Source organism: Leopardus geoffroyi, chromosome D1 (assembly GCF_018350155.1).
Source record: "Leopardus geoffroyi isolate Oge1 chromosome D1, O.geoffroyi_Oge1_pat1.0, whole genome shotgun sequence".
NCBI classification, from domain to species: domain Eukaryota; kingdom Metazoa; phylum Chordata; class Mammalia; order Carnivora; family Felidae; genus Leopardus; species Leopardus geoffroyi.
The window spans coordinates 49,489,005-49,621,974 of NC_059329.1; the positions used below are offsets into that span (position 1 = coordinate 49,489,005).

The 132,970-nt window shown below is 39.8% G+C and overlaps 2 protein-coding genes and 1 non-coding gene across 7 annotated transcripts; 1 reads left to right on the forward strand and 2 right to left on the reverse strand.

Annotated features, from left to right (window-relative positions):
- Positions 1 to 565: 565 nt before the first annotated feature.
- Positions 566 to 23,571, reverse strand: DDIAS (DNA damage induced apoptosis suppressor). Of its 2 annotated transcripts, XM_045483828.1 has the most exons (6): positions 23,452 to 23,514; positions 12,380 to 12,423; positions 11,904 to 12,032; positions 6,012 to 6,173; positions 5,002 to 5,119; positions 566 to 3,673 (listed from the first exon to the last, which is right to left on the reverse strand). In XM_045483828.1, the coding sequence occupies exons 3-6, from the start codon at positions 12,014 to 12,016 to the stop codon at positions 1,097 to 1,099; spliced, it is 2,970 nt and encodes a 989-aa protein (XP_045339784.1). In that variant the 5' UTR covers positions 12,017 to 12,032; positions 12,380 to 12,423; positions 23,452 to 23,514; the 3' UTR covers positions 566 to 1,096. The 2 variants fall into 2 exon arrangements, with proteins under 2 accessions (XP_045339784.1, XP_045339783.1); XM_045483827.1 differs by lacking the exon at positions 12,380 to 12,423 and having other exon boundaries at positions 23,452 to 23,571.
- A 23-nt stretch (positions 23,572 to 23,594) lies between these two features.
- On the forward strand, positions 23,595 to 101,904 carry LOC123601089 (prolylcarboxypeptidase). 4 transcript variants are annotated; one of them, XM_045483830.1, is made up of 10 exons: positions 23,595 to 23,653; positions 24,702 to 24,883; positions 68,683 to 68,823; positions 72,059 to 72,160; positions 78,657 to 78,838; positions 79,895 to 80,052; positions 80,845 to 81,017; positions 91,592 to 91,756; positions 92,475 to 92,662; positions 101,159 to 101,904. In XM_045483830.1, exons 2-10 carry the CDS (start codon positions 24,716 to 24,718, stop codon positions 101,373 to 101,375), a joined length of 1,494 nt encoding a protein of 497 aa, XP_045339786.1. In that variant the 5' UTR covers positions 23,595 to 23,653; positions 24,702 to 24,715; the 3' UTR covers positions 101,376 to 101,904. The 4 variants fall into 4 exon arrangements, with proteins under 4 accessions (XP_045339786.1, XP_045339787.1, XP_045339785.1 ...); XM_045483831.1 differs by lacking the exon at positions 23,595 to 23,653 and adding an exon at positions 23,673 to 24,231; XM_045483829.1 differs by lacking the exon at positions 23,595 to 23,653 and adding an exon at positions 24,410 to 24,431.
- Positions 94,128 to 94,234, reverse strand: LOC123602872. Its single transcript, XR_006714626.1, has one exon. It is a non-coding gene; the product is annotated as a U6 spliceosomal RNA (small nuclear RNA).
- Positions 101,905 to 132,970: the final 31,066 nt, after the last annotated feature.

The window sequence follows — 132,970 nt, forward strand, 5'->3', positions numbered from 1 at the left end:
ATGTAAAAGATTTCACAGGGTGCAGCTCAGGTGCTGCTAAGGATAGTCTAGAAACTACTCATTTTTGCTCCTCTAAGCTTTTCAAGCTTATCTCCTATCATAGGACTTACCAGATGCTTACTAATTGTTTATTTTACTAGACCTTGAGTTTCTTGAGGGAACAGGCTTGACTTTCATTTTTGAGTTCCTAGCACCTAGCCCAGTGCCTGATATGTAGTGACCATTCAATAAATAGTTACTAAATAAAATAATGAGTTTCACATTTAACTGTAAATAGTAGGTTTTTATTGACCTTTCTTATCCCCAGCCCATAAATGTTGCTGGGTTAAATTAATTCTGTACCACACTCCCATAGCAACATAAATGTTTTAGTACCCATTAAAAACCTCTATCACTGCATTTACTGCATTGCCCTGAAATTGTGTCATATGTCTGTCTTATCCAGCAGACTAAAATCTTTTGAGATTACTGATCTGGTAGCTTTGTATCACAAACTCAGCACAGTAGTTGGCCCTAACATATAGCAGGCATTTTCTGAGATGAACAGACCAATTAAGACTTTAAGTTTTGGTTTGCAAAAGCTTTATTTCTAAATATACATGTGATTTTAACAAATACTTTTAATAAGCAAAATTAACAGTGTTACTAAAGGACAATCAACAATGTAAGATAAAGTGCCAAAGTGTTTGAACAAATGTATGCTGGAAAAAACAATGGCTTTATTTTTTATTTTTATTTTTTTAAGTTTATTTATTTTTGACAAAGAGAGCACACGTGCACACAGGAGGGGCAGGGAGAGAGGGAGACAGAGAATCCCAAGCAGGCTCTGCACCCTCAGCAAAGAGCCCAGTGTGGGGCTGGAACTCACAGAACATGAGACAATGGCCCTGGTCGAAATCAAGAGACTCAGACATTTAACCGACTGCAACACCCACGTGCCCAAACAAAGGGTTTATGTTTTAAAAAGCACGACGATACCTATTTACTATTTGCCTCTGTTCACGTTCTCAAAATGGCAAGATTGCCTTCCATACCACGGGAGCCAAGTTTCCAAACATATTTACTTTTAAAAGTTTAGCAATTAGGTTCAGGTGACTTATGAAAATAATTCAGGAGACCAACTGCTTTTAGTCTCAGGCACAGAAGGTGGCCAATTTTTTGAAAACGGAAGGCAACATTTGACTTCTGAACAAGAATCAAGTCCCAAAACTGACTCTTTGCAAAACCAGTCTGAACTTGTGTTAAGAGTTTTCTGTTTTGTTACTCCTGCTGTAAACATGTTCTTTAACTCCTTTTTAATTAAACATTTTTCAATTCTTCGTTTGACACATTTCAGTTTCTTTCTCGGTGGTTCTTTTTGATCAGGAGAATCACAGGCAGCAGAGCATTTCCTTAGACTCAAGGCTTGGAATCCAAGCATTTCTGAAGGAAATACTTTTTTAGTGGTAGGAGGGACCCATTCATCTTCAGTTTCAAGACACTCAGCAAAAGGACTATTGTTGAAAACCTCTGGTTGTGGAATACCAGATATAACAGGGCTTCTGGATTTCTGGCTCGGCGTCCTTACATTGTTTGGACAGCTAGGGGTGGCTTGCTGTGCATCATTTTCAGAGGAAATCTTTCTTTTTTTATAGTTACCATCAAGATCCAAATAAAGGTCAGGTAAGTTTTTGAAAGCTCCTTTCATCCCATGAAGTCTTGTTTGGTGGAATCCTGCAACTGGAGTTGACTGTGAACATGGAACAAAGTCTTGGCTATCTACAAAATCATATTCTGAATCTGACTGACAATGAGGTGGAGAAGAGCATGTTCTTGGACATAGAGTGGCAGACATACTTTGCAAAGACAATTTTTGTGAAAACTGGCTGGAATTCTCAGGGAGTGATCTCATTAGAAAATCAGATTCTATATGATGACTTTCTGCCAAAGATTTTCCCCACTGTAACAAAATATGCTGTGACTTTTTCGTAATTTCTGTTGTGATGTCCATTTCTTTAGCACTATCATCAAAGAGATCAGCAGAAGCATCGTAGCTACCTTCGTGACCAGTAGAATAGTTCTGTGTTAAGTTATTATTGATATGTCTACCAGGCATTTCTTTCAGTGTAATTGTAGTTGTATCTGGACTACAGCCAAGAGCTTCTGAAGGATACGTAAGTTTCCTGCAAATTGTAAAACTGTCATCTTGGTTCTTTGGCCATCTACAATGTTGTTTATTTTCTAAGTTACAAAGGTCAGAAACATCATTATATCTCCTAGAACCCAAAGCTACCAACTTTTCACTCATTTCTGAAAGTGATTTTTCTCTACACCTACTGAAGTATTTGCTACTGAGACAAGAATGGTCACTCTCTGAAGTAGTGAGCTTAAGTGAAATTTCAGCCCTATGTAGTGGAATTCTGGTAGACTTCAGAGTAACTGTTGTTCCTAAACTTTTTGAAGATGGAAACAGAGCTGAGAGATAAGCATTTGATGGAAAATATTCAGAAATATCACTTCCATTACTATTTATAGAGACAACCTCTGCTGTGTTATTTAACTGTGACTCCTTTTGAACACAAGGACTTGAATTTGCTTCACAGTTGGAAAAGAAGTTATCTTTGCTACAGCTTGCCTTGACTGTTGCTTGTGATGATCTTAAAGCTACAGGTGGTGTATGCAAGGCTCCAGTTCTCTGGGAAGCCACAGATAACCTGACGTGGTCTGCCTGTAATCTATCGATATTATCTAGTTGGCATTTCCTATTACTGGCATGTGTCTGAGTTGTAGCAATTTCACTTTCGATAACTGCCAGGAACTCGTTCAGGCTTTCAGAGAATGGCAGATCATCCCAAATCTCAGTGTCACAGTCCTGGGAACCACTAGCTATTTCTTCAAGTCTGAGTGATGAAGGTGTACAACATGTAGATCTCTTCTGAAGGCTAGGGGGGTTATCTAAATCAAGATACTGGTCACATGTTAGCTCATGCTGGGAATATTGATTTTTAATTTCCACTGCGCTGTGGAAGGATTTTTTATTATTTGACTCCAGGAGCTCTCGCATTTTCAAAGGGAAAAAATTAGAGTCAACAATTCCGATTTCGTGACTGCTATGGACTACACTGGGCTGATAAGCTTGCAAGACAAGTTCTTCATCCAACTTCTGGGCTGTACTCTTTTTATCCATGTATGAAACAAGGCTCCAAGAACCCTGAAAGGCATCATGGCAGCTATGGGAACCAGTGGCCTCGGAAAAAGAGATGCACTTTCTGTTCTGGTGAAGAGTACCAATGGCCTTGCTTTGTTCTGAAGCTGAAAAATCATCACCTGTTAGGTGTGAAAGTGTGTAAGTGAGTTCAAGTGATGCTTGCCAGAATCTTGAAAAACTATCTCTGCCATGGGACTTGAAGAAACCAGAACTGCTGTCAGGGCCACATGTGCTGCTGAGATCACTATTTGTGTGTTCTAAAGCAAGTAAGTGGCTATTTGGTGCCTGGGAGCCATCATGAAGTTTCCTGAAATGAGAAAGCTGCAAAAGCTGATGGAAGTAGTCAATGACAGTGAAGCCTGCAACACCTGGGTCTGGTAGAACAATCTGGCAAGCTATTAGTGCTCTTACTTCTCTCTTGTGGTCAGAACGTTGCTTTAAGAAGTTATTGGAATCTGAACCTCGTCCATGTTGGTTTCCAAAATTCTGTCAAAGTAAATGAAGTTAAATGAGAATACACATTTTTTCCTTTGACTTAAAGGTGAAACAGGGACTTAACAGATTAAAACAGACACAATTACATCTCCTACTCCTATAGTTTTAATTTCTGTAGTGTTATAGGTAGAGAAGCATAAGTAATAGAAATAAACCTTGGAGTAAAGAGACTGGTTCTAACATTTACTAGGGTTGGGGCTTAGGACAAATTATTTAACTTTTCTGAATCTTAGTTTTCTCATGTATAAATTAAGGATAAATATGCAGGACTACTGTATTATCAATAATACTTGGAAAACTATAGTGCTTAGCAAATAGTAGTTGCTCAATAAATAGTGCCTACTATTATATTTCTCATTAGTGTCCATAAACTTTGAATGTTTAAGGAAGTGTTCCCACTCATAAAGAAGAAAAAAAAAAAAAAAGGAAGAAGAAGAGAGGCGCTTGGTGGTGCAGTTGGTTTAGAGCCTGACTTTTGATTTTGGTTAACGATCTCACAGTTCGTGAATTTGAGCCCCACATCATCTCTGCACGGACAATGCAGAGCCTGCGTGGGATTCTCTCTCTCTGCCCCTCCCTCACTTATGTCCCTTCCTCCCTGCCCCCAACCCCGTCAAGATAAATAAACTTTAATAAAAAAAAATAAGAAAAAGGACAAGAACCATCTAAGACTTTAACAGAAAAAAAAAGCTCTGTAACTCCTAATTTACTGCTTTGAGTTTTTCTCACTGTTCAGCTATGGAATGCTCTATTCCCACTTGTGAAACCCTGAATCCAGTGTGGGCAAAATTTCCATTTGTTTCCTTTAGCACAGAGGAGACAGAAAATGATTATTCCTTTAGAGTCAGTATATTCTTGTAACTTCTATATCACTTTTGTAATTCTTTAAGGCCATCCTTCCCACTTATCCTTAAAATAACCAATAGTCAGACACTTTGCTTTCCATGTTCGTTCCCTCCTTCTTTTACAGCTGATAGAATCAAAAAGCTAAGGAGTTGATACAAATTTTACTACAGAATTTAAACAAAATTTGGAGATGAAATAAACACTGAATATCAAAACAAAGTTATGTATTCTGAATTTAAAATAAATTTGGATTTTTAAGGCTCTGAAAACTTTGAACTGGGCTCTTCTGACTTTTGAAAGAGGGAGTTGTCACATTGGTGTTTTAACAGATCATGTATAACCTATTGTTTATACATTTAAAATGTTATAGACTCTCACATTTATGACTCCTAAAAACTACTCAGAAAAGTCAAATCATTTTATTACAATGGAAATGTTAAAGGAATACTAAAAAGAAAGCTAGTTTCAATTACCGTCACTCCAAAAATAAAGCTTTGTCCAATGAAGCAAATTTCAACTGCTTTAGTTAATAGGTTCTGAATTGCATCACTGTCCAGTGTTTCTGAAATTTCATTATGGTCCTGAATGTACCTTGATTGGAAAGAAAATTAAAAACGTGAAGAGAAAAAATTTGAAATTTTAACTTGCCATAAAGAAAATACAATTAGTTTGAAAATGCAGTATAACCTTCTCAGTTACATGTAGGAAAAAAGTGTCTTTAAAAATAAGGCATTTTGCTCCCTCTCTAGTGTCCCATAACCTAGAAAGCCAAAAACTATCAAGTGTATTATAAAGTAGATGCCTTCCTAGTAATCAGGTCCAGTATTTATTCCAAAAGTGGCTGTAGGAGTAGTAATGGAATCTCTAGCCCTTGTCCTCAAAGCAGAGGCAATTCTGTTCTCTTCCCTGGCAATGCAGTTTGCTCTCAACTATAAGGAAATAGAGATTTCTTCTGTCAGGGGATTGGGGGAGGAGGGTGGAAGACTGAAGGGAAGAAAAAGTTTTAATTGCTTATATATATCTTTCATACGTCTCAGGACATCTTATTAGGTCAAACTATGCAGATGAAGACACAAGGTAAGTGAGAGGAACGACAACATTTCTACCTCTGATATGCAAATATTCCCTCAATAGCTTCTTCAACCTCAAGGGACTTTAGCCACTTCAATAGTTTGAAATGGTTTGAAACAATTTTACTTTCTTATTCCGTATTTCTCCAATCTGGATTGGACTATTGTAAATTAATATTTTAACTACAGTTCAGTTGGTCTAACTAAAAGGAGCCTAGTTTAACATCACAATGTGTAATCAGAAAATAAATACCTTTCTATTTCTTTGATTATCTTTTAAAGGAACTGATGATCTGAGGTCAAGCTATCATATTTTAACTAAATGCATACTATCTTAAAAACATGTAGCTTCAAATTCTATTGGTATACTAAATGAGTAGCTAGGAAAAAAAAAATGCTTTAAATATTCTTACCTGTGCAAAGCAGTGGCTGTAAGACCAAAAAATGCATCTAAGCAGCTCCCAAATACAGTAATGCCAAACAATTTGCTTGATTCTGCAACTTTTAAGGAAAGTTTATATCTGTAACTGACATTTTCAGCTTTACCAGTGGAGCCACATTTTGGACAATTAGACCTGAAAGAGTGGAGGAAATAAAAAAGGATAGAGATGTTCATTAATTTTTTTTTATATTACAGGAAACAAATCTGGAAAAGATTAAAAATAATATTGTGTGTACAAATGTACTTATATAACTTATATCCTTCTTAAACAATTTCAACCAACATCTTTTGAATCTCTATTCATAACTACTTTTACGATTTAAGTAGCACCAAATTGATAGAAACCTGAAGAAAAACTGTGTGAGAGGAGAAAGTGGAAAAAGAGGGAGAGAAAGTGAGAGGGAAAGGAGGAAGGGAGGAACAGACAGATTTTCTTATTGGGTAAATTACCATTAACAAATCGAGGCATATAATAAACAGTCTAGAATTGGGAGGCAAAGTAAACATTAATGAAGTGAACACCACACCAACAGAATACCTGATGTTTAATGTCTATCTTTTATTGAGAAAACAGTATCTGTGAAGAGAATAATGAATAATCTTGAAATATTTAAAAAATCTTGATACACAAAGTACCTAGTTCCATGGTCAACTGTAACTCTACTATTATGTACTAGCAGTCAGGTCTTGGGATAGTTACTAAAACCCTTAAAACCTTGATTTTCTAATCTGTAAAAATGGGGTTGAAGAATAAAATGAGACAAAATCTAAGAAAAGAAAGTAAAGAAAGGATCTAGTGCAGATCTTGCCAAATTAATAACTATTGGTCTGCTTCTTCCTCATAGTTATATTCAATACTGTGATGATTACTGTCAAATCTACTTAGTGTTTCCCTCCTTTCTAGTTGTTTGCAAGGTCTTACAACTGTGACAGCCATCTTTCAGGTTCTTAAATTTAGCAAAATAACCCCTTAGTACATCTTATGGTAATTGTTAATCCTAGGACTTTATTTTTGTCTCATGTCCCTAATGATCTGGCTTCAAAATGAGTGGTAAAATGCAAATAGAAAATAATGTTAGAGATGGTTGTATAATTGATGGTTGCCAGATAGCCACTAGGGGGAGCTTAAAATCCATAGTTCACAAGGTGACTAGTTTGAACAGAGGTTAATCTTTTCTATAAGAAGTTACTGATTCATAATCACTAGATCTGTGCTAATTATTATCTTTTTTGCCACACTGAAAATGGCTCTGTGCCAATCCATTCATCTAACCTTAACCTTATGTATTAATAATGCATTTGGGTCTAATGTAAAACTATTAGCAAATCTTAGAAAAATATGCATCAGCATTTTGCAGTTTACAAACTAAAGTGGGGGCCCTAGAGCCTAACTGCTAGTCAACCCTGGCCACTACTGCTTCTCTAATTCCTACTTCCCTCTAGAAGCACCTCCTACATGGAGAATGCAATTTGAAAATAATCACTGCTCTAATTTTGAAGGTTAAAAAAAGAGAAAAGTTAACTCCATAGGACACAAACACCTATTTTGTTTGCTGTTGCTAAAGATTTGAGGTTCAATAAAATTCTTAGGGAGCAGACCTTTTGCTCTTCATTGTCTCTAAAATGTGTAAAGGCTAGAGTATAGAAGTCTTTTGTCATAAATTTGCTCTTCTGTAACCGTGGGGAAATGAGAGTGAGGGGAAATGAGAGAAATCTTCCTTCCTTCCTTCCTTCCTTCCTTCCTTCCTTCCTTCCTTCCTTCCTTCCTTCCTTTCTCCCTCCCTCCCTCCCTCCCTCCCTCCCTCCCTCCCTCCCTCCTTCCTTTCTTTCTGAATGTGGAAGCAGGGCAGAGGGAGAGAAAGAATCTTAAGCAGGCTCCATGTTCAGCATGGAGCCAATCACGGGGCGGGGTCCCATGACCCTGGGATCATGACCTGAGCCAAAATCAAGAGTTGGATGCTCAACCAACTCAGCCATCCAGGTGCCCCAAGAGAGTGAGGAATTTGTTTCCTGTGTTGGCTTACAAATGATTCCAAGTAAGAAAAAAGGGAAACAGAAGTAACAGTAGAAAAGATACACACTGGAAATCACAGGGATGTATTTTTTATATAATGTCAATATAATATATAGAGACAATAGGTTATATTTCTGTGGACTATAGTTTTACATGCAAGGACAATTGCTGTGGGTTTTATGTACCGAAACAGTTCAGTCAGAGCTCCCTTACCAGGGCATCTTAAGCTCTGGAAGGGGGTCAGTGATGTCATTCTGGATACATATTCCACTGCTAATTTGAAGGTAACTTGGTAATTAGGAATGTAGCCAGTAGTCACGTTGTTTAGGCTTGAATATGTTTCTGCCACTAACTAGATAGCTGTGTTATTTGGGGCAAGTTATTTAACTTTTCTAAGCTTTAATTTTTCTCCTCTGAAGGCTGGCATTAACAATAGCATCACCTCATAGGGCTGGTGTATTAAAATATATAATGCTTACAAAGCTCCTAGCAAAGTACTTACGTGTATGGTAAATGTTTGTTAATGTTATCTATTATTATTACCAGACTCAAGAGGGAACAATGGCACTACTGTTCAACCTAAATTTTTGAGGCAGATTACGTTTAAAAAAATTTTTTTTTACTGTTTATTTTTGAGAAAGAGTGCAAACAGGGGAGGGGCAGAGAGAGGGGGAGACAAAGAACCGAAAGCAGGCTCCAGGCCAAGCTGTTAGCACAGAGCCCACCATGGGGCTCAAACTTGTGAACCATGAGATCACGACCTGAGCTAAAGTTGACTGAACCACCCAGGTGCCCTGAGGCAGATTATCTTTAAAATAAATGACTTGGTAAAAAAACACACCCCAAAACCAGTTTTAAAAATATTTCACATGTATAGACTACTGATTATGTAGCACACAATGTCCTAATAAGCATTTCATGTATCTTAACTCATTATATCCTTTATAACAACCCAATGAGGCAGATATTACCTTCCCCATTTTGAGGCCCAGATAATTCAAGTGACTTGCCCAAGGCTACAGTTTCAAGTGGCAGGGTTGGGAGTTTGGCTCCTGAAAAGGCAGTTTGGCTCCAGAGAATTATGCTTTTTAATCACCATAACATACTGCAATACGTAAAGTGTACCTATAGAAACTATCATATTGTCATTCATTCATTCAACAAACGTTTTTGTGCTTTTGTTATAAACTAGACCTTGGCCTGGATGCTGAGGATTTAATGATGAATACCACAAGTGGGGTTGTTCTGAGTTTATAAATGCATACCTGAGAGAATGGCTCAATAAAAGAACAAGTGATAAGGGGATCTTCTGGAAAGATCCCTTAAAGTCTAGATGGGTGTTGGAACTGCTAATCCTTCCCCATTGAATGCTAACTAGACAGACTATTTAAGAATATTGCTGGGGGCGGAGGGGGGGTGGCGCTTGGGGGCTCAGTCGATTGAGCAGGAGCATCGGACTTCCGCTCAGGTCATGATCTTATGATTCAGGGCCCCGGTCCGGCTCTGTGCTGACTGCTGAGTCTGGAGCTTGCTTCAGATTCTATATCTCCCTCTCTCTCTGCCCCTCCCCTACTCACGCTCTCTCTCTCAAAAGTAAATAATCATTAAAAAAAAAGAAAAAAAAAGAATATTGCTGGCATACTATTCTTCCATACTACTAAGTACTTACTATATATCCTCTATGCAGAAAAGAAAGTGTTCTTAAAAAACTCCAACCCTAACCCTTACTTGTACTTTAAAAATCAAAGAATCTTAGACTCTCAGGTATAATTGGCCTGTATCTCAGGACCACAATAAAATATTATGTGTCAAGCACCATTCAAGCTGCTGAAAGGTAGAGATTTCTAACAGTCTCTGTTCTCAAGGAATTTATTTAAAAAAATAATCTAGGTATAATGCAAAAATAAACAAACAATAAGGAAACAAAGAAAAAAACCCTATTTCTAGGGATATCCCAGAAGTGGACTAAATTTTCATCAGGATTGAGATGTACTCTCAAGAAGTTATTTTTCTCCTCTAAAGTAGAACCAATCCAAGAAAATCTTATGTCCTGGTATGGTGAATTTTTTTAAAAGAACTTATTATAACTAACTTTTATGTAATCTAGTCCTATAACTTATTTTTTTTTTTAATGTTTATTTACTTATTTTGAGAGAGAGAGAGAATGAGAGCTAGTGAGCTGGGGAGGGGCAGCTGTCAGCTCAGAGCTTGATGCAGGGCTCGATCTCACAAACTGTGAGATCGTGACCTAAGCCGAGATCAAGAATCAGACACTCAACTCACTGAGCCACCCAGACGCCCCATAGTCCTACAATTTATTAAACAAAAGTACAATTCTGTCTGTAGGCACTTTCACCTTTAGTACATTGGGCAGGCTTTTCTCTGGAATGAATTCTCTGACGATTAAGGAGCTCTGAACTCCACCTATAAGCTTTCCCACATTTTTTACATAAAAAAGGTTTCTTTCCACTGTGAAGTCTCAGATACTGACTTAGATATGAATTCTGACTGAAGGTCTTCCTACACTCATTACACTCATAGGACATCTCCCCTGAATGAAACCTCCGATGCCAAAGAAGATGAGCACTCCACCGGAAGGACTTCCTACACTCATTACATTTGTAGGGTTTCCTCTTGTATGAATTCTCTGATGTTGGATGAGGTTTGACTTCTGGTTGAAGGTTTTCCCACAGTTGCTACACTTACAGCATTTTTCTCCAGAATGAATTGTCTCGTGGATATACGGTGTGAGTGATAAATGAAGACTTTACTACATTCACTACATTTACGGTCTTCCCTGTGGGAGTTTTCTTATGAGTGAAAATCATCTGCCTGAAGCATTTCTCCTGGACAGGGGACCGCCTCGTTCTCTCCACTTCAGGATTTCTCTGTTGCTGCTCTAAAGTGCTCTCAACTTCAGAGGTAGCTTCAAAAGTAGAGGTGCCAGTGGTGAGTTTTTCTGAGAACACCTGTGATTCTACTTTGTAATGAGTGGTTGTGGCAGTGATCCTTTGTCCCTGGACTGTGTGTCATCTTCACTCATTGGGAAAGGCCAAGCCTCCTGAGATTCACACCGGAACTGGGTCTCCTTAGACTGGAGTTGGATGCTTGGTGCCTTCTGGGCTGCTCCCAGGGGTGCCTTCTCCTCCCATGGCTCTTCTTGTACAGGTCCATGTGTAGGGCCTAGGATCTGGAGGTGATCAGGCACCACCTGGTTTGCGTGGAACCAAAACTTCCAAGAGACCATCCTCAGAGTAAGCCCAAGGGGAAGGAAGAGTAGCTTGAATCTTGTTCAGGGGTTTGAAGGCAGAAAAGACACACAGAAACACACACTAACTGCTCCACCTGGCCTGAGAGAGATCTGAACTTGGCAACTCCCCCTCTACTGTTGCTTCTCTGTCCAGCCTAAAGACCAATGCTCTGGCTCCCCTAACGGATCACATGTCCCCTTCTCACCTATAGTCCTGGTTCACCAAGTCCTTTCTGTAAATGCTCTAGCACAGTTAGTTTCCTTTCCACTTTTGGGATGGTTTCTGGTATGATGGATGTAAACCTTACGTGCCCTTGAGTCGTAGGAAATCTATAGTGTACACATGTATTTCCTCTCATGCTTACAGACTTTACTTTTTTTTTTTTTTTTTTAAGTTTATTTATTTATTTTGAGCCAGAGAGAGAGAGCAGAAGGGAAGGGACAGAGGTGGGGGCAAAAGAGAGGATCCTAAGCAAGCTCCGTGCTGTCAGTGCAGAGCCTGACACAGGGGTTGAAATCATGAACCGTGAGATCATTACCTGAGCCAAAGTCAAGAGTCGACGCTTAACAGACTGAACCACCCAGGGCTTTATTTTTACCTTTTGGAGACCAGGATTAGTCGAGAGAAGCACTTCTGACATGATGGATAGATAAAACTAGAATTCTGGAGAGCAAGAACTGAGGCAAGAAGAAATCTTCTCCCTCCATTCATGTGTTCTTACTGTGTCCTACAAAACAAAATAGCCATGGGATGATTGGCAAATCTTTAACTGTATGTACATAATTCATCTCTTAGGAAAACAACTTAGCCTCCACTGTAAAGCAAATAGATAGATGGCTTTTGTGGTTAAGTGCCAATGTATTGGAAAACTCATTTTATTTTTCTGCCTAATTAAAACTATTAATAGTAAGAAAACAAGATTTAAAACAAAGTAGCTCAAACAAATATTCTGTTTTTTAATAAATGCTGCATCCCAGTAACCAGGAAAGATATCATTTAGACCTTTTCACATATTTAAAAGAGCTATAAGAGCTTGTTTCTTCAATTAATAGGAAGGAACTTAAAGAAACCTACATGATTCTTTTAAAGAATCTAAATTGGTAAATGCTTCTTTTTGGCTGAAAAAAAAATCGCCTTATTAGATTTCGGTGTATATATTTTACACAGCCTAATGAAAAAAAAAAGATAATTCTGATTCTGCAAACAGAAAAATAAAAATGTTACATGGTCAAGAGAGTACAAAGTACTTTAAGATCCTTGTATAAAACACTCAGAGAAGCAGAACAGTAAAATAGCAATGGTCTCCTCTTTTTAAAAATTCAAATGTTGGTTTATCAAAAATTTAAAAATTGATTAGCTTGGGGCCCCTGGGTGGCTCAGCTGGTTGAGCGACTGCCTCTTGATTTTGACTCAAGTCATGCTCTCATGGTTCGTGGGATCAAGCCCTGTGTCGGGCTCCACACTGACAGCACAGAGCCTGCTTGGGATTCTCTCTCTCTCTCAAAATAAATAAACTAAAAAAAAAAAAAATTTAAAACGGATTAGCTTATTCAAAGCATGTTTTTTTTTTTTTTCAACGTTTATTTTTGGGACTGAGAGAGACAGAGCATGAACGGGGGAGGGGCAGAGAGAGAGGGAGACACAGAATCGGAACCAGGCTCCAGGCTCTGAGCAATCAGCCCAGAGCCCGACGCGGGGCTCGAACTCACGGACCGCGAGATCGTGACCTGGCTGAAGTCGGACGCTTAACCGACTGCGCCACCCAGGCGCCCCTCAAAGCATGTTTAAGATAGAGTTGCATCAATAAATTTTCATTTGTAAACATATGGCAAAAGGTTTCAATTTCTGAAAATGGGTGGAACTGTTTCTGTGACTGGCATCAGCAAATTCAAACAAAGTGATACTGATTCTATCAATCAAATATTTCTGTGAAAATAAAATCTTGCCATCTAGGCAGTAAGATGAAAACCTGCAAAGATGAAACATAAAGGGGCGCCTGGCTGGCTCGGTCAGTAGAGCATGCAACTCTTGATCTCAGGGTCATGAGTTTGAGCCCCATATCGGGCACGGAGCCTACTTAAAAATAAAAAGATGAGGGGTGCCTGGGTGGCGCAGTCGGTTGGGCGTCCGACTTCGGCCAGGTCACGATCTCGCGGTCCCGGAGTTCGAGCCCCGCGTCAGGCTCTGGGCTGATGGCTCAGAGCCTGGAGCCTGTTTCCGATTCTGTGTCTCCCTCTCTCTCTGCCCCTCCCCCGTTCATGCTCTGTCTCTCTCTGTCCCAAAAATAAATGGACGTTGAAAAAAAAAAAAATTAAAAAAAATAATAAAAAAAAAATAAATAAATAAAAATAAATAAATAAAAAGATGAAACATAAAGGGATTTATAGAAATCACTGACCTATGTTATTAAAGGGAGCATAGAAAAAAGAAAAAATCTAATCCTAATTCTTTGTTGTTAATCCTTGTTTTGGGACTCTTAGGATAACGTGAGCAGTAAGGTTTTATCATAAGCAGATATGTAGTCCCAGATTTGGTTGTCCTCTTAGGTCACAAGGCAATCTCTAAGGGCAAAGTAGAGTAGGTGAATGGGCTACAAGGGGAAGGCAGAAAGGTAACAGAATACTGAATTAGTGCTCTTAACCTCAAGTTCCTTTCCAACACAACAAATGATAGAATGTAAGTCAGCAAAGGCATCTTCCCTCTAAATCTCCTCTAAAATCCAGTTTGGGGTAGAGTGTAACACGGTGGTACACCTATCTGTGAGCTATGGGAGATAAAGGCACAGCTCCCTCCTGAAAAATGTTGTCTCTTACCTGCTTAAAATGATGCTATTTAGATTGAAGCCACAGTTCCTTACAATGGTCTATGAGGCTCTTGGTCATTTAGCCTTACCTCCTTGACCTCACCCTGTACCACACTCCCTCTTAATCTCTGCACTTCAGTCCATGCTCGCCTTTTTTCTGCTCCTCAAACACACCAAACAATTTCTCTTCCCAGAAGCTTCTGAGAGGAGTAATCTGTAACTCTGTTACCCCTGAGAGAGCCCCACATTATTTCAAGTAGACTCACCAGCTTTCCTCTTAGCTTCTATGACATCACCCATTTTATTCCTTCATAGAACTAATGCTGCTTGTGATATATCCAACCATGAAAATGCATATATTATCTTACTTATTTTTGTTTGTTCTACCCCTACTAGTCTGAAAGTTCCTTGAAGAAAGGGATGTAGTCTAACTTGTGTTCTACTATATATCTCCAGTGCTCAGAATATATTATACTCTCAATATTCACTGAATAGAAAACTATAAGCAGAATTTTGCAATTTAAGAAAAAATTTCATGATAGTAGGTATATGCAATATAACAGAATTTCCTTTTTCATTTAAAGCTCCATTTAAAAAGCCTTCCTCTGGGGCACCTAGGTGTCTGAGCTGGTTAAGCTTCTGACTATCGATTTCAGCTCAGGTCATTATCTCTTGGTTGGTGGGATAAAGCCCCATGTCAGGCTCTGTGCTGACAGCATGAAGCCTGCTTGGGATTCTCTCTCTGCCCCACTACCCTCCAAATAAATAAACTTAAAAAATACAAAAGGCTTCCTCTTTTACCAAAAAGATGATGGCTTTTCTTTTTTTTCTGCATCTTATACTACTGTATTTCTATAGTCCTACCATCTGTTTTGTCTACTCTAATCATTTCCATTTGGTTTTATTCTCCCAAATACCTTTTCTCTTGATTCTCTCTCGTTATTTATGTGTCAGTAATCTATGCTAAAGAGAACACATCCCTTGTTCTCTTCTCAACCCTCCAACATTTCCCTATTACAATATGTTTTACATTTCTCTGCCTTTGCTTCTTTTCATTCTTCCCTCTAAAATGTTCTTTCATTTTCCTGGCTAATGCTTATTCTTCTTTAAGAGTCTTCTCAGGGGCTTTCATCTCCAGGAAGCTTCTCAGGTTAAAGACCCTACTTTTTTCCACATTATAGTAAACTTACCTGTTTAATGTTTTTTGCTGGAAACCAGTGTAAGATCTTAGAGGGACCATCTCATTATATCCCCAGGGCCAAGCTCAAAAACTGTCAATCTGAACTTCAGCTGTTAACTTTCTTCTTGATGTTTAGCTTTCCTTTACCTAAGCCAGTTTTGCCATATACCACTAAATACACAATTTTACCAAATCACAAAATAATCTTATATTTATATAGAGAGTGCACAGAATAGTTTCACATATAATACCTTATTTATTTAAAAAAAAAAAAAATTTTTTTTTTAACGTTTATTTATTTTTGAGACAGAGAGAGACAAAGCATGAACGGGGTAGGGTCAGAGAGAGGGAGACACAGAATCTGAAACAGGCTCCAGGCTCTGAGCTGTCAGCACAGAGGCTAATGCGGGGCTCGAACTCAGGGACCGTGAGATCATGACTTGAGCCGAAGTCAGCCGCTCAACCGACTGAGCCACCCAGGCGCCCCTATAATACCTTATTTAAAACTTATTTTAATCATCCACATTATATCTTCATTTCCATTGTTCCCCCTTAATTGTGGTCAAATTATGAGCAGAGACTATCTTCTTTAGGGCTCTAAAATAGAATTTTAGGGGCACTTAGGTGGCTCAGTCAATGAAGGGTCTGACTCGATTTTGGTTCAGGTCACTACCTCATGGTAAGATCGAGCTCTGCAACGGGTGTGGGGCTTGCTTAAGATTCTCTCCCTCTTCCTTTGCCCCTCCCTCGCTCACGCTCTCCCTCAAAAAAATTCTAGACATAAAAAAAGATTCTCTGGGTTCGCTGGGTGGCTCAGTTGGTGAAGTGTCCAACTTCAGCTCAGGTCATGACCTCATGATTCATGAGTTCAAGCCCCACATTGGACTCAGTGCTGATAGTGCAGGGCCTGCTTGGGATTTTGTCTACCTCTTTCTCTGCCCCTCCCCTGCTCATGCTTGCTCTTTCTCAAAATAAATAAACTTAAAAAAAAAAAAAAAAGAAAAAGATTCTTTCTCTCACAAAAAAATAAAACAAAATATTGTACCACAACTATATGAGCATTCATCAGATCGTATTCTTAGACAAACTGTTATCAAATTCAAACCTTAGGAAATAGAATAAACCTTAAAAGATAACTAACTAGGACACTGTGCTATTATAGGGAAAACAATGAAAAGATGTTTACTGTCTAATTGGGCAGACAGCTCACCAACAAATGAAAAACACAAGCAGAAATATTTGGGTTATTTCTAAATTCACTGTGCAAGCACTAATTGCTAGATTTTAAAAGTAAAATTGATTAAATTATATTTATGTAAGGGTTTATTGCCCTCTAGTGGATCAAATAAGTATGTCTAAAAAACTACAGTATTTACAAATTACTGGCAAAATGAAAAAGGTCATTAAACTATTTTTACTATTTATGTTTCACCTGGTAAACTTCAGAAATGGAAAGAAGCCTTCTCATTAATTGTCTGGTAGACAAAAATGCATTAAGATCCTTTCAGGCAGTCACTGTTAGTTATTCCTTTTGCTCTTTTTATAGTATTTCCTTCAGGACCCTTGTTATCTAGTTGGTTTTATCTCTCTACTGTTTGGCTTGTATTGTGGTAAATTCATGTTTGACGGAGAACTGAATGAAGCATCAGGAATAAATATATACTAAAGTTATGAAACCTTATGACAGACTTGGGAACAATTTCATATTTAGTACCTCTTGCTTTTGATAAGGATGGTGATATAGTGTTACAGTTCTTTCAGCTCCAGCACAGCCAGAAAACCATATTCCAATACAACTTGTCGATTTTTTATTGTGCAGCTGCTAAATACCAGGTACTGGGGATAATATAAGTGATGGGCAAAACAGACAATAATCACATAAAAAACTTAACTGATTTTTAACATAGTAAACTCTATAAAAAAAAAAACTAGGGGCTCCTGGGTCACTTCGTTAAGCATCTGACTCTTGATGTCGGCTCAAGTCATTATCCCAGGGTTGTAGGTTCAAGCCCTGCATTGTCCTCCTCACTGAACATGAAGCCTGCTTGGGATTTTCTCTCTCTCTCTCTCCCCTGCTCACATGCTCCCTCTCTTAAAAAAAAAAAAAGGACATAATGCTATGAGAAAATATAACAAGAAGACTTTTCTAGTCTTAGCTTGGAGGAGTGGGGAGAAAGGAAAATAAGCAAACACATAATCTTTGTTTGAAAAGTATTTTGGGGGCACCTGGGTGCATCAATCAGTAAAGTGGCCAACTCTTGATTTTGGCTCAGGTCATGACATCATGGTTAGTGGGATCAAGCCCCACACTGGGTCCACAGTAACAGTGTAGAACCTGCTTGGGATTCTCACTAGCCCCTCTGCCACTCATGTGCACTTGCATGCTCTCTCTCTGAAAATAAACTTAAAAAAAAAAAAGAAAAAAAAAGAAAAGGTATTTTGAAAATGCATTACATTTATATTTTTAAAAACCAATAAATATAAAACCCAATAAATATAAAAAGCACTAGGTAGGGAACTCAGCAATAACATATAAAGCAAATCTTGGGTCCTCTCAATCTCTCATACATAAAAGTAGAAACAAGGAGGGGTGCCTGGGTGGTTCATCTATTGAGAATCCAACTCCCGGTTTCAGCTCAGGTCATGATCTTGTGGTTCATTGCCTTGAGCCCTGAGTTGGGCTCCGTGCTGGCAATTCAGAGCCTGCTTGGATCCCCTCTCTCTCCCTCTCTCTGCCCCTCCCCCTTGCGTGTGCATGTGTGCCTACGCTCTCTCTCTCTCAAAATAAATAAAGAAGCTTTATAAAAATGCTCTGGAATACCTGCTTTCTTTCTTTCTAGTCAAGCTATATGAGAATATAAACCATATCCAAACGTGCTTTACTAATTTGCCATGAAAAATTATAATCACAGGGGACACATCTTAAGCCCATATTTTCTTTTGGGTATAACTGTATGTCAAGCCAAATTATAAAGAGAAAGTTGCATGAAGAGGGGGCATTACGTGAATCAAATATTTTAATGGAATCAGGCTAATACAGCTGATGAATCTTTTTCACACGAGAGATGGTTTTGACAATGGGCCCAGATACATAAATCATTGATTACCATCTATTTTCATACTAGCCAAGTGGTTCTCAAACTTTAGTGTGCCTCAAAATCACCTAGAAGGCTTAATAAAATGGACTTCTGGGACCCAATTTGAGCTTGACTCAGTAAATCTGGGAGGAGGACCAGAGAATTTGTATGTCTCACAAGTTCTCAGATAATGTTTATGCTGCCTAGGCTTGAAAATCACTGGCTAGCCACTGAGGCCATCGGATAGTGAACAACACTTGTGATTAACATGGTTATAGTTAAATCGTAAAGCCTGAGAGCATTACAGTATCTTTCATATTACTTTGTAAATCTTTTCTCTAATCTATTATCTGGGGACCCTTCAGCTTACCTCCCTCACTATCAATTTCCTAGAAAGCAGCTTAATATGAAAAACCATGCCCCTAGCCCCTACATACACATCCACACTAACATACTTTTTTTCTCCTCTGGGCTAACCTAGAAAATCAGAATAATTTTTTTTAACATGTTTATGTATTTTTGAGAGAGAAAGAGCACACAAGCAGGGTAGGGGCAGAGAGAGAGGGAGACAGAGGATCCGAAGTGGGCTCTGCACTGAGAGCAGAGCCCAAAGCAGGGCTCATGCTCACAAACCTCAAGATCATGACCTCAGCCGAAGTCAGATGCTTAACTGACTGAGTCACCCAGGTGCCCCTACAGTAATTCTTATTAAATGTTAGATCTTGGAGAAAAATTTAATTAAGTGTTTAATATTGCTGGGGACACAAATTCCTGTCTCATTCAAGGTCCTTTTACCTAGACTAAGAATCAAATTGACATGAGACTGGTTAACAAGAAATCAAATTTAATACATGCATACGTACAGGAATCCACACAGACATGGAAATGCCAAAGACAGTCAAGCAAAATGAGGTATACTGTTTATGTCATCCTGAACTAAGGAGAAGTGGGTAGAGGAAGTACAAAGCTTTTCCTGAATCTGCTGGATTTTGATTGTTTTTTAACTCAAAAGAATCTTCATGTCAAAGAGGTCCATCATGGGGCAGCTTCCATACTCCCCAAACTGTTCTTGCTTTGCAAGAAAACCTGTCACTTTGCTGCTCTCAGATTTCCTGTTTCATACTACATAGGCCAAGAGGCCTCACCTATGGGAAGTGTGGCTATTTTGAGCTGTTTACTTAAAACTATCTAAAGGTCACCCCCAAGGGTACATTGTCTAATTTTTCTAAAAGTAGTCATAACAAACCCTTGAGAAATGATTTACTGAGAGTAACATGAAAATTCTAGAAAGGGATAAGAGAAGGCAGGAGACAGAAAATTAAACAAAAAACAAAGAAAGAAAACCTCTTTTGTTTGGAGAAGTATTGGTGAAAAATACTTTTATAATTTTTTTAAGTTGATTTATTTATTTATTTTGAGAGAGAGAGAGAGAGACAGAGAGAGAGACAGAGAGAGAGAGAGAGAATGCCAAGCAGGTTCAGTGCTGTCAGTATAGAGCCTGATATGGGGCTCAAACTCTGGAACTGTGAGATCAGGACCTGAGTCAAAATCAAGAGCTGGCTGCTTACCTAACTGGGCCACTCAGGAGCCCCAGTGAAAAATACTTTTAATTTTTTTTTAACATTTATTTATTTTTGAGAGACAGAGAGGCAGAGCGTGAGCAGGGGAGGGGCAAAGAGAGAGGGAGACACAGAATCAGAAGCAGGCTCCAGGCTCCGAGGCTGTCAGCACAGAGCCTGACACAGGGCTCGAACCCACAAACCGTGAGATCATGACGTGAGCCGAAGTCAGACGCTCAACTGACTGAGCCACCCAGGAGCCCCCAAAATACTTTTAAAATACTACCCAAGAGGGGCAGCTGGCTGGCTCAGTCCATAGAGCATACAACTTTTTTTTTTTTAATGTTTATTTTTGATAGCACGCTTGAGTTGGGGAGGGACAGGAACAAGGGAGACAGGATCTGAAGCAGGCTCTGTGCTGACAGCAGCGAGCCCGATGCAGGTCTTGAATTCACAAACTGTGAGATTATGATCTGAGCCAATGCTCACCGACGAGCCACTCAGGCACCCCAAGCATGCAACTCTTAATCTCAAGACACCGAGTTCAAGTTCCACACTGGGTATGGGGCCTACTTAAAAGAAAAAACCCAAAACAACAACAAAAAACTCAAAACACTACCCAAGAATATCTTAGTACAACACAGTCTGTCTAATTAATTTATGATACATGCAGTACTATTCTAGGGATGCGAAAGGGGACAGTTACAGATAGAAAAGACAGGCTCTAGTGTTCAAGAAGTTTATAAGGTACATATAATATCTGCAAGATCCAGATTTCCACATCTCAACAGCTTACCAGAGAGCCAACTATTTTGATATTTCATAGACATCTCAAGTAAAAAAGGTAAAAAAGTTGAATTCTTAGTTTCCTCTCAAACTGCTTTGTAGAAGCTGCTTTTAGACAACAGTCTTGAGCAATGGAACGTAGAGCAAGGCAAAAAGGCGCACAGTGACCACCTGGCTGAATACAGACAGGCCAGTCAGGTGACCCACTTCAAAATATCCGTAGGCCCTAACAGACCAATGGACCAGTTACCAAAAAAGGGAAAATTCCATTCGAAGCCACACCTCCTCATCTTCTCCCTTTAAAAATGGCCCCCCAACCCCCACTGCCTTGAGGCAGATGGTCTCTCCTTTGCAGTCCTGCCCACTGCTCCCTTGTGGTGTATTCAATAAACTTCTATCTCCTTTGTTCTGCCTTGGATGAATCCTTTCACCACCTGCACTGCGCCACCGGCTTCTATGCGATTATCTCCCCACATTTGGGGGCCGCCATCCGATCTGACAGACATCACATTCTTTTCTTTTTTCTTTTTTTTTTTTCAACGTTTTATTTATTTTTGGGACAGAGAGAGACAGAGCATGAACGGGGGAGGGGCAGAGAGAGAGGGAGACACAGAATCGGAAACAGGCTCCAGGATCTGAGCCATCAGCCCAGCGCCTGACGCGGGGCTCGAACTCACGGACCGCGAGATCGTGACCTGGCTGAAGTCGGACGCTCAACCGACTGCGCCACCCAGGCGCCCCGATCACATTCTTTTCTTACAATTTTCTTCATCTCACCAAATGGTACTACTCTCCAACCAGTTAAGTCAGGTCAAATACCTAGGAGTCATCTTTCATTTATTTTTCCCTCAGATCCCACATTATACCCATCAGTGTGTCCTTGGATCTATTTCCATATCTAAAAACCATCTACTTTCCCTCCCTTATATTCTGCCACCAACTTAATCCAAACCACCATCACCTGCTTCTGCTGCTGCATTAACCTAACCACGTGATCTGGTCCCTGCCCTTCTCTCCAGACTCATCACCTGTTCTTTCTGAATATATTCCAGCAACACTGGTCTTTTCTTAGGTTCTTGAACACTCAAATGCCAAGCTCTTTCCTGCCTCTAGGCCTTTGCACAACCTATTCACTCTGGAATTTTCTTCCTTTTCTCTATTGCGTGGGTGGATCATTCTCACCTTTTAAGCCTTGTAAACTGTCCACTCCTCTGTTAAAAAGAAAATCACAGATCCCAAATGGAGTCACTTAGGCAGAGTCCCCAAACCAGGGCTTAATATCTAAATCTAATTGTAGTCTCAACCTTCCCCAGAAATGTAGTCTTAACTAGTAAGGAATTTTCCGATCTGTGCCGACGTTGGGCTCTCTCCCTCCTACAAAGGTAATCTGTATAAGATTCCTCGCTCTCCCCCCTGAGGGAAAGTGACCTTGCCTGGAACAATCCTTTTTTTTTTTTTTTTGTAATAATTTTCTTGCCTCACTCTCCTTCCTATAAAAACCTTCCATTTTGTACAACTCTTCAGAGCTCCCTTCTACTTGCTAGATAAGATGCTGCCTGAATCATTTAATAAAGCTAATGCATTTTCAAATTTACTTGGCTGAATTGTTTTTTAAGACCTCAGGGAGACCTTCCCAGACCAACCTAACACCATCAGATTTCCCTGTTATCCTTAACTCCCTGCATAAAAGGTTTAAGTTCCATTAGGTGAAGAATCTAACTTCTTTACCATTGTAATCTCAGGCCTACCAATTCTTGGCAGAGGGAGGCACTTACAACTATCTATGGAATAACTACTGGGTATTTTGTGACCCAATCTTGCAGGGCAGTAAAGCCTTCCTGACTGAAAAGGCTTAATAAACTGAGACTTAAAGAAGAGGTAAGAATTGGCTATGTTGGGGATGGGGTTAGAAGAGGTCTGCAGGTGAGATGGGAAGGTGCATTTGAGGAACTCAAAAAAGGCATTTCGTAGGACTGGAGCCTAGAGTGGTGAAAAACAAAGAGAGGTGGGCAAAGGCTAGGTGAGAAGGACCCTGTAAAACATGTGAAGGAGTTTAGACTTAAACCTGAGGGCAAATAGGAAGCAAGGAAAGGCTTTAAAGGGGGGGGGGGGGGGGGTGCCCTGATCAGATCTGATTTACATATAGCCTGGCAATATGGAGACTGGATTGGAAAGTAACATGATTGAAAGAAGACTCACTGGGAGGCTGATGACTTAAGTGTTGAGAACTTTAAGGATTTGAGATATTTAAGAGGCTGGTAATGAGTGGCTGGATAGGAGATAAGGAAGGAGTCTAGAAAATTGCCAGTTTCTGGTTTGAGCACACTGGTCACTTAAGCGAAGCACTTTTCCCTCCAGGCCGTCAAAAAGGTTTGGAAAAGACTCCCTTTCCGTACGTATTACTCGTCATAGCAGCCTGCTAAAACCATATCTCTGAGCACCTCAAAAGCTGGAGTAGTACTTTTCCTCTTCGTATTACCGGTTCCAGACACTCCCCCGTAACTAGCTCGATGGCACAGTAAATGTTGAGTAAACGTTCGCTGAGCGGTTATCAACAGCACTAAAACTTAAATGACCGACCTTTTTACTCTTTACCCTCCCGACCACTGTTTTACGGAAAAGACTAACTCCCGAAGAAACAAAATAGAATGCTGTTAAGTCTCATTTATAACGACAATGAAGGCTTCGTTAGGGGCCTCGTCCTTTGCGCGCCCCGTGACTCTCTCCCCACAGCTCCTCACCTGAGACACAGAACCGAGACCTGCCCGGGCGACGCTCGTTGGCGCAGGCCACCAGGACTCAGCGACCAGCCAAGCGCCTTGAATCGAATCTCCCGCGTCCTTTTCCGCAGGAAGTGACGCTTTGGCCTTGGTCCCTCAGAGCCAATCAGAAGAAGGCGCCGCAGAGGGTGGAGATTGAACACTGCGTTCTGTGAGCATTCGGGTACGACCATTTTCATCGAATTGGGGGTAGAGAGACAGGGTTTGGCGAATGTTCTTCCCTGACTGGTGGGGTAGTGGCACAGTCTATAAACCTGGTTTGGGGGGTAGCATAGGAATCTCAGGAAAGGGTGGTAGCGCCTCTCCAATCGGGGTTCAGCAGGGTGACTGGAAGGAGGAGTGGTAGCTGGGCGAAAGGGGTTGGCGGCGCGGTGAAGACGGAAGGGAGGCTACCCGGAGCCGGGAGAAGAAAGGGGGGCGTATCCTGGGAGAAGGGCCCAGGACCAAGCGGGATTCGGGGGCTACCTGGGCGACTCCCGTTATGGGATGAGTTATGTAGGCAACATAGAAGTTTGGGGTGATTCATGAACAGAGAGTACCACAGGAGGTGGTTGGCTAACATACTGGAAGTGGGTGCAAGGAGCCAGACCGAGTGGTCTGCGAAGCTGTGCTCCATTGCCTCCTGAGTCACCCAGTGCAAGTCCCCACACTTCTCGGAGTTTCAGTTTCTTCATCTGTAAATGGGAGTAGTAATCATACAGGACACACAAGATTGCTGCGCTGCTTGAGTTAAATGAGTTGGTATGTGTGCCATTATGCCTAGCGATAATAGTGACATGTAAAGAACGCTCAATAAATTGTCATGGTAGCTATTATTATTACCATTATATGGGGTTTGCTGAGGGCAAGGGGTGTGGCAGTGGAATTGAGGCAGACAGGGCATGGCAGGGAAAGGTGGGCTTGGGGAGCGCTCAAGGAAAGGATGGGATTCCGGCAGTCAGGTAGGAGGGGTCCTGAGATGGTAAGGGCAGACTTGGAGTGTGATCGCAATTAAGGTGGACTCTAAAGAGAGAGACTGCACGGGAGGAAAATAGAAAAGTTGCGGCGCCTTCTGGGACGCTGGCGGTGTGTTTTGGGTTACCAGGTTTGGGCGGTGTTGCTGTGGGGCAGAGTGGCTTTGGGTTTCACGGGGGAGGAGCCCATCTGCGGTGGGTGGAGCTTAGGACTCTAGCTCCCCGCATTTGCTGGTCTCGCTCCCACTCACTCTGCAGCTGCCACCCTGGCCATGGGGCGCCACACTGTCCTGCTCCTGCTCCTGGCTTTCCTGACGCTTCGGGAGGTCATCCCCGTACCGCTGGCCCTGCGGGCCCTCAACAATCTGCACAGGTCAACCAGCTTCACATCCCGCCCCGCTGTACCCACGAAGTACACGGTTCACTACCTCCAACAGAAGGTAAGGTGAGGCAGGGCGGGCGTGGTAGAAGACTGGGGCTTCCCAGTCCCCCTGGGGCTTCCCAGGTCACCGGGCCTAACCCACCCCAGCTGAGGCACCGGAGCCCACCCGGAGTTTCAGACCCCTGGTGCCTAGGACTTGTCTAATCTTGGGCTCACGGTTTCCAGAGGGTGGCACCAAGTCCCAGTTCTGTTTATCTCTTCTCCCATTACCAGTACTTTAATAATCAGCTCTGGCTCCACACTCTCTTCCATAATTTGACTTCCCATCAAATTAAAATTATTTAATGCCAACTCTGGCTCCTACTGGTAGTGACAACCATCCTTTGTCCCAAAGCCGCCGTTAAGTACACACTTCCAATATCTTATTAGATAATATTTAGTATTCAGCCTAAAACACCAGTCTGTCATCTCATGCTCAGCTCAAAGTTGATTTTGTAGCCCTTTTGTTGAGAGTTGTTAACCTTTCCTAGGTGGCACAGTCCTTTAAGTATCTGACTCTTGATTTCAGCTCAGGTCATGATCTGAGGTTTGAGATGGAGCCCCACATCGGGCACTGTGCTGACAGCGTGAGCCTGCTTGGGATTCTCTGTTTCATTCTTTCTCTTTCTGCTCCTCCCCCACTCTCAAAATAAATAAACTTTAAAAAAAAAAGGTTTTTAACTTTTCCTATTTTCCATAAGACTGAACATTTATGTAACCCATACTTGTAAAGGAAGTTGTAGAGGTATGTCAGGATTTGACGGTCAGCATGGGGCTGGGGGTTAGCATTTATATGGTTCTGAAGATTGAGTTTAAAGTAGGCTTGATGCCTTTGTGTTGGCTGAAGCATGAGGCACTCTACAAGTCTGGATGGAAAAGTACATCCTGTGTGAAATGACAGGATCCCTTACAATTCTGTATTTCTGGGGACCTGTGTAAAGGTAGGCAAAGATTTGGGAAAGTTTTAGATTAGAAAGAATGCAAGAGTCTGAGGTTTGGCTTTGAGTAGCATAGATCAGCATTCCACTCTGCTAGCTCCGTGACCTTGGGAAGGATACAGTACCTCTCTGAACCCAGTTTCTTGATCTGGGGCTTTGGTGATGGTTGAATGAAAACAGATAACATGTCCCTAGCAGAATATCTGACCATGAGTACACACTTTTTAAAGTTCGGCTTATTGACCTGTGTGAATTTTAATAGGAATTTGGGATAGAAGGGGTGCATGAATTTGTAACTGATAAGAAATGATTTTTAACCTGGAAATTTAAATTAGAGTTTCTGAGGAAGAGAAAGCATTTCAATTTCAGCAGCGACACCAGGAAACGGGGCTTTTTCTCAAGCAGCTCACTTAAATTCACTCTCTAGGCTATGACTTCCTCATTTACAAATTGAGCGGTTTGAACAAGGAATGACATGTTACACGCTGTACTGAGGAAAATTTAGGGCTCTTTGGGAAGCTATCTCAGAGAGGTGGTAGGTGAAGGCCCAAGTGAGAGTGCTCCAGTAACCTCTCTCTCCCCGAACTCTTTGAGCCTGAACTTTATGCTTTGGTGTGTTTTATATATTTGTATTTTGTATACGACTATTTGCAGAGTTTCATCGGTAAAGTAAAATTGAAGGGAAACTATTGGAATGAGGGTGTCTGAAATCTCTTTCAAAATGATGAAAAAGATGGGGCGCCTGGTTGGCGCAGTCGGTTAAGCGTCCGACTTCAGCCAGGTCACGATCTCGCGGTCCGTGAGTTCGAGCCCCGCGTTGGGCTCTGGGCTGATGGCTCAGAGCCTGGAGCCTGTTTCCGATTCTGTGTCTCCCTCTCTCTCTGCCCCTCCCCTGTTCATGCTCTGTCTCTCTCTGTCCCAAAAATAAATAAACGTTGGAAAAAAAAATAATTAAAAAAAAATGATGAAAAAGAGAACTAGCAGCTGAAAAGGAACAAAAGGTGGGAGAGACCAAATGATCTGTGAGCACTTAATTTATATTCCTTCATTATAGATTACTTTTTTGACCACTTTACTCTTTAGAAACATAATTTAAGATCAGTTCTTTTTCCATTCTTGGTGGCTTGCAAAATCTGTTTGGCTTTACTCAGCCACCTTTGCCCTCTGGCTTAGCTTATATTTTAGGACACAGATCCCACATATTTATTTATTACTATAATAATAATATCCATTACATCAGTTCCAATTGAATTTTATTTCATTTTTTGGAGAAAACTTCCACATATGTGTTTATTGCATAATAATAGTTATAGTAGTTACCAATTCTGGACTGTAGATTTTTAGTTGGGACTTACTATGTCTGTATAAACTCAACTTGATTTTTTTTTTTTTTTAGTTAGAGCACATGAAATATTTTTATGCCTTTTATTTTCTTCTTTTTTCAAGTTTTTATTTAAATTCCAGATGGTTAACATACAGAGTAATTTTAGTTTCAGTGTGCTTTTATGCCTTTTAAAAATAAATGTTATTATAACTGTAAAGCTCAGTTTTTATTCAAGGCTTAATTTTTATAAAACCTTGTAATGATTTTCTTTATCTGTAGTTATATCTGTCCAGTTGACAAAGCTATTCCCAGCTATCCTTATATGAACATAAGCTCCATTTATGGTCTGGGTAAAAACGCCTTAGGGGAGGCCTTTTCCTCTCCTTTGCCCCCCAACACACACATATACTTTTAGCAACATAGAATGTAGACTCAATTGAATTTTACAGTGGTTAAAAATTCTATCTGGCATACCATGTCTCTTCTCCTAAAGTTAAACTCATACCTGTATCCCAACTGAAATGTCCCCTCTTCTGTGAAGTGTTCTTGACTTTAGGGCAACTTAGTTGATCTTTTTTCGCTCTGCAGATTTATTATTTTGGTGTGTCCCCCATACCTAGATAGCACACTCTAGTACCCAGAGGAGCCCATAAAAATTATAAAGTACAAAATACATATTTGTGGAGGGAGTGAATGAATGACTATCCAAAAAAGCCTAAACAAGGCAAAGTCTGTCATCATTTAATTGACACAAATCACTTATTTTTATTTTCATCTTTTACTTCTATTCTTTAATTATTTTTTCTCTTCTTTCAGAGTCTTCAAATGTTGTTGATTTAGTAGGAATATTTGATTTCTTTTATCCGAAGTAACTGAATCGGGAGACCAGAGAAAGGATAGTACCTCACTTGGTCACATCCAGGCTTTGGGCACATGTGTGATGCCAGTGTTGTAAGGGACTCCTTGGAATCCATGGCTTGTGGTTACAATGTTTCCCTACTTCTCATTACTCTTCACCTCTCACCCAAGCCTGTCACAGTAGAATTTGAGTACTGAGAGCATTTTACTATGTGATGTACTGGGAAAAGGGAATGGGTCCTTTGAGGCTCTGATTTTCCTCAGTGGTGACTTAGGAAACAGTATTCATTGTATTAATCAGACTTCTCTACAGAAACAGAACCAATAGAATGTGTCTGTGTGTGTCTGTGTGTCTCTCTTTTCACAGAGATTGATTTATTTTAAGGAATTAGCTCATGTGATTATGGAGGCCTGGTAAGTTCAAAATCTACAGGGGAGGCTGGCAGGCTGGACACCCAGAGAAGAGTTGCAATTTGAGACCAAAGAGAGCCTACTTGTATAATTCCTTCTTGCTCAGGAGAGGTCAGTCTTTTTTTCTTTTTTTTTTTTTTTTTTTTTTTTTTTTTTAGCTATTCAGGCCCTCACCTGGTTGGATGAGGTCCACCGACATTATGGAGGGTAAATCTGCTTTATTCAAAGTCCAGTGATTTAAATGTTAATCCTGTCCAAAAATATACCATCATAGAAACATCCAGAATGTTTGACCAAATATCTGGACCCTATAGCCCAGCCAAGTTAACATGTAAAATTAACCATCACTTCTACCAAGGTTGTTTTGAGGGCCAGATATGGTAACCCATGAAAGCACATGCACAGTGCCTAGAACATGGTAGGAACTTAAGGAAAGTAATAGAGTAGTGCTGGTTTCTTTCCCGCTCTGTCCTAAAACCACACTCTCATAGTGTTATCATTTCAAATTGATCCAAATGCATGACCATTGTGGTAATGAAATTTAGTGGTCAGTCATCTATACTCAACTATTCCTATTTACTGACCAGTGTTTATGTTAGAATTCTGCATCTTCATGCAGCATTAAGCTCATGGCCACTGACTTCTGCAAGGCCTTCACACAGCTCCTTCCTTGCCTGCTGTGAGGTAATCCCATCAGTGGGCTGAGCTATTTTTATTTGTGTTACAGCTTTACTTTCAGTTCCTACTCCAGGTTCTCCTTTCCCACTCATGTCACGGTGGTCCTAATGTCTAGTAAAATATTGCTCTTTTCCTCCTCTTCTTTTTAGTTTTTGCCCTCTTCTCTTCTTCTTATTAATTGGTTCATCTGTTGATGGTTTTCCCCTTACGGCCTGGAGCACATGTCACAAATATTATATGAGCTGATTTCTGTTTTTAATCATGGAATCAATGCCAGAAGGGGTCTTAGAGATCATGTCGTCCATCCCTTAGATATGATGAAATTATGGAGAGTCAGGAACTTGATAGAGATCGAATACCATACAAGTTTGAGGACAAATTCTGTTTCTCTGAGCATCTATTTTTATAATCAGCAAGATGGGGATAATTATATTACTCATCTCACAGATTTGTTATGAAATGAGCTAGTATGTGTAAAGGGCTTAAATAGCACAGTTTATATCACTTCACTCAATAAATGGTAAATATTTTTATTTTATCTTGTGGTTTCTTAATGCATGTGGCTTTAATCTACCCCCTCTCCACACAGAATATTTAAATCATCACTTAGCATACCTAAAATAGTTATTTTGTAAAATATGAAAATCTGTATGAACTTTTCAGTTACACAATAGTAATATATGCCTTTTTATCTGTGGGATATAATTTAATACACTTAGAAATAAGGCAAAGAAATTAACTCTTTCCTTGTTTGAAACAATTTTCTTTTACATAAGACTGATACATAATGGAAAGCATATAAGCTATTTCTATTATTTTTTTCCTGTTCTATTTTGTGTTTTGGTAAATTGTGGAGGGGACAATATGACAGTGAATGCATTATTTTAGGTTTTTCAAGTATCTTCTCTTTTTGATACTAATACTAAATCTAACACTATCTTTCTAATAGCTCTCAATGTTTTACTAGTTAATGCTAGTATGTAATTTCAGTAAAAATTAATTTTAAGGTTTTGCTCTGTCATATTTATGTCCCTCTGCAGCATATTACAAGGACTTTAAGTACTTAAACATTTTCAAAGTTTGGGTTCTAGTATCAACCAGACTTGTTACTAACTCATATAATGACCTGGGACAAGTTGCTTACCTCTAGATCTCAGTGTAAGGTCTCTTATGTAAGATAAGAGGATTCCATATGCAATCTGTGATACATGTGTAATTCTGTTCACTGAATGCCTCCTGTCTGTATGGCCCTATATCAGGATCAGTGGGGATTTGAATACAAGTTGTGTTTTTTACCCTTGCCATTAATTGCATTTGGCACAGCAGACATAAACAATTTTTCCATCTGAACTTTGAATTAGACACAGACTCATATAAAGGGTTTTTTTTAATTAAAACTACTTAGCTCTATGGGGCACCTGGGTGGCTCAGTCGGTTGAGCGTCTGACTTCAGCTCAGGTCATGATCTCGCTGTCTGTGAATTTGGGCCCCACATCGGGCTCTGTGCCGACAGCTCAGAGCCTGGAGCCTGTTTTAGATTCTGTGTTTCCCTCTCTCTCTGCCCCTCCCCCACTCACGCTCTGTCTCTGAAAAATGAACAAACCTTAAAAAAATTTTTTTTTTAAATTACTTAGCTCTACAATTAACACAGTATTTATAACATAGAACACTATATTTATGATTTTGAAGTTTGCTTGGTTATGGGTGGATTGGAGAAGAAAGAAGGATCATAGGGAAGAAGAATACTTTGATAGTATGTCTTATTTGTCTTCATATTCCTAGTGCATGGCACAGTGCCATCTACATAATAGTTCTTTTTTTTTTTAATATTTATTTGTTTATTTGTTTTTGGGGGGAGGGCAACAGCAGGGGGAAGTAGAGAGAGAATCCCGAGCAGGCTCCATGCTATCACCATGGATCCCAATGTGGGGCTTGAACCCACAAGTCATGAGATCATGACCTGAGTTGGAATCAAGAGTTGGATGCTTAACTGATGAGCCACCCAGGTGTGCCTACATAATAGTTCTTAATAAAGATTTTCTTTGAATGGAAAAAATTGGCTAAAAATTAAAATGAATAAGGAGTAAGAGGAGGGAGAATAAAATGAAATGGGCAGTATATAAATGTCTAATGCACTGATAATACTAGTAATCTGCTACTGTTGATTGAAAACTTTATATGCCCTTGGTTTTTTGTTTTTGATTTTTTAAAGTTTATTTATTTATTTTGAGAGAGAAAGAGAGAGCATAAGCAGGGGAGGGGCAGAAAGAGAGGGAGAGAGAATCCCAAGCAGTGTCCACACTGTCAACACAGAACCCAATATGGGGCTCTAACTCATGAACTGTGAGATCATGACTTAACCGACTCACTCAACCGACTGAGCCACCCAGGTGCCCCTTATATGCCCTAGGTTTTGAGTACTTAATAGACATTCATTTATTTAATTTCTATAGCAGTCCTATGAGGTAGATGCTATTATTATTCCACTTTATAGGTGAGAGAATGATCATACAGAAATGTTGAGTTACATGTTCGAGATGCACTGTCCCATTTTGTTTTTCTGAAAATAAACTCTAACGAGTTTCTAGTTCTAAAATAAATGTTATAACCTTGCTTGTTATACTAGTTGGGATAGGATAGGTTATGCTGCTGTAGCAGAACTCCAAAAATTTAGTGACTTAACCCCCCGAAAATTTATTACTCAAAATGTATTTCCATTGGGGTGAGCAGAGGGTTCCCTTATTACATTCACTTCAAGACTAAAGGACTTATGGAAGCTTCCTTTCAACATATACTTTCATGATCACCATAGCAGTGGAAAAAGAACATGAAATGATAATAAATGTTCCAGTCTGGAAATGGCACATTCATTTCATAATTCATTGGCCCAAACAGACTACATTGCTGCATCTGAGGACAGGGTGGGGAGACAAAAAATACTGATTCTGGAGTGCCTAGAAGGAGAAACAGCACTAATGACTACCATACTCATTCAGTCTCTTACCCACCCACCCATCCACCTACTCACTGTTCATCTAATTCCTTTTATATGTCAGGCACTGGACTAGGTCCCAGGAAGGCAGAGATGATTATATCCTGGAAGACCTCACATACTTATTGGCCATTGCAGTCATACATACTTAAGCTTGTATCTGAAAAATATGGAAAAGGACTAATACATTTGTAATGTAGATTACTTCAAAAAGTCCCTGAAGTAAGGCTGGCCTACTTAATATTTTCTTGCTCAACTTACCCTGATCATGATAGTTCACTGACCTGATGTATATATACATTGGAGCATGTAGTAAATAAAGGAATTTATTTATGCATACTGTCATTCAGTAATTGAAAAAGATTGTTTTGCCTGTTTTTTTCATAATAAAGGAAACAAAATTGATATGGAGATTTATGTAAAAAATCTGATGTATGCTTTGTAAGTGTTCATCAAAGGGACAGTTTTGCATTGACAGTGTGTATGTGATTGGGGTGTTTATAAAATTTGTTTTTTTTTAAATATTTTTTATTATGATTCACAATTTAAGAAGAGTCATAGTTGTTTATGAGCGGTGAATGAATAAACATTTATTGATTGTCTTATCTGGGCCAGGTATTATTTTAAACTCTTTTATATCCTACTTTTGATTATTACAATCACTTTTAAAAATAAATACTTTTTTAAAGTTATTTATTTATTTTGAGAGAGAGAGAAAGAGAGAACATGCAGAGGAGGGGCAGAGAGACAGGGGGAGAGAATCCCAAGCTGGCTCTGCTAACAGCACAGTCGGACTCAGTCTCATGAACCATGAGATCATTCAATCTTTACAACAACCCTGTGAGGTAGATATCATGCTCAATTGTAGAGGTGAAACTATGAAGGTTCAGAAAAATCAAAAGAAGAAATATTCAAAATATCCCATTTGTCAATTTGCTGGTTTCTCAATCCCAAATTGTAAATGATTTATTATATATCCATAAAAGGGAATATTATTGTCTCTTGAAAATGGTGGCCTTGAAGTATATCTGGTAGTGTGGGGAGATGTTCATCAATTAATGATAAGTGAAAAAAGCAAAATAGAAAACTTGAATGTACAATGTGTTTCCAAATTCATTTACTCAATTTTTGTTAAGTTCCTACTTTTTGTAAGGCTCTTCTAGGCACTGGGGGAAGAGCATTCAAGGCATAGAAAAGAGTAAGTACAAAAACCCTAAGGTAGGTGTGTGCCTGGTGGGAACAACTACAAGGAGGCCAGTATGGCTGGAAAGATGTACCCAAGGAGAGAATAGTAGGGGATGAAGATAGTGAAGAGGAAAGAGAACATAAATACTTCACTAGCAGAGAAGGAAAGTAAATGGACTAGGAAAATGCAGTGTGGTGCAGGCAGCTTTGAAGCCTCATACATATTAGACCATTTGACAGGCTGTGTGTTTTCTCTAGCTACATTTACTTTCTTGGGTATGAGTGAGAAGTTGGTGGAAAGTTCTTTTTAGCCAGGATTATCCTTTTGCCAAACCAGTAAAAGAAAGAGAGAGACATGGGGACTGAGGGGCATATGCAAGGGAGTAATTTACTAATCGACCATGAAATTTAAGCCAAGTCAGAAAGGGAGTGAGGATGGGGTGAGGGACAGTAAAAGGTAGATTATATGAGGTTTAAGGTCCTCCTTGCTTCCTGCAGTGCTCCCTCTACTGTAGTCCCTATGGGTCACATTAATCACATCTCCTCCCATCAAGCCACTTTTCTGCTCAGAGCCTGCAATGATTCCTTATTGTTTGCTTTATTTAGAATAAAATCCTGTAGCATTCAAGGCCTTCCACCTTGTGACCCCAACCCACCTTTCCAGTGTGTTAATCTATTCTTCACACACGCTCATTCTTTTCCTGTTTCCTTGCTTTAGCCCATATTGTTCCTTTGGCCTGGAGTACCTTTCCCAATGCTGTCCCTGCTTTACCAATTCCATCCATTTTTTAAGCCCCATCTCAGATACTGTCTGCCTCCTCCATGAGACATTTCTTAATATCCTGGAAAGTGTGTGAAAGTCAAATCTTTGTTTGTACTTCTCTCATGGCATGTGTCTTATTCTAGCCTTGCTTTAAAATCTTTTGTATCCTTGTCTTACTCCGTTTTTAAAGCAGAAACTCTGTCTTGTATCCATAGTCCTCTATAGAATGCTGCCCATAGTTTTACATAGTTTTTATAGTTTTATAGAGTATCATTTTTACAAATGCTTGTTGAATCTGTATCTTTCTCCCTCTCCCTTTTCCTGCTTCTCTACCTATTGAGGTAAGGGAGGGGTGTGTGTGTGTGTGTGTGTGTGTGTGTGTGTGTGTGTGCGCGCGCGCGTGCAGGGAGGGAAACAGTATAGAAACTTGATTCTCAACTGTCTAAATCCTTTTGGGAAACATAGAATGCCAGGCAAATAAAAACAGGCCCACTTCTTCACATTCTCTTATTTTCACGATCTGGAAGCTGTAGCTAGTTATCTGTACTGACCCTTTTCATATATGTACAGAGAAAGAATAGTGAGAGGGAGTGCAGCAATTTCTGTTTGCTCTTTCCGTTGTGTATGGGTGAGGGCCAGGGAAAGGGTAAAGGATGAAGACATTGGGAAAAATGTCCCCCTAAAGCCTACTTCTGTGGCAATTCTATACTGCCCATATTTATTAGAGAGCTAAGGTAAAAGGCAGTACTTTTTATGATTTGGGTTTGCATTTGCAAAAAGAAGCCAATTAGCTATGTGTATTTGTAAATCCATACTTTCTATTACATATGTGTCAGTTCTAGGTTGCCACTCAGTGCTGTACCTGAAGAGGATCAGCTGTTGTGTCTCTGTCAAGCTCACAATGTTCTCTTTCCTGTTGCTCATGTTGTGGGGTCTGCCCACATGGGTTAGGAAAAGGCAGATTTATTAAAGTACAGTTTCCTTAGGAGCTTTCCCTGAGCAGCTCTTCAAGTTGGTTGTATGATACAGGGAAATATTATTCTGTTATAGCAGACAGGATATCTAACATTTATATAGTAAAACAGCACAGTTGTATGTTCATTCAGAAACATTTACTGGCTCTTCCTATGTGCCACATGTTGTGTTAATAAATAGGGATAAGTGGAAAGCAAAGACAGACCTCATGAAGTTTACAGTTTAGTGGGAAAAAACACAATAACAAGTAATTACAAGTGGGACAACACATGCTTTAAGGAAGTAATTTGCTGTGGGATCTACGATGGAGTCCTGAGTCCTGAGTCTTGGGTATTAGAGAAACCTATAGGCAGCTATAGTATCAAAGCAGAGACTGGGAAGCTGAGCAGGAGTTAGCCAGGAGAAGGGAGATGACTGAGATTTCTGTCCAGGTAGAGGGTGTATCACGTATAAGATCCTAAAATAGAAAAGAGCAGTCTATGTTGGAGGAACTGAAAGTTCAGTAAGACTGGGAGAGGCAAGAGGTTGGCCCTCAACAGTGTGAGGTCAGTATTGTCACTATTTCCATTTGCACACGCATGGTATGGGTATTCCTTCTCTGAATCTGTCATTGACTTTAAGAATATAACTTGGTGTTAAAGTGGTAAGGGGCAAAGCACTGCTCTGCTGACCAGAGTAAATGCATTCACCTTGTGACAGATACTGCATAAGTGTTCTTTTGTTGTTGTTGTTGTTGTTATTTCTTTATTTATTATATGAAATTTATTGTCAAATTAGTTTCCATACAACACCCAGTGCTCATCCCAAAAGAAACATAAGTGTTCTTAATATATTTATCTTCCACCTTGCAAGGAGGTACTACCTTTCTTTTTATAGAGAAATAAAGGGCTCAGAGGTAAAGTAATATGCCTGTGATCACATAGCTAATAAGTGGTAGTACCAGGGTTTAAACTGAGCTCTGTTGAAATCAGAGCTCTTGATCGATGTTGCTTCTGTACTAACTGTATTTCTGGAATAGACAGAAGTTTGTGTAACTCATGGCCTTAATTAGAGACAGTGTGGAAGTCACAGTAAAAAAATTTTTTTAATGTTTATTTATTTTTGAGAGAGACAGTGTGAGTGGGGGAGGGGCAGAGAGAGAGAGAGGGAGACAGAGGATCTGAAGCAGGCTCTGAGCTCTCAGCACAGAGATCATGACCTGAGCAGATATGATAACTAACTGAGCCACCCAGGTGCCCTGGCGGTCACATTTGTTAAGGAAATCTAGATTAAACAGTAATAAAGTAGAATAAAAGGAATCTTAATTCTCTAGCACTAGGTTGGTTAATTTTGGAGAGAAAAAAAATCATAATGGAGGTTTTAATAATACAGAACTTTCTTCTGACTTGGCTTTTGTGTTACAGAAAGAATACTTTTACATGAATGGACTTTAAATAAATGAACCATGTTAACAGGAGAAGGGAACTATGAAACCTTCTAAGATATAGACTGTGAGGTATTTGTGGGTGGCTCTATACATTCTAGACTAAAGGATGTTAAGAGACCTCCACTGATGATCCCAAAAAAGGTACTATCCAAGGAAATAAAGGAGGAGACTAAAGTGGTAGGTCAGGAGTGAGGTCACTGCTTTAGAAATTGTCCCTATAAATTTGGTGCTCAGTACAGTTTACCCTAATTCCATTAAGGAAGCCTCCTTTTTAAGCTTTCCCAACAGTCTGTGTACAAAATTGGCCTTGGAGTATGTTGAAGTTCACGTAAATGTTCCTCATCTATGCTGCATGGACTGGTCACTGCTATATATTCATCTTCTACTCCACTTGAGTGTTCCTCTCTTTTCCAGTAACTCAAAGGAACAGAGGTCACCCTTTGGCATTTGGCTTTTGAAAGTCTTCCTTGATTAGAAAGTCAAATTCAGGGGTGCCTGGGTTGATTGAGCATCTGACTCTTGATTTTGTCTGGGGTCATTTCGTCCCAGGGTTGTGGGATTGAATCCCGCTTTGGGCTCTATGCTGAGTTTAGAGCCTGCTTGGAGTTCTCTCTCTGTCTCTCTCTGTCTCCCTCTCACTTTGCCCCTCTCTTCTGCTGTGCTTTCTCTCTCTAAAATAAAATAAAAGAGGGCACCTGGGTAGCTCAGTTGTTTGAGTGTCCAACTCTGGCTTAGGTCATGATCTCATGGTTCGTGGGTTCAAGCCCTGCATCGGACTCTGTGCTGACAGTTCAGAGCCTAGAGCCTGCTTTGGATTCTGTGTCCCCCCTCTCTCTCTGCCCCTCCCCTGCTCATGCTTTGTCTCTTCCTGTCTCTCAAAAGTGAATAAAGATTAAAAAATTTTAAGGGGGAGGGGTAAAAAAAATAATAAAATAAAAGAAATTAAAAAAAAAAAAGTTCAGTTAACCAGACCTAGGTATTTTGTTTTCTATAAAAGCCTGGATGGTAGTCTCATCTTTATTTATTTATTTATTTATTTATTTTAATTTTTTTTTTTTTCAACGTTTATTTATTTTTGGGACAGAGAGAGACAGAACATGAACGGGGGAGGGGCAGAGAGAGAGGGAGACACAGAATCAGAAACAGGCTCCAGGCTCTGAGCCATCAGCCCAGAGCCCGACGCGGGGCTCGAACTCACGGACCGCGAGATCGTGACCTGGCTGAAGTCGGACGCTTAACCGACTGCGCCACCTAGGCGCCCCGGTAGTCTCATCTTTAAACATGGTGCTTAGAATAATACTGTTATTCTTCTGTTTAATAAAGTGTTATTATTTTAAAGAATATTAGACTGAAAGTTTAAGCTAATACCTTTAACTACTTTTATGAGAAACCTGGCTGTTTGAATCATGATTGTAATTCTATTATTCTGATACCTTAGAGGAAATAAGTAGTGCTTTGAGATGTGGATTTATAATCTTCAGCATATGAGGTGATGAAAGTGATGTCACAGATTATTTTAAAATTCTTTAGAAGTGGATATTCAGTCATGTTTTATTTCTGTGATATATACTTTTCCTCAGAGCTATACAATTCATACAGTGATGAATGTGTACTAAAGGTGTATTGTACTGTCACAGGACTGGATTGAAAGTCAAAAGCAGAAACATCACATATCAGGCCACATGATATTTGGTGTGTAAGGGGCTCTTACTGTCATCAAGTCATTGCTTTTTTGCTGTCTTCAGTTCCATGATAACTGCAAGTTTTTTTCTTAATTTCACTTTGCAAGGTCATATTGTTTTAAGTGGTGAAACCAATGTTGCACTCTGTATGTTAACTAACTAGGATTTAAATAAAAATTTGAAAATAAAAAAATAACTGTTTTAAGTGAATAGTCAGAACAAATTGCTAAAGTTTTAATGTCACAATTTCTTTCTCATATGTAGTACTATTAAACACATAACATACCATTGTAGATGTTTGTGTGTGTATTTGGCAGTGGTTTCAGACTGGGGAGGTGAATGCTAATAAAATATACTCTACAAAATGTCCTAGTAGTACATCAAGCTCTGACTTCATGCAGCTCCTTGCGAGGCACTCTCATGCATGCATTACCCAACTTAATCAACATAAGACCTCTCTAAGATAGGCAGTATTTTTTCATTTTACGTACAAGGAAACAAGCCCAAAGACATGAAGTAACTTGTTCAAATTCAAATAGCTCTGGTAGTTGGCAGAACCGGTACTCAAACCCAGATCTGTCTGCAAATTCCTTTCTCTTTCTGCAACGTCACAGGACATTCATTTATGGTTTTCTGGAGGTGCAGGGGGAAACAGTTTTTGAAAGATATGCTTGGTGCTGGTCAGATTTTATTAGTGCAAAAGCAAGTGTCTGCGTGTGTGTGTGCATTTAAACCTTGCCACACACTGGTATTTTTTATTAAGTTTTCCTGGTGGCGTATGACTGCAGGTTTGGCCAGCATCATTGTGATTTAATAACCTAATTTAAACAAGGAACTACAACCCAAACAATGGCTCTGATTCAGCTCAGAGGAAAGTGAGGAAGTACTTGTTATCATTTGTCAGTGAATTCTTATTTTTATGCAGTTTGAACCATGGGTCACACTGCAGACACTATCCTTTAAAACTGTCGGAAACCTTTGTCATTTCCTGAGCACTGATGGCCTCTTCCTTGGAGGGAGCTGCTCATGCAACAATTTCAGAAAGCAGTGATGATGACTCCCTTCTCCTCCGCCTACGATGCTTCCTTTCTCTTAAACAATTAGCTTTAAATGACAATGACTGGTGAGGGTAGTGCAGACCCAAACAGGCTTTTTGTTTGCCTTTTTATATAGTGTGATTTCTAGAAAATGACCACAGTTTAAAAGAGAAGAGAATTAATATTTGCTGACCACCTCTCCATGATCTCTTCAAGGGCAGCAACCTTGGGTCTCATTCATCTGTGGATCTGGGAGGGTGCAGTACCAAGCTCTATACATGTGGAGCTGAGCTGATAGAATGACACTGCATGTCATGTCCTCTGTTATTGACAACATTAATTGCAAATAAACATTAGGCAAGGTATAGAAGAGCCTATTGCTGTTACTTACATACACCCAGTGCTTTGGTTCATCTCTGAAGAATTTGAGTGTAACATGATGAAATGAATATTGGCTAAGATGCTTGGGGACTTACTCTCCAAAAAATATGGATCACGGTTTTTAAAGATTTCCAAAAGGGCTTTTTGCAGTTAAATTCTGTAACATTGCCAAACCCTTTTCTTGGTTTGAATTTATAGTCATTTATCTATAGTCTCTGTTCTCCAGATGATCTTTCTCCATTTCATACTCCAGCCAAGCATATACATACATTTACTCTTTCCTGTTGGTATTCCTCTGAAGATCTATTCTTTAAATACTTCTTTGATCTTCAAGACATCTGGCTTGTTTAGCACTTGCTTGTTCCCTTCTGTTATAAAATATTCCCCTCCAGGAAGCCCTTGTTAATTGGAAAAGGAGTGAAGTCTTCTGCTGTTTTTTTGCTTCTGTTTCACACTCCAATTCATTCACTGCCCTTTGCTCATCTTTGCTTACACACATCTAACAAGTGCAGGCAACTCTAGTTGATCTAGTGAATTCCATGTGCTTTGTTTTTATTTATTTATTTTTAATTTTTTTAATGTTTATTTTTGAGAGAGAGAGAGAGAGAGAGTGCATGAGGTAGGGGGAGGGGCATAGAGAGAGAGGGAGACACAGAATCTGAAGCAGGCCCCAGGCTCTGAGCTGTCAGCACAGAGCTCAATGCGGGGCGTGAACTCACAAACCACGAGATCATGACCTGAGCTGAAGTCGGATGCTCAACCCACTGAGTCACCCATGCGCCCCAATGTGCTTTATTTTTTTTCATTTATTTTATTCATTTTAATTTTTTTTAATGTTTATTCATTTTTGAGAGACATAGTGTGAGCAGGGGAGGGGCAGACAGAGAAGGGAGACACAGAATCCAAAGCACGCTCCAGGCTCTCAGCTATTATTAGCACAGAGCCTGACGCAGGGCTTGAACTCAGGAGCTGTAAGATCATGACCTGAGCCGAAATCGGACGCTTAACCGAGTGAGCCACATAGGACCCCATAATGTGCTTTATTTTTAAATTCCAAACTGACTGACCTCATGCCTCCCAGGATATGTTGATTTCCCCATTCCTTGCTCAGCTAGTGTAGGCTTAGACAAAACAAATGAGTTTTAGGATCAGCCTTTAAAAACATAATCAGAGAAGTAAATCTGCTAGAAAAGAATCTCTAATATTTATGCTATAGTTATTTATTATTGACACTGTGTGCCAAGTATTACACATCGGTCACTTCATTGTTTTGTACACACTATGCTGGGATGTGACTCACACAGTACTGGTATCTCTCTACTCAGAATGGTTTGTCTTCCTCCTTTCTCTGCCTGGCATTCTTGTACATCTTTCGTGGCTCAGGTCTTATTTATCACCTTATCTGTGAAACTTTATTTCTCTTTATTTCTCTTCTCAGGCTGGGTATTGACTACTGTTCCCTTTGTGCCTTCCATTGTACTTTATAAATGCTTCTTTTGTACTCAGTTACTCTGGATTGCAATGATTTGTTTATATGTTGGTCTCTGTATAATGATGTGAGTAGCCTGAGTGCTGGGACCACACCTATCAGTGTATCCACAGTGTATGCCCTCAACAATGGTTTAAATGAGTAACTGACCCAACCTGAGGTGATTTCTCCCTTTTCTGAATGCTGTTAACACTTGCTTTTATTTTATATTTTGTCTAGTACTACCAATATGGTATAGACACTGTCCAATCAGAACAGAAACTGATCATAGAACTGAGGGTTCTTGCAGTGCTGTGGGTTGGTTCTTTAGACCTGAGGTCTGGAGAAGGAACTGGGAGAGCAGGATTGGTGGGCATAGAATGGGGGCAGACATCACTCAAGTTACTAAGATAATTATTTGCCAACTGGTATAGAAGGATTTCAATATTATAATAACTGGCTGAGTATCAGCCTTGGTTCTTCCAAGTAGTAAGTGCCTTAAGAATAGCATGCTGCTTATACTGGATAGTATCCCTTATATGGATACCTAAGTGCAATTGAGATGTATGGGTGTTCAAAGCAAGTTAAACTTTAATAACAAGTATTAATGTCATTATATAACATTCCCTTCTAAAACTCCTTTGATTTTTTTCACATTACTATTAATGGCACTAATCTCCTGGTCATCCAGGATTAGAGTATTTTGGAATCATCTGATTCCTTCACTTTCACCTCTACACCAGACCAGAGTCCACTTAACCATCAAGACTCTTCCATGATTCCTTCTTAGTTCATGCCACTTACTTTGCATGTTCAGGGTTATTAGCTTTTTTCTACCCACACAACTCCAAGCTAAACTATTACAGTAGCCTCCTCAGTCCCTTTGTTCTATCAGCCTCAGTCCAGGCCAGCTGGCACTGTGTTTTTTTCTCCCCTCCTCTTTTCTAATCTAGGTCTTTACTGGGCCCTGCTTAAACCCCACCTCCTCAGGGAAACCTTCTTCAATTGACTCAGCTTAGTATCAGCTATCTTTCCCTGGGCTCCCAGAATACTTATAGTCTGTAGCATTCATTAACTATACATTAACTTTCTGAAATGGCTCTTGTTGCCTGAACTGTAATTATATCTTGGAATGTGATTTAACAGGTAGTTATCTCTCAGGTAGAAAGCATACTTGCCCTAGAATTAATATCCCACAGGGGCATAATGGTTCAGAACATTTAGAGTTTTAAAATTTCCTGATTGACATAATTTCAAATTCTGTAGACAGGCTGCTGAATAGCATGCAATTCTGTTTAAAAGAAATGCTGACTGTGACCTGCTAACTTCAGTTTATAACCCACGAATGGATCACAACCTCCTTTTTATGAAACACTAATGTAGACTATATGGGCTCTACAAAGATGGATGTTTCTCCTATAATGGAGAGGTAAGGCCTGGAAGCAAAAATCTTTACTAGGTTGTATGTAAATTATTGCAAGAGAGATATATAGCACAAGATTTCGGAGGAAGGAGAATTGCATGGTGATAACTACTTCCTATTGTAGGAAGATTCTGTTTGGGAGAAAAGGGACTTGGTACTTCTTAGAGATTTTCCCTTGATAGTTAAATCATTCTTTTCAGAGTTTTTTTTTTTTTTTCAAGGGCATGTAGGAATAATATACATCCATTTCTTCTTTCTTTAAAAATATTTTTAATGTTTATTTTTGAGAGAGAGACAGAGAGAGAGAGGGACAGAGAGACAGAGCTTGAGCAGTGGAGGGGCAGAGAGAGAGGGAGACAGAATCCAAAGCATGCTCCAGGCTCTGAGCTGTCCGCACAGAGCCCGACACAGGGCTCAAACTCACAAACCTTGAGATCATGACCTGAGCCAAAGTTGGATGCTTAACCAACTGAGCCCCCAGGTGCCCCTCCTTCCACTTTCTTTAAATTTTTATTTCATTTCCAGTATTATTAATGTACAGTGTTATATTAGTTTCAGGTGTACAATTTATTTTTTAGATGGTACCACAATTCTACACATTACTCAGCAGCCATTATGATAAGTTTACTCTTAATCCCCTTCGCCTATTCACCCGTTGCCCCACTTACCTCCCCTCTTGTTACCATCAGTTTGTTCTCTAAGAGTCTACTTTTTTTTTAAGTTTATTTATTTATTTTGAGAGTAAGGGAGAGAGTGAGAGAGAGAGAGAGAGAGCGAGTGAGCATAGGGAGAGAGACAAAGAGGGAGAGAGAGAAAATCCCAAGCAGGCTCTGCACTGTCAGCATGGAGACTGACATGGGGCTCGAGCCCACAAACCGTGAGATCATGATCTGAGCCGAAACCAAGAGGCAAAAGCTTAACTAACTGAGCCACCCAAGTGCCCCAAGAGTCTACTTTTTGATTGCTTCTTTTCTTCTTTGTTGTTTTGTTTCTTAAATTCTGCATATGAGTGAAATTTAATGGTATTTGTCTTTCTCTGACTGACTTATTTCTCTTAGCATTATATTTTCAAGATCTATCCGTTTTGTTACAAATGGCAAGATTTTTTTTTTATGGCTAAGACTATATGTGTGTGTATATATATATATACACACACACACACACATACATACACACACCACATCTTCTTTATCCATTCATCTATCCATGGACATTTGGGTTGCTTCCATAATTTGGCTATTATAAATAGTACTGCAGTAAATGTAGGTGCTCATACATCTTTTGAATTAGTGTTTTCTTATTCTTTGGGTAAATACTCAGGGAATTACTGGATTAGATGGTTATTCTATTGTTAATTTTTTAAGAAATCTCTACTGTTTTGTACAGTGGCTGCACCAGTTTGCATTCCTGCCAATAGTGCAAAAAGTTTCCCTTTTCTCCACATGCTCACTATCACTTGTTTCTTCCGTTTTTGATTGTAGTCATTCTGATAGGTATAAGGTGATATTGTGGTCTTGATTTGCATTTCCCTGGTGATGAGTGGTGTTGAGCATGTTTTCATGTGTCTTTTGGCCATTGGATGTCTTTTTTGGAGAAATGTCTGCTGCTCATGTCTTCTGCCCAGTTTTTATTTGAATTATTCATTTTTTGGGTGTTGAGTTGTATATGTTGGATACTAACCCTTTATCAGATGTATCATTTGCAAATATCTTCTCCCATTCAGTAGGTTGCCTTTTAGATTTGTTGATTATTTCCTTCACTGTGCAGAAGCTTTTTATTTTGATGTAGTCCCAATAGTTTATTTTTGCTTTTGTTTCCTTTACCATGGGAGACAAATCTAGAAGGATGTTCGTATGATTGATGTCAGAGAAATTACTGCCTGTGCTCTCATCTAGGATTTTTATGGTTTCAGGTATCACATTTAGGTTCTTAGTTCATTTTGAGTTTGTTTTTGTGTATGGTGTAAGAAAGTGGTCCAGTTTCATTATTTAGCATGTCTCTGTCCACTTTTCCCAATACCATTTGTTGAAGAGACTGTCTGTATCACAATGGGTATTCTTTCTGCCTTTGTTGAAGATTAATTGGCCATATAATCATGGGTTTACTTCTGGGCTCTCTGTTCTGTTTCATTGATATATGTGTCTGTTTTTTTGTGCCACTACCATACTGTTTTGATTATTACAGCTTTGTAGTATATCTTGAAATCTGGGATTGTGATACTTCCAGTTTTGTTACTCTTTTTCAAGATTGCTTTGGCTATTCAGAGTCTTTTTGTGGTTCCATATGAATTTTGAGATTATTCTAGTCTAGTTCTATGAAAAATGCTGTTGGTATTTTGATCGGGATTGCAGTAAATCTGTAGATTGGTTTAGGTACTGTGGACATTTTAACAATATTTGTTCTCCCAGTTCACGAGCATGGAATATATTTCCATTTGTGTCATCTTCAAATTTCTTTCATCAGTGTTTTATAGTTTTCAGAGTACAGGTCTTTCACCTCTTTGTTTAAGGTGTTTTGTTTTATTTTTGAGAGAGAGTGAGATCTCTCTCTCAGAAGTGATCTCAGAAGCATGAGATCATGACCTGAGCTGAAATCAAGAGTTGGACGTTTAACTGACTGAGCCACCCAGGCACCATGTCACCATCTTAAGTTTATTACTAGTTTTTTTAAAAATTATTTTTGATACAATTTTAATATATGTGCTGCCGAAGCGAGCACAATTTTTGATAGAATGTTAAATGAGACTGGTTTCTTAATTTCTCTTTCTGCGACTTCACTATTAGTATATTGAAATATGACAGATTTCTGTATATTGATTTTATCCTGTGACCTTACTGAATTCATTTATCAGTTTTTGTAGTTGTTTTGGTGGTCTTTAGGGTTTTCTGTATGTAGTATCATGTCATCTGCAAATAGTAAAAGTTTTACTTCTTACCAATTTGGATGCCTCTTATTTCTTTTTGTTGCCTGATTGCTGTGGCTAGGGCTTCTAGTACTATGTTGAATAAAAGTGGTGAGAGTCAACGTCCTTGTCTTGTTTCTTACCTTAGGGGAAAAGTTTTCAGTTTTTCTCCCTTAAGTATGATATTAAATGTGGGTTTTTCTTATATGGCTTTTATTTTGTTGAGGTATGTTCACTCTAAACCTACTTTGTTGAGGATATTTATCATGGATGGATGTTGTACTTTGTCAAACTTTTTCTGCATTTTCTGTATGATCTTTGAAATGACCATGTGGCTTTTATCCTTTTTCTTGTTTCACGCTGATTGATTTGTGAATATTGAATCATTGTTGCCTTCTGGGAATAAATCCCACTTGATTGTAGTGAATTATTTTTTAAGTGTGTTGTTGGATTTGGTTTGCTAATATTTTGTTGAGGATTTTTGTATCCAAGTTCAGCAAGAGCTTGGCCTATAGTTCTCTTTATTTGTAGTGTCTTTATCAGGTTTTGGTATCAGGGTAATGCTAGTTTTGTAGAAAGAATTTGGAAGCTTTCCTTCCTCCTCTATTTTTTGGAATATTTTGAGAAGACTAGGTATTTAACTCTAAATGTTTGATAGAATTCACCTTTGAAGCCATCTGGTCCTGGACTTAACATTCATTTCTTCTTTATTCACCATCTTGTTTTTCTTCTCAGTGTTGATGTGTTTGCAAAGTAGCAGAGCTTATAATTGAGGTTTCCTGACTTGGACTGTATTTCTAAACGTTAATGAGCAAAGCAGAATACTATAAGGGAGAAAATTTATTTCTTTTTTTATAGTCATGCATTTTGGGGTCAAACAAAAATGACTCTTTTAAAAACGGGGAGCTCTAAGAGGTACTAGGCTGTGGGATGAAAGTATTACTTGTGAATAGTTTACCTTCTCATTGTAGGCTGCTTAGATTATAGTTCTAAAGGGAGACAATGTCCTATTGTAAGTAGTTTTGGGAGATTATAATTATTACTGTTGAATAATTTCCTTCAGAGTGTGCTGTTTGTTTTCCACGAACTTTGCTTTTTAAATGAAATAAACTTTTGAGGTGAAGATTTCCTTGGTTTTACTCTTTATGGCAACTCTCTTCTCTTATAGAAGATCCTTTATGTAAATTCTATCTTTCATTATTTTTACTGCCTTAATGAGAACAGAATTGCTCCTGGGGAAAATGTATTATCAAACTGCTTTTTAAGGTTTCCCAGGGGTCACATGCCAACTGTTGTGAAAACATTGCTATGGTTGTAATGTACTTTTATGCGTGTGTGTGTGTGTGTGTGTGTGTGTGTGTGTGTTTAATACCACAAAGTGTGGGCCGCCTGGGTGGCTCAGTTGGTTAAGTGTCTGATGTTGGCTCAAGTCATGATCTCGTGGTTCATGGCTTTGAGCTCTACGTTGGGCTCTGTGCTGACAGCTTGAAGCCTGGAGCCTGCTCCGGATTCTGTCTCCCTCTCCCTCTGCCCCTCCCCTACTCACACTCTTTCTTTCTGTCTCAAAAACAAGTAAACATTAAAAATATATACCACAATGTGTAATTACTGATGGCTAACAATCATCAGGGAGTATTTGGTATAATTCAATAAATTTTGAGCCTCTACTGTGGTCAGGGATTTATACAAACACTACCTTCTAGGGAAGATATTAATACTCCTTTTAAAGATGAGGCAACTAAGGTTCAGAGATGTGAAAAAATGTACTGAAACTCACCTAGCTTGGAAAGTGGCACAATTGGGTTTTCAACTCAGGACGTGTCAGGCAGCAAAGCTGGGCTCTTTCCACTGGAGAAGCAGCCACTCTGTAGGCCTGGGATTGTCCTGGAAAACTTTATGGAGGGGACACTTCTTAAATCAATACTTGGATGGATGGAGGATGAAGTAGGGAGTTTTCTGTAATGACGTGGGTAGGAAAATATTCCAAGCAGGGGAAAATTCACGTGCAGTAGCCTGGAGACTTGAGAAAGCATATTATGTCCAGTGGGTTTCTGAATTATGAAATAGGAGAGGGATAAGCAATGGAAGATGAGGTTGGAAAAGAGGTGGGCAGGGTCCCAGTAGAGGCATTATCATGTCCTCTGTGTTTGCCTTCATTGCAGCCTCCTATACCAGCAGTTAGTTAGATTGTGTTTCCTTTTTGCTGCTATAACGAACATCTTGTGCTACCTGGATTCATGATAGCATCCATTGTGTAGAAATAGTTTCTTTACTTGCTTGTCTCAACTGGGCTATGACCTCTTTTAGAGCAAAGACTGTGTCTTTTATCCTTGTGTCTGGTGTAGCCAGGCACATGCAGTAGGCAGTCAGGAAGTAGTGGGAGGATGAAAGGGCCTTGTCCTTGATGAAGAGAGTCAGTATTGAGTTGGATTTTAACATAATTTTTGGATCTGTCCATATTTCCTGATGCTAACATACCTGATAGAAAGATAACATAGTGTCACTGGTAGACAAAAGGGGTGAGAGCAGAGTTAATTGGTTCAGGTAGGCTACTTGGTCCTCTGGTGTCACATTACACTTCTCACTTTTTCTTTCCAATTCAACTCAACAGTTATTGATGAAACAGTGCTGTACCCATTGTGCTTTGTGCTGTGGGGGTTCAGATGTGAATAAGAGAGAGGAGGCAGACTGTTATTGAACATAGTAGTGGAAGTCTTAGCCTCTTAAATCAGACAACACAAAGAAATAAAAGGCATCCAAATCGGCCAGGAGGAGGTCAAACTTTCACTCTTGGCAGATGACATGATATTATATATGGAATACCCAAAAGATTCCACAGAAAAACTGCTAGAATTGATTCATGAATTCAGCAAAGTTGCAGGATATAAAATCAATGCATAGAAATCAGTTGCATTCCTATACACCAACAATGAAGTGACAGAAAGAGAAATCAAGGAATTGATCCCATTTACAGTTGCACAAAAAAACATAAGATACGTAGGAATAATCTAACCAAAGAGGTGAAAAACCTATACACTGTAAACTATAGAAAGCTTTTGAAAGAAATTGAAGAAGACACAAAAAAAAATGGAAAAAGATTCCATGCTCCGGCATAGGAAGAACAAATATTGTTAAAATGTCAATACTCCCCAAAGCAATCTACATATTCAATGCAATCCCTATCAAAGTAACAGCAGCATTCTTCACAGAGCTAGAACAAATAATCTTAAAATTTGTATGGAACCAGAAAAGACCCCGAATAACCAAAGCAATCTTGAAAAAGAAAACCACAGCAGGAGGCATCACAGTCCCAGACTTCAAGCTATACTCCAAAGCTGTAATCATCAAGACAGTATGGTACTGGCACAAGAACAGACACTCAGGTCAATGGAACAAAATAGAGAACCCAGAAATGGACCCACAAACGTATGACTAACTAATCTTTGACAAAGCAGGAAAGAACATCCAATGGAATAAAGACAGTCTCTTCAGCAAATGGTGCTCGAAAACTGGACGGTGACATGCAGAAGAATGAACCTGGACCAGCTTCTTACACCATACACAAAAATAAACTCAAAATGGATGAAAGACCTCAATGTAAGACAGGAAGCCATCAAAATCCTCGAGGAGAAAGCAGGCAAAAACCTCTTTGATCTTGCCCGCAGCAACTTCTTACTCAACACGTCCCTGGAGGCAAGGGAAACAAAAGCAAAAGTGAACTACTGGGACCTCATCAAAATAAAAAGCTTCTGCACAGCGAAGGAAACAATCAGCAAAACTAAAAGGCAACCAACAGAATGGGAGAAGATATTTGCAAACGACATATCAGATAAAGGGTTAGTATCCAAAATCTATAAAGAACTTATCAAACTCAACACCCAAAAAACAAAGAATCCAGTGAAGAAATGGGCAAAAAACATGAATAGACACTTCTCTAAGGAAGACATCCAGATGGCCAACCAACACATGAAAACATGCTCCATATCACCCATCATCAGGGAAATACAAATGAAAACCACAATGAGATACCACCTCACACCTGTCAGAATGGCTAACATTAACAACTCAGGCAACAACAGATGTTGGCGAGGATGCGGAGAAAGAGGATCTCTTTTGCATTGTTGGTGGGAATGCAAGCTGGTGGAGCCACTCTGGAAAACAGTGTGGAGGTTCCTCAAAAAACTAAAAATAGAACTACCCTACGACCCAGCAATTGCACTTCTAGGCATTTATCCGTGGGATACAGGTGTTCTGTTTCGAAGGGACACATGCATCCCCATGTTTATAGCAGCACTATCAACAATAGCCAAAGTATGGAAAGAGCCCAAAGGTCCGTCCATGGATGAATGGCTAAAGAAGATGTGGTATGTATGTATATGTGTGTGTGTGTGTATATATATATATGTATATGTGTATATATATATATATGTATATGTGTGTATATATATATATATATATATATATATATAATGTTATATATTACTCAGCAATCAAAAAGAATGAAATCTTGCCATTTGCAACTATGTGGATGGAACTGGAGGGTATTATGCTAAGTGAAATGAGTCAGTCAGAGAAAGACAAAAATCATATGACTTCACTCCTATGAGGACTTTAAGAGACAAAACAGATGAACATAAGGGAAGGGAAACAAAAATAATATAGAAACGGAGGGGGACAAAACAGAAGAGACTCATAAATATGGAGAACAAACTGGAGGGGTTGTGGGAGGGGGGATGGGCTAAATGGGTAAGGGGCATTAAGGAATCTACTCCTGAAATCATTGTTTCACTATATGCTAACTAATTTGGATGTAAATTTAAAAAAAAAAAAAAAAAAGAACAACAAAAAAGAGAAGGCAGTATGATGTGGTGGGAAAAGTCCCCTTCATTAGAATTTCTGTGAAGAACAAATGAGAGAATGTACATTTAGGCCTTAGGTGCAGCCTTTGCACTATTCACAGGTACAAGTGGAATTAATACACAATCATTTGATCAACAGATTCTAACATCTTATTTAGGGTTACTTTAGGTTTGGGTTAATAATAGTATACAGCAGGGATAGGATATGTGTCTGTAAATAACTACCTTGAAAGAGAGTACATTTGAAAAATGTTATAAGAGAACTAAAATTACCAGAGAAGCACAAAGAAGGCAGGAAAGCCAAGGACTGCTTTACATAGAAAATGGCATTGAATAGAATCCCCTGGACCTCTTCACACAGTGACATAACTGATAGAAGGCTATGGAGATTAAAGGCTTAATTAACTGTTATCTGCTCTGAGACCCCTTCTCTGACCATTGTATTAAAATTAGGTGTATCTCTGTATTCTGTTATGGTTTCTGAGTGTTTGTGTCTTTGCTTATTTGTTGTCTGTTTCTATCATTAGACTATAAGCACTGTAAAGGCAGTGACCATATCTAGCTTGTCCACTGTTGTCTGTAGTACTTACCTATGGTAGGCACTCAAGAAATGCTTTTAAATGAATAAATGACTGTAACTACTCACTGTCACTTCTCTGTACATCCTATTAACTCTGGGAAGTTGTTATACAAGATGGTGACACAATGGCAAAAGCACCTGAAAGTAATCAAAGAAGCAACTTGGTCGTGTTTGAACTTGTCATTGTTCTGAGTTTTTTGGTTTCAGCTGAGGATATCCTTTTCCCTTTCCTTTATCTTTTTTACAGTGTCCTTATCACTCAGACCGGATGAATGCTGAAAACAATGAGTAGTCTATAGAGTGTATTTTTAAGTTGATGATTAAAGGTCTCTAGAGACCATTTTATAGTGAAATCGGGACTGAGAACTTTGACGCTGGAGTTCCCCAGGAAGAAGCTTAGGCAGCTACTTTTCTTCAGTTGCTTCCTTTTGTGGATGATTTTCATGTGAGGATTTCGTAAAGTTTAATATTTTGGAATGCTAAAAGCTTTTAAAATCTTGTATTATTCAATGTATTAAAAATAATTCATTTTAAAGCAATCTCTAAAAATGAATGCTATAGATTTTTGTTTCAATGGTTCTCACAGTGTGATTCACAGAAGATCCTCCATGGTGGAGGAGGAGATGCATTTTAGCATGTGGTAACATTTGACAGAGGTAACAAGGTAAAGATTGTGGTCCCTGATGGCTTTTGTCTCATCAGAGGGGAACAGAGGCCGTAAAGTTTGAGAACTTCGGGGTCTCACTTTGTACAATTTCTTTAATTAGATTTTGGAGGAAAAAGGTGGAAATAGAATCTACTTTATTAACTTCCACTATTTACTAGGAGGAGCCTGATGGCCTTGGAAGTCTTGTATTAGTTTAGTGGGGCTCTTACTATTTAGAATGCCCACAGTCAGGTTCAGTGCAGAATCAGTCATTAAAGAGCAGCAGTGGTGGTTACACTGGTTTGGAAGACTTCATTTTGTTGATGGCTGTTGTGCATATACTGCTGATATTATACACTGGGCCCTTTTTCATTGTGATCTTTCCTGGGTGTATTATGATTTTGGAAAATGAACATTGTTATATGTGATATATGTAACAATTTAAAAGAGATCTGGGCTTGGGCGGCTAGTGGCTCAGTCAGTTAGGCTCCTGACTCTTCATTTTGACTCAGGTCATTATCTCATGGTTCGCGAGTTCAAGCCCTGTGTTGGGCTCAGTGCTGGCAGTACAGAGCCTGCTTGGGATTCTCTCTCTCCCCTCTCTCCCTGCCCCTACCCTGCTTGTTTCTCTCTCTTGAAATAAATAAATAAACTTTAAAAAAAAAAAAGAGAGAGATCTGGGTTAAAACTTAGCTTATTTATCAGTCGTGCAGTGATCTCTCATCTGGCCCTTTCAGTAGTAACCTTCTGTTTATTCTTTCTCCCTTTTTAAAAATCGTCTTCTCTAGGCCTGCCTCAGCCGAATGGCTGGAGTGATCTCTTTAAGACATGGATCGGAACAAGTCTTAAAGCTCTTAGGGAAAGGGCAGGGGGCGGTGCCTGGATGGCTCAGTTGGTTAAGTGTCTGAGGTCAGATCAGATCATGATCTCATGGTTCATGGGTTTGAACCCTGCTTGGGGCTCTGTGCTGACAGCTCAGAGCCTGGAGCTGTTTCAGATTCTGTTGTCTCCCTCTCTGTCTCTCTCTCTGCCCCTTCTCTGTGCGCGCTCTCTCTCTCTCTCTCTCTCTCTCTCTCCCCCCCTCTCTCTGTCTCTCAAAAACAACAAACAAACAAACAAACAAAAAAGCTCTTAGGGCTTCCCATTGCCATTAATGTTAAATTTAAATTCCCTACCCTAAGCCTCATCCCATATTCTTCTCCCCCTTATTCACCATGCTCCAGACACTCTTGACGCCTTTCTGTTTCTATAACATGCTAAGTAAGCCCTTTCTGGCCTCTGAGCCTTTATATTGTCCATTCCTTCTTTCTGGAATTCTTCCCCTGGCTGGCTCCTTTAGGCTTTACCTTCAATGCCACTCTGTGGAGAATACTTCTGTGTTAGTTTCTTAGAGCTGTTGTAACAAACAGCTGTTTGTGTTAGTTTCTTAGAGCTGTTGTAACAATTCTGTTTTTGCCAGAATTGGTTTGTTTAGGGGGACCAAAGGGAGAATCTGTTTCATGCCTTTGCTAGAGGCAAATCTGTTTCTGCTGGTTGCTGGCAGTCCTTGGTGTTCCTTGGCTTGTAGCTGTGTAATTTCATTGTCTCCCTCTGTTGTCACATGGCTGTCTTTCTTTTATTCATCTGTACCTTTACATGGCATTCTCCTCTCTGTCTTTGTCTCTGTGTCTCTTCTCATTAGGACATTAGTATATTAGAATAAGGGTCATCTTGCTCCAGTATGACCTCATCTTAACTATTTACGTCTACAATGACTCTATTTCCATAAAAATTCATATTCTGAGGTTCCAGGAAGGATATGAATTTTGGGGGGTTGAGGGAAACCCTATTCAACCCAACACACCTTTCCTGAACTCTTAATTTAAAGTAGGCTGTAGCAGTGGAGCAATATCTATGAACATACTCACAAATTATTTATTTCTGGCCGGTGGTGAGGAAGGCACTTCATTAGACCGCATTTCATGCATTTTACTCAATTCTGGGCACGCCATGCATGAGAGGAACATAATTGAACTAGGATGTGAATGGGGTTATGAACATTTCAGAAAGTGTTATATGGGTAAGAAACAGGGTTGCTCTGTTGGAGAAGATCTGAGAAGTCATCACAGCCCTCTGCGGGAGGACCGTCCCTTCAGAGGAAGGGAAGTACAGAAGATTGAATGGTGTTACTTATACCGCAGGCCTGTGGTCCTGTATGTGGAAAGCATGGTTTTGCCTTTTTAGGGGTAGGGCTGGGATATTTATTTTTTTACACTATAGCAGATACAGCCTCCATCTCTCAGAAGTTCTGGCATGGTATACGATTATAACAGTGCTACCAGAAGAATATTTTGTGTGTACGGAAACATTTAGAACACTAGAGTATAGGGGCACCTGGGTGGCTCAATTAAGCGTCTAACTATGGCTCAGGTCATGATCTGGTGGTTTGTGGGTTCGAGCCCCACTTCAGGCTCTGTGCTGACAGCTCAGAGCCTGGAGCCTGCTTTGGATTCTGCGTCTCCCTCTCTCTCTGCCCCAACCCTGTTTGCTCTCTCTGTCTCTCAAAAATGAATAAACATTAGAAAAATTTTTTTTAAAGAACACTAGAGTATAAAGGAAGAAAAATGATGGTAATACATCATATTATATTTAACAAAGCAGGAGAATATTAACATGTAAAGCTTTGGTAATATACAGCATTATATAACTTTTATAAGATTATCATTGAAATACATATTGCATATATGAGTTCTGTCAAGATTTTTTACTCCATGAAATGGAATAAATATAACAGAGTTTAGATTCCCTTTCAAGTCAGCAAGTGGATTTCGATAGCATTTGTCTATGGTGTAGAGGACCTCGTGGTTCTAGGTATTCATGTTTGTGTAGAGATCAGGGATGATCTCCAGTCTTTTTACCCCTGTCCTTCTGTCAGCTTCTTTTTTTTTTTTTTTTTTAATTTTTTTTTTTTTTCAACATTTATTTATTTTTTTGGGACAGAGAGAGACAGAGCATGAACGGGGGAGGGGCAGAGAGAGAGGGAGACACAGAATCGGAAACAGGTTCCAGGCTCTGAGCCATCAGCCCAGAGCCTGACGCGGGGCTCGAACCCACGGACCGCGAGATCGTGACCTGGCTGAAGTCGGACGCTTAACCGACTGCGCCACCCAGGCGCCCCATCTTCTGTCAGCTTCTTTATGGAATTCCCATCCTAGTTTTATATAGCTGTTAAATGTCTCTACTCCTACTCCTGGGTTGTGGATCTCTGCTGAAGCAAACCTACAACTAGGCAGATTGCTATCTATGCCTGCAAATTCAGCCTCCACCTCAGGGACCCTTAGGAGGCCTAAGCATCAGTTCCTTCTTCCATGTCACACTTTTACCTCTATCTTCAAATCATTGAAACACTATGCCCTGTCCCCTCCTTCACTGATTAAGAAAATAAGTTGCTGTGTAACAGGCATTTTAGCTAGAACCCCTTCAGTTTCTTCCCTTTCCACCTAGAAATGTAACTCCTCCTGCAGCCATCTGTTTCTCAGTGAAGGAGAGGTTCTTCCTCCTGTCCAAGTCAAATCCCTCCATCTGTGCTGTTGACCGCATTCTGTCTTGCCTCCTCAGACTCCCCCTGCATTATGATATGCCTCCTTGTATATAGTTTCAACTGTTTTGTCTAATCACGTGCTCTTGGCCATGATACCTCTTATGTGTTTCTTCCTTCTTTATAAAACTCTGTTGTTCAATAAGTGTATCTTACACATTGATCAGATCAACATTTTGTAGCACATTTGGGTTTACCAAATACCAGTATGCTGCTGAATGAGCCGTTACGATATACATTTTACAGGAAACTGTCATTCAGGTTAGGTAACTGTGCACTGGCTGAGAACCACACCTTTAAATTCTTTCCAGTCCTGAAAATTGTGACTATAACCCTGTCACAATTCAGGTATATTTTAGGTTATATACTTCAGAAGAATGCTTATTAGTTTTCCCCCTGCCCCTACATCCAGATGCTGGTCTATTGTCTATATTAATTTCATACTTCTTTATCTTCCTGTTTGTACTCTCAGCAGAGGGCATGCAGTTCCTGTGTCCTCAGCATCCTGGATAAGGCTAAACTATTGTGAATTGGCTTTAGATTTTATGCTTGGGTCAAAAGGCACAGCCACTTACAGTGTTCTGCAACTCTTCCAAAGCCAATAGTAGACTCATGCAGTAAATGAGCCTGCACAAACTTCACTCTGGGGCACTTTGATCTCCATTCTCTTTGCTTTGAACCATGCTGTTCTCTGAAGCCCCGTTGGGTCTAATTTTACACCAATAGCAGAGCTAGGAAGTATGCATGCAATCATTCATTCTCTGTATATTCACTGATGTTCTTTTATGTGCTAGACATTATACAAGTCCCTGGACATTTAGTGGACAAACCAGACAAGTCTCTGCCTCATTAAGGCTGTTTCCAGTGAACCAGTTTCATTCAATGTTGGTTTAGAGATGCAAGCTCAGATTTCAGGTAAGTTTCTCTTTATAGGAAGATTTTTATTGCTTTATCTGGAGGCAGCCTGATGAATATAATCTGATCTCTCATTTCTTCCCCTCATAAACTGTATACCTCCTGCCATAAAACAACAACAGTTCTTGAATAGGCTTGTTCTACACAGCTTACCTTGTTCGCTTTACTTGAAATGCTCTTCTGTTTCTTCTGTACCTGAAAAAATCTTGTTACTCTTCAGAGTTAAGCTTGGATATTACCTCTTTGGTAAAGCCTTGCATGATTACCTCAGGCAGGATGGTAACTACCTCTTGTGAGCTCCCATAGCCCTTTGTAGAACTTAACTACACCATCCTGTGATTGTTTATTAGCATGTTCACCACTTTTGTTAAATTCAAAACTTGACAGATGGAATTGTATCTTAGTTCTCTTTCCTTAATGCCTATCATTTAATGAGTACTCAATACATATATTTATTTTTTATTTTATAGAGGGAGAGAAAGCACAAGTGGTGGAAAGGGGTAGAGAGAGAGAGAATCTAAGCAGGCTCCCTGCTCAGCATAGAGCCTGACACAGGACTTGATCTCATGATCTTGTGATCCTGACCTGAGCTGAAATCAAGAGTTGGGCGCTCAACCAACTGACCTACCCAGGTGCCCTTCAGTACATATTTTTGAATGAAAGAAAATCTAATACAGATGTGATTTAGTACAGTATAATTTCCATATGATTATAGTGAAATAGAAATATAAACATATATACATATACATGTATCTTGGAGGAAATCTTAAATGTTTACAAGTCTATTTTGTTGATTATCTTATACATATAGAAAAACGCACCATTCTAATTCTAGAATCCCCTTATTCTCTTTTAGAGTCACTTTCCCCCTACAAGAGTAACCACTATTCTGATTTTTAAAAGCACGAATTTTTGAACCTTTACTTTAAAAAGGATGATGAATGCCATATTTAAATTATGTGACTATATCTTTATTTTAAAAAGATAGATTTCGGGTGCCTCAGTGGCTCAGTCAGTTAAGCGTCTGACTTCGTCTCAGTTCATGATCTCACGGTTCGTGGGTTCGAGCCCCACGTTGGGCTCTGCACTGATAGCTCGGAGCCTGGAGCCTGCTTCAGATTCTCTGTCTGCCTGTCTCTCTGCCCCTCCCCCTCTTATGCTCTGTCTCTCTCAAAAATAAACATTAAAAAAAATAAAATAAAAAGAGAGTTTTAAAATAATTGTCATCACTATATCTCATTTAAGAGTTTGGACTTGAGATCTAATCTGAAATGTCATGAATCTAGTCTATAAAACTTAATAGGCTCTCCCACTACTTATACAACAGCGCCCTCTGACTGTATAATATTTCCTAAAATGTATGTATTTAGTAATCACAGTCATACTTTCTAATTTGAGAGCTTAAGCTGTGGCCAGGTAACTCTAGTGGTACAAAGCTTCCTAAAGCCATTGGGAGTTGATCATGTGATTACTGATCATCTGATGCTTGCACAAAGTTAGTCAACAGATGATGCCAGAATTGTTGTCTGATCCAACACTTAACTGTTTTTTGACAAAACATGTTTCTTTTTTTTTTTCCCCCCAAAGTCTTAGAGTTCTTTTTAGGTAAGTAGTATTTTTTTTTAATTATTTTTTAATAATAAAATTTAAATCCAAGTTAGTTAACATATAGTGTAATAATGATTTCAGGGATAGAATTTAGTGACTAAGCACTTCCATGTAACACCCAGGCTTGTGCTCTCCTTAAATGCCCATTGCCCATTTAGCCCATTCCTGCACCCAACACCCCACCAGCAACCCTCAGTTTGTTCTCTATATTTAAGAGTCTTTTATGGTTTGTCTCCCTCTCTGTTTTTATATTATTTTTGCTTCCCTTCCTTATGTTCATCTGTTTTGTTTCTTAAATTCCTATGAGTGATATCATATGATATTTGTCTTTCTCTCAGTGACTTATTTTGCTTAGTATAATACATTCTAGTTCCATCCATGTTGTTGTAAATGGCAGGATTTCATTCTTTTTGATCGCTGAGTAATATTCCAGTGTGTGTGTGTGTGTGTGTGTGTGTGTGTGTGTACACCACATCTTCTTTATTCATTTGTCAGCTGATGGACGTTGGAGCTCTTTCCATATTTTGGCTTTTGTCAATAGCGCTGCTATAAACATTGGGATACATGTGGCCCTTTGAAAAAAAAATTTTTTTTTTTTCAACGTTTATTTATTTTTGGGACAGAGAGAGACAGAGCATGAACGGGGGAGGGGCAGAGAGAGAGGGAGACACACAATCGGAAACAGGCTCCAGGCTCTGAGCCATCAGCCCAGAGCCCGACGCGGGGCTCGAACTCACGGACCGTGAGATCGTGACCTGGCTGAAGTCAGACGCTTAACCGACTGCACCACCCAGGCGCCCCTACATGTGGCCCTTTGAATCAGCACTCCTGTATCCTTTGGATAAACATCTAGTAGTACAGGGGTGCCTGGGTGGCTCAGTCGGTTAAGCATCCGACTTTGGCTCAGGTCATGATCTCGTGGTTCATGAGTTCAAGCCCCGTGTTGGGCTCTGTGCTGACAGCTTGGAGCCTAGAGCCTGCTGTGGATTCTGTGTCTCCCTCTCTCTCTGCCCCTCCTTTGCTCATGCTCATGCTCTCTCTCAAAAATAAATAAACATTAAAAAAATTTTAAAAAATACCTAGTAGTGCAATTGCTAGAATGTAGGGTAATTCTATTTTTAATTTTTTGAGGGACCTCCACACTGTTTTCCAGAGTGGCTGCACCAGCTTGCATTCCCACCAGCAGTGCAAAAGAGATCTCTTTCTCAGCATCCTCGCCAACATCTGTTGTTGACTGAGTTGTTAATTTTAGCCATCCTGACTGGTGTGAGGTGGTATCTCATTGCGGTTTTGATTTGTATTTCCCTGATGATGAGTGATGTAGAGCATATTTTCAAAAACATGTTATTCCTTGATTTACTGTAATGTTTTAGGTGTTTCAAGGGCAGGATATCTCCACCTCTGTTTTATTTTTTTATTTTTTTATTTTTTTCAACGTTTATTTATTTTTAGGACAGAGAGAGACAGACCATGAACGGGGGAGGGGCAGAGAGAGAGGGAGACCCAGAATCGGAAACAGGCTCCAGGCTCTGAGCCATCAGCCCAGAGCCTGACACGGGGCTGGAACTCACGGACCGCGAGATCGTGACCTGGCTGAAGTCAGATGCTTAACCGACTGCGCCACCCAGGCGCCCCACCACCTCTGTTTTAGTAGTAGAGCAGAGAGTATTTTGTTTTTGTAGAATTTTGGTAATTTAGAATGTGTTTCCCCCTTGAGGCATACAGTACTTGGTCAGAGGAAAAGGGAGTAACTGAGCACTGCGCAGTTATTGGAGAGGGTGCATGAATCCATTTTCTTGCCAAGCATATACTGTTTTTTTTCAAATATAATTAGATGCTGTTGTGTATTCATTTATACCAGTATTAAATTTATATTAGCTTCTCCTGTATATTTTCTCAAGCAGTGACTATTAAATAGAGCATGTATGAAAATTCTAACATTAACAAGGGGGCTTCATACATAAAAATGTGAGGAACCACTGATTAGAAGAATTGAACTATATTCATTTAATGATTATTTATTAAAAAAATATATTTTTTAAGTGGGGCCCCTGGGTGGCTCAGTCAGTTAAGTGTCCTAATTTGGCTCAGGTCATGATCTCACAGTTCATGAGTTTGAGCCCTGCGTCGGGCTCTGTGCTGACAGCTCAGAGCCTGGAACTTGCTTTGGATTCTGTGTCTCTCTCTTTCTATGCCCCTCCCCTGCTCACACTCTGTCTCTCTCTCTCTCTCTCTCAAAAACAAACATTAAAAAATTTATGAAATATCTTCTTTTAATGTTTATTTATTTATTTATTTATTTTTTAATTTTTTTTTTTTTTCAACGTTTATTTATTTTTGGGACAGAGAGAGACAGAGCATGAACGGGGGAGGGGCAGAGAGAGAGGGAGACACAGAATCGGAAACAGGCTCCAGGCTCTGAGCCATCAGCCCAGAGCCCGACGCAGGGCTCGAACTCACGGACCGCGAGATCGTGACCTGGCTGAAGTCGGACGCTTAACCGACTGCGCCACCCAGGCGCCCCGATAATGTTTATTTTTGAGAGAGAGAGAGAGAGAGAGAGAATGAGAGCACACATGCAGGGAGTGGCAGAGAGAAAGATAGACTAAGGATCCAAAGGGGGCTCTGCACTGACAGCACAGAGCCCAATCCAGGACTAAAACTCATGAACCATGAGTTTATGATCTGAACTGAAGTCAGACACTTAACCAATTGAGACACTCAGGTGCCCCTAAAGTATCGGTCTTTTAAAAAAATATTTATTTTGAGAGAGAGGAGGGGATGCATGAGCTGGGGAGGGACAGAGAGAGAGAGAGAGAGAGAGGAAGAGAGAGAATCCCAAGCAGACTCTGCACTCTCGGTAAAGAGCCTGATGTGGGGCTTGATCTCATGAACTGCAAGATCATTACCTCAGCCAAAATTGAGAGTCAGATGTTTAACCGACTGAGCCACCCAGGTGTCACTAAAGCATCTGTCTTATACAGGTACACTGTGGTAGCTATTGTGTTCTTGCCTTTCTAACTATGCATTTATGAATATAGGAGACTGGATGGTCTAACTTTTTTCTACAGTAGACTCTCCCATATCACCCCTGTTCTGTACTTCGCCCCATGTCATTTTCTCTTTAAATAATTTATTTCTAATTGTTTCCTTTTTAAGATTAGGAGTAGGTTACCAAAAAAGTATGGAAGGGGGGAGTACAATTCTCTCTCCTGGTTAATATGCACAGAAGGATGTGTGCAGAACAGTGTCTTATTATACAGAATGATGATTTCATTTGAAGGGTATGTCTGAGGAAACTTCCACTTTCCTTGTTAAAATGGAAACTAGACCTGCAAAGGATGGCAATGAAGAGAACATCCCTGTGGGAAGGGAAGGACAATCCTGTCTCTTAGACTCACCTTCCTCTTGGAGGGACTTGGACCATTTCCTTTGTCATCACCACAATATCCTCAAGGAATATTGATCTTGTTTTGGCTTGGGCTACCTCCTGTATGAGGGATAACTTAATTTAGTAGGATTCCGCTTGTAGATATCCAGCCTTCTTCGAGTACAGACCCATGGCCTGCCTAAGCCTTACCTTCCAGATTTTGGTTCCTTCTTTGAAAACCTGTGTCCTTCCAACATGAAGGTGTCTACCCTTTCAGGGGAGATCAACCTTGCCTAGAAACAATGTGTCTCTATTTAGGAACTCTAACAGAATATAATGCCACGGTTCCAAAATTAATACAGGACATACACATCAAGTGGAAGAAAGGGGGTCTTATTTCATTTTAGCATCTTTGGATTAGAATTGGAAACCAGAGAGCCTTCTTTTAAGATACTTTTGTTTATTGGAGGTATGAGTCCATTTTTTTTTTTTTGTCCTGTATATCTCTGAGTATACTTTTCATACCTTTAGTAAAATTTCAATTAGCTATGATCATATATCTGGGTGCATAAATAAAACTGTGTACTATGTTTTCTAAAATGAAAGGCTATTGTATAAGAGTTAGTGTAATTTAAAAAATTTTTTTATTTTATTTTTTTGAAAAAGAGAGAGGCAGAGGGAGAGGGAGAGAGAGAATCCCAAGCAGGCTTCACGCTCCACACGGAGCCTGACTCCAGGCTTGACCTCACAATCATGAGATCATGACCTGAGCTGAAATCAAGAGTCTGATGCTTAACTGACTGAGCCACCTAGGCATCTCTGTGATTTTGTTTTTTATTAGTGACTAATTAAATGGGTTAAAAACAGTAATAGTAACAATTTTTGAGTCAGGCTGGTGAAAAGACCAATATTCCACATATTCTTCACTTTAACCATTAGTAAATGGCTGGAGGATATGTCCTTCATTTTACAAATTTGGAGAAAGCTAGTATAGTGTCCCCTGCTTAAGGTTGACATTGGTAGTCAGCTCTCTCTGCAGTAGTATGTTACAGCGAAAAATCAGACTGGGTTTCTTTGGAGGTTGGATTGGGTAGGGGATAAAAACACATGAAAAAATTGTATTTGATTTTTATTTTTTAGTTATGTTATCGTGGGCGAGTATTCTGACCTCTCTGAGTGTCGGCAACCTTTTTGTAAGACTGGTGTAATGAAAGTGCCCCTAGAGCTCCACTGGGAAGATGGTGATATGATCTGTGTAAAGAAAGCCCCAGCATGGTGCCAGAGACGTAGTTGGTGCTCTGTGTGATTTACTTTCCTTTCTCCCCTGCATCCCCAAATTGCCACCCAAATTGTTGGTGACAGGTATAATGTTCTAATAGGCTTTTCTGGATGTGAACTTTATTCTTTGAACAGTTTTAAAGTCCAATAGTTATTTTTGCCACAATAAATTTTACTTAAAGGATATTCTCTTTGTTCCTTCTTGCCTACACATTCTTATGGATTTCTTTCTTATCTACAAGGTGGAGGGAAGTATCTCTTGAAAACTATTGGGACCACATTTTAGAAAGAACTGCTGTATGTGACTAGAGGTGTGTTTGCTTTTTGAGTTCATGCTTTGTTGCTTTTACAGCACTATTATCTATTTTAGTTATTTCAGTAAACCAGATTGCAAAAATAATTAAAACCTCTAGTTCTGCCTCCAACTTGTGACCTTGGTCAAGTCACTTGACCTCTTTGAGCCCAGTTTCTTCAATTGAACACAGATCAAATGATTTCTAAAGCCCTTGTTCCCTTTCATGCTGTGATTTATGAAATCTCTTTATTCAGGAGCAGAGCTGAAAGTGGCATGTGGATCCTAGTTCTCAACGGCAGAGGGCACACGGCCCCTAGTGTGCTGGGCCGTTAGGTATTGGAAACATTCTACAGTTTTGTAGCCTGAAGTTGATATTCTTGAAGCTAGGAAAGCCAAGAAAAGTGTAAACTAATATTTTGCAAACAGGATTTCATAGCCTGTTTCTAGCTATTTAATATTTAGGTGAAACACTAAAAAAATAGGAGATTTCAACATTCCAAGGGTACTTCCTATAATTAAGTGAAGAGCTTTAGAGTTTTGTTTTGTTTTGTTTCTGAAGAGCTTTATCCTTTCCCTCCCCCTTATTTACCCCATCTAAGTACCCCATGCTTAGGATTGGTTTCCAAATGGGATGGAGAGGAGAACTAACAATTATTAAGTACTTATTATACATTAGAAACTATACCTGGTACTTTAGGTACACTTTCTCTAATCATCACAGCAATCCTTTATTTTATTTATTTATTTTTAATTAAAATAACTGATTTTAGGGGCGCCTGGGTGGCGCAGTCGGTTAAGCGTCCGACTTCAGCCAGGTCACGATCTCGCGGTCCGGGAGTTCGAGCCCCGCGTCAGGCTCTGGGCTGATGGCTCAGAGCCTGGAGCCTGTTTCCGATTCTGTGTCTCCCTCTCTCTCTGCCCCTACCCCGTTCATGCTCTGTCTCTCTCTGTCCCCAAAATAAAAATAAACATTGAAAAAAAAAATTAAAAAAAAAAATAAATAAAATAACTGATTTTATTTTATTTTTATGTTTTTAAATTTTTTAATGTTTATTTATTTTTGAGAGAGAGAGAGACAGACAGAATGTGAGCCGGTGAGGGGTAGAGAGAGGGAGACACAGAATCCTAAGCAGGCTCCAGGCTCTGAGCTGTTAGCACAGAGCCTGATGTGGGGCTCGAACCCACGAACCATGAGATCATGACCCGAGTGAAGTTGGGCACTTAACCGACTGAGCCACCCAGGTGCCCCTAAAATAATTTTTTTTTAATCTTTATTTGAGAGGGAGACAGAGTGTGAACGGGGGGAGGAACAGTGAGAGAGGGAGACACAGAACTCGAAGCAGGCTCCAGGCTCTGAGCTGTCAGCACAGTGCCCAAAACAAAGGCTCGGATCCATGAACCGTGAGATTATGACATAAGCCAAAGTTGGACACTTAACTGACTGAGCTACCCAGGCACTCCAGCAATCCTTTAAATTGTGTTATCCTTATTTTATATAGGAAGATACTGGGCTCAGAAAGGTTAGGTGACTTGCCTGAGGCCTCACAGTAGAGATTCAAGTTTAGGTCTATTAATTTGCAAACCTGCTTTCTCTTCCTGAGTTCTTCCCTTTTCTTCCTAATCTAAATAGTTAGGGATGAATTGCTCACAGCAGTAGTGGCCAGACAGTGGTCACACATGGAAGTTGGCTTTCTCTGGTTCTAAAGTTTTTGTGGCCCTTGTAATTCTACATGGTTTCAAATTTGAAACCTTTAGACTGGATTATTGAAATACGGTTTTTTGTGGGCTACTTTTTAAGGGTACAACAATATCTCATTTTACAAGAAGCAGAATAATCTTTGAGAATCCCATGGTAAGGTGTCTTGTTAGAGAGACATGTACCTACTTTAAGTCCAGCACAGCCAGTCTTTTCTTTTTTGGTGAAACAGATGATGGTTTTTCCTTTTGAGCTTCAAATGATGAAGTTGGCTTGTATTTGGGGACCATGTTGGGTGGTAATGCACATCTTTAAACACCAGAATCTCATTCAGAATGGTGAGATATTTATAGTATTAGAGGTATTCTGAAACCTAGATCAAGAGAAGGAATAGCAGATTCATGTTCCATTTTGTGGCTTAGGCTAACTTAGTTCATTGTTAAAACTTCAGCTGTACACCTGAATCACTTGGAGGGCTTGTTAAAACACAGACTACTGGGTTCTACCATCCACAATTTCTGATTCAGTAGTTCTGGGATTTAGCCAGAGCATTTGCATTTTTAACAGATTCCCAGGTGATGCTGATGCTGACTTGTAGGGACCTCACCTGGAGGAGCGCTATACTTACTGAATGGAGGCAAGTGGAATCACTTGTCTATCTTCCCTCCATTGTCTGTTTCTCTTGCTCTCTTTTATTTTTAGGCTGAGTGGGTATAGTTGAATTAGTTTATTTGTCTTTAATTTTCTTAATGTTTATTTATTTTTGAGAGAAAGAGAGAGACAGAGGACAAGTGGAGGAGGGGGAGAGAGAGGGAGACACAGAATCTGAAGCAGGCTCCAGGCTGTGCTGTCAGCATAGAACCCGATGCAGGGCTTGAACCCACAGGCCGTGAGCTCATGACCTGAGCCGAAGTCGGACACTTAACCGACTGAGCCATCCAGGCGCCCCTAGTTTAAATTAAATGTAGGGGTTGTGGCTCAGCCAACACTTTATCCCATTGCTTAACTTACTTCTTGGTCCAGAACGAGAACTTGGCCATTCAATAGATGCTGGTTGAATGAGTGATTGATTATATATGTTGAATTAACATATATAATGCTACTGGTTTTTAGCACATGGACATCATTATTATAAACCTGTTCTATACAAACTGTTTATTTTCCTGAGGGAGGCCATCTTTAGGTTAGAATAGCTTATGTATTAGGACTATATATAGTAATGATCATGGACATCAGGAGGTATGCAATTTAGTGCAGTTTTGAGAAACTTGCCTTTTGGGACCTCTGGTATGAATGTGAAGTAGGTATGTGTGTGTAGATGGAGCTGGGTTATGGAGTCCCATCTGTTTTAGAATGGCCTACGGAAGTCTTGCAGAACCTGGTTTAGGCTGGACAGGCTGGAGCAGCTCTGGATCACTGGGTCTGCCTCAGACCAGATGCAGCATTTTCACTTCTGTGTCTCCCAAGTACTAGAGAAATTCATCTCCGTGATCCTTTTTTTTAAAGTTAATTAATTAATTAATTAACTTATTGAGAGAGAGAGAGAGTACATGTGCATGGAGGAGGGGCAGAGAGGGAGAGATTGAGAATCCTGAGCCAGCTCCACACTGTCAGCACAGAGCCCATAGGGCTCGAACTCATGAATCGTGAGATCATGACCTGAGCCCAAATCAAAAGTCGAATGCTTAACCCACTGAGCTACCCAGTTGCCTCTGGCCCTATGATCCTAGAGGCTCAGTGGGCCTCTGTACCGTGGGATAACACTGTAAATTCAGGTAGATTGCGCATGAATCTTGCCATGTTGTAGGATTTGATAATTACATTTTAAATGGTGAGTTTATTAAGTGAAAGGTTAAAAAAATCCCCAAAATTTAAAGTTCACTTAAAAACTTTTTTTAAAAAGTTTTATTTATTTTTGAGAGAGAGAGAGAGACAGAGTGCAAGCAGGGGAGGGGCAGAGAGAGAGGGAGACACAGAATCTGAAGCAGGCTCCAGGCTCTGAGCTGTCAGCACAGAGCCTGATGCGGGGCTCGAAGCCACAAATTGTGAGATCATGACCTGAGCCGAAGTCAGGAGCTCAACCGACTGAGCCACTCAGGCACCCACTAAAGTTCATTTTTTTAAATGTTTATTTATTTTTGAGAGAAAGAGAGAGTGCAAGTGGGGGAAGAATAGAGAGAGAGAGAGATACACAGAACCTGAAGCAGGCTCCAGGCTGTGCTGTCAGCACAGAGCCCAATGCAGGGCTTGAATTCATGAACCGTGAGATCATGACCTGAGCCGACTGAGCCACCCAGGCGCCCCTAAAGTTCATTTTAAGCTTGAAATTATTATGTCATTTTTATCATTTTTGACACGTTTTATACACGTTTTAAAGTCTCAGTGTGTATTTTGTCTCTTTCAGTATAGATTAAAATTTCTTCCTTTAAATTCATCTTACTTTTTTTGCGTTGAAATATTTTCAAGTAAATTGCAGACAGCATGACATTCTATCTCTAAATCCTTCAATATACAGGTGTAAAAAGTAAAAACATTTACTTATGCAGCCACAATATGATCACCCCTAACAAAATTAACAAGTTATTAGATTCTTCTAATACCTAGTCCATATTCACATTAACCTAATTGTCCTAATTGTCATTTGTATCGTTTGTTCAAACTAGGATACAATCTGGAATCATGCATTGCATCTGGTTATTTTGTTCCTTAAATTTTGTTTAATCTAATTTATTTATCATGACATTGCCTTACCATTGTCTTATCGCACATTTGGATTTGTCCAACTGCTTATTCAGAGTGCCTTTCGCTTGTTGTTCTACACTGTGTATTTCCTGGAAACAGGAAATTAGATCCATAAGAAATTAGATCTAAAGGGTGGAAAAAGATACAAGTTGAACATTTTGGGCACGATTTTATCATAGGTGAAGTTTGCTTTGTGTTGTACCACGTGAGGAGGTGCATAATCTATGCCTGCCCCACTGTTAGTGATGCTAATTTTCATCACTAGATTGAGGTGATGGCAGCCTGATTCTTCCATTGTAAAGTTCCATTTTGCCCTGGTGACAAGAGAGCACTCTCCATGATATTACTCTGGCACTAAGATGAATCTTCATTTCCCTGTCATTTATTCTCCGAATGTTTTAACACCATGTGGTAATTCTTGCCTGAATCAGTAACTTCATAAGGGTTTGCAAAACTGTCATTTTTCTAATTCTGTCATTCCTTCTGCATTAACTGACATTTAATTAAACAGAGGTCTTTTTCATTAACTGGGACTATTTGGTACCTTGAAACACAATTCTGTTGGAAACTCAGGTTAAATATTGAGTTCTTTTTTGTATTCCCAATTTCTAAATTAGAAATTGGTTTAATAAATACCTTAAATGGTGGCATATGACCATATATATTTGTTTCCTTTTTGATATCCATCTGAACTAGTAGATTTTTGTGAATTGAATGCTTCAATCAACTACAATCATTATTCTTTATATGTTCAACTTGTTTTATGTTCAGTTTGTTAAAACAAGCCAATAATATAGTCCCTTGTAGTTGGTACCTATATCTGTTAGACATCGCTGCATTAATTTTTGAGCACTTCCTTGCTTCCATGCACAGCAAGATGTATAGGCTTATCATTTAGCTTCCTTGTCCCAAAATGTTAGTCAGCCACTTCACTGACAAGCCCTAGTTCCTTTTAGTGTGGAATGGTATTAAACACCAAAATCCTAGTTCTTGGAATGTCAATTGTTACTGGGGTGACAGTGTTTATAGACCTTTTCAGTGGTCTGTTTAATCCTTGAATTTTGATATTGAAAGTTTGGATAATGAAAATTCAAAACATAAGGGATATCTGTATTTTAAAAATTTAATGAATTCATATCCTATTTCCACTTCAGTTTTACCATACTGTGTTTTTAAGTAACTCCTTGATTTTATAATTGTTATCTTTTATCTTTTCTGTTATCACTGAGAATCTTGAGTACCAATAACATTGTTTTATTGTTGTTGTTGTGTTTAGGTAGGCTCCACACCCAGCGTGGGTCTTGAACTCACAACCCTGGGATTAAGAGTCACATGCTGTCTACCAGCTGAGCCAGCCAGGCACCCCTAACATTGTTTTATTTTACAATATAAAGAAAGTAACTTCAAAATAACAGTGCCAATATTACTACTGCAATTAAAATCAATTAAAAAATTTTTTTAACATTTATTTATTTTTGAGAGAAACAATGCACGAACAGGGGAGGGGCAGAGAGAGAGGGAGACACAGAATCTGAAGCAGGCTGCAGGCTCCAGGCTCCGAGCTGTTTGCACAGAGCCTGACACAGGGCTTGAACTCATGTACTGCGAGATCATGACATGAGCCAAAGTCAGATGTTTAACCTACTAAGCTACCCAGGTGCCCTTGTAATTAAAATCAAATGAAGTTTAAAAAGTTTTGTGAATATTTTTGTAGCTTAGTTCGGTTTTAATGAAATAATAAGTTTAATTACTTTTTTGTTGATCTCATTTACTTTCCTCTGAAATTTGTCTGCTTTGTTTTTGTCATAGGTTGATCATTTTGGATTTACTACAGATAAAACTTTTAAACAGCGGTACTTACTAGCTGATGAACACTGGAAGAAAGATGATGGATCAATACTTTTCTACACTGGTAATGAAGGGGACATTGCCTGGTTTTGCAATAATACGGTATGTGCAAATTTGTGAAATTCCTATGCTCACTTTGCCTTTTATTATGACAAACTAGAAAAAAATGTTTTGCTGTATATATGACCAAATATTACTGTACTTAATCAAGAAGCTCTTTAGAGTTTAAAGAATTACTCATGAAAAGAGTGAAATACTATTTTTGGACAATTGAATCTTAGATTTTTTTTTTTAATCCCAATTTATTTCTAGAGTGAATAAGGATATGAGGGACATGGGAAGAGGAATATTATTGCATATAGATTTTTTTGGTTTTTGTTTGTTTTGATTATGGTCTCCAGGATATAAACATGAGGGCATGAATTTTTGTTTTTTTGTTTAGTATTGTATTTTCAGTCTAAGAACTGTGCTAGACATACAGTACGTGCTCAATAAATATTTGTTAAATGAATGAATAAAATCTAAACAATGCCAGTGCAAATAAGAAAAACAAAATGCAAGTTTGATTGTCAAATAGAAATGGACAGAGGTAAAGTTGTAGCTATATTTTAGTTTAGCTTTGCTGTTCTACTATTTTTCTTATATTTGTGAGTAAAAAAATAGTATAGATGTTAGCTTGCTTTCCTGACCTTACATTCTATTGTCTTTTATAATAACACTTAAATCCATTAACAAAATTTACTTTAGAAGGACACTTGAAAGGAAGATATTTTCCTTTTTTTATGTTCTACCGCTATGACTAGAAAATGTCAATTTTCTACCAAAAAGCTAGTCTGTGAATTACCTTAAACTGAAGACTGAGTCACATTTTCTCCATTGCCAATGTCCGCCACGGTGCCTGGTATTCAAGAGGTCTTAGTAAATGTTTGTTGAACTAAACTGAATTGAAAGCAAAGATATCGACCCAATTATAATGTTATTGCATTTCTCATTTTTCAATATTTCCTTAAGACTGTTGAGTCTAAATATGTTAGTTGAAATCAAATAATTCAGATCCTAGGATGTCTATTTCTCTTACATCAGTGACAAGTGAAATCAGGATTTAGTTTCCATCAGATTCCTGCTTAGTTATTCTGTGAAACAACTGAGGCTGCTTTGTCTTTTTCTCTTTCTCATGTGTGATTTCCCATTTATGCCACGGCCATGGGGCAGCTTCTCGTGTCCATTTATTTTTCCCAGCTCTTTTTCCTCTTTCTTATAGACAGGCAGATGTTCTTGCCTCCACTGCTCTGACAGGCAGCATAATTTAAGGCTTACCTTAGAAGTGACAGAAAGGAAGAGCTACACAGTGTAGGAACAGTTCCAGGGAAGTGACTAGATGTAGATCCTTAGAAGGGTCCTGGCCCTTTCCCAGCCCTAGACACCTCCCTTTATACTAAAATGTCCTGGTTGCACTATCACATAATCTGGATGTTCATTTATTAAGAGACTGTAGCAGAATGGTCAAGAGTGACAGACTGGTTAGGATTGAATTCTGGTTTTGCCATTATGCTGTGTGACTTTGGGCAGTCTCTTATTCTGTGCCTTGGTTTTTTTACCTGTTAAATGGGTGTAGTGATAATAATCTAGTTCATACAGTTGCTGTGAGGACTAAATAAGAGTTAGGAATTTAGGACAGTGCTGGCACAGAGTGTTATTAAATTGTTAATATATTACATGGACCTCTTCTGAAAAATAAAAACACCCTGAAATAGATGCAGGCAAAAATTATTGACTACAATCAATGTTCAATTAAATTGCTTCCTTTGAAAGCCTGAGTTCAGCTCCCCAGAGGCCTGGCTATTTTGATAGATGATCCTTACCCTTAAGAAGCTCACAGTCTGGGGGCACCTGGGTGACTCTGGGTTGAGCTCTTGGTTTCAGCTCAGGTCATGATATCATGGTTTGTGAGTTCAAGCCTTGTGTCAAGCCCCTAGTCGGGCTCCAGGCTGGTGTCTCAGAGCCTGCTTGGGATTCTCTCTCTCCCTCTCTCTTTACTCCTCCCCTGCTCATGCTTTCTCTCTCTCAAAATAAATAAATAAACTTAAAAAAAAAAGAAGTTCATAGTCTGGTAGGGTAAGACACATATAAACAAATATTTCAGCGTAGTAATAGAGATCTATACGTAGCACGGTGATGTTGAGAGGCAGGACTGATCAGCAGTGCCAAAATGGGGCAGGCAGAGGAGGGCATGCTTGAGCTGGTTGTTACAGGGTCTGCAGATAAATGGCAGGAAATGGGCAAGGAGTTAAGAGAGAAAGTGAAGGTTATTGAAACCATCACAGATAACAGGTTAAATTCTCCATCATCACGTGCATGTAGCTCTTTAAATTGTTCATTTATTGATCAAGATGAATAAAAACTTTTAGAGGTTCTTAGCCCTTGTTAGGAAGCAGCAGTTCATTAAAAAATACCAGTGTGCCCTAGGAATGACAAATAGTTTTTAATCTGTGCTAAATTTAAATCTAATCGATTGATGTTGGCTGTCTAGAGTGCTTTGTTGAGAAGGATTCTGAGGGCACCACTTGAGGTAAGTGAAAAAATTCAGTGATTGATTAATGACCAGCATTAAGTATGGAAATAAGATCTGAAAGCATTTGATGATTGTACTGTGAAGCTAGCCTGTGCTTGAATCTTGGCTCTGCCGCTTTCTAGCTGTGTGACTGTTACAGGATATTTAAACTATTGTGTCTCAGTGTCCTTGTCTGTAAAATGGGGTTACTAAAAGTACCTATCTCTTAGATTGTTGTGATAATCAAATGAAGTAATATATATGGAGTATTTAGAGCAGCCCGACACATTGTAAGTACTCAATTATTATTAGCTATTGTTAGCTACTACATATTTTTGAGAAAATAAGACTAATACAAAACCCAAGGGAGCCCAGTATGCTTATTTGTATTTCTTTTTTCTTTTATGTTGTAAATGTTTATGGGTAGGCAGCTAACTTAGATATCTACAGTTTTTCCTAGACTATTTCATACACAGTGCAATTTGAAGACTATTTTTGACAAAATATTGATTATGCAGCTCCAGTGTCAGAATAAGGAGAGTTGGAATGATTGGTGGTTGAGTGACTTGGGCTTATTTTTAATTATCTCACTGTACTATAGTATGAGATTAACGTGCAACAACGAAACAACAGTTATTTATCTGTAGAACAAATATAAATTGTGCAACTTCTCAGAGCTCTTTTTGGTCTGGTTTAACATTCATCTCATATAACTTGGCAAAAGGTTCAATGACTGTTTCACATAAAAAATGATTTTTATCCTGTGAATTTGTAAATTGTCCCTAGGGGTTCATGTGGGATGTGGCTGAGGAACTGAAAGCTATGTTGGTGTTTGCTGAACATCGATACTATGGAGAATCCCTACCTTTTGGTAACAATTCATTCAAGGTAAGTACAGGCATACCTTGTTTTATTGAACTTCACTTTACTGGACTTCACAGATCATGTGTTATTTGCAAATTGAAGGTTTGTAGCAACCCTGTGTCGAGCAAGTCTATCAGTGCCATTTTTCCAACAGCATTTGCTTACTTTGTTTCTCTGTGTTGCATTATGGTAATTATTGTAATATATCAAACTTTTTCATTATTATTACATTTATTATGATGATCTGCAATCAGTGATCTAGAAGATGCTCACATAAGATGGCAAACTTAATTGATAAATAATGTGTGTGTTGTGACTGTCCCACCAACTGGCCATTCCCCCATCTCTGTCTCTCTCCTCAGGCCTCCTTATTCCCTGAGACATAAAAATGTCGAAATGAGGCCAGCTGGCCTCTGAGTGTTCCAATGAAAAGAAGAGTTGCATGTCTCTCACTTTAAATAAAAAACTAGAAATGATTAAGTATAGTGAGCAAGGCATGTTGGAAGCTGAGAGAGGCTGGAAGCTAGGCCTCTTGTAACAAACATTTAACCAGGTTGTGAATGCAAAGGAAAAGTTCTTGAAGGAAATTAAAATGCTCTTCCAGTGAACATACAAATGACAAGAAAGTGAAACAGTCTTACTGCTGGTAAGAAGAAAGTTTGAGAGGTCTGGGTAGAAGATCAAACCAGCCACAACATTCCCTCAAGCCAAAGCCTAATCCAGAGCAAGGCCCTAATTCTCTTCAATGTGATGAAGGCTGAGAGAGGTGAGGAAGCTGTAGAAGAAAAATCTGAAGCTAGCAGAGTTCATGAGGTTTAAGGAAAGAAGCTGTCTCCATAACATAAAAGTACGAGGTGAAGCAGCAAGTGCTGATGTAGAAACTACAGTAAGTTATCCAGAAGATCTAGCTGAGATAAATCATGAAGGTGGCTACAGTAAACAACAGATTTTCAATATAGACAAAACAGCTTTTTATTGAAAGAAGATGCCATTGAGGACTTGCATAAAGAGAAGTCAATGCCTGGCTTGAAGTCTTCAGGACAGCCTGACTCTCTTGTTAGGAGCTAATGTAACTGGTAACTTTAAATTAAAGCCAATGCACATTTACCATCCTGAAAATCCTAGGGCCCTAAAAAATTATGCTAAATCTACTCTGTGTGTGCTCTATAAATGAAAGAACAGAGCCTGGATGACTATACATCTGTTCACAATATGGTTCACTGAATACTTTAAGACCACTGTTGAGACCTACTGCTCGGGAAGAAAAAAGTTCCTTTCAAAATATTATTGTTCATTGACGATGCATCTGGTCACCCAAGAGCTCTGATGGAGATGTACAACGTGATGAATATTATTTTCATTTCTGCTAACACAACATCCATTCTGCAACTCATGGATCAAGGAGTCACTTTGATTTTCAAATCTTATTTAAGAAATACATTTGTGGGGCACCTGGGTGGCTTAGCTGATTAGGCATCTGACTTTGCCTCAGGTCATGATCTCGCAGTTCTTGGGTTTGAGCCCCACATTGGGCTCTCTGCTGTCAGCACGGAGCCTGCTTTGGATCCTTTGGTGCCTCTCCTCTGCTCATTCTCTCTCTGAAAAAACAAACAAAAAAACAAACAAAAAACATTTTGTAAGGTATAGCTGCCACAGAGAGTGATTCCTTTCTGATGTATCTTGGCAAAGTCAATTGAAAACCTTCTAAAGGATTCACCATTCTATATGCTATGAAGAATATTCAGGATTCATGGGAAGAGGTCAAAATATCAACATGAACAGGAGTTTGGAAGAAGCTGATTTCAACCCTGTGGATGACTGTGAGGGTTTCAAGAAAGACTTCAGTGGAGGAGGTAACCGCAGATGTCGTGGAAATAAGAGAATCAGAATTAGAAGTGAACCTTGAAGATGTGCTAAATTGCTGAAATCTTGTGATAAAACTTGAATGGATGAAGAGTTGTTTCTCATGGATGAGGAGTTATTTCTTATGGATGAGCAAAGAGATTGGTTTCTTGAGATGGAAACTGCTGCTGGTGAAAATACTGTGAATATTATTGAAATGTCAACAATGAATGTAGAAAATTAAACAAACTTTAAAGCAGCTACAGGGTTTGAGAAGATTGACTCCAATTCTGAAAAAAATTCTGAGGGGAAAATTCTATTGAACAGCGTCACATGCTACAAAGAAATCATTCATGAAAGGAAGAGTCAATTGATATGGCAAATTTTATTGTTGTTTTGTTTTAAGACATTGCCAAAGCCAACCCATCCTTCAGCAATCACCACCCTGACTGGTCAACAGCCATCAACATTTAGGCAAGACCCTCCACTGGTAAAAAAGATGAAAGCTCAAAAAAACTCACTGAAAGCTCAGATGATGGTTAGCATTTTTTATCAATGAAGTATTTTTAAATTAAAGTGTATACATCTTTTGGGGCGCCTGGGTGGCTCAGTCGGTTGGGTGTCCGACTTTGGCTCAGGTCATGATCTTGTAGTCTGTGAGTTCGAGCCCTGCTTTGGGCTCTGGGCTGACAGCTCAGAGCCTGGAGCCTGCTTCTGATTCTGTGTCTCCTTCTCTTTCTGCCCTTCCCCTGCTCATGTTCTGTCTCTCTGTGTCTCAAAAATAAATAAAAACATTAAAAAAAAATTTTTTTTTAAATAAAAAAAGTGTATACATCTTTTTGGAAATAATACTAATTCACACTTAATAGACTACAGAATGGTGTAAACATAACTTTTATATGCACTAGGAAGCCAAAATAGTCATTGGACTTGCTTTATTAAGATATTAACTTTTTTGTAGTGGTCTGGAACCAGACCTGCAATATCTCTGAGGTATGCCTGTATAGTTTTTAATTTTAAGTTTAAAAGGTTTTTTTTGAAGTTTAGAATATTACATGTTCTAATTACATGTTCCACTTTAAGAAAGAAATGATAGCTTTAGCTTGAATAGCCTGAAATTTCAATAATTTGTATTTAATCTTTCCTTTTTTATATGCAGTTGAACAGATTGGGTGCTTTTTATTTATTTTTATTTTTATTTTTTTAACATTTTATTTATTTTTGAGAGACAGAGAGAGACAGAGCACGAGAGGGGGGGAAGCAGAGAAAGAGGGGAACACGGAATCTGAAGCAGGCTCCAGGCTCAGAGCAGTCCACACAGAGCCTGATGCAGGGCTCAAACTCATGAACCATGAGATCATGACCTGAGCTAAAGTCGGATGCTTAACCGACTGAGCCACCCAGGTGCCTCCAAGCCCTTTTTAAACTATAATATTATCATTTCTAATGTTGATCATTTTTTAACTCAGTGGGAAATCTTAAGATATGGCTGCAGACAATGTGAGGGGAACTTCTCATTGTTTCAGAAATATCAGTAAATTATTCTACTTTATAAATTATACACTTATAATATATATTACATTAATAATATATTATATACTGGGTCTACCACAGGAAAAAGTATAATGAGCACTCAAATGTTTAAAAAGGTATTTTTCAATAAAATAAGGACAAATTATCTCTGTCTCAGTGAGTCCAAATGGCCACTTGGATTCCCTTCTGACCTTTCCTAATCTCACAAGGAGTTTTGGCCTTGGCCACAGACTGTACACCCAATAAAAAGGATACTATTTCCTCAACTGAGTCACTCATGTACTTTGTGATTCTGGGTATATGAATTTGCTATCTGTGCTATTATTTACATAATACTTGTCTTTGAACAACTAACTTTTCAAATTTTGCATTATCTTAACAAGGGTTTTATGTACTAGTTTTTTTTTCTAAATTACATTAAAACAAGTATTAAAATAAAAAAGATTACCTAAGATCATTATGCATACTACCAGTATGCATATACCATCTTTTTAGAAGAACTTGGGGCCAGTAATTTTCTAGGCTGACTATTTTGAAAGGAGTTTATATATATATATTTGTGTTTGTTTATTTTTGAGAGAGAGAGAGAGAAGCAGAGAGAGGGAGACACAGAATCCAAAGCAGGCTCCAGGCTCTGAGCTGTCAGCACAGAGCCCAACGCGGGGCTCGAACCCACAAACCATGAGGTCATGACCTGAGCTGAAGTCAGATGCTTAACTAACTGAGCCACCCAAGCACGCCTGAAAAGAGTTTTAATTTTCATTCTCAGAGGTTTTATTAGCTCATATTATAAGTAAATAAAATAAATGAAAATTTCTCGTGTTGTGAATGAAGAACAGAACTATTTGCTGATATTTGTTGGGCTGTGGGGGGAAACTCTATTCTTTAGCTTATTATTCTGCATAATTATCTGATTAGGAGAGTTGATAGATCTTGAAACCATTGGAAGAAGTTAGCTTGTTGCAGATAGAAACATAATGTCACCTAGATCCCCATGGTTCATACTTTGTTAGCAAAATGGAACTAAGGGCTCTTTTTGATACGCTTCTTTCCCTTCATGTGCTCACAGAATTTGTCAGTAGCATGGGGGTTAATATTACAAATATTATGCAAGGATTAGAAAAAAAATGACACTCAACTATACATAGAAAATTGGAAGTAAAGACTAGTGATAGATAATGAAAGAGGAGGTAAGAGGTCAGAAAGTATGTATCTTGGGGTCCCTGGGTGGCTCAAGAGAGAGCAAGGTGGAAACTGCAGTGCTTATTGTGACTTAACATTGGAAGTTATATGTCACTTCTGACACATTAATTAGAACCAAGTCACTAAGCCCAGCCCAAGCTCAAAGAGAGCGGAATAAGACTTTTTCTTTTAAAGGAGAGATACTTTTTTTTTTTTTTTTTTTTTAATTTTCAAGTTAGTTAACACACAGTGTAGTCTTGGCTTCAGGAGTAGAATCCGGTGATTCATCTCTTACATATGACACCCAGTGGTCACCCTGAGAAGTGCCCTCCTTGATGCCCATCACCCATTTAACCCATCCTCCCTCACCCTCTCCAGCAACCCTCAGTTTGTTCTCTGTATTTAAGAGTTTATTATGGTTTGCCTCCCTCTCTGTTTTTATCTTGTTTTTCCTTCTTTTCCCCTATGTTCATTTGTTGAGTTTCTCAAATTCCACCTATGAGTCCAATCATATACTTTACTAGCTCCCTTAGTTTAGCAGGACTCTGAGCTTTACCCCCCTACGTTGCACTGAGGAAATTGTCTCTAGGCAGAGAGACAGTGATCATGGGGCTTACTTTATGAATATCCTTCTCTCAGGGATCAACATCTTGTGTTGCCTGTTTTCTAATGCCTGGATGTAGTTGCTGTATTGCATTTTGTAACTCCAATTTTATAGTTGTTTACAACAGGGTAATTTCCAATTGTTGGTATGCAGATATAATGATAATCTTTCTGATAAGGAAGGATGAGTTTGATTTTTATTGATGATTCTTCAGTTTTTCACAAGATTCAGTCTACCTTTGCCTGTATAGTAGCCATTGTATTTTTAAAATTTTTTTTAATGTTTATTTTTTTTTTAATTTTTTTTTAACGTTTTATTTATTTTTGAGACAGAGAGAGACAGAGCATGAACGGGGGAGGGGCAGAGAGAGAGGGAGACACAGAATCGGAAACAGACTCCAGGCTCTGAGCCACCAGCCCAGAGCCCGACGCGGGGCTCGAACTCACGGACCGCGAGATCGTGACCTGAGATGAAGTCGGACGCCCAACCGACTGCGCCACCCAGGTGCCCCTTTAATGTTTATTTTTGAGACTGAGAGAGAGAGAGAGAGAGAGAGAGAGAGAGAGTACAATCAGGGGAGGGGCAGAGAGAGAGAGGGAGACACAGAATCCAAAGCAGGCTCCAGGCTCTGAGCTGTCAGCCCAGAGCCTAAGGCTGGACTCGAACTCATGAACTACGAGATCATGACCTGAGCCAAAGTCGGATGCTTAACAGAGCCACCCAGGTGCCCCAGTAGCCATTTTAAATGTTTCAAAATTTAAAATAAAAATTGTAGGGGCACCTTGGGTGGCTCAATTGGCTAAGTATCCGACTTCAGCTCAGATCATGATCTCGCGGTTCATGAGTTCGAGCCTGGCCTCGGGCTCTGAGCTGACAGCTCAGAGCCCGGAGCCAGCTTGGGATTCTGTGTCTCCCTCTCTCTCTGTGCCTCCCCTGCTTGTGCTCTGTCTCTCTGTCTGTCTCTCTCAAAAACAAATAAACATTAAAAAAAAGTAATAAAAATTGTAATACAGCAGTTGTCTGTTAAGCTGAGAATTGTATTCCATCACATTTACTATTAAATATTACAGTTTGTTTCTATTGTTTCTACAACCTCAACAAGGTCTTTGGTAAATAGCATTTAATAGAAATTACATTTGAATGCAAAATACATTATGTTCTTCGCACAAACTTGAAATAATTTTTTAATGATTTATTTAAATCAGCATTGTTATTGCGTTGACTGGGCATTTTAACTCAATAGCCTAGAAATTCTATTTGGAGTAAAACTTATCTGACTGGCTTTTTCCCTGGATCTATGCTATGCCTAAGCTGCTATTATGTGCACATTTATACTTGTTCTTTGTTACTTTTCTTTAGGATTCCAGATACTTGAATTATCTGACATCAGAACAAGCTCTGGCAGATTTTGCAGTGTTAATCAAATACTTGAAAAGAACAATCCCAGGAGCTAAAAATCAACCTGTCGTTGCCGTAGGGGGCTCTTATGGTGGCATGCTTGCAGCCTGGTTCAGGATGAAATACCCTCATATGGTGGTTGGGTAAATGCATTTATGTTGGACATGAGCACTTCTTTTTTTATTTTTATTTTTTTAATTTTTAAATTTACATCCAACTTAGTTAGCATGTAGTACAACAATGATTTCAGGAGTAGATTCCTTAATGCCCCTTACCTATTTAGCCCATCCCTCCTCCCACAGCCCTCCAGTAACCCTCTGTTTGTTCTCCACAATTAAGAGTCTCTTATGTTTTGTCCCCTTCCATGTTTTTATATTATTTTTGCTTCCCTTCCCTTATGTTCACCTGTTTTGTATCTTAAAGTCCTCAAATGAGTGAAGTCATATGATATTTGTCTTTCTCTGACTAATTTCACTCTAGTTCCATCCACATAGTTAGAAATGGCAAGATTTCATTCCTTTTGATTGCTGAGTAATTCTCCATTATATGTATATATCACATCTTTATCCATTCATCCATTGATGGGACATTTGGGCTCTTTCCATACTTTGGCTATTGTCGATAGTGCTGCTATAAACATGGGGGTGCATGTGCTCCTTCGAAACAGCACACCTGTATCCCTTGGATAAATATCCAGTAGTACAATTGCTGTGTCGTCGTGTAGTCTTATTTTTAATTTTTTGAGGAACCTCCACACTGTTTTCCAGAGTGGCTGCACCAGTTTGCATTCCCACCAGCAGTGCAAAAGAGATCCTTTTTCTCCACATCCTCGCCAACATCTGTTGTTGCCTGAGTTGTTAGTGTTAGCCATTCTGAGAGGTGTGAGGTGGTATCTCATTGTGGTTTTGATTTGTATTTCCCTGATGATGAGTGATGTTGAGCATTTTTTCATGTGTTGGTTGGCCATCTGGATGTCTTCTTTGGAGAAGTGGCTATTCATTGGACATGAGCACTTCTTAATACTGTCACAGCATACTTAGATATTTGTTTCTGTTGTACTGAGATTTCTGGTTTTTATCTCATTAACAGCTGTTATTTTTCTCACCATTTTTGTTCAATGTCCGTTTCAATTTTAAAACTTGAATTTGATGAGTTACATTTTTTTTCTGTTTGCCTTTATTATTTTCCTTCCAATTTAGAGCTCTTGCAGCCTCTGCCCCCATCTGGCATTTTGGTAATCTGGTACCTTGTGGTGTATTTATGAAGATCGTAACTGAAGATTTTAGGAAAAGTGGCCCAAATTGTTCAGAGACCATCCACGATTCCTGGGGTGCTATTACTCGACTCGCAAGAACGGGTAAGCTTTAATTAATAGAATAAAATCATGGAGTGTTTTACCTTTCACTTGTTAAATTCAACACTTGCTTGTTTTTATTTTTAAGTATAACATACAGAAAAGTACACAAATCAAAATACATCACTTGATGAATTTTCATGGAGTGAAACATAACCAATATGGTATATTAGTATAATAATCATCTACTGTAATCAATAACATAGTACTATGTTTTGTATCTGCTGTCTTTTTAACGTTTATTTATTTTTGAGACAGAGAGAGACAGAGCATGAACAGGGGAGGGGCAGAGAGAGAGGGAGACACAGAATCTGAAACGGGCTCCAGGCTCTGAGCTGTCAGCACAGAGCCCGAAGCGGGGCTCGAACTCACGGATCGCGAGATCGTGACCTGAGCCGAAGTCGGCCTCTTAAACGACTGAGCCACCCAGGCGCCCCTGTATCTGCTGTCTTTTGATCAACACTATGTTTGTCAGATACTTCTGTTTGTTTTATTTCATTGTGGTTTATGCATTCTGATTGCTCTCTGATGTTCCATTTGTTTATTTATTTACTTATTTCAAAAGTATCTTTGAAACAGGAAATAATTCAAATAAATTCTGGCACACCCCATGAAGATAGACAACTTGTTTATCATGGGATTTTCCAGTTGCTTTAAAAATATTTTATTGAATGTTGAAAAAGCATACTTGGAGAAATGGTATAGAAGATTGAATTTTCTAAAATACCAAGTGATCAGTAAAGCCTTCTGTCAAGTAGTGCTTTTTATATTCCAACAATGTGATTCTGTTTTCAGGCAGTGGCTTGCATTGGCTTTCTGAAGCCCTTCACTTATGTACCCCATTAAGAAATTTGCAGGATGTTCAGCATTTGAAAGGCTGGATCTCTGAAACCTGGATAAATCTGGCAATGGTGGACTACCCTTATGAGTCTAACTTTTTACAGCCTTTGCCTGCTTGGCCTATCAAGGTAATAGGAAAATATCCTTTCGTTACTTTTTTTTACTTAAGTTTACTTATTTATTTTGAGAGGGGAGAGGGGCAGAGAGATAGGGTGAGAGAGAATCCCAAGCAGGCTCCATGCGGTCAGCATTGAGCCCAACATGGGGCTTGATCTCATGAACCGTGAGATCATGACCTGAGCCAAAATCAAAAGTCAGATGCTTAAGGGACTTGAGCCATCAGGCCCCTCTCCTTCATCACTTTTAATATGAACTTTTCTCTCTCTTTTTGTTTTGTTTTTTAAACTGGTGCTTTCTGTGACTTTTAGCATCAGAGGAATTTCCAATGACAAAGGGGCTGAGTATGACCAACCTGGGCAGAAATTCTGGCTTCTGTCACTTTCTGGTTACTCAACCTTGGACACCTTACCTAATGTTTGTAAACATCAGTTTCCTGTGATTTGAATAAAGGAGATAAATGTATAGATTATAGAGTTGTATGATTTAGAGCTAAGACCGGTAGTTGCTGCTAATGGAACAATTACTGTGTGCCAAGTCCTGTGCTGTACACTTTGCATGCACAATTTACTCCATCTTTGTCATACATCTGAGACACATAGACCTATGTCATATATGGTTAGTGCTTAATAAAAGGCAACTGCTATCATAGTGCTATGACTCAGTCAACTGCTAATGTGTTCTAAGTGCTCGACATATCATAAAGGAGTGATCCCCATGCAGCAGGGTGGAGTGGAAGGAGTACTGACTCTGGATCTTTGATCCAGAACCACCATATACCAGCTATGTGATCTTGGGCAAGGCTGTCTTCTTCCTGAGCCTCCCTGTCTTCCTCTGCAAAATGAGGTAATGATACTTACATTCTCCATAGGGTTGTGCTGAGGATCAAATAAAATATTAGACATGAAAGTACTGTGGAAACTGTAAAGATACATCGCACCATAAATTTTAAAGTTCTTTTCATGACAAAATTCTTTATTGTGTATTCATCCTCTTTTAAGCATTTCTTTGTAAAGAATATTCTTATTAGTTTTAAAATTAAAGTTTGGCTAACTTGATGGTTAAGTTTAGAGAATATAATTGATTCTACAGGTAGAATGAGTGCTGGAAATATAAATAGACTTGGTCAGATGAAAACCAGTTTTCAAAAGCACTTTGAACTTAACAGTCCCTTTGAACTATTTAAAAAAATTTTTTTTTCTTAATGTTTATATTTTAGAGAAAGAGAGAGAGACAGAGAGAGAGAGAGAGTGTGTGTGTGTGTGAGCAGGGGAGGGGCAGAGAGAGAGGGAGACAGAATCCATAGCAGGCTCCAGGCTCTGAGCTGTCAGCCCAGAGCCCGACGTGGGGCTCGAACTCATGAACCGTGAGCTGAAGTCAAGATGCTTAACTGACTGAGCCACCCAGGTGCCCCATAAGTCCCTTTGAACTATTAAATGAACATTTTGCTTAAAACTTTGTAACCCAAATAGAACAAGGTCATTTGCTATTAGAGATCCTATTCTTCATCTAAAAACTAGAATGAGAAGTGGATGCCTTGCACATAGCAGGCCAGAGGTAAATTTGTATTGAATTCAATTGAATTTAGACAATACAGAGTTATTTAAAAGATCAGATCTCTCTCATGGTAAGAAAACCTGGATCAAAATAATGAGAAAAAAACTAAATTTGAGCCAGTTAGCCTCCATACATGTCTTTGTGCTAATAATGCCTTATCTCTCTTATTTTACTATTTACAGAACACTTTCATATATGCTGTCCCATATAATCCCCACAAAAATACTCTGGGAAAAAGAGGTACAATGGAGTGGAAATTTAAGCTCAGTCAAGAAATGGGGAAAGCACAATTTGAACTTGGGTCTACCATTGTTCAGAGCCTCTGATCTTTTACCATATCGCACTGGATTAGGAGAGGATTTGGCTGGATTTTGGGGTGGATCTCTAGCCACATTGTGACAACTATCAAATTTAACTATAGTCTGTTTACAAAGTGAAAATTAAGTTTGCATTTTTATGCCCATTTGAAGAACAAATGAGTTGTCACATGATAAGCATATGGGAATGGGGCGCCTGGGTGGCTCAGTCAGTTGAGTGTCCAACTCTTGATTTCGGCTCAGGTCATGATCTCACAGTTTATGAGTTCAAGCCCCGTGCTGGGCTCTGTACTGTCAGTGCCCCTGTCCTGCTTGCACTCTGTCACTCTCTCAAAATAAATACATAAATCAAAAACATACAGGGAATTCCCTTGGTATTTGGAACAGAAGTTGGCAAACTTTATTTGTAAACAGCTAATAATAATAATTAAAAAATAAATAAAATAAATAAAAAATAATAAAAATTTTAGGTTTTGTGGGCCATTTGGTCTCTGTCACAGTTGCTCTGTTCTGCAGGTGTGGCAGGAAAGTAGCCATAGGCAAATACAAGTAAATGAGGAAGACTATGCAATAATACTTTCTTTATAAAATAAGCAGTAGCCCGGATTTGGCCTGGGGGTGTGCCAACCCCTGATTTAGAAAAAAGCCAGAGGAATACAGCTTTTTTTGTATTCGTTTGTACTTATGATTTGGAACAAGGAACACTAACTTTGCTTTTCTCCCCATTTCTTTAATGTTCTTTTTGAAAAATTTGCTGATGCATCTCACATGTAAATAAATATCCTATCCTTCCTCTCTCCTAAGTATTCATTAAAAATTCATTCATTCAAAATTAGTGGAGTATATCTCAAATATTCTGCCATTTATTTTTGATTTAGCACAATCCTTCTTTTATCTCCTGTATATATGCATTATAAAAGTTTATTTTTAAGGCAAGGTAATTTGTGTCTTTGCCCGACAATCAGGTTTTATTTCTTTTCTCCAGGACTACTTCTTGTGATTCTCTTCAGTCATTTCTTACTGGTTTTATCCTTTCTTTTGGCATATTAAGGAATTCTTGGTTGCTTATAATATATTTATGTTTCTGTTTCTTGCCTGCACCCAACCAAAAGAAATCTCTCATTGCCCCCTGCTTGAGAACTTTCCATTGCCTCTATTTCCAGTTTTATCCTATATGATTTCAAAGTTTTTCTACTACATGCCTCCCTCCCAAACTTTTAGCTTCAGATCACTTTCTTTCACTGTTCATTCTATTTCTCCTTTCTTGACCTCCTCTCTGTTCTCCCAACCCACTAATCCCAGGAACACTACCCAGTTGGGGACCGCTCTTTCACTTGGATAGTTCCATTTAACCATAACTCCTCCTCCCTCTGATACACTTCCTCCTTTTTAAAAGGCTGACAAACAGCCGTCCTTTTCTAAGTCTGTAACTTAGGCTTAGGATAGTGAGATAATGTGTAACAGTTGGGTTATGAAAAAAAGTAGGTGATTTCCAATTCTGCCTGGACCCTGTATGGTTCTGAAAGATCCAGAGGCAGTGATTGAATGCCTTTTTCGTGTCAACTCAAGTATCGTTCTTTTTAATTTGTTTGTGGGCTTTGCACACTCAGACTCCATTTGCTTTTGTTTACTGTTAACAGAAGCTGCAACATTCATGCAGAAATAATCATGGACTTGGCTGAGAGAGCACAAGGAAGAAGAGAAAAGGGAAATAGAAAACCTCTCTGTCATTTGACTGCTCTGTCAGCATAGAAACTACTAGGTCTCTTCTCAGCTTAAAGAACAGTTTTTAAGGATACTATAGCGGTTATTGATTTTGGAATAATTTTTTAGCTGATAACTCACCAAATCTTTTGGCTTGGCCTTCTGAGCATGCAGTTAGATGTAGTGAAATAATAAGACATAAAATGGAAAATCTCTTCCGTTTGTCTTGGTGTTTGATAATGTATGCGACCTCTCTGGGTGGTTTAAGCGGTTTAGGTGCATTCTATGAAAAGGGAGCTTTTAATGACAAAACTAATGTGATTATCTGTGAGTGTGAGAGGGGTATTGAAGCCGTAGAGAAAGAAAATCTGTTAGAAAAGCTGAATGTATCTGCTTAATCCTTTCTCTAATGTGGATGGGCCATACTTTCTGAGAGGAGGTTGGTCTTTTTTTTTTTTTAACCCATCTTCTTTCCTTCTTTTAAAAAATTTTCTTTGCCCCCTTTTTATTTCTCTTATTCAGACGTTTATCCTTATAGGTAAGGGGACACATAAAGCTTTTAAACAAATCATTATCTTTACACTGTCTAGTGTATGTGGGATCAAAGGGGAGATTCTAAATATCTGGGTATAGAGCTAATTAGTTTGGTACTAAGATTGAAATGTTCTTTCACCATGATTTCTACACTCTTTAAAACAAGAATTATTAAAATGGACTTCTAATGCTCTTTTTAAGTTTTTCCTGAATGTTCATCTTTGTTCTAGGAAATAGAAAGTGAATTAAGTCTATTTCATATGTTGATTTTTGAGCCTCATATGAATTACTCTACTGTTTTACAGTTTTCTTTTTTGTTGCATGATTAAAAAAAAAAGTTGTTTGGTTTTTACATTGCCACAGAATCCCTTTTATTTAAGTTTTTATGTAAAACAAACTTAGAAAAATATAAAGATAATCTAAGAATAAAAAAATTTGCGGGGCGTCTGGGTGGCTCAGTCGGTTGAGCATCCGACTTCGGCTCAGGTCATGATCTCGTAGTTTGTGAGTTCGAGCCCCGCATCAGGCTCTGTACTGACAGCTCAGAGCCTGGAGCCTGCTTCGGATTCTGTGTCTCCCTCTCTCTTCCCCTTCCCCACTCATGCTCTGTCTCTCTCTGTCTCTCAAAGATGAATAAACGTTAAAACAATGTTTTTGCTTAAAAAATTAAGCGTGAGACTACAGGTATATTTAGGCACTGTTTGTGTTGTTATTTTTCTCTTACACTACAGTTTCGAAGTTGAGTATGTGTAGTATTGGCAGTTACAAATGGAAGCTCCACAGCGAATCTTGCATTTGAATGCCAACTCTGCCACTTTCTGGCTGTGTGACTGGGACAGGTTTCTTAACCTCTCTGTTCTTTAGTTTCCTCATCTGCAAAGTGGGGATAATAGTAATTGTAATTACTAGTAATTATTAGGGTCATTATGAGAATTTAATAGGACCCAGTGCTTAGTAAGCACTAAATTGATACTAATTATATAATAATAACAAGAGCTATTATTGTTGTATATAGTAACAAAGAGGCAGTGTTGTACTAGGACTTTGTGGCCAAAGTGTGGGTTCAGAACTTATATTCATAGTTTTAAAATTGTATGTCTTTAGCCAGACCTCTCTGAGCTTGTTTTCTCCTCTGTGATATGGGGATGGTCGTTATATGTTTTCCCCTGGGTCATCATAGGGAAAGTACCTGACCACGAGGAACCACAAGTTGGACTAGCAGCCTCAGTCCCAGTTGCTCTCATATCACTGAATTTATGACCTAAATAGAAATGCTATACCTTATATAGAAAGTGTTTGGAAGAAGCTAATTTGATAGTGTCCACAAGATAAATAGGAAATATAGTACAGGGGCTACATGAGTGTTGAGTATTCTGAATGGAAGTGGTTGGCAGGGACTCTTTCCTTGTTATTACAGGCCCTCAATTAACAATCAACAGGCCAAGTACTTGTACTCCTCAATTGGCTAATAACTGCACATTATCAGGCTTAAGGTGAAGGGAGTATTAGATGAAGTTGAACCAAAGATGCTGATATCTGACTGTGTTTGACTTATAAACATGGCAACTTCATATGGTTCAACTTAACATTTAGAAAAGTTTTGTGCATCCTGTGGATCTTTTATAAAAGTACATGATTATCTTTTTTTGAATAAACATGGGAATAGTGCTGAGGTTTTGCTAGTATAACTCCAGTAATTTTTTGAAAACTTTATTCACTCTTTGCTACCATAATTGTTAAGGTAGTGTACAGAGATATGTAGAGATTGTGTTGTTTACACTAGAGAATGATGCTTGTACTCACAGAATTTATCACTTAGAAAGGAACTTTAGAAGCACCTAAAATAATAAAATTCCCTTAGTAAATTTGTAAATATTTTACTAAAAAAAATTTGTAAATATTTTACAAAAAGAAGTTTTTTTAGACCTTCTATCTAATGTGCCACTAGGATTATAAATTGGTACTTTCTGTCTATAAGGCAGCTTGATGTAGCAAAAGCCTTAAAAATGTTTATTTCCTTTGAACTAATAACTCCTCTAAGAATTTATCTCAAGAAAACAGTTCAGGGTGTAGGTAAAGATTTAGGCCCAAGGTTATTTATTGTAGCCTTATTTGTAGTACTGAAAGATTGGAAAAATGATACAAACAAACAATTGTAGGATTGCTTCAACTTTTCCTCAACTCCCCATCCTGATTGCTCCCCTCTACATTTTCTCATGTTGGTCAGTGTCCTTTTTAAAGTGTGGTGCTTGGAACTGGACCCAGTGCTCCAAGGGAGCCCTGACCTTACAGAGGACAGTGGGCCCAGGAGTACCCTTAATCTGGATATGGAATTTCTATTAGTAGATGCCAAGTTTCTGACCACGATGTTCCCTCTGAGTAACTGGCACTGCCGAAACCCAAGTATTGTCAGCCGGTGCCGGTCCCCAGCCATGCCTGTGTCTTTTAAGGAGTGACAGTAACTGCTGTTTGCAGAGATGGCTATTCATGGGGACTCCTTTTCTTTGCCTGACAGAGGCCCAGTGTTCTAGCTCTGAGAGGGGATCTGATGCCAGCATGTGAGTCACACTTACTTGCTACTGTTCTTTAACAGAGTTTTAGGCAACTTGTTTGTTGTTGCTCATCAGTGCTCCCTTTTCCTCCTGCCTGGCTTACATTGTCACCCTGGACATAATGCTCTCCTATGCATTCCGCGGGTCCATTCCATACCTTTATGCTGCATTTGGAAAGAGCTGAATCCACCGTTAGTGTCCACAGTCAGGAAGAAATGCTGACCAACTGTTGGCAATAAGTAGTTTAACAAATTCTGTGATTGGTTCTTGATTTCCATATTTTCTTGAGTGTTTCTGATTGGCATATTTCTTAGGGACATTTTCCAACAACTGTTAGGTATTTTTTGACTTACCATGAATAAATGAAAGTTGTAGAAAAGTAAAACACTGTTTTGCCTTTTTTCTTCAGCTTTCATTTTCTTATTGCTTTAGGCTTAACAGGTTTGCGAAGCTCTGAGGTTAGCTCAGTACTGTTTCTTCGTGTACACTTTTTCAGGTTTATCTTACTCTTATGACCTCGCTGTTACTTTTTAAAGGTATATCCGGGTTATTTGGACATCTTAATTTCTGACTTTTTTTTTTTTATTTTTTTTTTTTTAACGTTTATTTATTTTTGAGACAGAGAGAGACAGAGCATGAACAGGGAAGGAGCAGAGAGAGAGGGAGACACAGAATCGGAAACAGGCTCCAGGCTCTGAGCAGTCAGCCCAGAGCCCGACGCGGGGCTCTCCTGGAAGATTTCAAGTATTATTAATAGTAGTCACCAATATCTTCATTAGATCTCCAGAACTTATTCATCTTATAACTGAAAGTAGTTTATATCCTTTGACCAACATTTCTGCATTTACCCATCGCCCTTCCCCCAGCCCTTACCAACTGCCATTCTACCTTGGTTCTATGAGTTTGACTTTTTTAGATTCTAGACATAACTGAGATCATACAATGTTTGTCTTTCTGTATCTGGCTTGTGTAATGTCTTCCAGTTTCATCCATATTCTCACAAATGGCAAGGCTTCTTTTTAAAGAGTGATTAATATTCCATTTCATTTATATACATCTCACATTTTCCTTACTCATTCATCCATCAATGGACACTTAAGTTTCCTTATCTTGGCTATTGTGAATAATGGTGCAGTGAACATGGGGGTGTAGATATTTCTTTTAGATCCTAATTTCCTTTCAATTGAATATTTGCCTAGAAGTGGAATTGCTGGATTTTATGGTAGTTTTATTTTTAATTTTTTGAGGAACCTCCATACTGTTTTCCACAATGTACCAATTTATATTCTCACCCATAGTGCACAAGGGTTTTGAGGAATTCCGTGAAGATCCCTTATAGGCGCCTTATGAAGGCCGTGGTGGTGACCACCTGGTACACATTTACGTATCACCTTTTTTTCCTTACCTTTTTCTGTCCCTGTCGTTTATCTTCTTTGGGATCACATTCCCAAATAAACTATAAGCATGTATGTTTTGGTCCCAGGCTCTGTTTTGTTTTTTTTTTAATGTTTTAAAATGTTTGTTTTTGAGAGAATGAGAGAATGAGAGAAAGAGCACAAGCAGGGGAGGCTCAGAGAGAGAGAGGGAGATACAGAATCTAAAGCATGCTCCAGGCTCTGAGCTGTCAGCACAGAGCCCAATGCGGGCTCAGACTCACAAACCGTGAGATCATGACCTGAGCCGAAGTCAGACGCTTAACCGACCGAGCCACCCAGGCACCCCAATTTCTGACTTTTCTTACATTTGTTATTTCCAAAAACTTACTGGAAGTAGTGCACACTCTCTATCCCTTTTGGAAAGTCATGTTGTAGTTGAGCATGTTAAAGGCTCTGAGGATTCCTGCAGTCACTGTTTACTGCAGTAAACTGTTCACGTTTGCTGACACAATATTTCTTAAAATTATTTGTCTCTGAAACCTTTTTTTCGCAAAGTGCCATTCAACATTTCACAGAAATATTTTTGTGCTGAATGCATTTGGAGAGAGACTTTGAATTTTCCTTATGATTCATTTCTGCAGTCTTTTCACATTTCCTCTTTTTTCAGAAAGGTGTTGCTGGAAACTGGTTCTAAACAGAACTAGGAGGAGAGGCTGGGTTTGCTTTCTGCTGTTCACTTCCTTTCTCAGTGCCTCCTTTTTGGGCATGTCCCCAGCCTGGGCCTTGTTGCTCCTGTTGCGTGGAGTCTCTCCCTGAAGTAGGGTAACTAGGCTCTTTCTTTCCTGGCTCCTTTTTCTCTCAGCTTGTCCCTCTCTCTTCCTGTCTCTTTTTTTTAAAATCAGACTTGCCTGTTGTATACATCTTTTCCATATAAAATGAGAAAGGACCAAATCACTGACTTCATGATGCAAGCTGAGTGTGTTTCCCTTGCCATCGGGGCTATTTGCAGTTTTACAAAGGATGCTCCCTAAGCCGTGTAGCATAATGGATAAGATGCATATTTCATAGCTAGAGATCTGGGTTATATCTAGATCTTAACATTTACTAGGTGGATGACCTGGAGTAAAGTGATTTAACATAAGATTCAGTTTCTTTTTGTAAAATAATGGACAATAATATATCTGATAAGATTGCTTGAGGATTATATAATACAATGGTTGTAAACCCAGAGCTCAGTAATCAGTAAGTGGTGGTATTATGCAGCTGTGAAACCATTCCCTGTGATTTTTCCCCAGTATTTTATTGTGAAAGATTTCAAACACAGAAATACTGAAATAATTGGACAGTGAACACCCATTAAAAATACCACCTAAATTCTATAAAAGTATTTTGCTAGATTTGATTTAGCACAGATATTTTTAGCTAGCCATCCCTCTATCCTTCATTCCATCTTATTTTTAAAATGCATTTCAGAATAAGTTGCAGATATCAGTATACTTCTCAGGGATACTTCACCTTTATCATCATTAATTAAAGTTCAGTATTTCTTTTTTTTTTTTTTTTTGAGATAAAATTTATATACAGTGAATTGCACAAATCGCAAGTGAACTGTTTGTTGTGTAACCCAGACTTCCATGAAGATCAGGACTATTTCCCTACCCCTGAAAGTTCCCCATGCCTCTATCTAGTCATTCCTGCCCTCACTTCTGACCCCAAGTATTCTCTGTGATTTTTAGGTACTAGATTTCAGATGCTGATGATAGTCTAGTGACAGGAATATTTGGAAGCTGGGTTGCTGCCTGATATATTTCTTATCACACCACAGATACTGGAGCTTGGTATAGTTTTTCCATAAGAAATTTTATAAATTTTACATTTTCACAAAAATGTATTTATTCATTCAGCTAGCATTTAGTTGTCAGATACCTTGCTGAGTGCTGAGGGGGATGTTGTGGAATCAAATGAGTACAGTACAGTGTTACAGGGGTTTTGATAGAAGCAAGTACAGGGTATAAGTAGAAGCACAAAGGGAGTAGTGATTTAGTTCTTCCCAACTTGAGGGCATAGCTAATGATGGCCTCATAGAGGAAGTGATACTTGAGCTAAGTATTATAGAAGGTGTATTGGTGTTTGCCAGACATTACTGGAGTGCGAGAGTGAGAAAAGGGTATTTTAGGGTGAGCAAAGGCAAAGAGGAGAAAAAGACCCTGGTGTGTTGAGAATGGTTTTGCTAGGCTGGAACAAAGCGTGCAAAAAAAGATGAGGCTACAGTGGTAAGTGTGGAATACTTTGCATACCATACAAATGCCTTTGGTTTATTTCTATAGCTTGGAGAGTAATTTAAATTTTACACTTGGAGAGTAATGGTTTATTCATTTATGAACAGGATTATACTCAAGAGATAGAAATTGTCAAGCAATGCTGTTAGATGTTTAAGATTATTTTATAGGCAAATCACAGTCATATTTCTTCTTTATTTCGTTAAAATTATGATTTTATAAATATATTCTGACTCTTCTTCTTTTATGTCTCTTTAAAATGACAGGTAGTGTGCAAGTATTTGAACAATCCCAGTTTATCTGATGCACAGCTGCTGCAGAATATTTTCCAAGCTCTGAATATATATTACAATTACTCAGGCCAGGCGAGATGCCTGAATATATCAGAGACAACAACTAGCAATCTGGGAACCCAGGGTTGGAGCTATCAGGTAAGCTTGCATAATTTCCTCAAGTGGAATTTCCCACTGATATGGTTGTACTGTAAGATGGTTCACAAGATTTTGTCACTAACCTGGGTCCAAATCTGGGCTCCATTATCTTTTTTTCTTCCTTCCTTCCTTCCTTCCTTCCTTCCTTCCTTCCTTCCTTCCTTCATGTATTTAATCATCACCAAATATTTTCTGGCTACCCATGTGCCAGGCAACCTGCTAGACTCCAAAGATACAAAGATAAATACGACATGATCTCACCTTTAAATATAGTTCGTTGCAAAAGATACTAATATTACAATATCTCTTGGTAAGTCCTATCAAAAGCAATGCTTCCTATCAAAAGGAAGCATTTTATGGATGAAGAAAAGAAGGGGAGTCTGACTTGACTCTCTGAGCCTCCATCCCTTCACCTGCATGAGACTAATAATACTAATACTAATACTTTCCCTCCTGAGGGTTAAATATGATAATAGATGTGGAAGAAAGCAATTTACCGATGAAGAATATATAGCCCTAACTTTTGTTACTTCTCAGCTGAGCCTTTCCAGGAATAATGAGAGGTGGTATGACGTAGGTAAAGAGCAGGAGCTCTGAAGCCAGACCGCCTGAGGTCAAACCCTAGCTTTGCTGCTACCTGCAGAATAACTTTGGACAAGTTATTTAACTCTTTGTGCTTTATTTTGTCATTGGATTCTCTTTTGTTTTCCTTTTTTAGGCTTGCACAGAAATGGTCATGCCTTTTTGTACTAATGGTATCGATGACATGTTTGAGCCTCGCTCATGGAACTTTAGGGAATATTCTGATGACTGTTTTAAACAGTGGGGTGTGAGACCAAGGCCCGCCTGGATCACTACTGTGTATGGAGGCAGAAACATCAGTTCACACAGCAACATTGTTTTTAGGTGAGTTTTTACTGGTGCAGAGAAAAACTTTGGTTGATGAAGACATTTGTAGAATAGCTGAGAAGGTAGAACCAGAAAAATGCTGATAGTAAAACAATATAGAATACAGGAGTGGTATCCATCATGTCTTTCTTTGAAAGACAGAGGATGCTGAGCAAGAGATACACTTTTATACTCTATTACAAACATGCTTAAAGGCTTAAAAACAGTAACAGCAACAAAACTTAAATATTTTACTTAAAAAAACTAGCACAAAATGAAGTATCATTTGCTGTTCTCAATTTGTACTGCCCTTGTTACTGTTATTATTAATTGATAGTAAATATTTTTCACTATTTTTTCAGCAAACAGTTTTGAGGTGCCTACTCTGTTCTGTTTCAGGCACTATATGAGGCACTTTAAATAAATTGCCTAATTGAATCCTCCCAGCAGTCCTCTGAAGTAGTTGTTATAGTCTCTTTTTTACTTAGGAGGAAAGCAAAAGTCGCTGAGTTCAGTCTCTTGCCAAACCTCATCCAGCTTTGTAATGGTTACTAAGTGGTAAACCAGATCTCAACCTTGGCCTGCCTGACTACAAAACCTGTGTTTGCTCCTCTATGTTACATTGCTTCTTTAGAAGGGATGTATTTGGTATTGGCTCACATCAGGGTTAATTGAGTAGACTCTATGTGTATGTGATTGTGATTTTAAAATTTCCATATTTTGGTTTGAACCTTAGGCTATCAGCTATTAAGAGAAAAACAAGTTACTTTAAAAATTTCCCCAAATCTACATGGAAATAGTAGAGAGATAGCATAGAGGCCTCTTAACCTGGAGCCATTGTTTAAACTGTAAATGTCATTCTTTTACAATCTCTTTAAAATGAGAGTCAAATTTGACCTTCTGGACATGGCCAATAGTTTTTTTGTTTTTGTTTTTGTTTTTTTTAGTTTTTTATTTTAGTATGTATTTTTTCTTAATATGAAATTTATTGTCAAATTGGTTTCCATTCAACACCCAGTGCTCATCCCAACAGGTGCCCTCCTCAATGCCCATCACCCACCCTCCCCTCCCTCCCACTCCCCATCAACCCTCAGTTTGTTCTCAGTTTTTAAGAGTCTCTTATGGTTTGCCTCCCTCCCTCTCTAACTTTTTTTTTCCTTCCCCTCCCCCATGGTCTTCTGTTAAGTTTCTCAGGATCCACATAAGAGTGAAAATATGTGGTATCTGTCTTTCTCTTTATGACTTATTTCACTTAGCATAACACTGTCCAGTTCCATCCACGTTGCTACAAAAGGCCATATTTCATTCTTTCTCATTGCCAAGTAGTATTCCATTCTGTATATAAACCACAATTTCTTTATCCATTCATCAGTTGATGGACATTTAGGCTCTTTCCATAATCTGGCTATTGTTGAAAGTGCTGCTATAAACATTGGGGTACAAGTGGCCCTATGCATCAGCACTCCTGTATCCCTTGGGTAAAAAAAATATGGAACGCTTCACAAATTTGCATGTCATCCTTGTGCAGGGGCCATGCTAATCTTCTCTGTATCATTCCAATTTTAGTATATGTGCTGCCGAAGCGAGCACTGTATGAGTTTGTTTAATGTATGAGTTTAATGTATGAGTTATGGGATTCAACCATAGATGAGTATCTTAGTAATCTATTTGCCCTTTTACATTATTTTCCTTAGGCTATCAAACTCATCATCATCATCATCATTGGGGGAGGGGGCAGATTTGGTGAGAAAAGTTTTGGGAATAGAACTGAAGCAAGAAATGGAAATTCTAGCTCAGTGTTAGAAACTTTTAACTCAGTGTTGAGAGAGGACTTTCCAATAGAACTTTGCAAAGGTAAACTGAGCTATTTTAAGAAAAATTACTTAAGCTCTTAGATCCTCAGACTTCTTTTCTATAAAATGATAATAATAAGTCACCCTACAGAGTTGTGTAATGCTTAAGAGTTAACCCAAGAAAGTATTTGGCCCAGATTTGGCAAATATATGTGCCCAAAAAAGATTTGTTGAATGAATAAATGGAAGGACACTCTGCCTTGTACTCATGTCCTAGACATAGGGAGTTACTTGTCTTTGCATGTCCTTCCCCTTCATCTTTTTCTCCTTTTCCTAAAACTCAGGCACCTTCCCAGAAACCTTCCCTGACTCCTCCAGGGAAGTGAGATTTACCCCATCCCCTTAGCTCCCCTAGGCCTGTGAATATCACTTAGCACTCTGGACATGATCTATTTATGTTTCTGTCTGCCCCATGAGATTGAAAACTTCTTAATGGCAGAGACTTTGACTTAATTGTATCTGTGCTTTCAGCATTTGCATCCAGTACCTGGCACATACTAGATGCCCAAGAAATATGTGTGTTGATAAAAACAAGAAACAAAATACAAAGTTTAGAAAGTCTGTAGAGGCATATGAGAGTGTAAAGGCAGGACTATGTGAAGGTACTGGCTTATCTTTTTACAGTGGCAAGTACTTTTAAAAAGAAATCTTTATGCTGCTAGGTGTGAGGAAATCCAGTATAGAAGTTTTATTTTTTATTATTATTATTTTTTTTAATGTTTACTTATTTTGAGAGAGAGAGTGTGTGTGTACATGTGTGTGTGCATGTGTATGCACATGCACATGCACATGCACAAGTGGGGGAGGAGCCGAGAGAGTGAGAATCCCAAGCAGGCTCCTCTTTGTTAGCACAGAGCCCAATGTGGGGCTCGATGTCAGAACCGTGAATGAGATCATGACCTGAAACGATATCAAGAGTTAGAAGGTTAACCGACTGAGCCACCTAGACGTCCCCAGTATATTTAAAAATTCAAAATTGTCCTGCTTTTCTAAAGTAAACACATTCCCAAAGTAAAGAAACAGCCTTAGGTGTGCCTCTGTTGTCTCTACTTAGTGGCTACCAACTAGAAAATGGTTTTGGTTGATGAGTAAGAAAATGTCCAAGGAACCAGGTGGAAAGTATCTTTATGTCCATGATTCTCTCCTTAGGTCATCTCACACAAGTCCAACTATGACTGCTTTCCTGAATGGAAAGTTTAGTCCGTATCAGACAGGAAATTTGTCAGTGCAATTAAAACCTTGGGCTTTGAAGTGAGGGAGACCAAGTTAGCTGTATAGACTCAGGCAAATTGCCAATATATAAAAGTTAGAAATAATGACTACCAAACAAGGTTACTTTAATGAGTAAATAGATTATCATGGAAGTAAGCATCATGAGGACATTTTGTCTGTTCACTGTTGAACACATAGTAGGTACTCAGTAAACGTTTGTTGAATGAATGAGGAGTTAATAACTAGGAGCCATTAATCATTCCATTTCAACAATTTTTTTATTGTACGGTTGTTTTGTTAGAAGGATTTCTTTTTTTCCCCAACCCCAACTGGTAAGAAACTATTTTACCAATGGTCATGCTCAGTAATTTAAATATAAATCCAAAAGGGAGTCCCTGAGGAGCTGGTTAGTTTAATATCATTTCTCAGGCAAATTAATTGTTGCTAGTGATTAGAAGCTCACTGTTGGGAATTTTATCCAGGCATCTAGACTCTCTCATGAAAGCCAGTATTTTTTTGGTAAGTGTCCCAGTGGCTGGTTAAGCTTTCACGTGTCTAGGACCAAGAAATTCAAGTCCATGTGCATCTTGGGTCTCTCGGCAACTCCAAACACTGTTGCTAAGCCACTGGGCTGATTCAGATGACCTTTTAAATCAAATGCAGTTTGCTTATTATGTGGCTGTTGGGATGGCTTTTTTGTTTTGCAAATAATGGAGAGTTTCCTATCTGGGTTGGTCCTGTTAAATTGGAATAATGATAAAGGCGATTTGTTCACTTAAGAAAATCTAACCCCTTGTGTAGTTTACTTTAAGAATTTATCTGGTAGTTGAAAACTAAGACTGTTATTTTGCATGTGAGTTTTCCTTTTCATTTTTAACGAAACCAAAAATGTACATTTTTGAAGTGATTTCTTTCCAGGAATGATGTTATTAAGTTGAAGTTGAATTAATTTTTTTTAAAAGAGAAATGTGGTGGGAATTGTAAAAGGAATTTAAAATTGTATCTCAAACACATATTTATTTAATGTACCTAAATGCTTATTTTCTCATTTAGCTTGTACATTAACTGGAAAATGTTGACCACATTACTTTTCTGGCTAAATGTCTGTGAGACATGCTTTCACATCCCTTTTCATGATTCATTTACCTCTCAGAAGTATTAACACTTCTCATACTTACAGAATATGATAATTATTGTAATAATACTGCACATTTGTGTAGTATTTTATAGTTTATATCTTACTACCATATTACTACATATATATACTACATATATATATACTACATATATACTACATATTACTACATATATCTTACTACATATTACTACATATATTATTTAACTTGAGCCTCACAAGATCTCTGTGATGGAGGGGCATTATCTTTTAAAAAAATTTATTTTTTGTTATATATGTGGGAATTAAGGTTCACATATGTTAGGTGACTTACTTAAAGTCATGGGCTGGTAGGGCAATAAAACTTACATCTTCTTAGTTAGGGGTTCTTCTCACTACTACACACAGCTGAAGGTTAGTCTCTCTATATTTATATTCATCATTTATATTAACTTTGGTTTCCCACATAAAAAGTACTGAAGTGATTTCATATGCCTGAACTTGCCTACATATATTTATATATCTCTTTGTAGGGCATTTGGTACAAGGCCGCAGACATCTAAACACTTAAAAAATTTTTTTTCATTCACACAATAAACGCCTGGCTCCTACCATGTGCCAGGTCTGGTCTAGGCACTGTGGGCAGTAATAAACAAAAGAGACAAAAATCCCTGCCCTCATGGAATTGTAGTTGGAGAGCTGACAGTGCAGAGCCTGCTTGGGATTCTCTCTTCCTCTCTCTCTCTGCCTGGCCCCTGCTCATGCTCTCTCTCTCTCTCTCAAAATAAATAAGCATTTTAAAAAAAGATATTATTGGATAGGCACCTGTATAGATTGTACTTATAGATAAGAATTTTAAAAATGATTATGCAAATTATGGGAACAATTTCATATATCTGATAATGTGACCTTGAATATTTGTTATTTCAGGCTTTGTAACAATATCAGCAAAATGGAATGTACATGAAACAAATGTCAGAAAGCATATAGAAATGTTCCATAAGTGATATGTAGATAAAGATATACCAAAAAGTACAGTACCAGGGGAAAGTAATCTAATAGCTACCAGGTTCTTAATCCAGGTATTTCAGTCTTTATTTTACTTTGAGGAATCTAAACTTCCATAAGATTAGGAAGGTGAGGTGCAGACCTGGCACTGGAACCCAGGTGTGTCTGATCCCAAAGCTCATGTTCTTATTCTGCACCATACAAGTCAAGAGTGCTGTTGATTTACGATGTGTGCATGAAAGATTGAACATTAGACTGGGGCTACAAGGTCTGAATTTGTATCTCAGATTTGCCGCTGCTAGATGAATGATATGGGCAAATCTTTTAGTTTCTCTGGGTACTAGTTTTCTTGTCTATAAAGAGTTGTTATTAAACCTACTTCACAGAGTTGTTATAATAGTCAAGGCTTTGTAAATTCTAAACTACTCTATGCAGATATGGAGTTAATAAATGTTAGGAAGGAATTTGATTTCTAATAGCATCTAGAATAAAATAGTTAGGAATAAGTTTAACAAAAGAAGTGTAAGACTTATACAACTACAAAACATTGTTGGAAGAAATTAAAATCTAAATAAATGGAAAGACATCTCATGTTCTTGTCGAAGAGATAATATTGGTAAGGTGTTAATAGCCTGTAAATTGATCTACAAATTCAATGCAATCTCTATGAAAATCTCAGCTCGCTTTTTCACATAAATTGACAAGCTGATCTTAAAAGTGTAAGGGACCCAGAATAGCCAGAATAATCTTGAAAAGGGAGGACAGGGGCACCTGGGTGGTTCAGTTGGTTAAGTGTCCGACTTTGGCTCAAGTCATAATCTCGCACTTTGTGAGCTTGAGCCCTGCATGGGGCTGGGCTCTCTGCTGTCAGTGTAGAGCCTGCTTCAGATCCTCTGTCCCCTTAGCTCTCTGCCCCTCCCCCACTCCCCCCCTTCTGTCTCTGTCTCTCAATAAACATTATGAAAAAAAAAAGAACAAATTTAAAGAACTCATACCTCATACTTCCTGTTTTCAAATTTATTATTATAAAGCTACCATAACCAATATATTAGGATACTACCATAAGGACATACAGATCAGTCAAAGAGAATTGACCGTCTGGAAGTCAACCCTTGGTATATATATGGTCAATTGATTTTCGACAAGGGCCAAGACAAATTATTGGGGAAAGAGTATTTTTTTTCAAGAAATGATGCTGAGAAACCTGGATATTCACAAGCAAAAAATGAAGTTGGATCCCTATTTCATAACCATACAAAAAAGTAACTTAAAATGGATCAAATGGGGGCGCCTGGGTGGCGCAGTCGGTTAAGCGTCCGGCTTCAGCCAGGTCACGATCTCGCGGTCCGTGAGTTCGAGCCCCGCGTCAGGCTCTGGGCTGATGGCTCAGAGCCTGGAGCCTGTTTCCGATTCTGTGTCTCCCTCTCTCTCTGCCCCTCCCCCGTTCATGCTCTGTCTCTCTCTGTCCCAAAAATAAATAAACGTTGAAAAAAATTAAAAAAAAAAAAATGGATCAAATGATATTAGTTGATAAGTCAATTTAAAAACAGTCAAGGATCTGAAGAGACATTTTTTTGCAGAGAAGACATATGCATGGCCAGTCAGTACATGAAAAAACTCTCAATACCTTCAGTCATTTGGGAAATTAAAATCAAAACCACAATGAGATTCCATTTTATACCCACAGAGGATGGCTATAATCAAGAAGACAGATAATAAGTATTGGCAAGGATATAGAGAAATTGCAACCCTCATATATTGCTAGTGGGAATATAAAATAGTGTAGCCACTTTGGAAAAAGTTTGGCAGTGCATCAAAAGGTTAAGTCACCATACATCCCAGAAATTCCATTCTTAGGTATATACCCAAGAGAAATGAAAGCCTGCACCCAAGCAAAAACTTGTATATGAATGTTTATAGGAACAATGTTCATTATGGCCAAAAAGTGGAAACAACACAAATGTGCATCTAATGACTAGATAAATAAAATGTAATATACCCATACAATGGAATATTATTTGGCAATTAAAAGGAATAATGTACTGATACATGCTACAATATGGATGAAACTTGAAAACATTATGCCAAGTGAATTAAGCCAATCACAAAAGACCACGTATTGTATAATTCCATTTATGTGAAATGTAAAGATAAAGGCAAATTTATAGAGGCAGAAAATTGATTAGTGGTTGCTTGGGGCTGAGAGTGAGGAGGTATGGGGAAGGGAATAGGGGTTGACTGCCATGAGTATAGATTTCATTTTGAGGGTGATGAACTTTTCTAAAATTGAATGTGGTGATGATTGCAAACTCTGAATATACTAAAAGCCATTGAATTGTGCATTTTAAGTGGGTGACTTTTGTGATAGTTGAATTATGGCTCAGTAAGAGCTGTTGATAATATTCTTAGGAATACTGTCAGTGGTATATTGGTTTTTTACTCAGCTAAACTAAATAGCCTATTTTAATGACTGATCCTGTTTACATCATTCTGAAATGTGTTGTGTGAAACAGCCAAGACTAATAAAATACCATTTCTTTAAGTTTAAAGCTAATATAAAATGAAGATCTTTGAGTAATGCCCAAATTTTCTGAGTTGGGGTCCTAGGTAGTAAGGAAACCAGCATTAATTGAAGGAGTCCTCTGTGCCTGACACTGTGCTTATTCAGTACATCCACATGTGCCATCTGGTTTAGCCCTTATTAACAACCTTATGAGGTCAGCCTTGTTATCTCTATTTTACAGATGAAGAAACTGAGTCAGTAACTTGTGTGAGGTATCCAGCTTTTTTTTTTTTTTTTTTTTTTAGCATTTATTTTTATTTTTGAGACAGAGAGAGACAGAGCATGAATGGGGGAGGGTCAGAGAGAGGGAGACACAGAATCCGAAACAGGCTCCAGGCTCCGAGCTGTCAGCACAGAGCCCGACGCGGGGCTCAAACTCACGGACCGTGAGATCATGACCTGAGCCGAAGTCGGCCGCTTAACCGACTGAGCCACCCAGGCGCCCTGAGGTATCCAGCTTTTGAGTGATGAAGCTGGGATTAAAATTCAGGCTTCTATATTCCATGTCCTAGTAGAAGCTGGGTTGATTCATATAGTACCACCTTCAGTCTTCTCTGATTCTATTTCTTGCACCTAGTTACAGAAATTAAGTAAAATTCCAGCATGAAGCACCTTTTTATATGACAGATTAGATCTCAGATCAAATCCCCCAGGTTATAAATTTGTAATTTTTGATGTTATGCACATAATAGGTTTCTCCTATCTTATCTGGGTGTAGATATGAAAAACTAACAATCTTATTTTTTCTTTTTTCCCTCACTTAGCAATGGTGAACTAGACCCCTGGTCAGGAGGTGGAGTAACCAAGGATATCACAGACACCTTGGTTGCAATCACCATCCCAGAAGGGGCCCATCATCTAGATCTTCGAGCCAGAAATGCCTTTGACCCCACGACCGTGCTATTAGCCCGCTCCTTGGAAGTTAGACACATGAAGCAGTGGATCAGAGATTTCTATGCCAGTCAGAGAAAGAAGCACTGAGAAATTTTGATCACTTTCAGTTTCTTTTCTGTTCATTCTACCCACGTTCCCATTCACTTTGGTTTTCTACATGTAATTACTTTCCCTTGTTTGTCATTAGATTTGATGAGGCAAAGGTTGAGATGGAAGAGAGGGTGATGATGGTGACAGCAGCCATCCCACACCCTGAATCGTGGCCCTCTTCACACCACCCCTGGGGAGAATCTCTTTGTGACAGCTTTCCTACACCATCAGTGGCCCTCATAACCGGAGCAGAGTTCCTGACTGCCTTTCACAAGAGGGAAGGTCACTTCCTTTGTTTCTCTGCAAGCAGAGCTTCCTCTTGGGTTTGAGGGTAAAGTCTCTTTGGTCCGTTTGTCACTCCCTATCCCTTCCCTCAAAAAAGAACAGCAGAAGATAGACAAAAATGATGTAATTGCAGCTGGTAGGAAGGATGTCCGATGCCAATCCAGGAAATGGAAGCCATTTCTTTTGTACTTGATTTAATGATTTTGACTGTGCTGTAAATAAAGAATAAGGCTGGACCTTATACCTGTGTGTTGCTTCTGAAGCTCACTCCAGCTGTTGGGAATGCTGTGTGCATTGGGCTTGGCTGCTTTTGGAAAATCCTTTAATTTTCTCTCTTCTACTTGGCAGCTTTTCTCAGTTCTGGGATACTTGCCACTGTGGTACTGCCAGTAAGAAATCTGGCCTTTTTCTGCTCCATTTCTCTTTGTTTCTAAGGTCAGTTTTGTGGTAATTTGGTTACATTTTGCCAGTTTAGGAGAATGACTCTGTTTTGCTTTTGCTTTTACATCTGAGCAAGCTTTTATATGCTGTGGTTACTGATGATACTTCAGCAAGAAGCCTTTAAAAATTGATGAATCAACTACTTGGAAAGTAGAATATAGTCATGTTCAGCATTTTGTTTTTTAGATTTTATTTTCTTGTGGTTGTTACTGCTGTCATTAAAATCAGAAGCGTCCAGGCACCAAGAGGCAGGTGTGCGAGAACTTTTCTGTATGGCTTCCAAGGGACAAGCTGACTGATTCGTGCAGGCAGCATATTTGACATTAATAAATGGCTGAGCCGTTCCTATTTCCAAGGGGTTGGCTTCTTTCAAGCAGTTCTTACACTGAGACCTTTCTTCAGAGGAGCTTTTCTAGGATAACAAATAGGGTTGGATCAAAACCTTTCAGGGACACACAGAGAGACTAACAGTTTCTACTCTGTTGAAAGATTTCTTCCCCCTTCTTTTTATTTTCTCTCAATAATTTTTTTTTTCTTCACCCTGCCTTGGGAACATTTTCTGCTTTTCAAAAACTGTACCTTGAGTTCAGTCATTTCTAAAGCAGTTATTTTTGTTTTTTAAGTGTAGACATAGAGTTCATTCTTGGGTGGGAAACTGAAATATTTCCCTTACTTTCCCGGCATCTGGGAGATACAGAAAAAAAATCTTTGTCTGGTTTCGGAAGCCTTCAGTTCTCATTGTAATGAGTTGTCCATCAAAGCATTTGGTCACTATTTTTGTTTCAGCATCAGAGAAAAGTCTGCTGGAGTGAGAATTTAAGGGTCAAAACAATACTAGTTTTTATTCTTTATATAAGCAGGGTTTATGGGCTTAGTAGAGGATATTCGTACTATTTATTTTAGGTACTATTGATTTTATGGTATTTTCCTTGAAACCTTATACTTGTTTAAAGTCTTTAAAATATTTTGCCACTTAATTTAACATTGTTTGGATAAGTTACATTTTTGTGAAGAGAAAAACTGCCAAAATTACTATATTTGTATGCAATTATAATTTGGTATTACGTACACATTTTTCAATGTACATTTCATTACAGACAACAACCTTAGGTTAGCCTAATTACATGCTAGAATTTAATTTACATTGAAAAAGACTTAGAACATGAAATAAGTTATTATTTAAAGCATCTCTCTCATTAATAGATGATGCTTTTGAAAGACAAGGAAAGAGAGACGTAAAGAATTGTGGTATTTCTGGGGTGCCTGGATGACTCAGTTGGTTAAGCGTCCAACTTCAGGTCATGATCTCACGGTTCGTGGGTTTGAACCCTGCGTCGGGCTTTGTGCTGATGGCTCGGGGCCTGGATCCTGCTTTAGATTCTGTGCCTCCCTCTCTGCCCCTCCCCCGCTTGCACTCTGTCTCTCTCAAAAAAATAAACATTAAAAAAAAAAAAGAATAATTGGAGTATTTCTATTTTCTATTTTTGGTATTTTAACTACCTCAGTCAATGGATAGAACTAAAGAAACTTAGGAAACTTTCTTAAGGGATCTGGAGGATCAAGAGATTATCCAGAGGAATCAGTGTCTAGTGTATTAGAATGTGAGGGAAATTAGATATCATCCAGTCCAACCCCATCATTTGTAGGTGATGGCATTGTGGCTCAGAGAGACGGGACTTGTCATAGCTCATTTTTGGTAGAACCAGGCTTTAAATCCAGGTTTGTTTTGTTTTGTTCTGCTGTTGTTTTTTAAATTGATGTAGCTAAATCTCTATTTGGATAAGTAACAAAACCTCAACAAACTAGTTTAAGCAAAAGAGGAAATTTATTGAAACTATGCAGGCATAGCTCCAGGATTTGAATAAAACCAGGAATTGGAGGGGGGGGGGGGGGGGGGCGGGAGCCAGTGTCTAGAAAGTCATGAAAAAAAGACTGCTACTTTCTGTTTTGTCTTGCTTTCAACAGAGGTCACCAGCCTGTGGGCGAGATTTGTTCCTCAGATTTTTATAGTTTGGCCAGCAGTATAAAATGCAAATGAGCATCAGTAATTACTGATTAGAATTACTGAAAACACTGATTGCTGAGCTTCACCCCAGAGTTTGTAATATGTCTTGGCGGTCGACCCTGGGAAGTTACCTTTCTAACAAGTTTCTAGAGGATACTGGGGGATCATATTTTGAGAACCAGCAGTTGAAAGAATTCTGAGTTTGAATATCTTGAGACAGGACATGCCCTGTCAATTTGCCTCACTCCTGTTGTCCTGCCTAATTCCATCTGAGTGTGGTAGCCCTGCCTAAGGCTTCCCTTCCCATGGTTGCTTTGTTCTTTCTCTGCCAACCAGCTTCTTTTCTGCTGGCACAAGGACCATGATGACATCCCAGCATGGTGTCCTCAGGCACCTGTGGCTGCACCACCTAACAAGCCCATAGGTGTTTAGAAAGGGATGAGGTTATAAAACCATGGCTTCAGAGATACACTATTTAGGATGGAGAGAGAGCAGTTCAGACAACTCTATCTATCTATCATACAGTGTTTTTCAGAACATAAATGTCCAACAAAATGCCAATGCTTAGGTAGGAGAAAGATCCATAGTTACGCAAGTTTGGAAAATGATGGCTTAAGGCCATCTACAAGGCTTAAGGCATTCTGGGACCTGGAGAAAACGATGGTGAAAAGAAAATATAGTATCTGTTCTAATAAGGTTTATGGTCTAGTGGAAGAAAGACACAAAATGTCAAGTTCTATAATGAGTTGGTATAAGTGCCATGAAGAGTGGGGGCTATTTTGGCAGGGAATCTGAGCTAGTCTACAGGAATATGAGAATGCTTTTTTGAGATGTGATGTTTTAGCTGTGATCTAAATGATGAATGGGAGCTGTATAGGAAGCGGAGTGGAGAAAATGGCATGTGTGAAAGTCCTGAGTGTTGCATATTCCAGGAACTGAAAGAAGGCCACTGTAGTAGGATAGCAGACCATAGGGGAAGTGATATAAGAAAAATCTGCAGGCTTGGGTAGGGAGAAAGCTCATTCAAGTAGACCATGATAAGGAATCATTACAGGGAATGAGAAATCATTGACAGTCCTTAGTTGGGAATGACATGAACAGATTTTCATTTCAAAAGGTCATCCTGGGAGTGCCTGGATGGCTCAGTCAGCTAAGCGTCTGACTTTGGTCAAGTTATGATCTTGCAGTCCATGAGTTTGAGCACTGTGTCAGGCTCTTTGCTGACAGCTCGGAGCCTAGAGCCTGCTTCAGATTCTGTGTCTCCCTCTCTCTCTGCCCCTCCTTCACTTATGCTCTGTCTCTGTCTCTCAAATATAAATAAAATGTAAAAAAATAAATGAATTAAAAAATAGAAAGGTCATGCTGGCTAGGGGCGCCTGGGTGGCTCAGTTGGTTAAGCATCCAACTTTGCCTCGGGTTATGATCTCGTAGTCCGTGAGTCTGAGCACTGTGTCAGGCTCTGTGCTGACAGCTCAGAGCCTGGAGCCTGCTTTGGATTCTGTGTCTCCCTCTCTCTCTACCCCTCCCCCACTCACACTCTGCCTCTCTGTCTCTCTCTCAAAAATAAACAAACATTTAAAAAATAAATAAATAACCATATGTTTTCACTGTTATGTGGATCCTGAGAAACTTAACAGAAACCCATGGGGGAGGGGAAGGAAAAAAAAAAAAAAAGAGAGTTTAGAGTGGGAGAGAGCCAAAGCATAAGAGACTCTTAAAAACAGAACAAACTGAGGGTTGATGGGGGGTGGGAGGGAGGGGAGGGTGGGTGATGGGTATTGAAGAGGGCATCTTTTGGGATGAGCACTGGGTGTTGTATGGAAACCAATTTGACAATAAATTTCATATATTATAAATAATAAATAAATAAATAAATAAATAAATAAATAGGTCATGCTGGCTATAGAGTGGAATATGCATTGTAGGAGGCAAGCATGTGGTGTAGAGACCACTGTTGCATTTGTGCATGTTAGAGAAGAGGGTGGCACTGACTAGGGTGGTAGAGGTGACAGCGAGAAGTGGAGGAATTTGAGAGAGTTTTAGTAAGGAATGTCAATGGGATTTGGTGATGTGTTCTATGAGATATGAGTTGGGCAGGTGTCAAGGATGATGAATTCTGGCTTATGCACTTGGATAGATTGTGGTGCCATGCACTGGCAAGGAGCATCAGAGGACAGAGGGTGACCAGGTTTGGCAGGAAGATTATGGGTTCAGTTCAGTTTTGTCAGGCTGAGTTTTATGTACTTTTGAAATAACCAAGTAGAGCTAGCTGTCAAGTAGGGCTGTTGGATGTAAAGGTCTGGAATCCAGTCTGGGCTGGAAAGCCATGGTGAATGGATAGTAAAGCCTGGGATGTTAGTTCACGGAACTAGTGTTCAGGAAACTTCAGGAGCCACTAATGTATTGTATTTACCAGGATACATTCAGTAAGCCCCAAACATCTTGTACTACAACTGTAGGACACATGACCCCACTTAGCCAACCCACCACTTGTGCTGTGGTACAACCGTGGCTTAAATTGGGATCTACCTCTCTGCACTCATTTCCCATTCTTACTTGCCTCCTATTACTTTCCTTATGCCCTGCCATTCAGTCACACTAAAATTCCTCTGAAATTCCTTTCCTAGCATTACCCCCTAATATGTTTTTCCAATATGTGTTCACTGGCAAACTTGTGTGCATCTTTCAAAGCCCAGATCAACTTGATTACTTACACTGTGAAGTTCTTTCTCAGCTTTCCTAAAGGGAATGGTTTCCTTATTTACGCTCTCAAAGAACAAGGTTCACACCTAGTATGTCAGCTCTAATGTAGGCTCCACCAAGGTAAGGATTATCTGTTTTATTCATCTCTGCATCTCTAGTACCTTAAACAGTGCCCGACTTCCTCTAATTTAACACACATATCCCAAATTGTAATGTTTTGCTAAATGTTCTCACCCTCTTAGGAAGACCAAGCTCTCTGAGAACAGGAACTATGCCTCCTTCTTTCTCGTAACCAGCATCCTAGGATGGAGCCTGGCAGCCAGGTCTTGGTAGGCCCTCTGTAAATTTATATGAATAGATACATTGCGGGGTGGAAAGGCCAAACTTTCTATCCCTCTGTCTCTATAGCCAAGTACCTTTCACAGCTCTGATGTGATCATGTGACCTCCTACCCCAGGCTACCCTAGATTTTGGAAAGGGGATCTCCTAGTACTCAATACCTCTAGAACACAGACTTCCCAATTTACCCTCTCTTCAACTGAGTGTGTTCCTGGCTCCCTCTCCCACTCTATCAGCCTGGCAGTCTTTATCAAGGGGATGAACCTCTCTTGAGGTTAGGTGGGAACTAGAACACTAGAAACGGAGACATGCAAGTGGATGGATTTCTCTGAAGCCATTTTTCAATGCAAAGAGTGAAAGAAGGGGCTGGTTTCAATAGATTTTGTTACCTACTAATGAAGATCAGAGGATGGATGCTTACAGTAGCAAAGTGCAAATTCAGTCTTAGTTCTGCATGTGTGTTTAACATGGCTAACACCTTTAATAAGTTCAGGCCTGGAGTGTGAAAGTTATTTGCCCAAGGTCATATAGCTAACAGTTTATTTATTGTTTTTAAATTTTTGTCACACCTCATTCTGAAAGGATTTCAGATGTTCTAAAGATATACATTAAACACAGCATATGGGACAGAAGAGATTTAAAAGGGAAAGAGATGTAAAATGGATCTAAGTATGCAAACCATAAAGTGGCATTTATCAGCTAGGTTCCACAGAATGCTAATATGGCCAGATGTTAGTGGGTAGGTCATTAAAAAGGTATACGTGATGCAAATGCTTGAAATAAATGTAAACAGCTTATCTTTATTACAGAATCTCTCAAAACTTTGATATGCCATGTGCATTGTGAATCACCAAGAGTGCAACATTTTCCAAACTTGTTTGATCCAGGACCCCCTTTTCAACAGCATTTGAGGAAGCCATTGAGAAATACTGTTACAGAATTCTATATATTTTCAGAAGACAGGGGCCAAGAAAAGTTGGCTAACTTTTCTAGCAGCCATCTTCAAAGAAGACAACAAAGTCAGTTAAACAGTTCACACAGTGCGTAAGATAAACCAGACCAATCAACTTGGAGAAGCCAAGGCAGGAATGTTCTAAAGGAGCCTCAGAAAGGGGAAAAATGTAATGAGATCTTCAACTTCTTTACATATATGGCTAGGTTTCATTGTATTCATCCATATGTGATCCTTTAGTACAGAGGAAAGTCTTAACACCGAAGTACAGCAATTATTCTATAATGAGCTAATGAAATTTACTACTGGTGTGTATATATTTTGCTGATCTGGCTTCATCTGAAAATAGATTTTACAGTGTTTGGAGGAACACTCTCAGCCAAAATTTCACCAGATTGATGTGTCTTGGCCAGTTTGAATGCCTCAGTAGGTAGTTGAACAGGGAGAAGGAATGCTGTTTTATAACACAAATGAAGTAGTTTGAAAAAAAAAAAAAAACAAGCTCGGACACCTGAATATACTGTTAACTTACTATGGGACCAACGGTAGCTCAGCAGCCATGTGGATGCAGAGCGAGACAAGGAATCACGTGCTTCTTCCACTGCAGAGATGTTCGCATCTGTCATCAAACTTTCTCTATGGCTTTGGGGGATGATTTTAACTGTTCTCTCTATTTTGTAGCTCCTGAAGCCCAGAGGTAAATAGCCAAATAAAGATTTACAGAAAACCATCCAGTCAGTAACTCTAAGATATTAAACTCTAAATGAAAACTTTTTGCTCAGGTGATATGTAAAGAGCTATGACACTGAGGGTGTACAATCAGTGACCTTGAATAAGTGCAACACAGTGGAAATAACCAGATGATAAATGGCTTCCTTCTCTCATCAACAAAGGCTGTTGGATTATTCCTGTTTCAGAAATATCCCTTGCAGCTGACAGAAGACGTTTTATATGTTAGTTACCATGATATCAGTTCATTTGTTTAATACCTGCCTTCAGAATGGAAGGTACAATGTAAATCAGTAAAACAAACCATCTGCTATGTCTTAAAGAAACTCATGGTCAGAGTTCCACCATCTTCTTTGTCTCATATTAAATGCTTATTTATTTATTTTGAGAGAGAGCAGGGGAGGGGCAGAGAGATAGAGGGTGAAAGAGAATCTCAAGCAGGCTCCATGCTGTCAGTGCAGAGCCCCATGCTGGGCTCCATCTCATGTACTGCAAGACCATGACCTGAACCAACATCGAGAGTCAGATGCTTAACTGACTGAGCCACCCAAGCAACCCTTGTCTCTTTTTCTGATGCCACATAACCCTCACGGGCAGGAATTTAGTCTTTAGACCTAAGCAACTGGTTTTCAACTGGTGTCAGTTTTGCCCCCCAGGGGACATTTGGCAATGTCTGGGGTTATTATTGGTTGTCACAATTTGAGGTGGGCTGGTGTCTAGTGTGATTTGACATCCTACAATGCAGAGGACAGCCTGCCACAGCAGAGTCATCTGACTCAAAATGCCAATAATGCTGATGTTGAAAAACTCTAGTCCAACCTAAATCGCTATTGTAATCTAAGGCCCTTTCCTCAAGTTTTACCCTACAAAGAAGATGAAAAACTTATTGTTAATTCAATTCATCCAATAGCCTTATGCTGTAAACCATGCAATAGCACAATGTTTAATACAGACACACTCCTGTCTAAAATTTAATAACCTGTATGTATTTTGGAGACTGATTCTCAAGTTAGTCCTTGAATTTACTTTTCCTGGACCAAATAACTGTAATTCTTTGGATTGTCCCTTTGTTTATCATTTGTTCATTCAAACATTAATTGACTATGCAGTATAGTGTTAGGTAGTAAGAATTCAAAGGCAAAGCCCAGTTGTTTTCAAGAAGCTCAGTGTTAATTAAAGGGAGAGATGGTCACAATGTCGGATGATGGGGCTAAGAATTTGTGTTGCACTCAGGATGCTGTGGGAGCATGAAAACAGAAGTGATGGATTCGCCCTGAAGGTTTGAGGAAGGCTTTAAAGGAAAATTATTAAGTACACATTATGTACCAAGGGTTGGGCACCGATCATGTTACTGTGAAAAAAAGACAGAAGGACATAATTTCCATTTTACTAGGGTTCCTAAAAAGAAAGCCAATGGAAACCTCCCCTGTAATGCTGGTATCATACTTTATAGATCGCAGAACGCTGCCACCTGCCTTTGCTCATGTGAGCTCCTCAACATGCCTGGCAGATATTACCTCCATTTTATACAGGAAGATCATGAAGCCAAGAGAAATGAAGTGACTCCCTTCTATCCCCCCTCTGTTCTTAAATTCTCTGATCCCAGATCCTGTGCTTTTCTATCCTTCCTTGGTTCCAAATGCAATTTCCTGTGCAGAGAAGCAAGCACACTTCTTTCTACCCTCTCCTTGCCCTGCTGTCTCCATGTCTGTTTTAACTTTTGTTTTCTGCTGGCCTCAGTGCTGAAGGGGTTTTCCAGTCCTCCCAGTTGCAACTGCCAAGGGAAGAGGGGAATGAGAATTGCTGTCCAACCACTGCCTATTTGAAAAATCATCGCTACCTCTATTCCCCGCCCACCCGCCCTTTTTTTTTTTTTTTTTTTTTTTTGTGGAATAAGGAAAACTGAGATGTGGAACAGAAAATCCCTTTTGTTTGTCTTGGTGTTTGATAATGTATGCAACCTCTCTGGGTGGTTTAAGCGGTTTAGGTACTTTCTATAAAAGGGAGCTTTTAATGACAAAACTAATGTGATTATCTGAGTGAGTGTGAGAGGCGTATTCAAGGCTTAAAGAAAATCTGTTAGAATAGCTGAATGTATCTGCTTAATCCTTTCTCTAATGTGGCTGAACAATGCTCTGGGAAGCCATTGGTCCGTTCTTTCTTCTAGTAAATGCCTGTCTCCAGAGGTAGGGACTGTTTGCCACTTTTGATACCCGTACGCTTCACCTTCTCAGCTGCACAAAAAACACAGGAAAAGTCTGGAGGAACCCAAAGGACTGGCAGAAAGCAAGTGTTTCCTCTGAATGCTGAGGGCAAAATGTACAGCACATGCCTGCTTTCCCCACAGCGTGTGGAGACACCCGGGGCCATGGTCACCAGCGGGAACGGTTTCTCTGAGAAGGGCCCAGGTCTCATCAGTGCTCGCTTTCGTTGAGTGCTGGCTGAAGGATCACTTGTGGAAGCTTAACATCTTACACCTGAGTTAAAGTGTGGCTTCACTACTCCTTTTTGGGGCGGGGCAAGGGATGGGCAGGAAAGAGAAGCATAAGAGGAGAGAAAAGTGATACACGTTTGGATTCTGCAAATTGCTCTGTTGACTTTGGGCCAAAATTAGATCCCTCAGAGTCTGTTTCTCTAATTCGTGAGCTCAGGATAATAATGCCTGCCACTTAAAGCCACTGTAAGAACCATACTGAAAATGTGAACGTAAATATGAAAGTGTCACAGCCAATCTAGAACATTTTCAAATAACATGCTCACTTTTATTTTACCTTACTTTGTTGAAAGTATTTTTTTTAATTTTTAATGTTTTTTTTATTTTTGAAAGAGAGAGAGAAAGTGCAAGTAGGAGAGGGGCAGAGAGAGAGGGAGACACAGAGCACGAAGCAGGCTCTAGGCTCTGAGTTGTCAGCACAGAGCCTGATACGGGGCTTGAATTCACCAACAGTGAGATCATGACCTGAGCCAAAGTCAGACACTTAACCAACTAGCCACCCAAGCGCCCCTAAAGTATTATTTTTAATATTTGTTCTTTTAAGAATTCTCTTCTAAGTGTTTAATTCATTTTAACTCAGCAGAACATTTGTTGACTACTTACTATATGCTGGACATTATGCCTAGTTCTGAATAAGTCTAGCCTTTAAGGAGGTCGCAGTCTGGTAGGGGAGGCAGGCATGTAAATTCAGCTTGATAAATGTGCATCAGTATTGGTTAATTCTAACTTGAGGTCAATAATAATAGCTAACTCTTATACAGTGCTTATTATTTGCCAGGAGCTTAGCCAACTGCTTCACCTAAGTTACTTCATTCAATCCTTATAGCCCTGTGAGGTAGAAACTATCGTGAGGCTGAGGCTTGGTCAGATCAGCTAAGTCACTTTTCCACAGTGGTAAGTGGTGGGCCAAATTAAAGTCCCAGATCTGTCTGACTTTACAGTCTAAACTCTTACTCATTGTGCTGGGTGGGCTACACTTGAGATCAAGAAAGACTTCCCAGAGGAGTTAACCATAGCTTGGCTTCCAAACATATTTAGAAGTTTTCCAGGTGTACAGAGGAACAGGGCATTGTAAGCAGTTGGAATAGCATAGGTGTAAAGGTACATTGGCTAGAAAAGCATTTGTGCAGAGAGGAACTGTGATTAGCAGTGGAGTGTGACAAGTTGGAGGAGTACATAGGAGCCAGGTTATGATCTCTCACACTGCACCTTTGTGAAGAAAGTAGGTAAATTCTTTATTTTAATTAATTTCTTGATTTCTATTCTGTCTATCAGGGGTTTGCAGCAAAATGGGAACTGTTGCCCCCTTTATGCTGCAGAAGTACAAAGTACACTTCAAATTTTAGGATGAGAAAACTTTCAGAAAAGAGGGCACGAAGAGATCATGAACTCCTTCTGTGCAAGAAGAAATCAAGAGTGACTGCATACAAATGTCTTCATCGAGGCCATAAAGCAGTTTAATCAGCTGATCCAGGAATATCTGTATTTTTTAGATGGATTATGAGGTGAAAGTAAACATTTAATGAGAGTTACAGGAGTATCTTCAGGTGCATCTATAGAAATTGGTACATTGAAAAGAGGGAGAGATTAGTAGTAGATAATTCCAGGGAATGGGAATAAGGTCCTTAGCTGGAGCTATAGTTTCTCCACTGGGAAACAGCCATCTTTAGAGAATGGTGTTGCATAAATGAGTGTCTTGGCTGAACTGAAGCTGGGAATCAGGTTTGCCGGGAAGGTAGAGTTAGGGGGATATCTTCCTATGTCTATTTATGAATTTTCTTTGGCTACTTTAAATGGGGGCCTGGAAGCGATGTAGGACACTTCTTGTTCTTACCGAGCTCACAGTCTGAAAGACAGGCTAGGCAAGAAAACAGGTAATTGCAACCAGCTGGAGTTAGTCCTATAAGGCAGCTTAGGATGGCTATGCAGTCCCAAAGGGGTACGAGTAACCGGACAGTGTTACAGATGGGTGGGGAAAAGCTTTCTGGGTGGAGGAAGTGACATTTAAGAAAGACCTGGAAGGTGAGTAAGCATGTGGTGAAGGTGAGGGCAATGTGTGCTCTAGATAAAGGGAACAAATGCTCCAAGGAGAAACTCCTGCATTTGGGAACTGTAGCTCAAATGTGCTGTTCCCGTTTGGTATAGCTGAAGTGTAGTGTGTGAGGTGGGAGTGACACGAGATGTTTCTTCCCTGACTTTCCTTTACCCAATAAGCAAGATTACATAAACAGGTAATTTACCGGAATGTGTCATAGCTCTGACAAAAAAGATTGAAATACTTTTGGGGGTGCCACAGAGAGCAGGTGCTGGTGTGCTGGGAGCATACTAAGTGATTGCACAAAACAAAACCTCCAATATTCTCCCTCCCTGTGTCACTACACTGACCTGAGAACTAGTCTCTCCAAGGGGTCTACTTCTTACCTCTAAGATGGAAAACAAAAGGCATGAAATCGATGCTCAGAATGTAAACTAGACAAATAAATGCCAGGGCAGCAGGAGGGGAGAGCAATAAAGTGAGTAGGCCTGAGTGATGGTGGTAACCTGCTGAATTCCCAGGTCACAGAGTAATTTACTGACTGGTCCTAGGCCACTAGATAATTATCCAGACAGCCCCGATTCTGGTGCAAAGCCTCCTGCTGCTTAGGTTATTAATACCAGCAGCAGCCAGCGGGTGATGGTGGGAGCAGAGAGGAGCGAACCGAGCCCCCAGGCTGCTAAGTGAACACAGTCACCTGTCAGGACCCTCTGAGCTGGACCTCCCCAAGAATGCTGGCCAGCTCCAGCATTTAGCTCTTAGCTCAGCTGTTGCGTGGTCCCCAGGATCGGCTCCCCAAGTTTGGATGAGGGCTTGGGCAAAGGAAGAAGATAACCAAGTCCTGAAATTTGACCAACTTGTGCCAAAGAAATTCTGCTCTGTTTCCCCTTGGGGCTGGCTGAAAAGTGATCTTGAGTCCTCCCCAGAATAACAAATTAATACCCATGGAGCAATGTCAAATACTCCTCTTTGACATGGCGTGGGAATTAGTCTTCACTGTGCTCAAGTGGGGCTAGGGAAAGTGATGGCATCTGTCCTAGGACTTAATCATTTGGGAACTTGATGTCAGGTAATCCTGAAGGGATTTCAGGGAGCAGGTGGTGTGGGGTAGGGCTCTCATGTCCCATACCCTTCTTTAACATATGGTAACATGTAAAGCGCCCAGCACTTAGTAGACATTCTCAACCAACGTGACTGCACTTCCTTCTTCCTTCTATAACATTATTTGGTGAACGGTCACCTGAAGGATCGTTTATCTTTTCCCTTTAGGACAGTGGTTCTCATCAGGGGTCATTTTGCTTCCCAGAGAAATTGCCAATGTCTGGAGAGACATTTTTGGCTTTCATAATTGAATTGAATGCTACTTAGTGGCTAGAGGCTAGGGATGTTGTTAAATATCTGCAATGCCCTGGACAGCCTCCCACAGCAAAGAATTATCCAGTTCAAATACCAGCAGTGCCAAGGTTGAGAAAACCTGTTTTAGGAGATTCTGCACACTGTAGCCAGAGTAATCCTTTTAAACACAAATCTTAAGTCACTTTCTTGCTTAAGAAGTCCCAAACGGTTTAGTCATCATACACGCTTTCCTAATTATTCACTCAGTACGTGTGGAGTTCTGTTCTGTGTCAGGCACTGTGTGAGACAGCAAACACACATCTGCAGAGACCCTGCTCTTGAACTGATGATTCCAAAACACTGACTTTGTGTCATCTCCAGGATACAGTCCAATCAACTGAGGCTAGAGAGAGGATGTAGGCAAATAGAAAATGACAACTTGGTTTTGGGACATGAAGCTACTGCTTGTGAGACATCTAGGGAAATCAGGGAGAAAGGACAGGCACTATTACCGTAGATGGAGCAGAATGTTCTACAACCAGAGGGGTGGGTGTAGGGTATTTTTTCTTGTTTCAGTAAATAGAACTCCCACCTTCTCAAGTCCCAAGCCTGAAACCCAGGCTTCCTTCTTGCCCCTTCCCTCTTCCTCAGGCTATTAAAGTCTTTCTCATGTATTTCATGAACGAATTATGCCCCACTGTTTAAAGTATCCACGGTGGGTAATGAATTCACTTTTCTCCATTGCATCTGGAAATGACCCTAGCTATGCACCATCTTTAAGAGAATTTATTCAAAATATTTTCTGTAAGATTTAATTTTCTCAGGGGATTCTCACTGAGAAAGTTTGCCAAGCATCATGTCTCTCTGGCTGGTGTTTTATTTTTTTTAATTTTTTTTTTAATTTTTTTTCAACATTTTATTTATTTTTGGGACAGAGAGAGAGACAGACAGACAGAGCATGAACGGGGGAGGGGCAGAGAGAGAAGGAGACACAGAATCGGAAACAGGCTCCAGGCTCTGAGCCATCAGCCCAGAGCCTGACACGGGGCTCGAACTCACAGAGCGCGAGATCGTGACCTGGCTGAAGTCGGACGCTTAACCGACTGCGCCACCCAGGCGCCCCTGGCTGGTGTTTTAATTGAACTCTTAATCTCATGTTCTTTAAATAGTTTTTTCTTTGGAGAAATGTCTAGATTGAGTTTGTTTGTTGGTTTGTTTTTGTTTTTTGTCCATTGTTAATCAGGTTATTTGGTTTTTTCCTACTGATTTGTGAGAATTTCTTGTATATTTTGGATATTAACCCCTTATCAAATATATGGTTTGCAAATATCTTCTCCCATTCCATTGGTTACTTTTTCATTTGTTGATTGTTTCTATTGCTGTGCAGAAGCATTTTTTGTTTGATAGAGTTCCATCTATTGATTTTTGCTTTTATTGCTTATGCTGTTGGTGTCATATCCAAAAACTCATTGCCAAGGCCAGTCTCAAGGAATTTTTTCCCAGTATTTTCTTCTAGGAGTTTTACAGTTTCAGGTCTAGTGGTGATGAATTCCTTCGGCTTCTGCTTTTCTTGAAAAATCGATGCCTCCTTCAATTCTGAAGGACTACCTGGTTGTAGGTGTGCCAAGACCCAGCAGTGTCCCAAAGGGGAAGATCAAATTCAGCACTTAGATGAAGGCTGATTGGAAGCTGGACCCTCAGGCAGCTGTTAGAAAAGTATGTAAGTAACCCCTTTCATGTTTTTGCCTGTTTCCTCTGTGCTTGGCCCAAGTGTATAGCCACAGGGTGGGTGCACTTCTGCTCTCGTTAAGAACTGCGTCTTTATTTGCTACAGTCCCATGGGACTTGTGGACGCAAGCCCTGTTGGCTGTCAAAGCCAGATAATATGGGGACCCATCTCTTGGGTGATGGCTGCAAAAACTGGGTGCAGAAATGTGAACATCTCCTTCCAGGTTGATACTGGTGAATTGAAACAGACTAGAGGGAGAAAGTAGGGAAGGTATCCATTGTAGTAAATTAGAAACCTGACCCACAGACAGCAGCTTTCAAAAGTATACAGATGGAGAGTCCTTTCAGGGAAAGACTGGAAAATGGTCATTTTTGCCTGCTCCTTCTGCACTGAGCCCTGGGAGAGAGTGTTTGCGCACCCATTAAGAACTGCTTCTTTGTTTACTATACTTCTGTGGGACTCATGAATGCCATCCCTGTTGGCTTTCAGAGCTGGGTGCTTTGGGGGGTCCATCACTTAGGGGTATTAAAAATTAGAGCACTTGGGGCACGTGGGTGGCTCAGTTGGTTAAGCCTCTTGACTCTTGATATCGGCTCAGGTCATGATCTCATGGTTTCGTGAGTTTGAGCCCTATTCTGTCAGTGCAGAGCCTGTTTGGGATTGTCTCTTCCACTCTCTGCCCCTCCCCCATTCGCTCACTCTCTGTCTCTCTCTCTCTTAAAATATATTAATATACTTAAAAAAAAAAAAAAGGTAGAGCACTAAAAATGGGGTCCAAACTCTGTGCACTTCAGGACTTGAGTTCTTCCCAAATGCATGGCACTGCCCAGGAGGTAGACTCTCTAATAAGAGGGTGTCTCAGCCTTTCCTACCTGTTTCAATGTGGGCATTTTCTCATTTGCCTGATGTGTAAGAGTTGCTCAGCTAGTTTCTGGGTTTCTTTCAGAGGAAATTGCTCTGACTGTAGCTGTTTATTCAGTGTGTCCATGAAAGGAGGGGAGTTCAAAAGCCCCTGTGTTGCCATCTTGGTCAATCTCCTGCATGTCTTAACAGTTTAAAAAAATTGGATAGGATATGAGAGGAAAGATGTATGTATGTATGTATTTTGACTGGAAGGTGAAGTGGGGTGTGTGTGTGTGTGTGTGTGTGTGTGTGTGTGTGTGTGTGTATGTTAGCGGAAGGGGAAGAGGAAGGTGGTGTGTGTGTATAAAAGATTTCCTTTTTACTCAGAGTGTTGTTGTGATGATAATAATGGTTTTACCATACTTCGGAAACCATTAAGCGCTGTTGAAATGTGGTTGCTGTTATTGTTAGTGCTTGGAACATATAATCCAGGCTCTTGGTGATGGCACCACATTGGGCCAAGCACCAGGATTTTCTCCTCTTTGTTTCCTCTTTACTGCCTTCACAGGGCTTTTCGTGGTTTAGAAATACAGAAATTATACCACTTGTCCAAGTCAAGACAGATTAGAAAGGGAGGCAGAAGAACTTCCCTGAGCACTATGGCAGAGGTACTGTTTATGGTCTCATTCTCCTTCCCCTTGCAGCAGGGAGTGAGGACCCTAGGGAAGCTTCTTGGTAGTTTGTTTGGCCCAAGCTGAGAGGAGACATCATGTTGGCTGTAGCCACACAGATACTGCCAAAGGACATTGCCTGCTTAATATGCATGATAGCCCCACAGTGAGCTGCAAGATAAGATGTGGCTTCTCCACAAATAGGTAGAGTGACTTTATTGTCTCTGGGGGGATTTCAGGAGTGAGCACTAGCCTGGGTGTAAGGACACCTGAATTCAAGGCCAAGCTTTGACATTCACCAGCTATGTGACCTTGGGCAAGCTCTTTGATCGTTCTGGGCCATAGTTTCCTTAAGTGTGATTAGGGGGTAAGATTTAGAATATAAGGGTAAATACAAACTAAAAATAAAAGACTTAATTCTCCCTGTTGAGAGTAAGGAAAAGACTTCTCTTTTTTCTTGGAGTATTTTCTTTAGGTAACTTATAAATTCTTTCTCCGTCCCTTTGAGACGTATATAAATCCTTTTAAAAGCATCCCGCCAGTTTTACAACCCAGGAATGTCTTTCTCAAGGACTTGGGAACCATTTCTCCTTTTTGTATTGTGGTAAAATATATATAACATAAAACTTATCATGTTGGCCATTTTTTTTTATTTATTGATTTTTAAGAGACAGAGAGAGACAGAGCAAGAGCAGGGAGGGGCAGAGAGAGAGGGAGACACAGAATCTGAAGCAGGCTCCAGGCTCTGAGCTGTCAGCACAGAGCCCAGTGTAGGGCTTGAACTCACAAACCACGAGATCATGACCTGAGCCGAAGTCGGATGCTTAACAAACTGAGCCACCCAGGCGCCCCACGTGTTGGCCATTTTAAAGCAAATGGTTCAGTGGAGTTAAGTACGCTCACATTGTTGTGCAATGACACCACAATTGATCTTGCAACAGATGGTACCCCCATCTCCCAGTTCTGTGGAAAGGTAGGAGCCTAACTTCTGTGGGTGCCCAGCTTCAACTTGTGAAAATACTTCCTTTCATAAAGATACAGAAAATATATTTTAAATGTTCATTTATTTTTGAGAGAGAAGAGAGCAGGCAGGGGAGGAGCAGAGAGAGGCTGCTCCATGCTGACAGCACAGAGCCTGATGCGGGGCTCGAACTCACAAACTGTGAGATCATGACATGGGCCGAAATCAGATGCCTAACCAACTGAGCCACCCACGCGCCCCAATTTTAATATTTTTTTATAAAGCCAATTAGCCAACACAGTTGGCCACCTCAATTACCAGGTGAATCTAGGATACATTGAGTGTGACAAATGGTGCTGCCACGTCCTCTTAACTGAGGACTAGTTATTGTTTATCTTTTAAAAATTTTTTTTCAACATTTCTTATTTTTGAGAGACAGAGCATGAGTGGGGGAGGGGCAGAGAGGGAGACACAGAATCCAAAGCAGGCTCCAGACTCTGAGCTGTCACCGCAAAGCCCGACGCAGGGCTCAAACTCATGAACCATGAGATCATGACCTGAGCCAAAGTCGGACACTTAACTGATCCACCCAGGCACCCCATGTTATCATTTATCTTGAGAACATGAACAAAATGGGTTGCATCTGCTTGGCTCTTGATTTGCTAGGGCTGCCATAAGAAAGTACTACAGATGGGGTGGGGGAGTGGCTTCAACAACAGAAATTGATTTTCTCACACTTCTGGAGACTGGAGGTGTCAGCAGGTTTACTTTCTTCTGAGGCATCTCCTTGGCTTGCAGATGGCTGCCTTCTCACTGTGTCCTTACATGACTTTTCCACTGCGCGCACACCCCTGGTGGCTTTTTGTGTGTCCCAATTTAGTCTTCTTAGAAGGATACCAGTCAGATTGCATTAGGGCCTTCCCTTTAACTACCTCTTTAAAGGCCTTATCTCCAAATATAGTTATATTCTGAGGGACTGGGGGTTATGACTTCACTATATGAATTTTTTTTTTTAATTTTTTTAATGTCTATTTATTTTTAAGAGACAGAGACAGAGTGTGGGCTGGGGAGGGCAGAGAGAGAGGGAGACACAGAATCCGAAGCAGGCTCCAGGCTCTGAGCTGTCAGCACAGAGCCCGACGCGGGGCTCGAACTCACGGACCACTAGATAACGACCTGAGCCGAAGTCGGACACTTAACCGACTGAGCCACCCAGATGCTCCAACATATGAATTTTAAAAGGAAAAAAATTCAGCTCATGGAAACCATGAGAGATTACCTTTGTAATCTCTGTGGATTGATTGCCCATGATATGTATCATATTCTGGTTTAATGCTTATTTAATAATAAAATTATTTTCTTTCTCTGCAACCTTTGTGGAGAAGTTTTCTGGATCGGGAAGAGAGTTTATAATTGCATTTCCCCAACAGTATAAAAAGTACTGAGGTGGGAACCAGGGTCAGAAGTTTGAGATCTGGCCCCTATAGAAAGAGCTGCATGAATCACTTCCTGTTTGGGACCTCGGTTTCCCAATCTTGATGTGCAAGTGGAAGGCTGTTTTCAATTGGGATTCCAGTGATTTCTTCAAATTCTACATCCTCTGGAAATAAAATTTCTCAATTCTTTTTTTATGAAATGCATTGGCGACAGTGGTTTAGGGGGAGTGGGGGAGGGGAAGGACCAGAGCAAGAGCAGTCTACGGGAGCACATTCTCTGAAGGACAGCAGCTCAAGTTGCCTCCAGACCTCTATTGAAATATCTGGATAAATGAAGCACCTTGTATTAGCATTCTTCAAGGCGCCCTAAGACTCATGCAGATTACCCTGGTCCTAAGGGCTCACTGACCGTGAGGTGGCCACAAGTTGATCTCCTCAAAACCAGTTTCCCACTTTCTCTCCCTTTTTGACAGAGCACAGAGGGGAGGCCCTTTTTTGTTCTGAATAGCCTTATTCTTCCGCCTTTGGTGTTCCTACTGGGTCAAGTATTCATTTGTGCCCTGCTTCATCCAGTGCCATACAGTACATGGAGGATAGGAGATGGAGAAGAGGGTTACAATGCTAAGAAGCTGTCTTGTATAGCAGTTAGCTAACTCTTGGGTTCTGGAGCCAGAATGGCTCTGTTCAAATACAGACTCCGGCACTTTGTGGTTGTGTGACATTGGGCAAATTATGAAGTCTCTCTGAGCTTCCGTTTCCTCACTTAAGAAAATGGGGATGTGACATAGAACTTAGTTTACGGTGTTATTATGAGGACCCAAAGAGTTGATTTATGTCAGTGCCTGACACGTAGTGTATCAAAAATATCCATAACTCACTAAGAGAAAGCTCAACAATTAGGATATCCAATTTATAAATAAGGAAATACAAGTTGCTGCTAAGTATGTGAAAAAATAGTCAACTTCATTCACAATAAAACCACTTTTTTCCTACCAGGTTGGCAAAAATGGAAATGTTTAATAACACATTGCATTGGTGGGGGTGAAGGAAATCAGACATTTTCATAGTTTGCTAATGGAAATGTTAACAAGAGAGCAACTTGGCAATAAGTAAAAAAAGTTAAAATTAACATATCCTCTTTTTCTGCAATCCACTTCTTGGACTTTATTCTAAAAACTGTAAATTAAGGTACCAAAATATTTATATAAATAAATACCAGAATATTTAATAAAGGCTTTTTTTTTTTTTTTTTGGTAATGCGAAAATCGTGAAAAAGTCAGAACAATTGTATCTATAATGAGATGGAACAATGTCCAAGATAAATTGCTAAGTGGAAAAATACAGGTACAGAACTGTTAGCATAGTATAATATCATTTGTGTAAATAAAAGGAAGTATACAAACAAGGTTTTATTAGTGTAGAATATATTTTTATTTATATAAGAAGAATATAGATACACATGAAATTGGTAAGTTACCTCTGGAAGGGATAAATGGAAGTGGCTAGAGACAGGTCGATTTCGTTTTCATTGTAACCTTTCCTACCTTTAGAATTTCTTTACCACGTGCATGTATTTTCTAGCAAAAAAAAAAAAAAAAATGTACAGTGGTAAGAAAAAAAAAACTATCTGTAAAAAGAAATGTTTGTATATTAACTTCACATAGACCTAGTTTTTCATTGGAAAACAATTGACTTACTAGTTTCAGGTGTTTTTACAAAACTCAGCAAACTGGATCCCTGGATTTTAACTCAAACACAATCAGTGACATCACTTAAGATAATTCATTAACAGACCTACAGTTTTTTCAGTTAAGGGCTACTCATTGGTCCAGCTTTTTCATCTCTTTAAAGTGAGGACAAGTGACCTCACTTGCTTGACAGGGCTGCCAGAGGAATATCTAATGAGGGTTTCAGCAGTAATTCATAGAGGTGGTGGAGTTGCAGAAGTGGGGTCTGTTACAATTTGAGGATGTTGGGCCAAAGTTAGCTAAGTGTCCTCTCTCCTGCTCACCGCTTCCAGAAGCATGAAAGCATCTGAATTTTCCCCACTGGTTGGGATTTGTGGATCCACTCAATCTGCTCTTTCCTCTTTGCCCTGAATGAGCAACTCTGCCTCGTTTCTTGGGAGATTAATTTGGGGCATCACCGTCTTCCTGCCACCAAGCCCATCCTCAGCCATCTTTGACTTCTCCCACTGCCCTCAACCCATGTCCAATCCATTGATAGGTTTGGTGGCTTCTGTCATCCCACTGTGCCATCTGTTACTGAATCTCCTCTCATCCTTGAGTATGACGCTTGATGTAGTTTTACTCGTCCTCTTCAGATGGTTTCCAAGTTTCCTTAACTTGGTGAATTATTTGATTTTCAGATCGAATTTGGCTCTTTGTTAAATCTGTGCTGAAACTTTCCCTTCACTGTGACTATTCTGTGTACACTCTACTTCATACTTATATTTGTGTACACCTTTTGTAGCCTTTGTAATATCACAAAGCATAATGGACTGAATGTGCCCCCCTCCCCCCCCCCCCCCGCCAAATTAATGAAACCCTAACCTCCAATGCTATGGTATTAGGAGTGGTGGGGGGGCTTTGGGAGGTAATTTTGTCATGAGAATGAAGCCCTCGTGAATGGGAACACAGCAAGAAGGAGGAAGTCTGCAACTCAGAAGAGGGGTCTCACCAGAATCTGACTGTGGGACCCCCAGATTTTGGACTTCCAGCCTGTAGAGCTGTGAGAAATAAATTTCTGTTGTTTATAAGCCACCGGCCTATGTTAATTTGTTACAGCAGCTAGAACTTACTAGGACACAATGTGACTACTTATGTTTCATGTTGTTCTCACTAGACTGGGAGGGTTCCCCTTCCCCTTTCTAAACTATCATGGATTGATTAGCTTCTATGTCCCAAGCACATACCACCTAAGAATTTTACCTATATTGTCTCATTTCATCACTCCCTCAGCAACCTCTGGAAATAGATATTGATGAAATCTACATTAGAGGTGAGGATTCCAAGAACAGAGAGTTTAAGTGGTTTCCTGAGCTGTGATTTGGAACTTTCCTCTTTACCTTCTGTTACATCATCCATCTACATGGCCAGGCATGTGGCAGATGTTCAATACTGGGTTATCAACTAAAATTCCTGAACGTAAGCCTCAGTTTAGACCCTACCCGTTCTAGGAATCCTGGAATCTAATGTTGCCCCTGTTGCACACAAACCCTGATCAGACCTGTTACCATGCTTATCTCTCTGACTTGTGATCTTTCACCAGGCTGGTCAGTTTGCAGAGTCTGTTGAATGGACTAGGCGGATTATACTTCTCCTCTGGTGGGAGTAAGCAGGGCAGGAATGGAGGGCTGGCCTGCTGAGCCAGCTCTGGAAGAAATACTCCCAGAGCACCCAGGGCCGAGGCAGTTAATTTGCCCCAGTGGTGAGGAGGAAATTTCTTGTAAAAGCAAGCTCCCCTCAGAACAATGTGGCCTTTTATTTTTTAGCTTTGGAATGGAGCCTAGCTGTCCATGGAAACAAAGAGAGGAGAGAATCACTGAACCAGTCTTGCACATAAAAAACTGACCATGTCTGTCTTTGAAGTCTCCTTTATGTCGTTTAGAAAACTTTGGATTATAGGGGTGTTTTTTCCTCCTTTTCTTCCTCAGTTCCTCACCCACCCCAATTTTTTTTTTTTTTTCAGAGAAAAGAGAGAACTGGGTGTAAGGGAACCTTTCTTTGAAATAGGGCAGAAGTCATTAATTAAGGCTCCCATTCATTCCTGCTGACACTTGCTCATCAATCAGATTTCCTCTTAGCATTCTGATGACCCTGCTGACCTGGGGTCCTCCATACTGTCTGCCAGACAGAATTGAAACTCAGACCACACACCAGAACAGAAGGAGTGAGCTCTGGTTCCTAGCTTCCTGAGACTGAGAAGAAAGAGTTTGGGGACAAAGCTGGCTGGTCAGGAGCTCTTCTGACTTGAGGTGAAGGTAAATAGAGAAGATATTTTCTTTACGGAAGCAAGTGTTGCTCACTCCACCAAAGCAGTGATCTATAGTTGCCTTCCCTTTCTCCCCCTACCCCAGAGCCAGGCATGGAGCTCGGAGCCCAGCCAGCTGAGCCCGGGAAACGAGGCTAGCAGTTCCCCTTTGCCAACTCGGCACTGCTGAAAGAAGTTAACAGCTCTAAGCCTTCTCTCAGAAAAGCACAAGTTGCTGTTCTAGACATGACAGTGGCATTTCATGGCGGGGGGTGGGGTGGGGGGGGCCTGGGTCAGCCTGAGGTGTAGGACCTTTATTTCATTACTTATTCATCACTCATTCAGTAGCCATTTCCCCAGCACCCACTACGTAGTAGATGTCATGCTAGGCACTGTGAATGAAGCAGACGCAATCTTAATCCTCATGGAGTTTATAGTCTAGTTGGGAATATATCGGGACTTTCCTGCAAGAAAAATTAGGTTTAGGCAGACTCACTGTGATTATGTACAATTAAAATTCAATGAATATTTATAGATCTCCTTCTAGGTATTAAGCACTGTGTTAGAAGCTGAGAATACCAAAATTGAAAAGAAAAAGAAAATGCCCCCCACCCCATGTCCTCAAGGAATTAATAGAGTAGGCAATAACAGACCAGTGAATAAGCTCATTAGTATTCAGTGTGAGAAGTGTTATCACCGTGGTACGTAAGGACTCAGAGAATAGAGAATGGTTTACTCTATGGAGCTTCTTGGCTCTTATTCTGAAGGAGATAGGAACCACTGAAGGGTTTTGAGCAGAGGAGTGACACAAACTGACACATTTTAAAAAGTTTAGAGGATAGATTTAGGAATCAAGGGAGGAAGTAGGGACATTGGTCAGGAGATTTATTGCAGTAAACCAGGTTTAGCATCTTGGACCAAAGAGGTAATGATATGGGTAAGGAGAAGAGGTTGGCTTTTAGATGCTTTCAAAATACAGCCAACAGAACTGGCCCTAGGTAGGAGCAAAGACTTTTCATTCACAGGAACAGGGGACAACGTAGAGAATGTGGGCACAGACACATGTCTAAGGGAAAATGGGCTGATGCAGCTGCAGGAAGTTCTGTAGACTGTTTCTAGTTTCTCTGAGAAAGAAGAAGCAATGATGGAAGAAAAGATGGAGGTTTAAAGAGAGGAAAATGGGTGAACTACTTCCTTAAGAAAGCAGGAGAGAGACTAGACCATGGACCTGATTCCTGAGCAGCTCCAAGAGCCTGCTCTAGTTTAGGAGTCAGGAACACAAAGTCAGACCAGTCAGCACGGCTGTGTATTTACCTCCAGCCAGGTCCAGCTGCTCAGAAGCAGGCTGGGAGAAGTGAAGAGGTGCATCTCACTGAGGCTGGGGTGTTTCAAGATGAGTACAGTGAAGCAAGAAAGGGAAAAGAAAGTTGAAGGCGCATGTAGCAGAGAAATTATAATGACAGAGCGTGGACTGTAAGCTGGGTCAAGTGAGAAGTGAAACTGCAGCAGGGTGCTAGAGTGGGTGGTAGTGAAAAGGAGTGGGGTCCATGCATTGCAGGTTACTGTGTGGTCCAAGATTTGTTGGAACTGGGATACTAAGACTGGAAAGATACAAGATGGTGTTGATCAGAATGTGGCATGTTTGAAATTGAGATGAGATAAATGCTATTATTGATTCACAGTAAGGTGTTGGATAAGACTATGGGAATGAGTGGCTGGGTTGAGCTGTAGGGTAATATCATCGGAGGAGATGAGACCAAGGAAAACAGAAACCAGGATACAGGAAGGAACATCTATATGATTACTGAAATTATGTCTCAATGAAATTATTACATTATAACTAAGTAAGAATAAAAGTGAAATACAGTTTCCAAGAAATGAGGAGGCATGACCTAGAGGTCAGTAGATGACAGCAACCAAGAGAGGGTAGTGGGCAGTATGGTCTGGTGACATTATTTAAAACTAGGAGGTTTAGGGGTGCCTGGGTGTCTCAGTTGGTTAAGTGCTGACTTCATGATCAGGATCTCACTGTTCACGAGTTCGATCCCACATCTGGCTCTGTGCTGACAGCTCAGAGCTGCCCCTCCTCCTGCTGGCACTCTGTCTCTCTCTCTCTCTCTCTCAAAAAATAAACATTAAAAAAATAAAAACTAGGAGTTTTAGGGACACGCAGAGGCGTTATAATGGGCGGGGAGAACATTTACTCCACCTGGACTCCATAGACCAAGGAGTTTGGAGATTAAAAAACAACCACTTGAGAGGGTTTCTGGGGAAGCAGTGTCCTCCCAGAAAGATCAGGTTTCCATTAGAACAAGAAGGCAAAGTAAAGATTGAGGATATAAGGGTTTACTGATGACTGGCTTTGATTTCCAGGTGGATACAGTGGAAGGGTTTCCTAAGGTATCTCCTGAGGTCAGTGGCATCGGAAAAGAGGATATAGAGAACCAATTGGGGATGAAAGCCCAGAGGATGAGGATGTCCAGACTCCTTTTGATGTCCGACTTTAGCATAAAGGGCATATGAGATTAATTCTGATGGTCTTGAGGCAGACGGTAGTAGTGTGAGGCTATGGGTGTTGAGCCAGGGAAGGAGAGAGAGGTGAGGGCCCCATCAGGAGCATGGAATTCTGAGAGAGGTGGTCTTACATTGATTAACCCAAACTCCAAGGCATTCTTCTCATATCACGCAAGGTACTCTGAGGCTTTCTCCTGACTCTATTGGTGGATTTTTTTTCCTAGTGAAACTGGGCAGCTGTCACTGTTTAAAACTGTTTGTGTGGATATGATATGATCCAGACCTGCTTTCACTCTCCTTATAAATTGGGATCTTGGGAAATGGCCTGGCTGGCCTACCCCTAAATTTGACTCTAGGAATAATGAATAACCCAATTTCGCTGAAGATAATCACTGGATTATTAATGGACTGTTTGTAATAGGATATAAGTCAGTCAGAATGTCTTTGATTCTGAGATGTCTGGCAAGACATCAGGGGGTAATAAGTTGTTATTACCATGGGCCATGGCTGCCAGGGGCATACATGCTTTTCTACAAGCTATATTGAGGATCATACATTTTAGACTAGTCAGATGAATCTTAATATAAATTTTATTATCTTTGGCTCCTTTTTTTAAAAAAATGTTTATTTATTTTTGAGAGAGAGAGAGAATGAGCAGGGGAGGGGCAGAGAGGGAGACAGAGGATCCTCACTGACAGCAGACAGCCCAATGCGGGGCTTGAACTCATGAGTTTTGAGATTATGACCTGAACTGAAGTTGGACGCCCAACCAACTGAGCCACCCAGGCGCCCTGTGGCTTCTTATTCAATGACTCAATGTCATTATCTTTCACTGGAAGGGCAGATACCACCTGGAGCAAAGTATTCATCATTCAGCTTTCAGTTTCAGACCTGAATTCTTTGCCGAATCCTTAGAAAGACAATAGTTTTCAGAGTCAGGCATTTTTGACAAAAAAGATGGATTTCTAGAGGTCTTAAGCTACCCTTATATATCAAAAGCAAAGCTTAAATTTTTAACAAGAATTTAAATTTAGCCAGTGATTTTCAGACCTTTTGACCACAATTACTGGTAAGAAATACATTTTTTTATCCTCACCTAACACACACACATACACACACACGCACACACACATGCACACATACACATATATTCATGTAAAAGTGAAACAAAAATTTCAGGAAATAGTATTGCCCTTCGGGAAGACATCCCACCTCTCCTAGCATGGTTAATGTTGGGAGGAGAAGACAGAGCATGGAAGAGGTAGGATAAGATAGACACTGGAGTCCTCATTCCCCCGGCCCCTCAGTCCCCTTTGAGGGTATGACCTTGAGTGGTGTGTGTGTGTCTGTCTGTCTGCCTGTCTGTGTGTCTGTACCATGGAAGTCCTCAGATGAGTGTGAGGAAAGTGAAGCACTGAAACTAGTGGCCTGGGTCCAGGGCCCAGGGATGCTGTCCGCCTCTAGTAGAAGTTGTGCCTGTGGGTTAGCACTGAGTCCAGCCAGACTAGGGAGCTGTGGCCAAGAAGCAGTCTAGCCAGGTGGCATAGGTAGTGCCTCTTCCCCTGGTGTGTGAAGAGCACACAGGGTGTTCAGAAGTTTCTGCTCAGCTCGGTGCTGGGGCTCCAATGTGCTGAGAAGACTGGTGTAGGACATCCCCAGAGATCTGGTAGGATCAGTACCACCTCCGTGTGTAGCAGTCTAGGGACCAGGTATAAGGAGTTTCCTGAAGAGATGTGAGGACCTCCTCCCCAGCTGCCACCAACCTATGCTGGTAACCTATCTTACTCCTCCTCACAGATCCAAATGCCATTCCTGGGGTGGATCAGAGGAAGGAGGAAAAAAAGAAAACCTCAGCGTTTATTCTGAGATACCAGGATACAGAAAAGAGACTGTTAAACCAGAAGAGAAAGAGATACCATTTAATTGAAAATTTTCAATCCTCTTGCTCCTGCAACTTTTGAGGAAGATTGGAAAAATTAAAGAAAGTATGAAATGGTAGTTTGTGAAATTCACATCTCCAGTACAAAAGTACCAATTTCCAGTTGTTTGTCTTAATGATCTGGGCACTTAAAAATTTTTTTTAATTGTTTATTTATTTTTGAGAGAGAGAGACAGCGTGTGAGCAGAGGAGGGACAAAGACAGAGGGAGACACAGAATCCGAAGCAGGCTCCAGGTTCTGAGCTGTCAGCACAGAGCCCAATGTGGGGCTTGAATCCACAAACCCTGAGATCATGACCTGAGCCAAAGTTGGTCGCTTAACCGATTGAGCCACCCAGACGCCCATGGGCACTTTAGACAGTATGACACTTAAACTTAACCTTGAAGGTGTATGCTATTAGCCCTATGGGACACAGAGAAAATACTGTGTCAGGTGTCACATAAGTGGTAAGAAGCAACACTGGAACCCCAGCCTGTCAGTGTTCAAAGCCTTGTGTTACCTTGCAGCTGCTGTGGTGGTATAATTAGACTGCTGTCCCAGGCAGCACTGAAGTTGCTAATTCCTTCAGTCCCTCTGGGCACTGATGGTTCTACATGGTTCTACACAGGAAAAAACAGAAACAAGGGGACGGTAACACTCAGACCCAGATGGCCTCCAGGGAGTCTTTAGACATTCAGTAATCACACATACGGTGCTTTACAGTTCATAAGCCTCATCATATTTTTTAGCTGATCTCTGCAAATACCTTGAAGCAGGTGTTCATATTGTCCTCCTTCTACAGATGAAGGAACCAGGTCTTAGATCAAGTAAGTTTCTGAAAGGCACACAGTTTTTTGTTTTTTTTGTTTTTTAATGTTCATTTATTTTTGAGAGAGAGAGAGAGAGAGAGAGAGAGAGAGAGAAGGAGACACAGAATCCAAGGCAGGCTCCAGCACAGAGCCCGATGTGAAGCTTGAACCCACAAACTGTGAGATCATGATCTGAGCCAAAGTTGGACATTTAACCAACTTAATCACCCAGACGCCCCTGGAAGGCACACAGTTAAGGGGTAGAATAGAGACCCTCAGCCTGATCTTTTTATTTCTTTTTTTTTTTTTTTAATTTTTTTTTCCCAACGTTTATTTATTTTTGGGACAGAGAGAGACAGAGCATGAACGGGGGAGGGGCAGAGAGAGAGGGAGACACAGAATCGGAAACAGGCTCCAGGCTCCGAACCATCAGCCCAGAGCCCGACGCGGGGCTCGAACCCACGGACCGCGAGATCGTGACCTGGCTGAAGTAGGACGCTTAACCGACTGCGCCACCCAGGCGCCCCTGATCTTTTTATTTCTAAAGAGACACACATTCGAAGACTCTGCCTTCCTACTTAGACAGAAAGACAATAGAAATGGGGTGCCATTGCTGAAAGCACAAAGCCTGTTTGGGATTCTCTCTCTCCCTTTCTCTCTTCCCCTCCCCTACTCTCTCTCCAAATAAAGAAATAAAAATCTAAAAAAAAGAAGAAGGACATTGGCAAACCATTGTTACCTTTCTTTCTTCTTCCCTGCCAGTGGGATACAGGCCCCTCAGCCCTCCTTCTTATCCTCTGACTGGTGGTCTCCTTTTTGTGTCTGGCTCTGCTGTTCAGGACAAGCAGAGTCTGAATTTTTGACAGGTGATAAATGGCAACAGTTTATTCCTCTTTCTCCAGTCTGTGGGCTGGCAGCCGCTGCAGCTGGGGAGCAGCTGCCCAAAGCTGGGGTGTGGTGGGCGAGGGGAAGTCCGAAGATGCCTGGCCACAGGCAGATGCAGGGATGCAGGCTTCTGGTTCCATAGGGCCTTTGAAAGAAGGTCCTGCATGAGTGCAGACCTTTCTGATCAGCTGGTTTGGCACCTTTTCCTCTCTGGTTTTGAAGAGTCAGAGAAGATGAGGGATAAGGAACAAATGCCCCTCTGCCGAGTAGAGACCTAGCTTGCATATCTGAATAAATTGGCTTCCATATTTTTTTTTAAAAAAAGGTTTAATTGAATTGTGAACAGAAGAACTGATGTGTCTTTTATCGGTCTGCTGCCTGTTGACTTTAGCTGGGAGATAATCACCATGGTTAACAAGGATCCTGGCAGCCCATTATTACTCATTCCTGACCATTCCCGTTCACCATTGTTTTGGTATATAATACCCTGAAAGAATATGAAATCCCAACGCTCTGCAGTGTGGTGGTTTCTTTTTATGAACCACAACCTCCTCATCCTCTCCCCAGCTCTCTCCCTTCCTGCTCCCTTCCTCCCACCCCTGCCAACTGCGGCGGACAAGGAGGAGGCTGAGCAGGCCTCGTATCCTGGTGTCCTCACTCCAACCACAAGAGCTCTGCCATCATCTGCCTTATGAAATGACTTCCTGGATACCATTTACTCCAAAGGGTTCCTCTGTGAGACAGTTGAAAACCACATGCTGTCCGATGTTCATGATGTCCAGCTACAAGCTCTGACGGGAGTGAGGCAGTTGCATGGAGGCTTCCCGTTCTTCATCCGTTGTATAAGTGAGGTGAATTATTGTTCCTCCATATATTCTGTCCTCCCCCATACTTGTGGCACCAGAAAGCAGGTGAAGAAACGTTGGCCCATCTTGTTGGTACAGGTGTCCAGTTGCTGACTGAATTCATTTTTCTCATCAGGCCTGAGCCTCTAAAGGCACAGCTGGTTTTCCTGACAAGGGAAAGGGTGACCACTCTCAAATTTCCTCAGTCTTGGTCTAAATTTTGTTTGGGACTGGGGTAGGTTAAAACTCCACAGGTTAACAGTGTCCATGTAGTTCTGTTTCTTTAAGCTGGGCTGCTTACCCAAATGCATAGCAGGAGCATCAGGGAGCAGCAGGCAATGCTGGTCTCCAGAATTAATTTGGGCATTGCCATGGGCTTACTCCTTGGTGTGCAGTCTGGCTCTCATTGACCCCTTGCTCTCTTCAGTTGACATACTATCTTGGACTCATTTTAAATCAGCACTTTCCTTTAAGATATATATAGTTAAAATTCACTCTCTGGATCCATAAATCCAGAGCAAAATCTCTGTTAAGGATGGGAAATTAGGCTAGTACCTAAGGTTGTGAATCATTACCAGGCCCTGAGGCAGTACTGAAGACCCAGCTTTTACCTTCATGGTTCTCACAGGCCAACAAGGGACTCAGCTTCCAAAGCAAATAATTCCAATACATTTTGTGCAATGTTATTGTAGATTTTGTATCGAAAACCAAAGGAAGGAGAGAGTAATTGTTGGACCATAAGCTCTTTGAAAGCAAAGATCCCATCTGTCTTATTCACTGCTATTTACCTAGAACTCAGCATAGTAGCTGGAACATGATGGTATTTAATATTCATTTGTTTAGTGAACTGATTCATTTGTACCAGGTATATCCAATAGTCTGATTGATTCATTCAATTATTTAATCATTCATTTAATCATTTATTCACTCCTTAAATAATGTTAGCTATTTTTAAGTAGTAAGGCAATTTATTACCATTTAATTTGAATGTAGTTATTCTTCAATAATAGTAAAAGAATTTTGACTAAATATAAATGAAAATAATGATCTTGGACACATCTAGCCTTTACTGAACAATCACTGTGTGCTGATTCCTCACAAGGTACATTGTATCATTCTCCATAGACAGGTAAGAAAATAGAAGTTTATAGAACTTCTGAAATACCTTGCCCAGCTCATTTAATGGGATTCAAACCCAGGCCTGAATGCCTGACTCCAGAGTCTTTGATAATTGCCTACTAAACACTGCCTCTGCTAGAGTGTGTGGAACCTCACTATGAGGCCCTAGAGAAGTGGATGGGCTGGATTTAGGCAGGGCCAGGGGAAGTAAACTGTAAATCCGATCTCTAAGGGGGATGGCCAGGACCCTAAGGGGTTGTAATGAACTTGATTTTATCTGAGCTAGTATTAGGAGGCAAAGACTTATCTGGGAACAGGACAGGGCATGACTTGGCCCCAGGCAGTGATGGTACTTAGGTAACTACAAGGTAGGGATAAGGCAGCCAGGATTTGATATAGGACCATAGTTAACAGCAGATTAACTGAGAGAGAGATGGGTGAGAGAGATGAGATGAAGCCCATCCTATTTTATTTTATTTTATTTTATTTTATTTTATTTTATTTTAGGGACAGAGCAAGCGAGGGAGGGGAAGAGCGAGGGGGACAGAGGATCTGAAGTGGGCTCTGTGCT

Excerpts from the sequence above, each read along its gene's own strand:
- DDIAS (XM_045483827.1), bottom strand. The coding sequence starts at position 12,016 with ATGAATGGAGGGAGAAGATTTCTTCTTGCCTCAGTTCTTGCTCTCCAG. Across the intron at positions 6,174-11,903 it reads CTAATCCTGGTCTCCAAAAG|GTCTAATTGTCCAAAATGTG; the intron begins GTAAAAATAAAG and ends CCACTCTTTCAG. Across the intron at positions 3,674-5,001 it reads GCTTTATTTTTGGAGTGACG|AATTTTGGAAACCAACATGG; the intron begins GTAATTGAAACT and ends TTACTTTGACAG.
- LOC123601089 (XM_045483829.1), top strand. Across the intron at positions 68,824-72,058 it reads CCTGGTTTTGCAATAATACG|GGGTTCATGTGGGATGTGGC; the intron begins GTATGTGCAAAT and ends AATTGTCCCTAG. Across the intron at positions 81,018-91,591 it reads TGCCTGCTTGGCCTATCAAG|GTAGTGTGCAAGTATTTGAA; the intron begins GTAATAGGAAAA and ends TTAAAATGACAG.